The following is a 144,179-nucleotide window of genomic DNA, read 5'->3' as shown; positions in this document are numbered from 1 at the left end:
AAATTTAGTTTTTTACTTTAAAACCAAAGCAACTTTCTTGATTCCTATGTAGATAACTTTATAAAAGTTGTGATTGAAATTAAACTATTTTTAAAGCTAAATACTAATGGAATACATATCACAGTGACACACAAATTTTAGTTTAAAGAAGTCAATAAACAACACTGAAGCTGATCTGAAGCAGAAAATTCATAATTATGAAAAATGATCCAAAGATAACAGGACAGAACAAAGGCCGTCATAACTCTGACTTCAATTTTCATAATATACAAAGTTTTTTCTTTTTTAATGAATATTCACATTGAAAATTCCCAGGGAGGAAAGAACTAAAATCTTTCAATTTTAGCAGTCCAAAAAAAGTAAAAACATGAGGAAAAGCTATTCATTACTCGATATAAAACAGAATTTTACATTCACTCAAAATATCTTCAAATTTGATATATTAACCCAAACTAATGAGTGATTAATACAGAAAAAAGAGAGAATGAGAAAGTATTACATACTAAAAAGTAAAAACTATAGCTAAATAAAAAATAAATTTTAAAAAACACACAGTTAACTCCAAAGAAAGATACCGAGTAAAAATTAAGAAGAAATTCATTTATTGTGAAACAAATTTAAAAGGGAGTTTATAGAAAAACATATTAAACATTATATATTTCCAAATAAGAAAATTTATTCCCTTAAAACAGCAGTATTCATCTATTAGAATAGAATTTGATCTTTTACTCTCATAAGTGAAAATTGGGATGAAACATTTCCTTTAATTCATTTATCTGAAGCTGCATCCTTTAATAAATAAATGTGCATAGGCCATATCTGATTTCGCAAACTGTACATATTTATTTTTATTTATAAGAAACATAAAAGATTTTTACAAATGAAAGAAAACTTGAACTTTATTTATCTCGGTGCTAAACACCTTTTGGGAAAAGGTAAAAGATTTCATTCTCATTATCACTTCAATCTTACAGACACAAATATGAGCAGTTTTGTTGTATAAAAATTGAATTATTTGGAATGATGGAAAACATTTGCTTGTTTCTGAAGTTGATAAACAGCATTCTAATATTCCATAAGTCATTTCAATGAAGTATCAAAGGAAGATAAGATCTTTGATGCAATAAAATTTGATACCAGGAATTCTTTTTTGCATTCAAAATAATTTGAAAGGATACACATAATTTTTTTTCTTTTACACTAAGGGAATATATTTTGGCAATATACTATTCATGTCTACATAGAGAAAATAAGTATCATCAACTAATATTTAAATATATTTTGAAAGACTGGAAAATACATTTTGAAAAAAAGACATTGACAAATTAATTTAAAACATAAAAATTCAATGAATTTGCAATTTTTTTATTTGTAACATCTCATAACCCAGAATTCACTTTGGCAAATGTTATGAATGTTACAATATTTGGCTAAATAACAAAAAATGTTGCTAATACAAAATATCACCAACGGAAACATGTATCAGAGCTCTTCCTATAATTTATTTACATACTTGAATACAAGTAACAATTGTAAAATAACATCTTGTTTCACAAGTTTCTTTTCAGGCAAACATAATGGATACCATCAAGTTAACGAATGAAATTACAAAAAATATTTGAACATTTCTGAATAAATGCAATGCACATATCTGATAGACAAATTTTGAATAAAATTTCATCTCTTACTGAGAACAAATAAATAGATGAGAATTTCATTTTAATATTAACCATATATGGAACAAAAAAAATTATATATATAAATCTGTTTAAAGAAATTGTTAGAAAAATAAACATAATAGTGATTTTTTTCTTTTCTTCTTTTAATAAATATACTACCTATTTGGAAAAAAAATTCAGCCTTAAATTAATCTTCAATTTAAAAAAAAAAACGATATGAACTATAATTAATTCTGTGGGCTTAAAAAAAAATTACCCAATTTATGAAAATAAAAATTACTATGCCTTAACCTCTAAGAACATAACTTTATAGAACAGTTTACAAATTTAGGATGAATTTTAGATTGATCAAAACCAGAAATGATATGCATTCATACTTCAACATTGTATAATTTATGTGTAAATTATTTTATTCCTTTAACTTCGTTTATTTATAATTATTAAGGACAGTAATCGTGATTGATGCATTTTCCCTGATTAAAATACAAATACGGGGAAAATTCATTTTAAACAATTCCTTTGGTATGGAAGAACAGCTCCAGTGGAGTTGCATTGATTTAAAAATAATCGTGTATATATTTGATTCGATACAGTCAGATCACAAAAACTACTGAAACGCTGAAACTTTAGGTGTGGCTGCGAAGCTTCTTGATCTTACTTTAGATCAAACAAAATGAAAACATTTCAGAAATTAACATCCTGCAATATAATGTTTTTAAAGAAACGTCCTTAGAAATTCATTTTGAAATGCTGAATGTACTTTACTACTTTCGGTTTCGCGTGACATTTGCTTTTAGAAGGATTTTCTGGCCCAAGTCCATCATACATTTCGCATAACACTCGCTACTGAAACGAACACTTTGAAATATTAACCGTTTAAAATTCAATTCTCATTAATATACCAAACCGATTATGTACAGCTTTACAATATTTTAATGCAATAAACAAATTATCATTATATTTTTCACAATGAAATGGGAATAGAGGGTAGGTATTCAAATGATCGGATTAATACATTTCGTAAACGAAATCAGCACTATCCAGCTATTAATCTGATATGAGAAGCACTTGTGTGAGCGAAACTATTATCCAAAAAGTTTGGAATCTGCAAGGCGACTTACAAACATCGAAAATCTTAACTTAAAAGTATTCGACAATAAAAACATAATTCATTTCTGAAAGTTTGCTAACTTATCAATCCAAAATGTCCAAGGGGTGTCCAAAGGAACAGGTACATTATCATTATTTGTATGCATGGCAGAAATTACGGAATCATCTAACGCAGATGTAAGTTCCATTTTCATTTACAACCTCTAGCTAATGTCAAAGCATAGCAACAAGACAACTTCTGAGGTGCTCAAGATTACGCAATAGGCGCGAATCCAAACATTACCAAGCGATATATTTAAAAATGTGTAAAAGTGTCAAATGCGTTAGAGTTCTTCCAACAATTCTTAGCAAATCACGTGGATGGCTACACAGTCAGCTATGATCATGGCAATAAAAGAAAATTAATATCCTCAGCATTCTCTAAAGTTTGGCCTTTATTTGATGATGCTTTTTGATTTTTTTCTTTTTTGGAGAATCATTTAGAATAGCTTTATTTGATAACATATCAAACTACTCTAGCACGACACTCCAAATACACTCATTTACGAATATTTTACGAATGGTTACTATGTAAATGATATTATGGGAAATAATTTGCTGCTATCAGAAGGTTGTTATAATTACATCTTCAGAAATAAATCCCCAAGGAATCATTCCAATTAAAATCCACACGCTTTTATTTTCACCTCGCGTCTTACATCGTCTGAGCCGTCTGTGCGTATTCTCTTCAAACAGGAAATCTGTCAGAATCGCCTCTCGCCTGGCGCCGCTATTACTTGCGATTGCGCAAAAGTAAGCTGCCGCACTGGAGGGATTGATTTCACTACAGAATATCCCCCTCCCCAGTGAGTTGGCGAACGTCCGAGTCACCAATGTGGAAGTTGAATTGGCTAGAATAGAACCTGGGACCTTGTGGTTCGCAGCCGAGTAACAAGACCACAAGACAAAAGTGATTATTCGTATCCCGTAGCTGTTAGCTGGCTTATAAGCTTTCACCACAATATCAAAAAGTCACAAATATCAGTGATGAATACTTTTCAAAGAGAGTTGTTATTCAAATCGTTGATATGATTTTACTGGTTACATTTCGATTTCAGGTCCTCTATCACGACAGAAAATAACAATCCATACGATCTGCCTAATTAAAGCTAAGGAACAAGAATTCAGTTATGCATAAGGAAAGTCTTACACGCAGACGCACGTTCTAGGACCCCCCCCCCCTTTATTTTTGTTGTAGTACTGGTCACAAGCAGTAAGTTTCTCATTTCACAAAGTGCCTCGTGCGTGCCTTCAGTCTTGTGCATTTCGCCTCACTTTTGGTTTTCTGGAGTTCTTTAATGTCTGTTCATTTCACCGACAATTTGCAGAAAGTTCCGGATCTACGTCTCTCGGTGAGAGTGGTCCTACAATGGATCAAATGGCAGATTTATGACCATATTCATAAAGGAATGGAAACTCTCCTGAACCATGGATGATAATAACTATTGCTGGAAACAATGAGCAGCTGATCTCACTGTGCATGATCCTTTTGCACTCAAACTTCCACAGTAAAATATTTATTTATTTTTTTCTTAAAGAGGTTTCTGCAGACATACAATCCTGAAAATAAATTCCGTATGTGATATGCCTAAAATGGATATAAAGCCATAATTACTCTCATATATATAATATTTTTCTATGACTGAAACGATTTGATATTCACATAATTAAATTGTCCTTGCCCGGTTAATATGAGAATTCCCTGCCTCCAAAGGATGCCCTATTTTTTAAACACATGTATGACTTATTTTTAAGTCCTTTTAGAAAAAAATATTTTTTAAATAAAATGCTACTGATAAATTTCTCATCATAGATATCTAAATACATCTTGAATGATGCATAGAAATTGATCCCAATGTGTAAACTTTCTTTAAAATGCTTAACAGGAAATCTAAATATTGACATAAGGTACCTGTCAATGATTTTTATACATCATCAGTAATATGGTTGACAATGTGGTAAAGAATATAGTTTCGTTCAATAAAATTTCTAAGTTTTTATTATGATATTTTCATTTTCAGTGAAACGTGGATTTCTCCTTAGCGGGAAAAATTATAATGTTCGCATAAATATTATTTATTTTAACTAATTCTTGTTGTTGTTTTTTTCAATAAAATATTTTTTTCTTTAAAATATTTTTAATTGTATTGCAAATAAATAAATTGCCACTTTTAACACAAAGTTTCTTACATTTTTTGCTAAAAACTATTTTTGAAAGGTAAATAAAAGAGAAATGAAATCATTGGTTTTGTTGACTCGAAAATATAACAACACATAAATTTGCTATAAAATTGCTTCAAGAAAATGCCAATAATATTTGCTGAGTCTCAGTATCTAAAAAAATTCGAACAAGAATGAAATTTCCGAAAATAAAGGAATATTTGAAAAAGGATAGTAACCCGTCTTTCGACTGTCAGTCAACTCTATTCTAGTGTGTAATGTCTACATATTATTTTTATTGGAACTTTATTTCATTTTTTCAGAGAAAATTTTAATAAGCGAAATAAACATAGAGTATATTAAAAAAATCATAAAATTTCATTAATTACAAAATATTTATTAGCAAAATTAAAGCATTTTCAAAGTACCAGTTTTAAATTTTAAAATAAGTACAACAGAAAAATGCTATTAAAAATATAGCATATTTCTTATCTATGCTTCATAGAAATTTTTTTTTACAAATTGGTATTCTGTATAAATAAGGCACAGCAAAATGCGATATTTGTGAATTCTCAAAACTATATAGTTGAGGAGTTAAACAACTTAAAAATAAAGTTAATATATTATTTCGCTAATATAAATAATAATTATATATAATAGCATTAATAATATCACATTTTAAATAAAATATATAAATTCAAAATACACTTCAAAAAATCATAAAAGGTTTTAAATATCGTAATTTGTGAAAGTCTCCTCCTCCGTTTGTGTATTTTGCCCTTTAACAAGGTAATCCAGTAGAGTCCCGCATAAAATGCGTTCGATTTACATAATTTTCGAAAAAATCTTTCAGTTGCTTAATGGTTCAAATATACAATTTACAAATAAAAACACTTTATAGAGGTATTAGTAAAGATGATACTATCTATGGTATTTTTATTCATTAAGGGTGCAAAAACCAAGCTGAGTCTATTAGATACTCTTATATAATTCCCATAGCACATAAATATAGTTTACACAAATTTAATATATAAGTTAAAGGATTCCCACGTTTGGTTTCTGTAGAGCATTAAGAATTCTTTAATAAATTCGATGAGTTAAATACGATATTAACAGAGCCGGCCCTCTCTATGAAGAGGCCCGGGTGCAAAAAATCATTTAAGGCCCTAAATGTTTTGTAAAGTAAATATATATATATATATATACAAAAGCGAACACATATAATTATTCCATGTTTATTTAATGCGTTATTTTGTTTTTGCTATTAATTACTTAGGGAAAATTAATTTTTTTTGCAATTTCTTTTTCGATGCATAGTGCAAGTGCATTTAAGCATTATGGTCACATATTTGACCGAAAACAATTCTTTATTAATTTTAATTTGCTGAAAGAGCGCTCAGCATTTATTGCAGTAAGTGGCAATGTCAAGAAATTTTAACACGGTTAATACATTTAGAAATAAATCATTATAGTTATTAATTAGTATATATTGCAATATGTGTTGAGTGTTATTTACATCCTTTTCATTCAAAATTAAATCCCGTAGCAAAATAATTATTTGCATTAGGTTTTCGTCTGCATCGTTATTATAAAACGTTACAAAGTTTTTGGAACATTTTACTAATTTGTAATTTTCTAAAGTTTTTATATTAAAGATTAATTTGAAAACTTTTAAATCTGTCTTCTATCTGTACAATAACAGTATCAGTTACAGAGTTAATAATAACTAAATTCCTCAACCGGTTTTTCTATAATTTCATCTTCTGCTGTTTCGAAATATAATTTTTTCTCTTTTTCGAATTCGTTTTTCAGGAAAATGTTCTGAAAGATTCAAATTACATGCTATCACTTTTGCTTCGTCTAAAAATGAGTTAAATTTTGTTCTTAAATTTTGGATTTCAGTTTTAATTTTATTGACTTAATTAAAAGCTAGTCGATAACAATTGTTTTTACTTGAAATAGTTTATTGATAGTGCTAATTTTGGACAAACTGTAAACTATATTATTAAACATAAAATAAATGCCATTTCTTAGCTTCGGATACCACTGTATTATTGTTATTTGCATCTTCTAGAGGATTACAAGCTTGTTCAAACTGTATACACACTGCTTTAACCGTATCTACTTTGGTTTCCCAACGAGTGTCGCATAATAGTTTAAGAGAAATGTTTAAGAATTTCCCACCTTTTTGTAGATGCAGAAAATAAGTAATACAAAGGTTGTAATATCCAAAAAAATTACAGTATATTCTGCTGGAAGCATCATCACAAAATAAATTAAAAGAGTGTCATAGGTAAGGCACATAAATTGTACGAGGGCTTAGAGCAATTATTCAAGATTGTACTGCTTTATATTTCCCTTTCATGTAGTTATCGTTGTCGTATGCCTGTCCATTACAGTCCATAATATGTAAATTAAGCTCACTTAATATTTCCAATAAAGCTTGTGCTAGTCATTCTCCAGGCATATAGCTGCTTCAATTAATCCTATAAATGACTCATTTATACTTAATCTTTTCTCTTCAAATTTAAATATCTAATAAAGACCGAAGTTTGTTTTTATGGCAAATTTTAGAAGTTGAATCAATTTGGATACTGTAATACCTGGCTACTTTTGTATCGTCTTTAATTTTGTAAAGAACTTCATTTCCTAATGCAGGAATAATTTGTTCTTGTGATGTATGTGCTAAACCATGCACAATTCTATTTCTGGAGTTTTTTTATTCTATTTATATAAGCTATTAGCACAGGGTCGTATTTACTTAATAATTCGATTAAATTTTAAAAAATTCCCATTATTAGGCTTTCTTATTATTTCATGGTTTCCTCGTAGTGAAAGATTATTACATGCTAAAAATAGAATCACATCTACAGTTCTTTGGAATAGTAATCTAAGTAGCTCCGTTTTCTTATTTGTATTAACTTGATTTGTTTTATCAATAGTCGAATACAAATTTAGTCGTTTCAGGAATTCTTTCCAAGCAATAAATGAATTAAGTGACAAATAGAACGCTCATCATTTTGAATTACAGTAGATAATTTTCTCCAGTTATTATTAACACCTCTAAATCGTATAGATTTTTCATTTCCTCTGGAAAATAATGCAGAGCAAAAACAAAATACCGAGTCTTGCACTTTTGAATAAATCAACTAGCTGCTAAGCTTTATTTTACAATTTGGCATTTTTTTTTTAAAGTAGCAAGTAGTGGAAAAAGATTTACCTTCAGCATTCTTAGCAAAAAATCCTTTATGTTGCACAAATTTGTTATTAACACAAAACATTTTAAATTTATTAATTATAATGCTTGGTTATAAACCTGAATAACTTATGTGCACTTGATCAAATTTGTTATTGTCATTTTCGTCGTTATTCTCTGATAAAACCATATATGTATAATCATATATTTCTTCAAAGATTTTCACAGTTTCTACACTTTCATTGCAAGATTGTGTATTTTATGCCGAACTTTTTTCACCAGCTGAAACTTGAATTGTAACTTTTGAAGTGGAAACAATTTCATTGCCAGAATTACTTCGTAGACGAAAAAACAGATCTACTCATGAATTTTTGAAATTTAGTTTTTCTTCTTTTTCCTTTCCTGCTATTTTCTTTTTTGAAACTGAATCTTGATACTCAGAGGGATTCTTCCTTGGCATGGGCAGGATTAGGTCTAACAATATTAAACATTTTATAGTATGAATTATCAAAGTAATATGTGCGATTTAACCTAGGAGGTGAGGTAAATGACCCCTACTTTATATTTATAAACTTTATTTCCTAACTACTTTATATTTTATTTTCTGATGTCAATCCTAATAAAGCATTAAAATATCGTGTTATTTAACTGGATTTTTTTTCCTAGCAAAAGTTTACTCTTTCTGAGTTTCCCATAGAATTAGTTAACTAAACTACGTATCAATCAATGTCAAGGAGCTATGATTCCCACAGAGAGCATCTGTCATCAGAAATCGCCTCATACCGACACCTCCGAAGGAGGGGGAGGAAAAGAAAGGGTGTCCACTGAAGGTGGACAGGAAACATCAAAATAAACATTCAGCCCCAGACCAGCCATTCTTCTCATCCCCTTAATTGAAGTCATAAAAGGAAAAAGGAGAAATCTGTGAATCGGTTGAAAAGTGAATGGGCCAGTTATTCATAGATATTACAGAATCATTGAAATCATGCGAAAGGGTATATCACTGTAATTGGGGCTATCCACAGGAAGCATATATATATATATATATATATATATATATATATATATATATATATATATATATATATATATATATATATATATATATATATATATATATATATATATATATATATATATATATATATATATATATATAATGGTATTATCTTATTTTATCTTAATTTAGCCCATAGTAACTTCATTCTAAAATATTCTCTTATTTCGTGATCCAATTCCACTGTCTCTACTTAATTAATTCAAGAGAATCTTTGTTAAACTGCTGAATCAGCTAAAACTAACTTTCCCACACTCCTCGTGAAGAGATAAAATACCGCTGATCTGGCAAATTCTTTTTTAAAATCTCCCTCTGTTTCCCCTACCTTGTCCACGCGTGTAACGAAAATCCCTATCGAAATCTCATAATACATTAGCACTGTGAAGAAATATTTTCCCTATCAAAATCTAAGGTTATATAAGGCAAGGGATAATTTATTTCGGCCCTTCTTCCCGACTTCTGGCTTTTGCACTGTGCTGTGGCGGACGCACAATGTCCGCGTCTTTGCTTGTAAATAATCATGCTTTCCCGGTGGATATTAAAAAGAATTTAAAAAGATAAAAAATCTCTTCACTGTCTTCAAACTGCATCATGCTTCACATAAAATAATGCTTACATATTAAAGAGCCGACAGAATTCCGAAAATTGTTACATGTATATATATATATATATATATATATATATATATATATATATATATATATATATATATATATATATATATATATATATATATATATAACTAAATTAGTAGAAATACAGTATGTATTAGCAAAAAGAATAAAAATAAAATCAAAAAGGAAGAAATTAAGAATCCGGCCTGAAGACTTTCTTAAAGGTCACCGTCAGGCAGGGATTCAAACAAGGGATTTTTTCAGTGAGAGGTCTGACTTTTGTCAAACAATATTGACCCCTCGTGACCCAAAAATCCCTTGAAATTGAGGCCTTAGAGATAAACCATTTTTTACCGAAATAAAACAATAAATTACGATCTCCAATTTAAGCGAAAATTATAATAACATAATATAAACTATAAAAGAACGTCATTCACAACCATTAATTGAAACAAAAAGGAAAGTACATACCAGTAGCAGGTAAAATCTCTACCAAAAAGGCTCACATCATGTTTCCCGCGTCATTTACTGCCCCTGCATAAAATCGCTTAGTCATTCAAAGTAATAAATAATTGGAGGGTCTCAACGCCATCTATTGAGTCAGTTGACATGTAACCGAAAGTCTATTTTTAGTTGTGCCAAAAGATTAGTAAGAAGTCAATCCTTCTCTTATTAAAACTTCTATATTGCAATAGTTTCTAGGAAATTCATTAGTAGTAAAGTTTTTAATGAGATTATTTGTTGCTTCAATATAAGAAATTTTGTTATTACAAACTCTTTTAATCCTATTAAATTGTGAGAAAATTAAATTTTTGAAAATTTTAGAGTTTAGATTAGGATGGTAATTACTACGCTGAATTATTTTAAAGTTGAATTCATCCCTTTTATCGTAGATACCAACTAATGTTTTACCTTTAGAAATTTCGATTTTTAAATCCAGATAGGTAGCTTCAAGTTGATTTTTGTTTGTTTCATTTAGTACTAAATCTTTTGGATAACAATTAGTAACAATATTAGTATTATCTATGTTCAACAAAAGTAAGTCATCAATATATCTCCAACCGTTTATTAAATTATGTTTAATTATTTTTTTCGCATAGTAATGTAGGAAAATATTGGCTAATGCACTTGAGAAAGTTGTTCCCATTGGAATGCCCTTTACTTTTTTATAAAAATTAATTCTGTTAGAAGCGTAATTTTCGGTAATTTTAAATTAACATAATTCTAGCCAGTTATTTCTTGTAATAATATCTTCATTTAAATTTTAAATCTTCATTAAATTTTTTAATTCGTCATATATAAAAGTACAGACATTTATTAATTTTTCATGAGGCAGATTAGTGTATAAGTTTTCAAAATCATAAGTATTAATTTTATTAATATTTTTATCTTTTAGAAAATCCAAAACTTCTTTGTTACTATTAATTATAAAGTTATCTTCATCTATAATTTTATTCAGGATAATTTTCAAGTATTCAAATAAATGTTTTCATGTATAGTAATTATAACTGCCAGTGCTACACGTCACGAATCTAAAATTTAATGTTTTTTTATGAAATCTTATTGTTGGGAACAAATAAGGATGGTTTAAAGAGCAAGTCTTAGTTTTAGTTTTTTGCGCGAAAGCTAGCATTCTTTTATTTAATTCCTTTTCCCCTTATTCTTTAAAATGTAAATTGCATTACAGTTATATTCATTAATTAATAGTTCTCTTAATTAATATTTACACAATAAACAGAAATTATTTGCTTATTTATCTATTACTGTAATAACAAATTTCTCTTTTAAATTTTTGTATTTCTTTCATTAATGTTTTGCTAAAGTAAATCCCTCCTTCTTAAGCTCTTCTAATATCTACATCCATTTGTGTCTTAATTTCATCTAAAATTCTCACTTTCCATTCTCCAAAACATTCCGGAGGCAAATGGTATTTTCTCGAAATTTTGGAAATCAAAATATCTAAATCTTGGCTAAAATTTCTCTAAATTTTAAAAATCTCTGAAATTTTCAAAAATTTAATTTTCTCACAATTTAACAAGATAAAAGAGCTTGTAATAACAAAGTTTCTTATATTGAAGCAACAAATAATCTCATTAAAAAAACTACTAATGAATTTCCCAGAAAATATTGCAATATAGAAGTTTCAATAAGACAAGGATTGACTTCTTACTAATCTTTTGGCACAACTAAAAATAGACTTTCGGTTACATGTCAACTAACTCAAAAGATGGCGCTGACACAATCCAATTATTTATTACTTTGAATGACTAAGCGTTTTTATGCAGGGGCAGTAAATGACGCGGAAAATATGATATGAACCTTTTATGTAGAGATTTTACCTGCTACTTGTATGGTCATTCTCTTTTGTTTCAATAAATGGTTGTGAATGACGTTCTTTTATAGTTTATATTATGTTATTATAATTTTCGCTTAAATTGGAGATCGTAATTTATTGTTTTATTTCGGTAAAAAATTATAAATCTCTAAAGCCTCAATTAAGGGGATTTTCGGGTCACGAGGGGTCAATATTGTTGGACAAAAGTCAGACCCCTCACAGAAAAAATCCCTTGTTTGAATCCCTTCGTGAGGGTGACCCTTGAGAAAGTCTTCATGCCAGATTCTTAATTTCTTCCTTTTTGATTCTTTTTTATCCTTTTTGCTAATATTAACTGTATTTTTATTAATTTGGTTAAGTTCATCTGTGTTTTAGTAGTAGCAGTATTAGCACTCTCTAAATACAATTGTACTTTTTTTTGTTTGATTCAGAAATAATTTTTAATTTTTTTAGTTTGACTTCAGAAATAGATTTTAATTTTAATTGAAATTTCATAATGCCTATATATATATATATATATATATATATATATATATATATATATATATATATATATATATATATATATATATATATATATATATATATATATATATATATATATATATATATATATATATATATATATGCTTTGAAAATTTTAAACATCGCTTTATTCCATCCAGGAGGCATAATTGATATACAAGCAAAAGCGATGAGGGCGTCAAGCTACATCACAACACAAAAGCGAATGAAATATTTATCCTCATGATTATATATTGTGAGATTCTGGTAGGAATTTCTTTGCACGGGTCGATTTAGGCAACGAAATTATAGGGATATTTTAAAAGAATTTGTTTAAATCGACAAATGTTCATCCTTTCATTCGGAGTGTGGTAAACTTGTCGATTTCAGCAATTTTAAACAGATTTTATTGCATTAATTAAATAAAAAAAGGTGTAATTGGATCAGGAAATTAAAATGAAGTCAGTATGGGCTAAATTAAGATAAAAATTAGAAAATTAATTAGGATTTAATGTAGATTTAGAAATATCATTATAATTTCCGACTCTCACCGCAAGACACGGAAGTGCATCGGGGCACTTCGACACACAACTATACTTTACAGTGGTGTCCAAGTAAGAAATTTAGATGCATATTAAAGTTATACCTAAGTTTACTTTGCTTTTACATGAATATAAAAATTCATTTTAATAAGGAAATAAAGTATAAACATATAATATATTTGTAAAAATGTTAGATAAATATTCAATTACACCAAAATAATAATAATAATAAAATGCACAATATAAAAATCATTTTCTGCAGAAACTTAGCTGATTATCTCTATTTGGTGAGAAATGTCTCTAGAGAATGCTTGCGCATAATGTCCTTTAATAGTAGAAGGCTCACCAAAATTATCAATTTGGATATAAAATAATGGAATAATAAATCGAATTTATATAATAATAAAATATCAGCATAGTTATGATTTTATATGAAACACTTGAACATGAAAATGATAAATATGAGATTCAAAATACTCATATTATAAACATTAATACAGTACACTCCCGATTATCCGCGGAATTGGGTGGCGCGACCGCCGCGGATAACAAAATTCGCGGATAATCCGAAAAAAGCTAAAAACGGGTGTAGCAAAAGAGAAAACAGTCATTCCAACTTTGAAAAATCGTTTTATGTGCAATAAAACGTAAAATAAACAGCAGGAAATGTTTAACTAACGCTTAATATTTTAGTATATCACTCAAAACTAACCTAAATTGCATTTTGTTAATGAAAACAGAAAAGTGCTTTGTATTTACGAGAGGCGTCAAGGATACATAGAAAAATTAATACATATGTACTGTATTAATACTGTAATGTATTATGTAATTACAAAAGCATAACTGTAAAACTGCACCTTTTTGAAAAAATCAGTCAAAAAAAAAAAAAAAAAAAACTTTGTGCGGAAGGCGCGGATAACCCGCCCGCGGATAATCGGGAGTCTACTGTACTTAAACAAATGGCATTAAAATATGTAATTTTGAAAGAAAAAACCTTTAGTGGCCAACTAGTGGTGACTAAATAGACCTTGTTCTAAAAAGTAGGACATCAAGAAGGGGGATATAATTCTTATTCTCTTTCTCTTTATATATTCTATATATATTTCTATATATCTCTTTCTATATCTTTATATTCGTTTCCAAAGAGGAGAACAAAATACCCGGGATAAAAATAGAAAGAGATAGAAATTAATTAATTGTTGACCCTAGATTCGCGTCTCAGTAAGACTGCTATGTTTGAATACATGTTGTGATAGTACCTATCATAACAACATCATCATCATCATGAAGAAAAGAAAAGAAAACTAACTCTTACGAGCGGAGACAACAGGCCAACCTAAATATGTGAAAAAAATCAGAAATAAAAGGATTTTTTTACTTAAATTATTATTCATGACTTGATTTTAATTTTTCTGGTGGATAATAGGTTCTTAATTTTGACACATGTACAATATCTATAGCTTTGTTTTTTAATGCATTTGGTTTAGTTATTTCATAATTTACACCTGAAATGTTAGTTACTATTTCATATAGACCTGAAAATAATGGAGATAATTGTCTACGATTTGGATAGTTAAATTCCTCGTACAATACAATTTCACCAGGTTTAAATGGAGATTCTATGAATCCAGCATCATATCTCATTTTATTTTTATCATGATATTGTTACAAGCCTGTACAGTTGCTTCCTAGCACGGTTAGTTCTATCACCAGAAAGACGGATTTACAATCATCTGTATTGGATATTGCTCTGGTGCCGAGCCAGTGATCCCAGAGCTTGGCGACAAACTTGGCGACTTGGCTATGAATTTGGCCACAAAATAGATAATGCTGAAAACTTTGAGAATTGTAACGATCCATCCATTAGGAACCGAGATACGCCCGATTGGCCTAGAAGACTTCCGGTCCGCCTCCCGTGAGCTATAAAAGGCCGGTAGTCTTAAGCTGCAATGAAACATACAAATTCAGAACTGATCTTCACTCGACACATAGTGCTCGATGTGAAGAGATTCAAAAGTCGGAAAAAATGTGGGAGATTTCCAACGTCAATATTGAAAGGGATACAAACCCTGCAAACGTAAAAGTACTCCAGAAAATCCGTGACGCAGCTACTAAGAGATTGAAGGAGCTTGGACCCTGCATCCTCCCAAAATGTCGTACACACACAGAAAACACCATTGATATCTGCGCACACTTGATAGCCTGCAAAGAAAGAATGAAAAGCAACAGAGAAATCCTCAACACCTTTAATGACACACTACAACTAATGAGTAACAATAATCAAGAGCACACCATTCAATTCCTTGATGACCTTAGTAAGGCAAATGAGCTGAAAGCAAAGATCGAAAAACTTGAAACTGAGTTCCAATTTTTTATGCCCTGTCGAATAAAAGGATGTCAAAAGCATGTTACCTCAAACGAAGAAATGGAAACTGACCAGCCTTTCAAACCTGTCGATAAAAGACACATGGCAAAAAGAAAAAGCTCCATAGACAACTCAGACCTAACCACCAGCAATAAATTTCAAATACTCGAAGAAGCGACCCCACAACAAGAAAAGAAATTCCCCCTATACTCTCTGAAGGGTATAGCTTAATTTTGCAAGAAATCAACAGGGAATACCCAAGCACAGATAATAGCTACTCAAATGGCTTCATAAAAATCCCCCCCGGCACCGATGAAGAAATATTGGGAATCTTGGAATTCCTAAACAAAAAGAAACTAGAATACGTGCTGTCAGAAGAACCCACAGAGAGACCCATCAAAATCGTAATCAAGGGACTGCCAATCAACCATGATATGAATGACCTAAAACAAGAATTGGAAGCACTACATTTCAATATAGGACGTATTTCCCAACTCAAAAACTACAGAAATAAGACCTTCTACCCTATTTTCCTTGTGGAAGTAAAGAAAATGGGTAATTTCAATAACATTTATAACATCACTCATCTGTCCTACATCAGAATTAAAATAGAAACATACAGGAAGCCCGCCAAAGCTACAATGTGCTACAGATATGCAGGATTCCACCACAGCGCTAGGAATTGCAGATGCAATCCTCGCTGTATTAAATGTAATGGCAACCACACAACTGCAGAGTGACTACAGAAAGAAAAAATAAAGAAAAAATCCCTGAGCCTATCTGTATCAACTGCAAGAGAACTGGACCCTTTTCTTCCTGGAAAGGATGCCCTTCCTATCCATCAACAGCCCCAGTCGCAGGATATAGAAGAACATATGCTGACACCCTTAGGAATAGAAAAATAAACCTCACAGAAGTTCCCGACTCAATCCAGAATCCGCCCACATCAAGACAGAGGCCCCAACACCAGCAACAGTCACCTGAATCTACCTCACCCAGAGAAGCTCACAGCCCTATAACCAGCATCTCAGAGATGAAGGAATTAATAGAAGCCTTCAAAGAAATTAGAAAACTAATACAAGAATTCCCAGGACTCCTAACTGCAGCAGCAAAATTAAAAGAAACTAAGCCAAAAGAAGAAAGAAAACTAATCCTCCTCAAAGACACTGCCAACTTCACCCTTACCCGCACGTCTCCCATTAGCCGTTCCTGATTGGTCGCCGCCGCACCTACACCTCCTGCCTTCTCGCTTTACCAGCTCTGGCCTAATTCTTCATCTGCCAAGAAGAGAGGTCGGTCCTTCGGACCGCACCTCTCCCAAAAATCCATGTCATTTCATAAAAGCCATGCCTTCATCAGTTATCCCCAACTACAGGAGATAGCTTCTGTTTGAAGTGGGTACTCCTTAACATCTCACCGTCAGCAGCAATGAACCGGATCGGAATCGTAGATAAGCAACGAGTCTTCGAGCGGATAGCGAAGCAACGGCGGAATGCCAGCGTTGTGTGGAGCCCAAGCTATTGCTGAACTGGACTGTGTGCCGAATCCTGTTGTCTATTGTGGAGCCAGTATCAAGTTGTGTGTGGAGTAGCCAGTCGTGTGGTAGTGAGTCGGCAGTTGGATACAGCTAAAGCGAAGAGACAGAGGAGTGTTTCAGCAGTTTGAAGAGATCGTAGAGAGAAGCTCCGAAGAAATCCTCCCCTGCTGGATTCTGTCTGGCGGCTTTGTGTGCTGTGATCGATTACTACTCGTGGGCTACTGTTTATTTGTGTGCTATCCTGTGTGTACGTCTTGGCTGTAAATAGTTCTCGTCTTTGTATTTGTCTCGTCTGTGTACTTGCGTTCTTTGTGTAAATAAACGGCGTCGTTGTTTTCTATTGAGGTCTGCTGATTGCGTTTTCGCACCAGGCACCCACTACAAGCGAACCCGGTGACCCGTAACAATATTTTATGGTATTATCTTTAGCTAATTTTCTAGTTTCTTCTAATGGAGGATAGAACTGATTTTGAGTTAAGGGAGGAGGATAAGGTAAATTGCCAAATAACAAATAGGCAGGAGGAAATTTTGCAATTGAATGAGGTGTTAAATTATATTCATTGATTACTTGTTCTCAAATTCTAGTCCAAAGAATTTTAGTTGAAGAAGAATTAGCCTTACACTTTAGTTTAGTTACTATTGATTGATTAACTCTTTCACATTTTCAATTAGTTTGTGGATGATGTGACGAGGTCAATAAATGCTTGACACTGTAATTTCTGAGGAAATGTTTGAATTTAGATGAAAAAATCCTTTTTGCTTTTTCTTTTTATTTAGTTGATAAACATCACAATGTTTGACAAAAGGTGCAATATCTTGAGTAATATGGGGCCAATAATATTGAGGAGTAATTAGATTTATCACTTTTTGAACGCCTGGATGCCCAAATTGTTCATGAGTATTTCGCAAATGTTTTCTCCTAAGAGAAAAAGGTTCAACTATTTTAAACAAATTTTTCTTTTTAACTACAAGTACATCATTAACATTTTTTTACTTAGTATTATCCAAATTACCTAAATTTTGATAGTGTTTTATCTCATCCAATTCCAATAAATGAACAGAATGACGGAGATATTTAGCAGTAGGATGCCTTGATAACATATCAGCTTCAACATTAAATGTTCCCTTTAAATATTTAACTTCCTAATCAAACATGCTTAACTTTAAAGACCAGCGAACTAATCTTCCCCTTAAATTGTTAACATTTTTAAGCCAAACAAGAGCAGCATGATCAGTATGAATTACGAATTTTTTCCCATGTAATAGTAATAAAATTTATCAAGAGTATCTACTATCGCTAAACATTCCAATTCAGTTATTCAATAATTTTTTTCAGTAGGAGGCATGCTAAAGGGAGTAAAGTTCTTGAATGGTAAGATACAGAATGTAATTTACCAGAACAATCAGGCTGTTTTAGAACAGCTCCAATGGCTACCTGAGATGCATCACAAAAACATGATGAGGTAGATTGGGGCTATATAGCTGTAATAGTGGTTTTGTTATCAATTTATTTTTTAATTTTTCAAAAGTTTTTGACATTCATCTATCCACTGCCATGGTGTATCTTTTTTTAAGAAGATTATTTAAGAGTTCTCTAATTTTGGCATAAGAATCAATAAACTTATTATAAACATTTACAGAAATAAGGAAACCTTGAAGTTAATTAACATTTTTTGGAGGCTGTAATTTTTTTTCCCTTTAATATTATGATTATCAGGAGAAATGTATACTTCTTTGACTTCATAACCTAAAAAATTAATTTTGTCTTGAGGAAATACACATTTAGAAAATTTTAATTTAATGTTTTCTTTTTCATACATTTGGAAAATCTGTTTTAAATTATCATAGTGTTGAATTAGGGAAAACTACTATGACATCAAAATAGTGACATGCAAAATATGAAAATGCATGTTTATTTAAAATTCTACGAATAGTTCTATTGAATAGTGCAAGTGCATTTTTAAAGCCAAAAGGTAGAACTTGAAATTCGTATAAACCTTCAGTAGTAACAAATGCCAATTTAAGTTTATATTGTTCATGCAAGGGTATGTGCCAATATCCAGATGCAAGATACAAAGTTGAAAAAACTTTGGCAGTACTTAATTTATCTAATAAAGCATCTATTCTAGGCAGGGGCTTTGCCTCAGATTTGTAGAGGGAATTAATTTTACGATAATCAATACAGAGACGACTTTTTCTATTTTCATATGCTAAAGTCATAGGACAGGAATAATTATTAATAGATTCTCTCATTAAACCTGCAATTAACAAATTTTTGATATGCTTATTATTTCAATTTCATCAGTATCCGAGTTTCTATAAGCCCTTTGTGAAACTGGTAAATCAGATTTTAAAATTATTCTAGGGAGTTCCAGTCTTATTCTACCAACATATTTATTTTTTGCAAACACTCGAGAATATTCTGACACAAGAGATAACACAGGTTCAGATAGTTTGTTTACAATCAGAGGTGAAAAAATTTCCTCTCACTACCTTGACCTTATTATCACCAGTGTTATTATTTTCAAAAATATGTAAATACATATAATTATTATTGGTATGCAGGTTTGTAATAATTTTTCCATTTTGAAATATTTTATTTTTATCACAGTCTATAATTAATTTATATGAACCACAATCTGGAAGCAATAAGATTATATATGGTAAAGAATGTCCACGATGTATAATTTGATTTTCTTTTTTATTTGACCAATTTTTAAATAAATGTCACAAATTTGGTTAATAGGAATGTTCCATGAGCTCGTTTAATCTTAATTGGGTGTACATTTTTTTCTTGTCAAGTTTTTTCGCAGTATTTGCAGATATAATAGAAAGAGGGGATCCTGTGTGAATAACAATATTTACCTTGGTATAAGGGTTAGATGCATTATCCAAGTTAGCTAAACTTGGTAAAGTTGAAATGTAACTGGACACTAATAATTGGGACTGCACTGGGCCAGGGGCCTCATTAGAAGAATTTTGTCTCATTTTAGGATTTTGAAAACAGCCATGAGGGACTTCTGTGCACGGAGAAGTCAAATTAGCTGTTATTGGAACATTAGCCAAAAAGTGGGGTTGTCGAAAAGGACATATTTGTGTCTAATGATAGACATTTGGAATACCTTTTTGAATACAAATTCTACAAGGAGAAGGTGGTAATCTCTGTTGGAAATGCAAGTTATGACTTTAGTTACAGAAATTATTTAAACGCTGCCTCACTGAATTTTGAAAGTTTTGTATAAAAATATTTTGAGTTTGAGGTACAAAAATATTTTGAAATCTATAATTAAAGTTATGCCCAAGTATAAAAGATGATGGTTGTCTTGCTTTGATTCAGGTTTCACTACTCCTGATTGGGTTTGCTTCGGAAGATTCTTCCATTTGCAGAAGTTTAGTTGTTATTGTAAGACATTCTGTAGGTGTAGAAGGAGCGTTTGTGCTTACCAATTGTTTACAGAATCATTTTACTAATACCGCTATAATGTATTTTTATTTTTAAATTGTGTATTTGAAAGGCTAAACAAAAGGAGACACATTTTTTTTTTTTTTTTTTCGAAAATTATGTAGATGCACTGCGATTCATGGTGATCTTAATTTGATTTCCTCATTAAAGGATAAAATACACAAAGAGAGGAGACTTTCACAAATTACGATCTTTAAAACCTTTTATTATTTTGTTGAACAGTATTTTGAATTATATGTTTATTTTCAAATATAAAAATATTAATGTAATTATATATAATTATTATTTATATTATTGAATTAATATATTAACTTTAGAATTAAGTTCTTTTAACTCGTAAAACTATATAGTTTTGATAACCATAAACACTGCCTTTTGCTGTGTCTTTTTTTAATAATCTTTTTTACGAAACATAGCTAAGAAACTTATAAAAGCAATTTTTTTTAAAAAAATGTAGACGTATTTCAACATTTGGAAATTGTAATTTGAAGATACTTTTATTTTGCTAATAAATATTTTATAATTAATGAAAAATTATGATTTATTCTATATATTCTCAGCTCGTTTCTCTTATTAAAAAATTCATTGAAAGAATAAAATAAAATTCCAGTAAAGATAATATGCAGACATTACACATTGGAATATAGTTGACCGATAGTCAAAAGGCGGGATACAACCTTTTTTTCATCGATTCGTTCATTTTCGTTTTTATTCGATTTTTTTTAGATACTGAGACTCAGCAGGCATTATCAATATTTTCTTGAAACAACTTAATAGTAAATTTACAAATCATTATATTTCCGAGTCTACAAAACCAAGGATTTCATTTCTCTTTTATGTACCTCTCAAACACTTTGTTTCAAAATAAAAAATTAAAAAAAAAAAACCCTTTATGCTGTTAAAGTGGCAGTTTATTTATTTGCATTACAATTAAAAATATTTTAAGGAAAAAGTAAGTTTATTGAAAAAAGAAAATAATTATTTAAATAAAATAATTTTATAAATTTATATAATATAATTTATATAATAATTATAATTTTTTCCGCTAAAGAGAAATACAAGTTTCACTGAAAATGAAATTAATATTATATTAGAAATTTTAATAAACTCAACTATTTTCTTTTCTTCACTGTCAACATTTTACTGATGACGTATGAAAATCACTGAAATCACCTTATGTCAACATTTAGATTTTCTGTTACATGTTTTAAAAAAATTATTCACATTTGAATGAATTTCTATGAATCATCCAAGATATATTTAAAAATCTATGATGGGAAATTTATCAGTGGCAATTTATTTAAAACATAACTTTCATTTTCAAAAGGACTTTCAAATAAGGCATACATCTGTTTAAAAAAAAAAAACGGCATTCCTTGGCGGCAGCGTTATTTTCACGCTAACCGAGCGCAGACAATTTAATTATGTGAATATCAAATCGTTTCAGTCATAGAAAAATATTAAATATATGACAGTAATTATGGCTTTATATTCATTTAAGGGATATCACATATGGAATTTATTTGCAGCATTGAATGTCTGCAGAAACCTTTTAAAGAAAGAAAAAAAAAAAAAAAAAAATGAATATTTTATCGTGGAAGCTTGAGTGCGAAAGAAATCTGGTTCATATACAATGAGATTAAGCAGTTTATTGCTTTCAGCTATAGTCATTATCAGGCATAAATTCAGAAGGGCTTCGGTCTTACTCTTTGTGAAATGAGAAACTCTCTGTATGTGACTGGCGACGAAAATCACAACTTATCGAAATCAAAACTTAAAATCCTGACTTGCAGTCTTATAATGTTCATTAGGAACGTTGTCAAATAAAGTGAACCAAAGAGAAGCGACTTCAATCTCTCCTTAAGTGGGACCGTCAATATGCGAGATCTTCTATAAATGATTGGACTTATTTACGGTCACCCTGTGAAAAGAAGTCACTCCCCTCTCAGCGTTCACAGCTTTATATCCTAGTTACGTTTCAACGCGCACGCTAAGTACTGTGACGGTGAATTCCATGGGATTTTAATTTTGCTTTTACTTTTTATCTGTGTGCATTTTTTGTGATATTTACATGCCCTATATACCAATCAAACCAATTATAATTATGAAATAAGACCAGAGATTTCGGTTTTTAATTTGCGAAAGAAGAAATTAATTAAAAGCTTTGGAATACAAAAATTGAATTCAACAAAAATAGAAAGGTATGCAAACCATTTTTATTTACATTTTCATTGTTGCACACATTTACATATTCATTACACATTCATTTTTATTTACATTTTCATAATACAGCTAGGAGAATGAAAAGAGGCTGGTGACATTTGCAAAATGTTGCATTTCTCTAACACAGCTGAATTTATTAAAATAATATTGCCTCATTAAAAAATAATGAATGCAAAATTATCTAATGTAGGCTTAAAGAATATGATTAAGTTTAAGCAGCTTCTGCCTTATGGTAACTTCTTAAGCTAGTTAAATGGGGGGGGGGGAGAATAGACTGCACAATCGGTGTTTTATCAAAAGAAACATATACAAGCCTTGAATATAATTAGCCTTTAATATTTTTTTTTTCAGAAATAGCTATTTACTATAAAGATCAGTTTAATTTTATTTTACCAGGAAAATTTCAAAGATAATTTAGAAAGTAAATTTGCTCTATATCAACAAATATTTAGAAAAAATTATCATATATCTGTTTAGCAGTAGTTTGAGAAGGGGCGGGGAAATTAGGATAAGCTTTCTATTAAAACTAGGTACTTCTATGAAAACTTTTTGTCAATTCCTAATTACAAATAATGACTTGCACAATTTGGGTGATGTAGATAATGAAAATGCAATTATTTCATCTTGGCCAGGCATTCAAATTGGTGAAAAGAATATAGAACTAACAAAAGTTTTAGAAAATAACCTATATAGTTGTTGGATATCATGCATTTCTAACTGAAACAAAATTTTTGTTTCAGTTAGTTCTATATTCTTGACACCTTTAGATGTAATTTAACAGAAAGTAAGACAAAATTGCTAAAAACTGTGGCTTTATTTTTAAATTAAATAAATCATAGCTTCTTTCTCCAATCCCAAACGCAGTTAACACTATTGTGCACAATTACATTAAATTTTGATTTTAAATATTATTTTATTATCTCTGAAAAACCACAACATATTGCTGCAAAACAATCTGCAAATTATTTAAAGTCTCAATATTTATTTGATCATTATTGTGCTAATAAATATATCGCTGTAAGCTATTTAAAATGTTGCTTTGGTCATGTATAAATATATTTTTTAAATATTTAATGAATGTAAAGGAAAAAACGACAAGAATTGCTAACAAAAACAAAAGACAAGAATTACTTAAAAAGTAATTCTTATCTGTAAAAATACTAGTAAATAATTAAAAGGATTAAATTTCATTTAATATTATCCATTTTCCATCTTATAAAATTAACTTTAAAACTGCAATAAGAGAATTAAAATTCTCAATAGTTTGGTATAAATGATATTTCATTTTTTCGATGCTTTTCTGTTCAATAGATGTTTTATGATTAATACTGTATGTAATGTTTAAACTATGTGTTCATGCAACATCACATAAGTAGAAAATAGGCAATATAAGTCATCAGAGTATAGCTTATATGTACATTTTTCTTTTATATAGATCAAGGTACAATTATTCTGCTAAACTAAAAGTAATGAAGTCCTAATGGTTCAGCTCAAGTGATTGTTGTATAATTCTGGCTTTCATTTAAGCTGTAGACATTTAGGGTACATTCTTTTTAATGTCATTTGAAATGTTCATTGCTGTATCAAACATGAGAGGGATATGCATCAACTAAGGGTAAGGTATTGTTGTGTAATTTAGTTTCTTTACAAGCATAAAATAACAATCTTTTCATAATTTGGAACTCTCTCAATCACCAAATATAAAAAAGTGCTCTTTGTTCCAGTTATTGGAATTTCTCATCTAAATGTATACAGTAAACAACAAAGACAGTTTATTAATGCAAATATATTTCCATTACCTTTTGTATTTTGATTTTTTTTTTTTTTTTTTTACCCCTACATTTAAATTTTAAGCATCGTATAATATAAACTGAGTATGAAATGTCATTAATCGGCAAATAATCCAACTGATACGTAATACACTTTTGTAGGCTTTGTATTAATTGAGAAAAGGGGATATTGACAACAGAAGCAGCATATATGGTTATTGTTTATAGTAAAATCATTAAGTGGAAAATTATATTGGAAGCTTGCTTAGCTTTATAAAGCAAATCCGACTGTATAAGTCTCCAAAGAATCTTGTTTCAAAACACAAGAAAAATTGGTGTTTGCATAGACATCTTTATCTTAAAACTGAATTATTTCTTGCTTTGTTTTATAACTTGGGAGGTGGGGACAAAAAAATTGGATTCTATAATTTGTCTTGAGTGTTTTATCTGAAAAGTATATTTTAGTTTGTAATTGATTTGAATTTTTTAATCTTAAATTGTTTAAATAAATATATTATATTTGTTTATCTTGTCAAATGATATTTGATTTTATGTACTATGTACATAAAATCAAAAATACAAATTTTTAGATTTTTTTAAAATAAAAATCTAAATTTATAAGGAATATTATAAACTTATAATCTTCATTGATTTTTTATAACAGTGGATACCCTGTAAAAGGCAGTGGTTGTTTATATACAGACAAGCTTCCATCTAATAAATTACATAATTCAGCAAAAATACAGATACATGGACTAGCAAGGGATTGACAAACTTTCTATTTACAGTAATTTTAATTTAAAATTAATCATTTTAAATAATTAATATATATAATTTTAATATGCAAAATTGCAACAAAAAAACTTTTAGCTGTAAGAGAAAGGGTGCAAAAGTGAATTTACAATTAGACAGACCAGGTAACCATAGGCACGTCAATTTAAATCATGTTATTAGTCAAACTGCCAAATAAATTGTTAAAAAATACACTATAAATTGAAAAAAATAGTATAATATTAACACTAGTCAAGTATTATAAACATTACTATGTAGAAATAGGATAACAATGCAATCATTAGAATAGCAGATACATTTTCATAAGGTTAATACAATAAAAAAGTAAGCTGAAATATGTCATAACATTTTAATCTAACACTTTAATTCCATGCAGCATTTTAATGAAACACTTTACTAATAAATTAACAAGCATTTGAAAATGCCTGCCAACAATAAAAACACTTACATACAATACATTTTACAATCTAGGTTAAATATTATTTTATTTTTTACAACGTATTTCAGACCACTTAGGAAACAGAAGAAAAGTTCCTTCGCATTTGCATCAAATTGAATCATTTCTGTATAAAATGAAAATCAGAAAAGTCTTTGCAACTCTATCGAATGGATATAGAATTCTATTGGGCATTAAAATAATTTCAAACTTTGTCCTGCTAATTAGAGAATTAGGAGGCAATATCATAGATACATACCATGATTTAATTTTTCAAAAAGTACCCGAATTTTCAAAAAGAAAAAATTAATCGCGTTTCTACGAGAAAACATTAATGTGAATTTAATTAAATGCACATTTGGCTCAATTAACATAAAACATTTTTAAATACATACTTCTTTAAACTTCGGATTTTCAAATACTAATTCTCCCCAAATTGAAACTGTTTCTTAAAATTAAATATAATATAAAAATTATAATAAGGCCCATTTAAGGAAAATTCACCAAAAGATTAAATATATTTTTTATAAAAATCTAAATTTATAAGGAATATTTTATAGTTTTCATTGATTTTTGTATAACAATAGATATCCTGTAAAAGGCAATGGTTGTTTATATACAGCCAAGTTTCCATGTTATAAATCTTACATAATTCTACACAAATACAGACACATGAACTAATAAGGGATTGAGGAACTTTCTATTTACAGTGATTTTAACTTTTTAAAATTAATCATTTGGAATAATCAATAGATATAATTTTAACAAGCAAAACTGCAAAAAACTTTTAGTTGTAAGAATTAAAAAAAAAAAAAAAAAGTCTACACACTTACTGTAACAGTTAAGTCAAGAAGTTGTTTAATATATATATCCATTTTGAGAGATAAAACTTAAACTTTAAGTATTAATTCTTCACTTAATACAGCTCTACAGTACAGTACAGTAATTCTTCACTTAGTTCATCATATTTTCCATTTTAAGAGATAAAACATAAATTTTAGATATTCATTCTTCACTTAATACTAGCAAGCTTATTAGAAGGACTAACGATATTGGAAAATCATGATTAGCATCAAATCAGAATTCATAAATCAAAGCAAATAACTTCACCTTTTAATTGTTTTTTCTATTTTAACATTGAAATATTTGATATAATACTAATATTCTTTATATTCGTAGTACTTTTCTTCAAAAACGAGGATCAAGACTATTCAATGTAAAACTTTTACTGGCAATCGAAAAAAAAAAAAAATCTTATTTATTTCAGAAACCAATTTACTTTGGCAAGAGAATAGCACAAATATGATGAACATGAAATAACAGTGAATGTGAGATTATATATATATGTTTTTAAAATGTTGTTATAATGTATCATTACAACTGCTGATCTGCTCCAGAGCATTCCTCTGAATATGAAACACAACTCTTTTTTTCAGAGTCAGAACCTTCATCAATGACAAAAAATTCTTCCTTTGCTGCATTACAGCCTTTATTTTCACTGGCATCATTAAAATACTCAATGCTCAGAGGAGTTTCTCTTCTTAAAGTTGGTGGATCATTTGCTGCACCAAGGCTTAAATTTTCACTGGCTTTATCAATATGCTCCATACTCTGAGGAATTTCTCTACTTAATGATGGTGGATTGTACTCATTTGTCGCACCAAAGGTTTTATTTTCACTAGCATCATTATTATGCTTCATATTTAGAGGAATTTCTCTATTTAGGGACAGTGGATTACACTCAGGACTCACATCATATATAACTTCCTTCAATGCATTTCTTGTATCTGTGTGTTCATTACTGTCAATTAACTGAAATGGAATACAATCCATTTCTGTTATTGCAGTCACAGGACACTTTACTGGCAATCGATATTGCAGACTTTCACATGGTTTAGAACTTGCATAGGTTGATGCATCATTATCATTATTTTGCACTGTTTCAGTTTCAATGTCTTGCTGGCTGTCAAAGATAAGTGGCTGCTTTCCAATATGATTTTCTTTACCATCAGCATTTAAGTCCTGAAGTTTTTCACCCATCTTTGATGGAAATTTAAAAATTTGGATATGATCGGATTCCTTTTCACTATGACATTCTTTATAAATACCACTACAGTTAGGTTGTTGATACTTTTCATGGTCAATTTTATTTTGTTGAGCAAGTTTTCTGGCTAAAAAAGCAACTTTTTCATTTCTTTCTGCTAGAACTAAGGGGTGCTTTATATTTCTCGAAGGTTTCCGTATTTTCCGATTATTATACCACATCTTTCTTTTCATCCCTTGTGCTTTCAATCTTTCCTCATTTCTAGCAATAATTCTACGTCAGTTTTTAAAGGTTGCATCGCTTCCACACATACGATTTACGAATTTCTTTATCTCACGAGTAAGCGTTTCTCGAATTAGACTTGAGAACTGTCCGACTCCTGCCTCCGTATATACTCTGTCTAAGTCTACAACGTTATTTCCAGCTGGTGGGCAAGCTCTTTGCGCAATTTCTTCCATAAATTGTTGACCATAACGAGCTTGGACTGGTTGAGGTTGTGGCAATTCGGGGATTTCAGGTGGAAGTCGTGGTATAGCAACAAAACAGTTTTTGAGCCCATATTTTTTTACCAGAATACTATCACTATCCTCTTCTTTCTCAATTTCATTATTTACCGCTTGCACAGCTCTATTTTGCACATTTCTTTTACGGCGTTTCCCCTGCCTTTCCAAAATGCCACCTTGTGCTTTCATATCATTTTCATTGCTACTTCTTTTTCTCTTTAAAACTTTAGAATTTGATCCATTTCTATTATTCAAATGGAGTTGAGAAGTTTTAGTTTGAGAAGGTGATTGGTGCTTTGCCATATCTCCATCGTTTATAGCTTGCACAGCAGTATTTTGCTTATGCTGCTTTTCCCAAATGTAACTTTCCACTTTTATATTGTTCATGTCACATCTTTTTAAAATTTTAGAATTTGATAGGCGGTTTCTTCTTCTTTTTTTTCCAAACTCGGCATACATCTCTATAAATGTACCACGCAATAAATGCTCCCAAGGATCGCTTTTATTGATACAATATCCCACCTGATAAACATCATCTTCCGACTCAGAATTTACTGTAACTAATTCTATTTCCCTATCTATTATAATATCTGGACTTGCTTCATAACATGGTAATCTTTTGGTATTGCAAGCTGGATTTTGTCTAACTTCATGCTCATTTTGCTTTTCTGCGAATTTTGGGCCATTAAATTCACTATTAGAACCAAAAGGTGTATTAGATCCTGTTATTTTCTGAGATGATTTGATGCCGGCTGCATCATATTCATCAGCCTTCATTTGGTCAAGTCTTATATAACAGTCTTTTATGGCAAATTTTTTCAAAAGTTGTGCATCAGATAGTCTGTCTGATACTCCTGCTTTCGAAAGCATTTCAGTCGTTGTCCCAGAGTCTGAATTCATTATTTTGGATGCAAAGAAAATGATTTATGTTTTGTGTCAGATCAGGTCCATACAGTACCCTGCATAAGAAGTGTATATTAGATTAATTTAAAACATACAATAATAAACAAATAAGATTTACTTTGAGAATAAAAAATGTCACATTAAAAATAAATTAAGAAAAGGAAAAGAATATTGTACAAATTTCTGTAATTCGCAGTATTGTGCACACTTACTCAATCCAATGGTTTGAATCAGATATTGAGTAGAACGGTATGTATCATAAAATTATTAACCTTACTTAATTTGTATACTTTGTTTTGTTCCATGTCATAGTTACCATTTTTTTAGTAAGGAAATTTTCCCCCAGAAAAGACAGTTAGTATCTGTTATTATGATAATTTAAAATGAATTTAGCTACAGTTAAAGAGAAATTAAAATAAACTTACCCAGAAATTGCTGAACAAAACGCATCAAAGATACACATAGTATAGTACAAATTGAAACTCACTTCACCAATTTTTAGATGCATCTACTTTGATAAATTTGCCCAGAACTGAAATTATTTATTTGATTCTTGAACTACCTTACCTGGTCATAAAACCGTTATAATAATACCAGAAACCTGCAGTCTGCAAGAGCGTATTCGGATACGCAACTGATGAAATCCTTCCATTTTCTTTGGTGGCTTATATAAAAACTGCAAGGCGCCTGAAGGATTAAAGTTTTCCCTAAAATTTGACAAACCTAGATTTTATTTGAGTATTACTAAAATTTTTGTCATTTTAAAAAAATAATGAATCTGAGACTAAAATTGACTGAAAGAAGTCAAGACATACGATATAAATCTAAAGGAGGGAAAAAAATTATATACTAAGAAGAAAGTTAAAACACCCAAAATTTTAAGGGAATCTCAAAATATTCAGTACTAAAGAGATATTGAAATTAGCAAATCCTCATTTATGCTAAACTGATTAGGAACTACACAATTTTTAATATTTTGTACAGCATAAATTTAAACTACTTAGTTCTGAGTTCTATATGTGGAATTTTAGATGATAACATCAACTTATAATAAAATATTTCTTTTAAATAAGAAAGAAGATTCAGAACCAACAACAACATAAATGAATATTTAATCTTGTGATAAATGGAACTATCACTTTTGTCCAAGAAAGGATCCATACAAAATATTAATTTTACAGGTTAATGACATTATTTTCAATGCAACTCTATTTTCTATTTGACTTCCTTGTTTAGTCATTATCCTTTTCAGATATCAGTTCATTCTTTTTTCTAACTTTCCATATCATCGCAACAGTATTTCACCAATAATTTTTATGTAGTTTTGGGAATGAATGCATAGAATTACTATTTTCATTACATAGTCAATGCAGAGATCAAAACTATTTTTCAAGAACAAATCTAATCCAGCACATTCTTCTTAGGTTTGCTAGGAAAAGTCCATCTTAGTAATATTTTCAACAGCCATTCAAAATGTTGTAGTAGAGTTTGAATTTACTGAATTGAATTTTGAATCATACAGCTTTTATAAACTAGCATGAGTTGCCAATCCCCCTATCCTATTGCAAGGCCTTTTTCGATATGCTGAGACCAAAGAGCGCTATTTTCCTTTCACTTCAAAATCTTCCCCATGAAAACAGAGGCTAAAAAATATTCTTATTTATATACTGGGTGAATAAAAAGTAAAAATCTTTTTTGAAAGTTTTCGAAATCTGGATATCAGAAATACAATTGCACCAGAATTTATATTATATATATATATATATATATATATATATATACAGTTGACAAAATGTTTATTTGTACACTTCAATTTTGGAATATTATAGCAAAATAAAATAAGGTAACTAAGTTAAAATTGCAGAAATATATTCTAGTGAGGTAAAATAATAATAAAATATCAACAAAAAAACAATCGCATAAACTTTAGTTGATTAATGAATAAAACTTTATAAAAACTATACAAAAAGAGTATTTGTACACTTACTTAGTGACAAATTTTAAGCATAATTATAATTATTTTACAGAAATTTAATACTTTCTATGCATTCCATTGGCTTTTACAATTGCTTCAAGACGTCTTGGCATTGATTCTATTAATTTTTTGGTGGTTTCTTGATCTATTTCTTCCCAAGCTTCCATGAGTGCTTCTTTCAAACTATTTTTACTTGTAATATTTTTTTTTTTCGGACTTGAGCATCCAATAGCATCCACAAATTTTCAATTAGATTTATAACCCGGGATTGTGGTGGAGTTTCAAGGCGTCTTGGCGCATTATAAAGCAATCATGTTTTAGTAACTATCGCAGTGAGTTTTGGATCTTTATCTTGTTGGAATAAGAAAGTGTCACCGAATCTTGTTGGAATAAGAAAGTGTCACCGATACCCAATTTTCTAGCACTGTCTAATAAGTTATGGAGCCAACACATCAATGTAACCTAAAGCTGTCATTTTTGTGTCAATAAAGTGTAATTTTCCGACACCGCAATGAGCTACACAGCCCCAAACCATCACATTACCACCACCATGTTTCAGGATCTGAAGTACATTTTTACTATCAAGGGTTGTTTTATTTTTTAGCCAGATTTTTCGGATACTAGGGGGTAAAAAAATTTCAAACTTACTCTCATCTGAAAAAATAACCTTTTTCCAGAAGTCCATCGGGTTGTCTTTGTATTTCATAGCAAATTCTGGACGCTTCTTTCTATTTACTTCAGAGATCATTGGTTTTTTTCTCGGAGTTCTGCCTTTTAAACCAGCACTATGTAACATATTTCTTATTGTTTGAGCGGTCATTCTAATGTTAGAAGATGCGAGAAGGTCATCTGCAATTTTCTTAGCAGAAATTTGTGGTTTTCTAATAGCTGCTTTAACAATACTTCGTTTATTTCTTGAAGTTAATTTACTCGGGCCGCCTGTCCTGCGTTCATTTTCAATGCGTCCAGTATTTTTATATTTTCTTACGATGTAACCAATAGTTGTAAAGGGTAACTTAACCATCTTTTGAATTTCGCGATAAGAATTTCCACTTTTACTAAGGTTAACAATATGAGTTCTCGTGTCTAAAGAGACTTCTTTTGATTTCGTGACCATTTCTCAACTTTTCTCTGCGAGTGACCTTCACTGTTAAAAAAGATAACTTTCAATGTTTAAAAAATACAAACTATCCAAAAAATTAACTATAATGTGAAAAATGACATGAAATGATAGTAATACTTACCAGAGATATAGGTGTACAAATATACTTTTTGCAAGAAATTTTTCAAGTTTGTAAGATTTAGATTTTATTTTCAATTATTTCAAAATATTTTTTTCGTTTACTTAGAAATAAACAACAAACTCACGCTCACACGTCGCAATGAATAAAATAGCTGCTTATATGTTTCTAAAACTTTAAAAAAAATCATTTTGCGTACTGTATATATACATGTGTCCCCAAAAAGTGAACAAACTATTATTATCCTAAATGTTGCACTTAAGTATATATTTCCTCGTATAAAATTTCCTTAAATAACGAAGAAAACTGTATAACAAAACTTTGGCCTTTGATGAGATTGATAGTGGAAAGTTAAAATTAAATCTTAAATCTTTATACGTCAAAAATGGAAATTTATTTATTGCAGAAAAACTATCATATGCAAGTATGTCATATGTCTAGTAGTACATCATCCAATCATCATGAAAGAAATTTGCTAATCACTTATAATGTGGTTAACTTTGATTGGTCGAAAGTTACAACTTCAAAATGAAGTGAAGGGAAGAAAAACTAAACATTTATGATATTCCACAGAATTACTGGAGAGCCGAACAAAGAATAAAATTCCTTGCTCTCAACTGTGCGGATTCTGCAGAGTCAACATCTTAACTGGCAATCATCCTGCATTCAGGTACTCCATTGACCAATATAACAGTTACATGGACAAATAGACAATTAATGTCAGAATTTTTCAATTGGGCACAACTAAAAAATCTACAGACAACTACAACAGGTAAAACTGAATCCTTCTTTTCAGAGAAATGTAATTTGGACAGACAAATGTTGATGTAATCGAGAAGGTATCTATTAGCACAGGATATTGCATGATATCTTAATGACGTTGTTCAATATTCTAAATACTGGCGAATACTGTGAAGATGCCGTAACAATGTTGTTGGGTATTTTGTGCTACTTTTCGCAACCATCACTTTTGGAATCTTAAAAAAAATATTTTTTCCTACAAGAAGCTCATCATTAGCGGCAATTTTCTGTTACTGCATGGTGTAACATCTTTAGAAATTCATTGATAATTCTCATTTTGAGCAACAATATAATAGATGGTTACCAATATGTTAGTTAGTTTTGAACGACATTATATCAAAACTAAGGAATGAATTGCCTCTGGCAGTGCACACTCTGCAGATCTTTGATCAAAAAGCCCATCTTTATATCATAGGTGATGAAATGGATGGTATATACACTAGTAACATTAAAAGCCTGCAACTTTCTATAGATGTCGAAGAATACATTATTATTTTGCGAGTCCGCCTTTTATTACTTTTTCTAATGCATATTTTATCCCAGAAAACTACAATGGATGATTCAGTCAAAGACCAATTAAGTTATGGAAAAATTAATCATTAAATTAAATTAAGTCAATAAATTTGCCTTTTAATAATCTTGTAAACTTTTAGACAGAAGCGTGAAACTTTGTGACCTTTTAGATGTGTGTAAGAAACATATTTTACTAATTGGCAACTTTATGCAATGGAGACCATATAAAAATTTAATTTTTGTAAAACCCTCTACTGATGGCAAAGTATTTTCATACATTTAAGTGCCTTATTTGATGAAACTTTGCAACTAGAAGCATGTATCTATTTGCAATAGGTAAGGAAATAAATGCTTGTACTTCTTTTTTGAGATATACTATATATTATATATCAAGTGTGATTTAATTGTTTTAGACTCATTGCTGTATTTTTTTAATCAGGTTAGCAATTATATTTATTTTCATGGACAGGAAATTAATGAAAAACAAGCCTCAGTTTTAAATCACTTTACTAATTAACCCAATTCCACCGAAAATTTATAATATGCCAAGGGATTTATAAAAATATCAACCATTAATGGAATTAATTTAAAATATCATATATTTCCATATAAAAGCAAGAATTTTGGGAGCTTTTTTTAAAGCTAAACTATGGGAATTGGCTTATATACAGATCTGCTTATCTGACAAAAAACGTAAATATATTTCGTTAACTGGGTGCGAGCAACAAATTGCTAAATATAGCATTTTTTATTTTCATAGTTTATATTTCTTATGTTTCAGGAAGAAAAACATTATATGCAATAAGTTATTCTTTTTGCAAAAATGAGTCATTTTATTTTTGCAATGGTACTAGTTGAATGTGTTGGACGGAGAATTTATGAAGAAATGCCAAGCAGAAATATTGACATTAGAAATTTTTGTAAACGCGCCCTGTAATTTGAAATTTCCTGCATAAAAATTCCTCTTCTTGCTCATCTTTCAAACAAAAAATAAAATGGCAAAGACATAAGATAAACACACAAACAACAAAGTGTATAAAAGATAATAAATGAATGGCAAATAATGTCTTAGCTTCAGATAGTTACTAGAATTAAAACTATTAGCACTGGCGTGCAATATTTTACTTTATAGTGCCCTGATTGGAAAATATTTCATTTGTTTTATCTGTTTGGCAAAATTTCTGCCCTGATGGTGACATGTTTGAAAAATATTATTTTTTTTAATTACTATTTTAACTCGTATATAAGTTTTGAAATTTCGGTAATTTTTTGGAGAGTGAATTTACAAATGAATACAAAGAAGCTTTATTCATAAGGCGTAGAGCTACTTATGGCATATAATGCAGCTTGGATTTGCCCTGGAATCGAATCATGAAAATGTTGAATAGTGTTTAGAGGAATATTGTACCAATCTTCATGGATTTATTGTGAAAGTTCTGATAGAGATGCCAGTAGAGGATATTGATTCTGTACTGAATGTTCTAAAATAGATAATATCTTTGCCATTTTATTGAGGGATTACGCAGGACAAAGTAGATGAATCGCTTCATCCTAGTGTCCGTCAAACCATGATTGGACAAGTAAAACTGCAAGAATAGGAGCATTATTACCCTGGAAAATTCAATATACTGCTGGAATCAAAATTTGTATCATAGGATGGCCCTGGTCAGCTAAATATTCTCTACACTCCTTCTAAGTGAGCTTTCCTGTCAGAGTTACAATTACAAGCCAGCAGAAAATCGTTTGTGTAGGTGTTCTCTAAATGTGTACTGAGTTTCTGTTAGGAGAATACTCCCCACTAATTGTCTTTGTTTATGACGATCGTTATAGAAACAGATTTTAGTAGGGAAGATCTATTTTGAATAGAAGGAATCGGACGAATGCCTGGAGATTCTCCCCGCCCTTGGTTTTAAGCAATGAAAAAGCTGTTCACCATTAATTTTCTCACATTAGCTACACTTCCACGTCTTTACATTCTGTTAACTTACATTTATATTTTATTAATATTTTCTTTGGTTAATATTAATTTCATTTCATTACATATTAATTCTGACATCTTTAAAAATGCCCTTTCAGTTTAAGAAAGAAGAGATGTTAAAATATTTGATGTATGACAGATAATAACATACTTCAATAAATCTTAATATGTGTTGGCACCCCTCATAAACTTTTCAAGGATTTCAAGAAAATTAAGCACTTTTAAGGTGTTTAAAAATGGTTTCCAAATTTAAGCACTTTTCATGACGCTACGCAACCTGTTATATCATAATACACTTTTTACAACTTTTATATAAATAGAAAACTTTTATTTAATGTCATAAATTCAGTTATCTCTTGTCACAATAGTACAGATAAAAATGAGGGGGGGAGGGGAAAACACACTAATTTAAGCTTTTGCTCTTAATGTTAAATAATAGTTATAAGAAATTGAACTTATACATTTAAAAGAAAGTTGTTTGAAATTAAAAACTGCAATAATATTTTGTTATATAAAAATATTTAGAGGTTGGTATGGTTTTCTTTCTTTTTTCTTTTGAATTCAATGAACTTATGCAATTGTAGATAAGTAATTCCATTAAATATTTGTTGCCAAACATTATAAAGATTACTTTACATTATAATAAGCACATTACACTTTTTTTTTTTTTTTTATGAAATAAAGAAATCTGCTATGGCTTGTTTTCTTGTCTTCCTGTTGTTTGAGTAGTTTTACTTCTCATATGCGATTCTAGGAAGCTAAGCACTCACTCACATTAATGTGAACTAGAAGAATTGAAATATTTCTTCTACCAGGTACTCTGTTTCTGATAATATAAAGGTAGTTTACAAAGGTGATGGATTATCCCAAACAACATTGAATGAGCTTTGAACAAAAATGTGAAGGAGAAAGTGAAGGTCATTGAAAGTAAAAAAATTTCATTCTAAAAATATTAAAATATATGTACGAGTATAGGGATCCTTTACAGCTAAATTACTAACGACTACTGATATTCATTCAGATGAAAAGCTCATTTTTCACCCTACTGCTGAAAATGACAGTTCAGGAGAATTTAAAAAAAAAAAATTGTCTTTCTGTTTTCCCACCAAGCCTGGAAAATGAATATTAGGGCTATCTGAAATACTACCTTAAAACAAAATTTTACATCTTTTTTCATACAGTTAATGTAAAGTGATATTCAAATAACTTTTTTTTTTTAAAAAAAAACCTTACATCTTTTTTTATACAGATAATGTAAAGTGATTTTCAAATAACTTAAAAAACAAACAAACCTTGTTTGGATTTCCTTTTAAGTCTAATTTCTCTGGCATGTGCCTGAATTATTATAAAATAAGGTACAAATCAAATTTAATTTTTTTTTAAATCTAAAAATTATTAGTATGATTGTTATTGATTTTGTGCTTCGAAACATATATATACTTTTGAGATAATCAATATAAATTTCGAAAAGGTTTTTAGAGTATTTAAAAATTAACATTTGACTTTATATCAGAATACTAGTCACTTATGGCGACCAGCTGCTTCAGCAAGAGTAATGCTGTCTAAAATTTTCAATTAAAAATTTATATACCTAGATTTCTTAATAGCTTCTTCAGCAAAATACTTTTAATCTTCATATTTCGATAGTCACATAACTCATATTATTATAAAAGCCTTATGTTATTTTGTTTATTATACCACATAATAAACAAAAGCTGTCAGCTGCAGTAAGATTTAAATTTAAAATGGAAGAGATAAAACTTCAATAAGTACGAAAGTTTTTTGTTGAAAACCAAGCATGTTTTTAAAAAAATGGCTGCAGAAACCTGAATTCTTCAGTATTGTAATCTTATGTGTACCACAAAATATTTTTTAAACATGATTTATACAATATTTCACAGAATTACTGAATAAAAATTTCTCAGATTCATCATAAAATTCAGTCTTACCTTCAAAAAGAATTTAAATGTGGTAAATAATATTTTATTTCAATCAATAAATTCACTTCTGAAAACAATTAAGTACCTTTTATACAGTCCTTCGATCCTATAAACCATATTCAGTATTATTGCCTTGACAATCTAACGTTTCAATCTTCTGCAATCATGCTTAACTGAATTATAAAGCTTTGAATATCATTATATTACAACAATCAGTTTGGGGGAAAGTCCAAGAGCTGATTGGCTGTTTTCTTCAAGATGGTTTATGAAGAGGTCTAAAATCGGGCTTTTATAGAAATAGAATAGAGACATTCAAATTTTAATAACTCAATTCATTTTAATTGCAAAAGAGCGAAATCTTTTTTTATTTAAAATATTAGTATCCCAAGAATATTTTAATAAACATGACTCGCAGAACAGATGATCTGTATAAAAATTTAAAATTCATAATTCATCAGAACATTTACCGATTGAAACTGCGTAAAATATGATTATTTTATTTAGACCATTTTTTATTAAATATATACACCAATTAATAAAGATTTAGAAATTAGCTACTTTTCCCTGATTAGAGCAGATATCCTATATATATTTAATTATATAGGGCTTAAATAAAACTGAATTATTGAATTAATAATATAGCTATTTTAAAATGACACAGAAAACATTTCCTCTCATAATTTTTATATAGAAAATATTATATTTCATACAAGCATGCATTGAACATTGACTTTCCTATGTTTAGTTTTCAATAAGAGTTAATCTAATCTTTCATTTTGAGTTTTTCTCAACATGATGGCAACGCGCTGATAAGAGTTAATTTTTCCCACATACTCATAATGTGCTTGTACAGGTTAAATTTTATTTTCATTCTGTGTGATCTAATTTTTAGAAAGTATAATTAAAATATTTTTTTTAAAAAAGTCATTAAAAATAGAAAACTTACAGGTTAAAACATTGGTGTCGTTGAAAATATTATTTTTTGAGCTTTAAGATGTTGTAAAAATCGATTCTGTGCTATAATATTTTTAGAAATTAACAAGGGAAAATATCAAAATTTCGTTTAATATTCAGTTAATTAAAATTCTAAAAAAACGTACATTTACGAATTTCTAGGTATATACATGTGCCAAATTTGGTAGCTGTAGGTCAAACAGTCTCGCCTGTAGAGCAGCAATATCCACACAGATTGATCTTTATTATAAGAATAGATAAACAACCTTTTATAAAAATTATGAAATAATTATACTATGATTTTTATGTTAAATTAGCCGGATTACCTCATGTTTGCTTCTAATTTAATGTTAATTACTTAAATAAAGTTAAAAGAAATGAAATTAAGATTTTTTTTTTTTTTTTTGTCATGAGTTGATCTTACTTTAGATCTCTTAATTGATTTTTTATTTCCCATCCTGACAGTGCAATCGTTAAATATAAAAATAATTATTCAGTTTATTTAGTGAATTTGTGTTGCTCTTTATATACATGCAGAAAGGATATCATATTTTCATGATTCTGAATATTCAAATAATTTTGAGCTTAGTGAATTTATTTTCAAAAATTAAATACAATAATACCATATATTGGCAATTTGGCTCTAAACATGGAAATGCAAGAAATTTGAATGAACTTCTACCTATGCGAAATGAGCTCTTCTTACAGTAACCTGTCTCTTTAGTCACCACCGTAAACAAAGACATATTATGTGATGTGTTCTCATGATGGACAAACAATATCCATTCTTTTGTAGAGAAAAATGTGAAAGATGGTTTGTCTGACCATATAATAGTCTTCCACTTATCAACTGATCAGGTTTTGCAGTTATGGTACCATTGCATACAATGCTTGGCATTAACATTTGTAAAAAGCAGCCTGAGAATTGCTGCTTTGACATAAAATTTTTATGAAGGTGCTTTCTAACTGTAATTATTGACACTTGAAAATGCAGATGCTAATTGAGCTCTGTGGTCACTTTCGTTGCTGTTGCTTTCTTTTTAGACATTACCATTCGCTTCAATATCTGCTGCTTTTTCACTCAACTTTTCCTTCCATCCTCTAGTTTGTTTTGAATTTATTTTACTGCTTTGTGTGTACGCTATCACCACTTTAGACAATGTACTCATAGAAACGTCTAAAAGCTGGGTTGTTTTGGTCACAGTAGCTCCAGCTAGTCCAACTCATAGAATTTGACCTCTTTAAAAGTTTGTGAGATCTGACATTAAATGCTTTTGACAAAAATCCAAGAAATATATAACTTCACTAAAGCTACTTCATACTACTATGATATAGCTAGCATTATATTTTAAGGTTTATGATGAGCATTCTTAAATGTTACTTTTCTTCACAGGTATTTCCATTATTCTGATGGCTACTTGTAAATGGTAAATGCCTTTTTCACTATGAAGATTAGAAATTTGAAAGCAATATGTGAACTTTAAATAAACTAAAGTGAAAGTTTGAATAATTCTGCAGGCAAAGTTAGGGGGGGGGGGGAAGAGAAGAAAAGAAAAGAAAAAAACATCTATACTAATATTAAAGATGAATGTGTGTGTATAATAATTTAATAAACTTTAATTTTTAAAACTTTAATAACCAAAAATATTAATTTTGTCTTTTTTTCGCAATAACTACCAAAACTATTATTGCTTCACCGTTTTAGAATTAAAAAAATTATCTTTTTAATTATACCGGTTTAACAAATGATAAATTTTCCCAAATTATAGAATTTTTTTTTAATATTACCGCTTTTGGCGACCAGTTTGTTTGTCAAGATTATTGGATTTTTAGGATGTTAATTATTAATATGGGAAGCATTTCTTTAAAGAAAAAACCATTTCACATTGTAATTTAATACGACTAAAACACATGAATTCAATTAATATAGTTTACTGCAAATTACAGAGTGCGTCTATTACAAAAGCGGAAGTCGAAATCCTACTACTGATTTAATGATTGACAAAAGCACGTGCTTGATTGTTTTGATGGAGAGTTTGAACTCTATCATAGTATTCAAAAACGTTGTTTTGGATATTGTATAAAACTGGTTTCAAAAATATTATTAAAGTTAAACGATAAATTGATACAAAAATGAAATTTATATTATTATAAAGGTAATTTTTTAATTCTTAAGATAATACAAAAAGCATTTTTATAAGATAATTGTTTTAAAAGATATGAACATAAATAACTGTTGGCAAGTCATAACGATTATGGCCACTAGACTTAAGATAAGCATACGGACACCACAACTGAAAATTTTTGGAGCTATTTCTAGCCAAATGTAATCGTGACAATTTTTTTTATTGCAACTTTAAATGCCGTTTATGAGTATTTCTGGTATACATACAAACTGGAGGATATGAAGCTTTTGAAATAATGTAAATTATGTGTGTGTGTGTGGTGATATTTTAAGATCTCATTTAAATCCTAATTAATTTCGAAAGTTTTATCTTAATTTAGCCCATATTAACTTAATTTTAAAATATTTTCATATTTCCAGATCCAATTCCACCTTTTTTACTTAATTCAGCACGAGCTTTATGAAACCGCTTTAATCAGCACTTTCACACGCTCCAAGTGAAGAAATAAACTGTCAAGCTAAGCGAATTCTTTAAAAAGATACTTACAATACCCTTTCCTAAATGGATACATTTAAAGAAATCCCTATCAATATATCACTGTATAAAATAGCTGCAGAAAATATCTCGCCCTCTCTTTTCGCTCTTGTGTAGCGCTGTGGATTGAAGTACCTCGTCGCTTTTTGCTTGTACATAAATTATGCCTCCAGGGATGGAATAAAGAGAAGTTAAAAAAATCTTAAAAGGTTTGTGTGTGTGTGTAAACATACTTTTTTAAGCAGAGGCCGAAGAGTGCGAAGACATGTTCAAATTTTAAACTTCGCTTTTATTCCACGCCGGAAGACATAATTTATGTACAAGCAGAAGCGACGAAATGCATCACACATAACGACACAAGAGCGAAAAGAGGAAAAGCAAATGAAATATTTATCCCCATGATTATATGCTGTGAGATTTTTATATGGATTTCTTAAAACGTGTCGATTTAGGCAAGGGAATTATAGGGATCTTTTAAAAAGAATTTGCTTAGGTTGACAATTTATCCCTTCTATCGGTGCATGTGGAAGTGCAGATTTAATCAGTTTTAGAGCTCGTGTTGAATAAATTAAATAAAAAAGGTGGAATTGGATCCAGAAATAAGAGAACATTTTAGATTGAAGTTTATATGGACTGAATTACGATAAAACTTTATAAATTAATTAGGATTAAATTACATTTTAAAATACCATTACATATAATAAATATCTATATCAATTATATATGATGTTGATAAAAATTATAGTCTATGTACAAATGAGGAGAAATAAAAGCTATAGATGCATTAAATAACATACAGGAATTGCCTCCAAATTATTAAACTATATTAGAAAACAAATATGAAGATAAAGTCAAAAGCTCAAATAAGTTTAGTTTCTGTTACTTTCTTGTCATCAATATAGTTTTTCCTGTAGGGGCCACAAAATATTTCAGCACTTGTAACCTTATATTGTTAAAATCCTCTACTGACAATAACATTAAGTAAGACAATTAAAATAAGATGACTTTAATGTCTGGTAATTTGACAGGAATCATGGATATTAAGTTACATCGAAATGTTTTATCTGAAATCAAATATAACCTTAGTCAAATATTATACAAATGAATGTGTATTTGTGTCTGTGTTTATTGGTGACCTACAGACTAGACCGTTTGACCTAGAGAGACCAAACTTAATACATATATACTTTAGAAGATGAGAATGTACATCTCAAGAGCGATTTTACTGAAATTATAATTACAATTTTAATTAAAAATTAAATTTAATTTTGGTATTTTTTGGCAGTGATTTCCAAAAATATTACAGTATAAAAATAATTTTTACATCATATTAAAATTCAAAAAATTATCTTTACAATGATATAAATATTTTCATATAAATCAGTTTTTATTTTTAATCAACTGTTAAAAAATATTTTAAGCTTATTTTGCAACAATTTATTTCATACAAAATAAAATTAAATTTAACCTGCATAGGAAAAATTAGCTTTTATCAACATGTTGGTATCATGTAAACAAAAGCTCAAATAAGATTAAGTGAACTCTTATTACCCACTAAGCCTAGAAATATGTAATTTTCAGCATGTTTCCAAGAAATGAAATAAACATAATATTTTTTAGAAAGATAAATAGATAAATGCAAGAAAAAAAATTCTTTGGACTTTTGAAATGCTTGTTTTACTAATTCAACAATTTTGTAGTATTTAAGGCAAACATGGCATATATATATATATATATATATATATATATATATATAGAGAGAGAGAGAGAGAATATCCACTCTAAATGGGTCCCAATACCTAACCTAAATAAATAATATTAGGCATATATATATATAACAGGAAAAAACAATCTAAATTATATAAATATTATTATTTTATGCAGCTTAAGTCAATAAATGTTTTGATGAACAGGGAATTTTATATTTTTACACATATCCCCAGGTCTATAAGTCATCTAATATATAAAAATGAATTTTTGTTTATTCGTATATTACCTGCTGCTGAATCGTTGATCCAATTGCTTAAAACCATGCCAATTTATTGCTTGCACTTGTATGAAGGTTATAGGCATTGTACAATTATTAGCATTTATTTTGAACACAATAAAATTTACAAAAAGAAATCATTTCATACATTTCTACTATTCAAAATTATTTTTAAATTGATAAACAGTAAATAGAAATAGCACAAGTCATTCGGAGTTAATTACACATATATATCAAAGAAAACAAAATTATTATCATTATTGCTAATCAATATCAGGGAAATGAAATCAAAAATATATAATGCAAGCACCAATTTTTTTTTCTTTTTCTTTTTGTTAATGAATAGTCATCTCTGCACAAGATATAGTCATTCAATGTGCACAATATTTTGGCTGTGGCAAACCATACATATTATTCAGAGTTAATCTCGTACATAAAAAAAAAATTATTATTATCGATGTCAATCAAGGTAAGTTATTTATAATGGAAATTTTCCAGTGTAATCAATAATTTTTCTATTTATTCAATGAATTAACAAGCGATATTTCGGTTATACAACCGTATATAATGTTGATTACTTAATCAAAAAATATGCCTCCCAAAGATTTATCATTTAGCAGATCTTTTTGCTTCTTTGAGCTTCTCAAACAAATGAGAAATGACAAGTGAGCTGGACAAAATTTATATATATATATATATATATATATATATATATATATATATATATTTACTTGTATATAGGATACAATGGAGTAACCAGAAGAAAAACTGGTTAGAAAATGTTTCAAGCCATCCACAATCCGTATATTATGTTCCACAAGAATGTTAAGAATTACAAATTAGATTTAGAAGGCCTCTTTCAATTAATTTCTAGGTCTCCTGTGAGTCTATATAAGCACTTCTGTGCTTTTAATTTTTATCCAGACAGAAGAATTTTAAAGGTAAACTGTAAACATTATTGACTAGTTTCTATAGGGTATTAAGCAATAAGCATTTTCTCTTAGCAACTCTATTCAGTTATAAAACAACTATTAATATTGATATAAAAACTATATTTTGAAATATTAGCTTAAAAAACTTTTTAATGTTATAGAAAATAATTTAAAAGCTAAATATGTTTATATTTAAAAGCTGAAAATTATTATTTAAATTGGATAATTAATGTTACCACTGTTTAATTCATTCATTGTGTATTGAAAGAATTTTTCTAGTCAAGCCACACAAATTTCAGTTTTAAAGATTAGAATAAATATATTAACTAAAGGTTTCTATCTTTCATAATATCAACAAATATCCCTTCAAAGCTAAAAAGAATTATTTCTTTAATGGGAAGAAATTATTCTTTTGTAGAAAAAGTGCAGCATAGCATTTCAATATAAAATTGAATTAAAAAAGTATTTAAATAAAAATAGTGGCTAAAATGATGTATTCATGCACAATAAATTTGCGATAAAATTAAATGTTCAGTATAAAACATTTTAAAATTATTTATTTTGATTGCATGGAAATCTTTCGAAGCTTTTATGACTCATTTACAGAATTTGTCAATAATAAATATTTGAAGTATAATGAGATTTAAACTAGAATGTCAAAAAATTAGTAAGAGAACTGCAGTAACTAATGGAATTAAGAATCCATAAATTTTGATAAATGAAAGAAAAAAAAAACTTTATTTAATTTCAAAAAACTAATCTAACAAAATGTTTCATTTAAACAAAACAATGAGAAAGTTGTTTCTTTCCCAAATCTACTAATTCCAATTTGACTCTGAATGCTGATTGGCTAATAATATTTTGGGCATGTAAGGTGCACTGCTCTATCTAGCTTCTCTCCTTATAAAAGCATTAAGCAAGTTACCATTTCCAAGTAAATTCTGGCATATTATAGTAAACCACTAATTCTGGCTTCTTACAGTAAAACATAACTATAAGAAAAGCTTATGATCTGATTAACTTTAAAAAATAGAATAGTTGATAGAATCTCTATGTGTCCCTATATTTTCTGAAAAAACAATGGAAAAATAACAACAAAGAGCATATATTCTAGAAATAATTGTAACTATACAAGAATAATAAGTATTGTAAGAATGTAAATAAATTCAATAGTGGTACTTCCTCACTGGACATGAATAGAAATTCATGACCTAAGTTTCTGAAAGAAGTAAAATGTGATGAAATTGTTGCTTTATAAATCTGTACTTGTAAACAAAAAATATAATCATATATGATTAAAAGAATTAATTTGATCAGGAATTAAGAAACCAAATTGAGATAACTGAACATTAATGCAGATAAATAATTTAAATACAAAAATTTGGTTTTTAGAGAATGCAAAATAAAGAATGTGTATGTACTCTTTCATGACTATCAGAAAAAACAAAATCTACCTAAATTAACCAACGAACATTCTACATTTAAAAGAAGGAATAAAAACATTTTCTTTTCATAATTCTAAAAAACAAATACAGAACAGATATATTTCAGCACGTATTAACTTCCTGAAGTGGAAAAAATTATCATGAGTTAAATTCTGTATCACGTTAATAATTCAATGAAAATAAATAAAACACGATTATTTTTCTTTACACTGAAAAATATGGTTCACACTGATAGAGCAGAAAGAAAATTTCATAAAACACAAGATGATAATCAAGTATATGCGTTTTCCTGGTAATTTTTGTTTTTTTCCATTGAAGTATGGCAGCCAAATTTTTCTATAAAATGAATTAAAGTGAGTCTAGATACGAGATGGGAAAAAAATAATTAAATTAATAATATTTAGATTAATTCTACGAAATTTAGGATATATTAATTCTTTAATAGGAAGGAAATAACACTTTAAATAAAAAATAGGACATGCTCATTAAAAGATAAAAACAGATTGAACACACAAAATTCAAGTCACTGCAATGGAACAATTCTATAGCTAATAAAATAAAGCCCATACCGATCAAATTGGTGTATAATTGTTATATAAGCTAACTTACTTCTCTCAATCTTCTCAAACAGTACAGCCGAAAAATATTATCACTGGCTAAAATCTAAAATAAATTTCCGAAGATTAATTCGGCAGGCATATAAACAGAATGAACAAAGAATACAAGCGTCATTGCCACAAGCGTCGGTACCACAATAATGGATCGAAGTATCTTAACGTTCATTGGTTGTCTACATGACGTGAGCTAAATGCTAGGTTTTACTTATCTTGGCAAATTATTGCCTTTTTGGCAAATAAACCAACTCGCTATTTACAAAAAGGAAAAACATTTTTTGTTTTTCTTTTAATATTTGTTTTAAAATACTATTATAGCACAATACGAGGGTACTAAAAATTTTGTTTTTATTTTTTAAGTGATCGTAATGCTTAATGAATTACTAAAGTGACATACGTGTAGATTTAATATCTTTTTACGTAACAAATGGTATCGTGTATAAACAACAACAATGGTATTTTATCGAAAAGAAAAATTATATCGATTTTTATTTCTGCACAGGCTTTATTTTTTCAATAAATAGAATATGCTTATTTTAATATATATATATATATATATATATATATATATATATATATATATATATATAATAGATAGATAGATAGATTTCAAATAACTACCAGCTAACATGTTAATTAATCTCTAAATTGTGTTTTAAATACCCTTGATTTTAATATTGGTATGTGTAGTGATGTAAAATACCTTAATATCTTTTAGCACATTTAAAATACAGGCACTGCTGTGATCTATGATATTTATATATAATATAAATATGTATAGAATACATATTTAGTATTACAATAAGTTAATAAAAAGAAAACTAGTAATATGAGAATCTTTTAAATTCTGAACCAATCAAAAATATGAATTAGAAAGAGCAAAAATGCAATTTTACCATGGATCCTACATAAAATATGTGGTCTAAAAGTATTAACCCTTTTTGAAACGAAATTAAAAAAGAAAATGATGAGTTTTGTTTTAAAATTACAAAGAGTCAAGAATAGAAACTAGATTGTAATATATAATTGTTTATAATTCATTTTGGAGTGATAGCTCAAATTACCAGATAGTTTTTATAAATTCAAAAAGCGATTTTTTAATAATTGAGTGTAAAAAATTTTTTAACTCGCCACAAGCTATGAACTTTTTTTCAGAAACATAAGCGTGAAAAAAAAAAAATCTTTACCCTTTACATTACCAAACATTGCTGATAAGTTAAGTTCACATTTTTTAAATGTTAATTATTCTGAAAATATATTTATTCATATTACTTTCAACTGAAGCATTTTTGTAACAAGATTTAAACAGCAAGGATTGTAAATTACTTTGTAGTTGAATCTCTTGTATGTAATTGATCCAACTGTAGACACACACTCCTTTTTTTTTTTTTTTTTTTTTGCAATATATAGACAGGATACGTCTGTATCATGAACATTAATATACTTTTTTGCTCTTAAATTAATGTAAATGCAATGGTTGAAATCTAATTTTAAAAAAAAAAACCTCACTTGCAATTTTAAGGGGGGGGGACTTAATTTTAAGGGGAAAAAATGTAAATTCGAATACCATTCATAAATGCATTATGTCTGTAAAATACTTTTTGAAGGATATTTATAAAACTCTGTAGATGTTTCATTGTCTATCCAATTTCTTTTTTTTTTTTTTTCTTTTCTTTTTGTAAAATATTCATGTTTTGGGTATATACCGGTGAGTATTTTCCCATCCTACATCGCTTATTAGGTTCCTTCTACCTATTTTATTATTATGATTAATGTGAGTATTTTGTCCAAAATTCACCAATACAAAAAAAAATATTTTGAACATAAGGCAGCAGCATTATTTAATGATTAAATTATTACTATAATCCCCAGTGTTTTCCTGTAACGAAGTAAGAGTTAAAATCTGTGATTTTTACAAGTTTTATATTAGGCCAGCGATTCTCAACCTGTGGGGGGCGCCCCCCTAGGGGGGCGCGAGAATATCCAAGAGAAAATATTATTTTAAAAAATTGATTAACTGACTGAAAGGAAAGCACACATACACATAGAAAACAAAATACATTTCGACATATTTAATAACTTATTAAAATAAAACAACTTACTAAATCAAAACTGACTTAATCAAAACATACTAAATTAAAACAAATTTAATAATTATAAGTGATTTCTTGGGGCCTGTCTTGCAGAGCAAAGTTTTTCGAAGGAAGGCTTAATATTAGAAATAGCCACTCTCAGTTCTGCAGAGATCTATATTTTGTCTTCAAAGAAGCCACAGCAGAAAATCCAGTTTCACAAAGGCAGGATGTTGAAAATGGTAATAGAATGCGGAATGCCCTTGTTTTTAGTGCAGAAAAATCATCCTCTTTTCCTGCCTAAAATTCAAATAGTGATTTATTGCTAAATTTTCTTTTAGTTTCGCCACTTGTCGTGAAGTCTATGAATTTTTCTTCATCGATTGAGAGTCCTTCAGGAGTCTTATGAAATGGATCCCAAATTCACTCGAAACTTGCTATCAGTATGTCATCAGCAAGAAAATATTTTTTAAAATTCTTTGCCAGCATGGCTAAATGATTTTCAGTGGTTACAAAAACAAATTTTACATGTTCTTCTGCAGCCTTGTAAGTTTTAGTACAATCATCCACATTTGCAAACATTGTTTGATTTCTTTGCTTTAAATTTATGCTCCACAATTCCAATTTTCTACAAAAAGCATTAACTTTGTCACTCGCATCCAACATATGTGTATTTGCTCCTTGGAATTGAAGATACAAGTTATTTAATTTCTCGAATATGTCGACCAAGTAGCACAATTTCATCACAAATAAACTGTCGTGAAAATTCTCGGCCTCCGGTATGTTTTCTTCTTCTAGGAAAATGGCGATTTCTTCTCTTAATTCATAAACACGTTGCAAAAATTTCCCACGTGATAACCATCGTGCCTCGCAATAAAATAGTAATGCTGAGTGTACTGAACATCTTTACAAAGTGCTGAAAAGATTCTCGATTTCAGGGGTCTCATTTTTATATAATTTATTACGGCTACAACCGTAGTTAACACAATATTCAGACCAGGAATCATTTCTTTCGAAGCCAAAGCTTCTCTGTGGATCATGCAATGTGTCCAAACGCACTGAGGCGATTTTTGTTTTACAAATGCTTGTATACCTTGGAATATTCCGGACATTGAACCAGCACCATCGGTGCATATTCCGACGCAATTTTTCCATTCTATGTTTGTCTCGTTCATAAAATCATTTAAAACAGCAAATAATGCGAGGGCCGTTGTTTTGAGTTCTATTGGTTTGCAGAAAAGTAGTTCTTCGGTTACTGACATATTATCACAAAATCGGACATAGGCAATTAAATGAGCATCTTTATTACTATCTCTTGCTTCATCAAGCTATATTGAAAACAATTAGTCACGCAACTTCGAGAAAAGCTGACACTTTACATCTTCAGCTATATCATCAATTCGACGAGCAACAGTATCATTTGAAACAGGTACGGACTGCAATTGTTTTGAAAAATTATCTCCATAGTTTCTACAATCTCAATTGCTGCTGGCAAAATAAGCTCTTCACCAATCGTGTGCGGTTTTTTACATCTGTTTTATATGAATCTTTGTACGATGCAATTAAAGCTTTTTTATTCACAGAAAAAGTTTCTTTAAAAAAAGAGTTTTGCTTTTTATATGATTTTAATTTTAATTCGAAGAATTCTCTGGGTTTATTGACGTACTCACTATGAAGCGTTTCCAAATGCCGTTTAAGTTTATTAGGTTTCATGCTGCCTACCGCCAACATTTTTGAGCAAATGATATACAGAGGTCTTTCTTCTTCATTTTCTTCCGTACTGGTAAACCCAAAATGTAAGTATTCTTGAGAATATTTTCTTGATTGTATTTTCGGAACCACGCTTGTCTGTGTACTTGTTGATGCTTGACTGTTGTCTAATGCTCGCTTACTTCCGCTTAAAAATTTATTCATGAGTCTGCATAAATCTGCTGCCTGCTTAATATAGTGAATTGCAATTAACACGAAAACATATATAACATACACATTCACGATATATTCGATAGCGATAGAAGGATCGACTCCAAGGAGACTGACTGGAATTGAAGCTTGCGTTATCGAACATTTTCCTTCTTCCTATGTGAAAACATCTGCGCATGCTAGAGACGGCATCGGTCGTGAGGGATTCTCTTCCACAAAAATTACTTTTTTTTCTCTCTTTTGTTTAGTCATTTAGTTAATTTTATTTCTTTTATTATTCGAAAAAATATATAGTTTAGTTTATAAATTTAGTTCACCCCATCTAGGTTAACTTTCATTGACGAATTTTTCTACTTTCATATTCTTTGAACGTTATCTCCCTATTTGGCTTTCATTTCAAATATAATATTTAAGTTTTCCCGCTTTCAGTCGCTTCATCGGTTCACCTCCCGGTAAAATGCCAGATGTGGTTTCTCGCCAATATTAGCTCGCTTTTACTCTTTTTTTTTTTTTTTTTTTTTTGGCAGTTAGTTAAAAATAATTTTAAAACAAAATACAAAATACTCAATATACATTATTTTTATAGACATTTTATTGTAAGCGGGGGAGGGGGGCGAGATGAAAATTATGATTGAAAACTTGGCCGCGAATACTGAGAGGTTGAGAAACACTGTATTAGGCTAATATCTTCTTTCATTATTTTTGCAACTTTTTTTTTTTTTTTTACAAAATGCATTGCTATGACAAAATTTCATTTAGTTCCTAAATACTAGTGATTAGGCATTATGAATAACATTTTTTAAGAACACTTAAGATTCTTTTGTTGGTTTTTAAAGCTAAAGAATTTGATTCCTTGAAAATGTTATTTTAATTAAAAACTAAAATAATAAATAATGCTTTTTTTTTTTTAGAAATCTACAATTTTAGTATTCAAACCACATAACCACATTCCAAATCTTAACTCTATAACTCAGTTAGCTTTTGAGTAATTGTGTTCCCAGATAGACATTTTTCGAGAAATGTGTGTTACCGCTTCGTTGGCGCTCTTTGTTAAAGAATGTTGCAACCATGCACTGACTTGGTTTCAGCGATAAAATTTATCGTAACCATGCTGACATGGGATCAGCTCTTAAAACAGTCTCGTATTGAATCGTTGCAGGGGCGGTTGGACCTCGATCAAACAAAAAGTTGGTTTTCGAATTGTCGTTTGATTTTAAATAAGATTACAGTCCACTTATTAAAAAATTGAAATGAACCAGCTTAAACTTATGGTAAATTCGTACCATAAAATTTGGTCCGTCGAGCCGGAGTTTGAATTTTAATTAAATTTCTATTTGAATAGTAAATAATAATGGAGAAAGACATTACTTCGTTAAATAGAATACGTGGGGGAATCAAGGCTCAAATAACTAGACTATTAACGTCAATAAAGGATCAGCAGTTAGAGAATGTTGAAGTAGAAGAAATTGTAGTCAAGTTGGATAAAGTGCGTAAATTAAATCAACAGTTTGAACTTTTAAGATAAGACTACTACAAAGTTGTGAAAAAATGAAGATTTAGTGGAAATTGAAAATAGTTTAGAGGATATCGACTCGGATCTTCTAAAATTGGAGGTAAGCTTGAAAAAACTTTTTAATAATTGCGTGCATGAAAATGTAAATGCAAAAATTAATAAATCTAATGATGTTAATATCAAGCAGCCAGAAATCTCATTACCAAAATTTTCGGGTAATTTTGAGGAATGGAACATTTTTAAAACTGAATTTGATTCGTTAATTTCTTCTAAAAAACAACTTTCAGAGTCGCAAAGGCTTTATTATTTACTATCATGTTTAGTTGGAAGTGCGACTCGGATGATATCAAATGACGATACATTTCATTCCTTATTGAAAGCTTTGGAAGATAGATTTGATAATAAAAGACTTATTGTTAATACTCACATTAATGAAATATTTTCGATTGAAAAGTTGCACAATGAAAGTGCCAAAGATTTAAGATCATTAGTTGATCAATTACATAAACATTTAAAAGCTCTAAAATTATTGTATTTAGATTTGGATAAACTATGATAAATGTTGATTAATATTGTTATGCAGAAATTGGATAAAGAATCGCGTAAACAATTTAAAATGACTTTGACGTCAAATGAGCTAACTAATTGGGATACCTTTATAAAATTTATTGAAAAAAAAAAGCCAAATTTTAGAAAATATGCAATGTAATATCGTTCAACCACCAAAATCGAAATTTATTTCCCAAAGTTCTAAACCACGTACTTTAGTAACAAAGGTAAATGACACTTCATCAAAGTGTCCTGTTTGTCGTCTACTAGCAAATCATCCTATCTATAAATGCAAAAGTTTTCTTGATTTAAATGCTGTGGAACGTTTTAATATGGTTAAAAAACTCTCCCTCTGTGTGTTGTGCTTAAAACCAGGGCACAAATTAGCTTTCTGTCACCAATCTAAGTACTTGTGTAACATCTGCAATGGTAAGTATAATTATCTCTTGCACAGACGTAGCAAACCTTCGATTGGAGGAGAAAATATTACTCATTCCGAAGCAATTCTTTCGGAGCCGAGGACTGATTTATCCCCAACAGATGTGACCTTGACCGATTCACAGCATACTTCCTCTGCCTGCTTGCTTATAAAAAATAAAAGCGTTCTACTTCCAACTGCAATAGTACTTTTTCAGAATATTTATGGCCACTTCTCAAGAGCTAGATTAATACTTGATCGCTTCTCAGGCGAATTTTGTAACAAAGCAATTTGCTGACAGCGCGAATTTACGAAGACAAAAAATAAATACATCGGTTTCTGGATTGGGAGGAATTTCTACTTCGATTGAATATGAGGCTGTTGCTAATATAGCCAATTGTAATGGATCTTTCTTTTTGTCACAAACCTTTTTTGTGATAGATAAAATTACTTATATGGTTCCGGCAACAAATGTTAATTTAGAGAATTTAGAAATTCCACAGGTTATGCTTGGGGAACCAGAATTTAGACGGAGTTCCAAAATCGAGCCCTTTTGGGTGCTGAAACCTTTTTTGAAATTGTTAAGGGTGAACAAATACGTTTACCTCTAAATTCGTTAATATTTCAAAATACTGTATTTGGTTATGTCGCTGGTGGCTATGTAAATACAAACAATCAGGAGCCATGTACTAATTTATGTAGTTTAGTTTCTCGAAATGAGAAAATAGAAAAAGTAATCGAAAAATTCTGGTTAGTGGAAAATATTAGTGAAGAAAATGCTATTCTTAGTAGTGAAGAAGAGTTTTGCGAGGCGCATTTTAAAGAAACCCACATTAGAAATAAGGATGGTCGATTGGTAGTTAAAATGCCGATGAAAGAAGGTTTGTTGGGTGATTCTAAAACCTTAGCCAACGTTAGACTTAACCAAACAGTTAAGCGATTGCATAAGAATCCCATGATGCAAAATTTATATAAGGAGTTTATTGCAGAATATGAAAGTTTGGGTCATATGGAAAAAGTGAATAATGACGTTTGTGAAGGATCGTATTATTTGCCGCATCATGGAGTTTACAAACCTGAAAACTGAACTACAAAATTAAGGGTTGTATTTAATGCTAGTACCCCTAGTACATCGGGGCAAAGTTTAAACGATTTGCTGCTTGCCGGTGCAGTGAAAGAAAATATTTTTGAAATAATGGCTAGATTTAGGACTTATAAATACGCATTTACAGCAGATATTAAGAAGATGTACCGTCAAATATTAATTGATGAATCACAAAGAAATCTGCTAAAAATATTATGGAAGGATAATATGAATGAGTCTCCAACTACTTATCGTCTTAACACTGTCACTTACGACACAAAATCGGCTCCATTCTTGGCCATTCGTTGTTTGAAGCAACTCGCTTTGGATGAAGCGAAAAAATTTCCGTTAGCTTCGCAAGTTATACTAACGGATGTGTATATGGACGATTTTGTCTCGGGTGCTGCTACTTTAGAAGCAGCCCAGGATTTACAAAGGCAATTAATACAAATGCTGCAAACTTGTGGCATGGAGCTTCATAAATGGACTTCAAATTCATCTGAACTCATAAATAATAGCTCTGAGGAAACTAATCAACAATATTTTCTTGTTGATCGACATTCTTCAGTAAAATCTTTGGGTCTGAATCTGCAACAAAGTAAGTTTATTTCCTTTTTAAGGTAGACTTAAAGATTAAGCCTTTCTACACTAAAAGAGACGTGTTATCAGTTATCGCTCGTTTGTATGATCCATTAGGTCTCCTTGGTCCTACTATCACAAAGGCTTAAAATTTTTATGCAAAAATTATGGATCCAACAATTGAACTGGGAAGATATTCTCCCTCAGTCAATTCATCCAGAATGGTCGCATTTTGTGACATCTTTGAAAGTCATCGAAAATCTCAAAATTCCTAGATATATCTTGACAGAATCTTATGAAAGAATTGTTATAGTAGGTTATGCTGATTCTTCTGAAGCTGCTTTCGGAGTGGTAGTTTATATGAATTCTGTTATGGAAAATGGCACAGCTGTCAATAAACTTATTGCGAGTAAATCAAGGGTTGCCTCCATTAAAGTAATTTCGATCCCTCGTTTGGAGTTGTCAGCGTGTCTCCTTCTCTCGCAGTTGATGGAAAGAATTAATCTTTCTCTTCAGATGCTAATCAGTGAAACAATCTATTACACAGATTCAACAATTGCACTTGCCTTGATAAAGACACCTCCATATAAACTAAAAACTTTTGTTGCTACTCGGGTATCAAAGATACAAACTCTAACAGAAAACTTCCAGTGGAAACATATTTCTTCCCAACTTAATCCTGTAGATATAATATCTAGAGGTTTCAACCCTCATGAACTCTTAACCAACGACTTATGGTGGTGTGGTCCTGACTATTTACCGGACTCTAAAAAGCATTCTAGTGTTGAACTTGATGAGTCTGTAATTTCAGATGAACAGTATCTGACTGAACTTAAATCACAGTCAAACATTAGTTCATCTTCTGTAAACAATATTTCATTTCTTGGGGACTTTTTAGCCATAAGTAATGACTATTTAAAATTAATTCGTGTATTTAGTTTTCTTTGCAGGTTTTTATTCAATATTAAGAATAAAACAAAAATTACCTGTCCAATCACAAATAGTGAATTGGAAAGAGCAAAAAGGAAATTAATGGAGATTATTCAGGTAAGTGAATTTTATAAAGAGATAAAGGCCCTAAAAAACGGAGAAACTTTGAAGAAGGGTCCTATAAGCCACTTAAATGCTTTTTTAGATGCAGATAATTTGTTAAGAGTAGGTGGTAGATTGCCTCATGCAGATGTTAGTTATAATCATAAACATCAGATAATACTGCCTAAAAAGCACAAAATTACCACTCTAATTTTAAAGTATTATCACTTAAAGAACTTTCACGCAGGACCTCAATCATTATTACATTTTGTTTGGCAAGAATTTTGGCCCATTGGAGGCAAAAATATTGCAAGAAAGGTTGTGCGCAACTGTATAACTTGTTTTAGGTGCAAACCTACTCCCTTAGACCAATTAATTTGGAGCGAGTAAATCCCAACCCTGTATTTTCCAACACAGGTGTAGACTTTTGCGGTCCATTTTTCATAAGGTATAAAAATCAAAGAAAGGGTAATTTACAAAAGGTGTATGTAGCTATTTTCGTTTGCTTAGTTACTAAAGCTACACATCTTGAAATAGTTTTTGACCTGATCTCACAAGCTATTAATGCTTGCCTAAAAAGATTTTTCTCACGTCGAGGGAAATGCTCCCCCTTATTCAGTGATAATAGTAAAACCTTTATAGGAGCCAACAAAGAATTGAAAAAACTCGCTTCACTTGTTAATTTTCCTGATGAAAATTTATCTAGGTTTTTGGCAATGGAAAATATCTCCTGGAAATTTCTTCCCTCTCGGGTCCCTAATAGAGAAAACAAGATGTAAAAAAAGAAATAATAAAATATAAAAACAGTCGTCAAACAAAAAGTTGAACAATCATTAAAATAGGCGTAACCGTCGCAAGATGGATAATCGTTATAACTTAATTATTCCATACAAATAGTTTAAAAAATCAATCATCTAGACGAACGAGTCAGTCGCCAAAGACGGCTGGTATTGACTAATAAAAATATTTCCATCCGAGTTAACATGCATTTTCAAGTTAAAAGAATTAAAGAAATATTTAAAACTTATGGTGCCAGTGCACAGCTAATCACAATAAATGCTCATTAGTCAAGAAAGCGAGAAAAATTTCTAACATAAAAAAATATTTAAAAAAAAAATGAATATACTGTCGAAAAAAAAAAAAAAGAAAAAAAAAGGAAGAAATAGATTACGAATTTAAGATGTTTGGAAGAAAATGATGCTTTCTTTAAGTAGAAATTAGAAGTTAGAAACTTTACTTTAAATTCAGCTTTCTCGAAATAAGATATTTTAGTAAATATTTATTTTTCAAACACCATCCCTTAATATTATTTAAAATATCACCTGATTTTTTTTTTTTGTAATGCTGTTTAATGATTGAATTAAAATATTAGTGTAGTGATGAAACATTGTTAAGTTATGCACCATTCAAACTTTGAAAAAGATTCTAAACAAAAGCTGATTTTGTATTAAAAATGTATCTTGTAATTTATAAGAATTTTGAATTATTCTTATACTTTTGTTCCATTTTCTAGTCAATATGTCAATGATTATAAATACAATAAAGTATATCATTCCAGGCATTTGTTTTGATTGGGAATGTTTGAAAATAAGATCAAATTCCAGGCAAAGTATTTTCAAATGTTTAAAAAAATTAAATAATAAAATATTTTGTGCGATATATTAAGTTTTTGTATAAATGTCATTTGAAATTAGAAAAACATTGATTCAAATATCATTATTTATAAAAATATAATCCTCCGAACGTAGTCGTATACCTTAAATTAAAACACCAAAAGCTTGAGAATCCGAATTAATTGAGGTCATTTCTGTTCGGATTTTTGAAAATCCAGACATGCCAAATGCAATAAAATATTGATTTTTGGAGGCACGTGTAAAGAGACCTACCAGCGAGCAACAAGTACCGCAAGCGTAGGAAGGTTGCTATGGCAACTCTCCTAAGAGTAGAGTTCCGAGAATACAGGGAACTCTGGGAAGAGATACACTTATCGCTTGTTTACCTGGATTGAGCCTTTGGGATGAAGAACCACCATTCGAAGAGTTTGGAATAGGTGGGCAGCGGGAATGAACGAGGAAGCAACGGCAGAAGTTTTTGATTATATAAAGCGAATAATAAATTACAGGCGATTAGTTAAGCAGTATACACTGCATATTATAGATATGATTATAATATACAGTGTACACAAATGTAATATATTTTAATTTACTTGGAGTATTTCTAATAGAATTTACGGATAGTTTAGCTTTTACGGTTTTGTGCAGGAATCAGTAATTTTGATACAAAATAAATTGAATTAAGAAAATTAAAAATATTATAAAATGATTAGAGTTGAAAAGGTATTCTGTGGTTAAAAATAATAATAATGCGAACTAGAATATTTACAAGATTCTGATTATAATTTGTTTATCACAGGCAAGTTCCCTGCCTCATATTAGTTGCATTACTGATGATAGTCACGGATTCTGGAACAAAATACAGACGATTTTGTTTTTACGAATTAAGACGTTGTATTCATTCTTAAATGCAAATTCAAATGTTTCTTTTACGTTGGTAACAAATATGAAGTTTCATGTTTCAAATTCATAATAGTTATTTTTAATAAGGATATTTTAAGAAAATTTTAATAAAGATTTATTTTTTAATAAGGATATTTTTTTTAGAAAATTAGGAAAAGATTTTCGGATTATACGAAAATTTTGGTTCCAAGGGTTCGGATTATCGAGTTTCCTCGGTATGTAGTGATATTTGCTAACTTACTTTTATATTACCAAACAGATAATTTTGGAAAATCTTGTCGAAAGAAAAGAAGGCATTATTTGAAAATTTTCTCTATATTAATTATATAATTAAGTATAATTATAGTTTACTACAGTTAAATATAAGCTACTAATAATATGAGAAATTCGCAGAATATGTAGAAGTATCAATCCCGAAACTTTTTCGCGTTCTCTTTCTCAAAGGTGTCAGAAGGGGCTGCCAGCTCAGGTGTTGTCTTCGTCATCTGATCGTGGTTCAAAATTACGAGGTCTGTCCCAAAATAACCTTAGTGTTGCATTAAAACGGGACGTTAATATAACTAAACTAAACTCAAAGATCTACCCCTTCTTCTCCCAGATAAATGTGTAGGCAAAGTCATGAACGCCATGACAGCTCAGATTTTTATTTTTAGAGTCTCGTAAATGAGTGTTTCGTGCTTTGTTTTTTAGACTAGAAAATCTATGCATTTTCGAAGCCTTTTTTTACAATCAATTAAAACCAAAATTTGACAAAAAATGACAATATTAATCACAAAATCATATATTAAATTCCATTAATTTTAATCGTTGCGTTTTTGCATGCATGCGAAAGTACAGACCGATCGACGGTCGAACCCTTCATGGCTTTAGTTCAAAAATTAATGCAGGTCTATACTAAATGCCAAGTCAAAGTATCAAATTTTATTCAATTGGTTCCTAAAGCATTGTAGTTATTATGTTCACTTGTTCTCGGACAGACAGACTAATAATCCTGGGAATTAATTTCGCTCAAGATTTGACAGGAATCTATAAATTTGTTTTAAACAAAGTATACCGAATCTCGTTTGTTCTATCTCAAAAGTTTTTGGATTATCGATTTTATAGATTATATAATTTAAGCTGTTTAATTTAGTTCAGTTATATTAGTATCCCGTTTTAAAGCAACACTAGGGTTATTTTGGAACGAACCTCATACTTTCGAACCGCTGTCAGATGACGAGGACGGTACCTTAGCTAGTACCCTCCTATCCACGCTTCCGCACCACACCAGCGGGAGGACATTTGTCACGACAGGTTCAGCGTGCACCAGACCCGCTTACACGATGGTTCTTCCTTGGGTCTCGAACCTGAAACCCCACATTTCCGAAGCCGAAATCTAACCATCAAGCCATCTCAGCCACCCCCTTTTCATGTAAGAAGCAGCAAAATACGTGATGAATTATAGCTTAAAAAGTACTACAATAATGGAAATTAAAAATATAAAGGAATTTTTAGAGTGATGTTCTGCAGTTTGCTTTTTATGTCTCTAGCACACACATATCCTGAATGCACGACTTCATACAATAAAATCTTTGGCAAAGAAAATGCAGTTGCATAGAGCACTAAGTTGCCGATAAAGCATTGAAGAAAACTGATTTATATTTATCAGTGAACGAAATGTACTACTTTTTGTATGATTATAAAATAAAATGGGGATTCATTTTCATGTCTATTTATGAGTAGATCGCAGTAATGATAAGAATAGTATATACTGATAAAGAAATGCAGGAATAAAGCGGGAAAAAAATGAAAACCAGTTAATTTTTTTCCTTTGAGTTCTTAAGACATTAATTTTAATACTAAAACTGACATTTCTTTAAAATAATAAAATTATATTTATATATATATATATTTTTTTTTTTTTTTTGGTCACACAACAAAACTTTCCATTTTGGTGTGTTTAGTATACTGGAGAATCAGGCTCTGGTGCAATTTTAACAAAGCTTTGAATGTTCTTGAATTTTCTTTGCAGAAACAATCGAAACTCTTCCTTTTAAACGAATATTTTATCATAAATGAAATAATTGATTTTAACATGTAAATTGTAGCTTTACGATGCTTTTAAAGTGCACGCACACACAAAAAAAATGCTCTTAACTGATGTAAATATCAAAATCTTACACATCTAAATATGAAAAGAACCCCTTAATAGAAAATATCAGATATCTATCGATGTAATTATAGTGTATTAACCAAACGTTGTATTCTGGGTATTTTTTACTTGAGAAATTTATTCATGACGTCAGAAGAGGGTGTTGCCATAGGAAATTGCAGATGGTACAGTTTTAAAAATATAAATAACCTCTATGAAAATTGTAGGCAAATCTTTCGGTATTCATTTGAGTCTTCTGTTGAGCGAAGTAACAGTCTCTCCTTAAATCTCACGGCAATTGAATTATAGAAACATAATGAATCAGACCAGTTTAAAGCTACTTTTTCCTCTTAGATGTTATAAGGCCGCGGTGGCCTGCTGGTAAGGTCCCGGCTTGTGAGCCGTAGAGTTTCAGGTTCGAGACCGGATTAATCCGAAGAACTGTCGTGTAAGGGGGTCTGTTGCACGTTAAATCAGTCATGCCAAACGTCCTCTCGCTGGTGTGGAGAGGGGGTGCCTGCTCAGGTGTCGTCCTCGTCATCTGACCGCGGTTTAAAATCACGAGGTCCGTCCCAAGAATAGCCCTAGTGTTGCTTTAGAATGAGACGTTAATATAACTTAACTAACTAACTTGGATGTTATGCCACGGGCAACGCTGTGCGGGTACTGCTAGTACAAAAATAAATGAAAACTTTAGCTTTAAAAAAATGCGATTATATATTTTATGTGGAAATGATTTCACAGTATGAAAATGTTTTCATAAGTAACGGAAATAAATTCATGAGGGTGGAAAACAAAAATAAATAACGTCCTTCAAGCATCATCTAAAAAGAACTGTTGCTGAGGCAAAATTATTTTATGAGGAATTTTTAACTGTTGTTACTCAAATAGAAGACATCCTAAACTCAAGACCTATTTCACCTTTATCTTCCGATGCTTCGGACTTAGAACCATTAACTCTAGGCCATTTTTTAATAGGCAGGCCCATAAGTTCCATCCCAGAGCCTTCAGTAATAAATGAACTGGACAGTAAATTAACCCGTTGGCAAATACTAACAAAAATAATAGAACAAATCTGGAAACGCTGGTCAATTGGCTATCTAAATCATTTGCAAGACAGAAAAAAAAAAATGGTGGTTTCCAAAAAATAATATTAAGGAAAATTATATGGTTTTACTAAAGAAGGATAACCTTCCACCTTTTAAATGGTGTCTTCGAAGAATAAGCCAATTTATTCCAGGATAGGACGGGCTGTTCAAAATTACGAGGTCCGTCCCAAAATAGCCCTAGTGTTGCTTCAAACGGGCCGTTAATACAACCAAACCAAACCTGGATAGGACGGCAAAATTCGTGATGTAATTGTCAAAACTAAAAATGGTCATTTTAAAAGACCAATCTCTAAAATTTGCCTCCTACCCATTCAGACTTGATTTTCTAATCTGTACATAAAAAAACTGTATATTGTTCTGTACATATTCAAATGATTATTTTCTATTTTTACATATTTAATTGTACATTTATGGTTCACACTTATTTATATTTCTATGTATTTTTTTATATATATTTTCATGTTTGAACTCGGAAAAAAAAAATATATATTGTTGTATACTGTTGATTATAACTTTGAATCTTGAACTGTAACTTGTGTTGCATAAACACGCAATGCGAGGCGGAATGTTTTCGCTTCGTTGGCTTTCTTTGTTAAAGAATGTTGCAACCATGCGCTGACTTGGCTTCAGCGATAAAATTTATCTTAACCCTGCTGACATGGGATCAGCTCTTAAAACAGTCTCGTATTGAATCGTTGCGGGGGCGGTTGGACCTCGATCAAACAAAAAGTTGGTTTTCGAATTGTCGTTTGATTTTAAATAAGATTACAGTCCACTTATTAAAAAATTGAAATGAACCAGCTTAAACTTATGGTAAATTCGTACCAAAGTGTTTTCAAGATACCGGAAAGTGTAAAACATGGAAATTCACCAAAACCTCAAAATGGGGTCAATTTATGTGGCGTAAAAGTCACGTGTCATGTACTTCTTGCGTATGGCATTTAAGTTTCATCTGCACCGTTTTTGTCGATCAGTCTGCCATTAACGTTCTCCGCCAAGTATGAAGCGGATTTTTTGTTTACATTTGAAGTTATAATTTTTGAGTCATTTTCTTTCCTCTTATTATGTGTTAACAGAGGAAATACTGGTGTGCTGATGGATGTATGCTTTAGTGCGAAACACAAGAGTGACTGTCAAGATAAAATGTTTTCTTATTTTCCTTTCAACAATCCTGACATGGGTTGATAGCTTTGATATAGATTTTTTCAAGCCTTCGAAGGCCGTGATATGCTCCGATCATTTTGAAGAATTCATTCAGTGTGTGTCCATTTATTAAATATAGCTGTTCCAGTAATTTGTTAGAAAAAGGAATCGGTAAGCGATTTGGCGCCAAAAACAATCAAGCAAAATCCTGAGTGCATTTCTAATTTACTTTACTCACATTTGATGAAATTTCTGATAATTTTGAATATACTTAGAAGGTTTTAAAATGTTTACATGGATATTACATTGCATTTTTTTTTTTTTACAAAATCTTATCTAAATTTAATTAATGTAAGTAAACAAACTCCTGTAGCAAAAATAACAACTGCTATAATGCTAAACTTAGGTGGAAGTGAATATTACTAGTTTTCTAATTACATTTGCAGATTTGTGATGGATTTAAAGTCAATTTATATCAAACAACTTTTCTATTGTTAAAAATGAAATGTCAATAGTTTATTGTATTTAAATTGAAATTGACTGTTATCATAATATCCTGTTATAACACTGTGCACCTCAGTGATATCTGTTTTAATAAATAAAGGTCTTTTCATTGAAAATCAATTTCCATATGAGCATTTATTATATAATTTTTATTCCCAACTTCATTGCTACTTGCATGTTTCACTTTTTTTTTTCTATTTCTTTAACATATCAATTTTGAATTATAAAATTCTGTGAAAGCATAAAAGTGTTTCTTTCAACTCCTCTTTATATCCTACTAGCCGCCTTTGGCGACCAGCTGGTCGCCAATCTTAATGTTCGTTTAAATTTTAATAATTAAATATTTTACGCAATTCCTACTTTAATAGATTCTTCATCAAAATATTTTAAAACTTAAAATTTTGATAGTCGTATAATTCACTCATAATATTGTAAAGGCCTTCAGTCATGACGTAATATGTATCTCTCTAATTTTCTGTTAGCTCTCGTAGAATTTATGCTTTAAATTAAAGTGGAAAGAATTAATCTGTAATTAATCTAATAATATTTTTTACTGAAACAAAGCATTTTTTTATAATATGATTACTGATAACAGAGTCACTGAGCGTTTAAACTTTATGGGCACTAAAGAATATCTTTCTTAATTTGTGTTATATCTCAAGAATCTGTCAACAAAATTTTCTAAAGATTCATCATGAACAGATCGATTAATTAACAATGTTTAATTTTAAATGCATCAAACACTAAGAAAATAAAATGAATCGTTTAAAATAATCGGTCGAAAACAGGTTTAAAAAAATTACTTAAAAAACGATGTACTTAAAACTATAAGCATATATAAAAAATATATAACTAACATAAATACAATTTAATTACAAAAGCATGCAACTAACCTAAAAATAATTTAAATCAAGAATCATCCGTTGATACTGTCAACAATCAGAACACAATGCGCATGCGTGAATTTTCAACGCCAGTTACGGTAACGCAAATGCGTGAATTTTTCTACGCCAGTTGGGGTAACACTATGCAGATTAGAAATTTTTAATTTCCTTTATTCTGTGTTATTTTAATTCAAAAGTACTTCAGAATGAATCTGAAAGATCGATTAATTAACAATGTTTAATTTTAAATGCATAAAACATCAAGAAAATAAACAGAATCTTTTGAAATAATCGGCCGAAAAATGTTAACCCTAGCCTTATTACTGTTGGGGAAAAAAAAAACTGAAGCCTTACTCATTTGACGTTGAGGAAAATAAAAAGATTTTTTGGCGGGAAAGCTAGTTTTTAATTAATAATTAAAATTCTAATTAAAAATTTTAAAAAAGGGACCCCAGGTGCACATTCCCGACCTCTAAGGTATAAATGTACCAAATTTGGTAGCTGTAGGTCAAACTGTCTGGCCTGTAGAGCGCCAACACATACACACACACATTGAGCTTTATATAAGTATAGATTTAACTTCTCTCTCTCTCTCTGTATATCTCTCTGTAAAGTGGGGCAAGTCCATTTTTGAAAAAAATGGAGATAATGGCAGTTATAGATAAAACTTGTTATAATCTTTTCATGAGTAAAAAATTTATAGTAAAAAATATTTAGATTCTAGTATTTTGGAGATGGAAGTTTTAGATCTAAACAGTATTGAAAATCTTTATTTTGAAAGTGGTGCAAGTCCATCTTAGATTGCCGTAATATATTTGACCGAATATATTGCGGCAAAATTTAGCTCCGGTTGCTCTATGGGGAAGGAAATGTGGTCGTTTGACATCATGTCTGAAATCTAGGGTGTTTCTATTTATCCATTTTTGATACTGAAAATCTGTGGTTGTACAGTATTTTATAAATAATAAAAAGTATATCTTAATTTTGTGTGTCAATAATAATGTTTACTTCCATCACCGATTATTCAGTCCAGTGACAAAGAAATAAATATCATTGATTACAAATTTTTTATTGTTAGGACATTCATTTCTACCGAACGATCGTGATTTTGGAGTGGAACAATCCAGTAACTGTTCAATCCAGAAACCAGTTCCTTGCATATTCCCCAGGATTACTATAAAGTAATACAAAATTGTCAAAAACATAATAAATTTTTAGTACATGAAATGAAACAAGGAAATTTATTTTCAACCCAATCACTGGAAAAAGCGGTTTTAAAAAGAAAGAAAAATACCGATGGAGAAACCGTGAATTGATTAACTATATGCTGGATCAGATTTACAAGGGATGCACCATACAAAATGTCCAACAAAACTTCGATAGAACGAGATTTTGAATTTAAAATTATCAATTTGTCAACACAACGGGAAAGGGAAATAATTCCAAGTAATTTCAGAAATATAAAATTATCTTTTATGTAAGAAAAAAAAGGATATTTATTACATCTGAAAAATACAAGGATATGATAGATTTATTACCATATATACCTCCCGTTCATCATGAATTTTTAAGAATGTTAAATCTTGAATAAAATTCAAAGTGATTATACATACGTATAAACTGAAATATATAATTTAATTGAAATTCTTAATAAAACTGAATGGTTTGTTGTTATGTTATATTTTCTACTAGAATATTCTTGGTTTTGTATCATTTTTATCAAATGAATAAATATTTATAAAAATAACAGTATAGTATTTTGTTTTTATTTTTAAAAAAAGGCTGAGGCAACTGAAATATTATTTCCCAATTAAATGAATGATTTCAATAATTCTTTAATTTTGAAAGTGAGGCAAGTTCATTTAGTTATAATGGAACTCTTATTTTTTTTAGTCAGTACTGTAAACACTATTTTAATATAAATCTACATTATCTGGTACCACAAAATACAAAAAATATATCTGTTAATACTTACCAATATTCTTAAATTTATTGAAATGCAAACCTTTAAATATCTCGCAATAACAAAAAATGGACTTGCCCCATTTTCAAAATAAACGGCTCAATTTTGAAAGTGAGGCAAGTCAATTTAGTTATAATGGTACTCTTATTTTTTTAGTCAGCACTGTAAACACTAGTGGATTATAAACTTACAGTATCTGGTTCCACAAAATACAAAAAAAATTATCTATTAATACTTACCAATATTTTTAAATTTATTGAAACGCAAACCTTTAAATATCTCGCAATAACAAAAAATGGACTTGCCCCATTTTCAAAATAAACGGCTCAATTTTGAAAGTGAGGCAAGTCAATTTAGTTATAATGGTACTCTTATTTTTTTAGTCAGCACTGTAAACACTAGTGGATTATAAACTTACAGTATCTGGTTCCACAAAATACAAAAAAATTATCTATTAATACTTACCAATATTTTTAAATTTATTGAAACGCAAACCTTTAAATATCTCGCAATAACAAAAAATGGACTTGCCCCATTTTCAAAATAAACGGCTCATATATATATATATATATATATATATATATATATATATATATATATATATATATATATATATATATATATATATATATATATATATTATTCAATTTACTGTATTGTATGTTTTTGTTTTATTTTATGATATTCATTCAATGTAATTTTTACCAATGTAACTTTAGCATTTAAAAAAAATGTCATAAATGTTCTGCTTTAAAAGTATATTGTTCAACATTATGCTTTTATTAGTGATAAAAAAAAACTGTTCTTTAGTATCTAGGATGTTTCTGTTGAATAAAAATGATTTCATCATTTACATTGACATTCTTGTCATACTGTGTTTATATTATTTCTAAGTGTCTAGAAAAATAAATTTTGATAAATAGTAAATAGTTTTTTTTTAGTTTTTTGAATTAGTGAGTACATTGAATCATACATTTAATCATATTTTATCAAATAACTATCACATATATTTTATCTCTCACTCGCTCTCTCTCTATATATATTTGTAATGTGTAAATAAAAATTATGAAAGCATGATTTTGTTTGTTTTCCTTTAATGATTTCTACAAATTAAAATGAAATTATTTATTCACAAGTTGCATAGATTTAAGAAAAGATATCCATACCTTTTATATTTCATAATTTGAAACTGTAAACATAATTTATTCAATATATACTAATTTGAGTTTCATGTTCTTTCCTCTGAGCAAATTGAAAACATCAAAGTCTCAATATTTATAAAAGTAATTACATAAGAAAAAAAATATAATAATTTTATTAGTAAGCTTTAAAATATTAGCTTATCTAAGAGTAATAATTATTTTTAAAAAGAACTAACTGGGGGAACTATATTCATAATATTCAACATTCAATAATATTTAAATAATATGTAAAAAAGAACATATGCAATTTTTCCAAAACACTGCCGTAGTCATTTGTCAAAATGCATCCTTCGGATAAAAGGGGGGGGGGGAGGATATGGGAAAGGAAAGAATAAAGCGGCACCAAACGAATTAAAAAGCGATGTTAATTAATTATGCAAAATTAATAATTCCATTGAAAATACTAATTAAACTTTTAATATAAGAAATAAAATTATATAACTAAGAAAATTTGGAGAAAATAATTTAAAATAATATCTTTAAAAAATCAGAAGTTTTTAATAATTGGTTGGCTAGCTTAATATTTACTAAACAATGGTTTCGTCAACGTTATCGGCAGACATCACGACATGCGCAGAATGGTTAAAAATTGAACAGAAGCGGTTTGTTTGGTACCTGACACGTGACCGTGAATTGACCCCATTAAATTTGAATTTTTTTAAAGTTTTCAACATTTTCTCTTTGTATACAAGAAATTTAAAAAGATCAATTCTTAACTATAGAATTTTGACTCTGCTAATTTCATAAATTTGCAATGAAGTAGTTTAAGGCACTTAATTATTATAGCTTAAGAAAAATATTTAATGTTTATTTTTAAAAATGGAAATAAGTCAATGGAAACATTTTTTTTTTACTTAAAAACTAAATTGTGAAAAAATAAAACTAAAAATCAAAATCAAATTAAAAAAATAAAGATAATAATTAAAAAGATAAAGATAAAAGATCAAATTTAAAAAATAAAGATAATATTATGCATGTACTTTATTTACATAATAAACAATTTATTTTTATACATTAAAAAATTAGCAATTAAATTTATTCTCTTCAAAATGCATGCAACTTTAAAAATATAAGTGGTCTAAATTTCTTTTATTTGTACAAAGTTCTTCTTTTAAAACAAAAGTTTTTTTTTTTTTTTTTTTTGACACGGTTACCTTAAAGTTGGGTACCACAAATGTAGTCTTAAATGGGAAATATCTTTCAATGCAATTCTGTTTTTTGCCCTGAACTGGCAAATTACTGTCATTATGAATGTTATGACTAGTAACTAGGTGTTTTGACAACTTGTTTTTTTAAAGAAAAATTTTTTCTCGCAATATATACACGAAAAGTTTTTAGATCGTTCTTCCACAGATTGCTTGTGGACGCTGGACAAATGGGTACTTAAATATTGTTTTTCGTAGAATTGTGCGCCATATAAATTGCGCGTGAAATCCATTTTACATTAGATATATTCAAGAGAAACGGACAAAAGCTACCCTTTCTTTAAGCCAACACGGATAGCTTGCGCACATTTTATGGTTGCCGAGTTTCTACTGACGTCATATGAGCATCCAATCAGCATTAGGATGCTCTAATTCCGAGCTTTTGATGTAGGCACTTCGATACTGCCTCCTGGACGCCAAATTGTTACAGTTACAGATACAGTTAATGTGCAAAATCTAAAATTTCAAAATATTTTATTAAGTAAGCTAGGTGCTTAATCTGGTAATCAGTATTTTGATTGGAATGAAAAAGGGAAGAAAGCCTGGGGCTATAGAATATTATCACGTAAGTGAGCTTCATCTTCTTATTGGCTGATTCTGAAGAGATAACTTTCAATCTCGGGAAAGTGTCTCGCCACATATATGAGTACCGTCATCGTACATGTGATTGATTATAGAAATGCATAATCCACACATTTTTGAATAACAAACATTTTTGTTATTGATATTTTTCAATATTTATTCCAAATAACTGCTTTTTAATCACAATTTTAATTAAAAATTATTAATTATTATTCATAATAAAATTTATTAATCGTAATTGATACTTAATTAATTAATTTAAGTAATTTATGATTGACTTAATTTATCAATTTAAGCCTAATTTTTAATTTTAATTCTATTTAAAACCATTTATTTATTCAAATATTTTCTAAAAAAATATTGAAATAAAAAAAATGTCCTTTCTTTAAACATTTCACTTTAGTTCTATATTCTGTTAATAGAAGGCGCCTACAAAAAACGCCAATGGAAGATCATTTCACAGGCATTTAAAAATTATCTTTATACCAAATCACTGAAAATCGAGAAGTTAAGTCATCAATTCTATTAAAAACGAGTTCACATTTCAAACACTTTCCTGTAAACAACCCCGATTTCAGTAATATGCGGTTTTGAATGATTATAAAGATACTGTAATTCGAAGAATAACCGGTCCGTTCACTTTTCAACCCATTTATAGATTTCTCCCTTTTCCTTTATAGCCTCGATTAAAGGGAAGGGGGAATGATTTCCCTGAGGCTGAAAGTCTGTTTCTGACATTTCCTGTCCTCCTGCAGGGGCCACCCCTCCTTTCGCGTATGTCGGATTAGACCATAATCCTCGAGAGATATCTCTCATGGGTCACGCCCTTCACCGAGCGTCAGCCTAACAGTGATGATTCATTCCAACAGCCAGTAAGCCTTATCTTTCGAGGGTCATGGCCAGACTTCTTAATATTCGGACATTATGGTTTCTTTGGGGTTGATGCAAATCCACGACTCATTTTATCTCTTTTCCAATTACAATATAACTGCCTATTGCAGACTTATATTTTACATTAACATCGTATTTAAATGGAATTCGGTTGGTTCCTCCGATGACTTGCTGATTAATTATACATTATTAATTGCTACATTAATCTGAGAAATATCGATTTTATATTAATTTTTAATCACCATAAATACAATGCATTTTATTTTTCAATATACGAGGAAAAATATCAATGGTGATGAATCTTGAAATTAATTTCTTTCAAATTTTAATCATTTCACTTGAATTTACATCTAGAGTTTTTAAAAATTCTACTTCATTTCTGCAGTTTTTGATAACAAAACGTATCTGGTGTGTATCATGAGATTACATGCAATACCAATAATTTTTTTAAAATCAATATTTTCTTTTCGATGTTATTTATTTTCCACTTAATGTACCATAAAAGTAATATATTCTTTTTTTATTCCACATATTTTGAAAATAAGTTAAAAAATGTTATCGAAAAAAAAAAATTTCATATAAAGTATATTTTTGTAAACGGATTTCATTGATCATCGTAAAATCAATTTGTTTCTTCTATACAACTAGAAAGAAGCTGTAGATGAATAGAATAAGCTAAGCATAACCGATTCAGTACCCATACTGTAGACTTTAGTACTCTTTAAATTATATTTTAAGAAATATAATTTTTATGTTTATAAAGTCTATTTTAATTCTAATTTTTAAAGATGGATGATGTAATATATTTACGCACTGCATTGCGTAATCCCTTCATCCCTGTGATTCATTGAGATTTCTATTGAATTACTTAGTTAAAAGGCAATATACACAAAGGTTGGATGAGACTTTTACAAATTATGGATCTTTAAAACCTTTCATGATTTTGTTGAACAGTATTTTGAAATTATTGATTTATTTTTAAACATGAAATTTTTAATGTTATTATATGTAGTTATTATTTATATTAGCGAAATAATATATTATCTTTAGTGTAAAGTTTTTTAACTCCTAAAAACTTTTTAAGTTTTAAGAGTCACAAACATCGTATTTAGCTGTGGCCTACATATGCACAATACCAATTTGTTAAAAAGTTTATATGAACTATGGCGTAGAATTTTTTTAAAAAATATAACATTTATTTCAACATTTAAAAATGGTAATTTGAAGATACTTTTGTTCTGCTAATAAATATTTTGTAATTAATGAAATTTTATGATTTTTTTATATACTGTACTTGCGTAACTCTTATTGAAACTTTCTCTGAAAAAATAAAATACAGTTCCGATAAAAATAATATATAGACATTACACACTGAAATATAAATGACTAATGGTCAAATGGTGAGTTAGAACACTTTTTCATCGATTCATCTTTCTTTATTTTCAAAAATTCCATTACCGATTGTAAGTATTAACGACATTTTCTTGAAATAGCTTTATAGCAAATATTTTCGATAAAAAAATGATTTCATTTCCCTTTTATGTAGCTCTTAAGCAGTTTTCAGAAAAAAAAAAGGTGTGTGTGGGGGGGGGAGGAACCATAAGAAATTTATGTTAAAGTAACAATCTAATTACTTGCATTACAATTAAAAATATTTTTTTTTAAAAAATATTTCATTGTGAAAAAGAAAAAGAATGAGATAAAATTTTTTTTAATTCGAACATTATAATTTTTTCCGCTAAGGAGAAATGCACGTTACACTGAAAGTGAGATTAATATTACAATAAAACAAACGAAACTGTTTTCTTTACCACACTGCCAACAATATTACTGATGATGCATAAAAATCATTGATGTATACATTATGCCAACATTTAGATTTTCTGTTATACATTTAAAAAATTATCTACATTTGGATGAATTTCTATGCATCACTCAAGCTGTTTTTAAAAATCTGTGAAAGGAAATTTATCAGAGACAAGTTATTTAAAATATTACTTTTATTTTTAAAAGGACTTAAATTTGTTTGTATTGAGTGTCTGCAAAAACCTTTTTAAGAAAATATATATTTTTCTGTGAACCTTAAGTGCGAAAGAAATGTGGTTTATGCACTTGCACAGTGAGGTGAGCAGCTTATTGCTTCCAGCTAACTATTTGTGAAATGGGAAACTCTCTGCATGTGATCAGTAAGTGCTGCAACTGGGGAGGGGGAGGGAGGTTTTTCCTGAAACGTGCGTGCCTTGCTTCCCTCGCATTTCGGTTTTTTTCTCCTCATTTGTGGTTTTGATGTCTGTTCATTTTACCGACAATTTGCGAGAAGTTCCCGATCGAAATCCACAGGCGAGAGCGGTCCTGCAATGGATAAGATGGCAGATTTACGACCATAGACATAAAGGCAACGGACCGTCGAAACGAGGCTTTCCCTACGCATGACTCTTGTTTTTTAGCTTTCATTGGACAGATGGTATCTATCAGATAGTTACTTTCTATCCTGATTCTGGACCTGTAATCGAAATATCACCAATAAAATCATATGAAGAATTTAAATCATATCTCTCTTTGAAAAGTATTGATCACTGGTAGTTGTGACTTTTTGATATTGATTACCTATATTGGCAAAATATTCGTCAACCCTACTTCAGTCACAAATGTATCCGCTCAAAGATGAGAAGATTAAAATCTTAATCAGAAGTCTACCAGCCAGCTATAGCATAAATCTCATTATGCAAGGACTAAGAGGTAAAGTCTTTGTCCCAGAATAATGTCATTGATTTGTTGGATATTATTGGCTCAAGAGATCTGTTTTAGTTAAACTGTGCCACCAAACTATGCCATGGATTAAACCATAGAAAGCCAAATCAATCTTGCTTTTTTTGTAGTTGTTATCTTACCATGCACACCAAAATCAAAATCTTCTTCCTATTGACTATATGAGAATGTCTTTGAATCCATAAGAAGAAAGCAAAACCTATTGCAATGCTACAAATTTCAGGACTTCTTTCACAAAAGCAGTCGATGCACAAGAAAAACCAAGATACCTATAATGCACGGGTAACCACTAATCTCGATATTACCCCAAACCAAAAGACCCCGCAGCCATCTGCCTCCTCCGTAATGGAAATAAAACAATCAACTTTAATGCGGGCCCGAAAAATCCTCTAAATAGAAAATTCTTCCCTGCTGCTTTCCAAAATGCATGGTCTGATTTTCCTCTCAAAAGCGGAAAAAAAATCCCAACTCCAAATTAAACATTTAAAACTGTCATCCAGTTTCTCTCTCACACAATCCAACTTTCAAATAAAATGTCAGGAATCCAAGAAGCTTTCTTTAACCAAATGTAAATGTTGATGACTTCGATGATGTTCTTATTTTTCAACGAGGCGGCATATTTCCAACAAAGTCAAAATACAAATAAATTCCAAAAGTAATGTCATAATACTTTAATTATTTTAGCTAAAAATATCAAGACTAAATGTCAGCACACTTTAAATGCTTTGATAATAAATGGAAATCTGACATCTTCGCCACTCAGGAAACCCATCTTAACCCAATCGATAAGCTGAAAATACCTAACTAATCTATCTACAGAATCGAAAATCTACATATCGGGGAAGTGGCACTGCACTATTCATTAGAAATTCAAATAATCATCATCCGAAGCCCATATTTTCTTCAGCTTTTGAAACTACTAACATTGCTATCAACCTTCAAAACAGTAATCAAATTACTATCTCGAGCATTTGAAGATGTTTCAACCAATGACTTAGAATCTTCAACTCAAACAACAGATGCAACTCTGTCGGTGACTTCAAAGCTGAATATAGATGCCTTTAGCAACGGTAGAAGGAAACAAAACGGAGATACCATCCTCGACTGCATCTGCAGTAAGAGTTTAATGCTACTGGTACCTTTTGAACAAACCCTACCCCACAACACATAAGTAGTCACAGAACCTTGTATTTTGGTATTTAAAAAAAAAATTTCATCTTTCGATGTCAGCTCTTTAAATAAATTAAATACTGACCACAAACCTACTTTATTCGAAATCGATATCAATACAAACATCTCAGCCATTACAAAAACTATTAACTGGTCCAAATATAAAGAACAGATTAAGACACTCATTCCAGGAAGTCCCCATTATTAATACTAATAAAGATATTGATGAATCAATAAACCAACTTACCAGCTCCATCCTCTTGGCGATAAACCAATCTTCAAAATCTAAACTCATCAATGTGTCCCATAGGAAATTTCCTCCAAGCATCACTCGTAAAATCAAGCTCAGAAAAAGCTCGCGAATTACTTACGATCCCAGATTCAAAAGAAGACATGGCTATCTAACGAAATGAAAGAGATAGCATGAAATTCGACTAAGACTCCTAGAAAAATCGGCTCCTTATCTCATTAAAGAAAACTTATCTACAATACTACCAGAAAATTTCGTAGAGATTTCATTCAGTTCCCTCCAATTCTTGATACAAGCGGCCTGAAATATACATCTCTGGGCATCAAATTCTTCGTTAAAAACTCTTTCAGCCTAATCTGGATTTTAATGATAACAATCATGTTTCAAAAATAAATTATGTTGTCGACAAATTCATTAAAAACTCAAAAACGAATAGCACTATTAAACTCTAATGAAACTTAACTAAGGAAATCTTCACCATCCACAAGGAGATCAACGCAGAAATAGCAAATGGAACATATTTCATTCCGAATAAAGAACTCAAAATGTTACTCATAAATTAGATCACTTATAATGTCAAAATATTTAATAAATGCCTGAAACAGCCTTATTTCCCTTATTTATGGAAAATGGCACAGGTTTTCATGTTTCTAAAACCTGGGCAAAACCCTAAACTTCCTGGCACTCTCGAAAAAGTTTTCTTTAATAGATTATAGAGTCAATACAATGGGCAACAAATTATAACAGATGAACAATATGACTAATATGGCAATTAAGTGTATTACTCGCAGCTTTAACTACAACTTTTACACAGGCGATATTTTTCTTGATGTTCGCAAAACTTTTAACCATTTTTCGATCTACAAGCTTATTCCCAAAAAATTACCACGTTACCTTAATGAAATTCTCATTCTTTTCCTGAAAAAATTAACATTTAAAATCAAAATAAACCACACTGCCTATGGAGATGGTCCCATCAATGCCGGAATAAGTCAAGAAAGTATACTCAGCCCATTACTTTATACGCTATACATTACGGACATCCGTAAAATGAACAATATCTTTAATTGCTTTTTTGCTGATGATAAGTCATTCTGGTTCAAGGAAGTACAACAAAATACCCTTCAAAAATTCTTCAACAGGGACTCATAGAAATCGAAAAATGGTGTACTCTTTTGTGTATCGTCATTAATACCTGCCAAAATGCATGCAATAATTCTCCACAAAGAATATATCAGAAAAAAATTACAAACTCTTGCTTTCTTTGAAGATAACCTCTCTTAGGATAAAGAAGATCAATATCTTGGCGTGATTCTGGAGATAAAGTTTATTTTCGAGAATCACATCAAATTCAATACCTATGAATTCTGGGTAAATGTGCATCTAATTATGAATTTGACGAAATTCACCATTTCCTCTAAATAACAAAGTTTCTCTCTCCAAATTAATCCCATCCTCATCTGCGCTTCTTCTTGCTGCTGAGAAAGTACAAATTAAGCAAAACAAATGAATAGAATCATCATAAAAGTACCATGGTTCATACGATTCAATGTTCTCCATAAGGATGTAAAAATACCAAAAACTGAAGATCACCTTAAAGAGTTTTCTAGGAAATTTTTCAGCCAACTAAGCAGCATTAAAAACCCAACCATCAAAGATCGAATCCAATTTACCGACAAATCCGGAAAATATTCCTATCCATACGTTACTACTAAATAGAACCTTCCATGTGAATTTTTTAAAATATTTTTCTCAGCTGTTTTGCTTCAATTTAAACTTTCCTGCACCTCTTAAACCATCACTACAACTAGCTACATCAATCTTTTACCTTTCTCTACTTCACCACTGGTACTAGTCCAAAATGTTTGTGTCCTTGATGAGTTTATTACACTCAATCTGAATAGAAGTGCCCCGGCCCTAAGATTCAACCAAATTGCAACAAAGAAAACTGTGTATTTTTGGATGTCAGCAGTATTTTAAATTCCTAACTTTTTAATAATCATTTTTATAGCCACCATATAAATTCACGTTTTGCAGACAAATCAATATGCTATTTGTATAGATAATTATTTTAAACGGAAGTAACGAAACTTTTTTCTGTACCTTCGGAGGGACTGTAAATGCTTGTTAAGTTATAGATATGGCTAATTTAGAAGTTTTGAAAAAATTGGAAGAACTGCTTTTATGAAAGCATATGATAAAATAAAACAGATGTCCTAGCCAAATGTTAACTTTTCAAAACAGGAGTTGGAACTGAATTTTTGAAATCGAATATAGAGTAAGTATATCGAGGGAAGTGATAGGCGGAGACAGAAATTTTCCAATAGAGGGACAAATAACACGATGGGGCGGGCAAGCAAAATTTCTATACGCCAGCTTCAAAATAATCCACAATAATGAATTTAATATTTTATTCTAGGTGATTAAGTATTTAACAGCTAGTTTAAATAATAAAAAAATGTTTACAGTTTATATGTCCGGGAATGAGAACTGTGAAAATGAAGAATCAATACTATAATCTCAAATGAAATGTATCGCACTGACATTAGAAACAAGCTTTCACATTTTTATTTAAATTTTATACCAAATAACTCCCGAAATAAGAAAAATATTCACTGTTATAAATTTTAATTTATATTCAAGTGACGGACATACTTTTTGTTGTCATCTCCATCCAAAACGAAAAAGTGATATGGTATGCATGGAGCATTCGAAACTATTTTAATCCATTAACGCCTTGCGTTCACTTGTAGGGACGATTAGAGCCTCAATTTCAGTTAGATAAACATTTCAACTTCAAAACTGTACTAATATAATCCTATGCATTTGCTTTAATTCGTTATTAATAGATGGCAAACCATAAAAGATATAAAGTGTGTTCTAAAACTTTCTATCTTAGACTGTTCTTCGAGAATTACGCTGTTTGCGATGTCAAGAAGAAAAAAGTTTTTAAAATTATATAAAAATTTAATCTATGTTTGATATATGTACTACTATGAACGATTCTTTAGTTCATACATTTTTACAGTTTTATGTATTTTTAAATTTTTATAGATTTTTTAGCATTTTAAGTTCGTTCCTTTTTACGGATGTGAGGTTTTTTTAATCAAATTAAAAATCTTTGGATCGCATATTTTTTTAAAAATATTTTTCCAATTTAACAGATACCATTTGCAACCAGTATACAAATTATTTTTTAAAATAAAAACGTCAGCCATTAAAGGGTTGAGCATTACACAATGCAATTTTTTTTTTTATCATTATTGTAAATATCAGCAAGAACCGGAGAATTAAAACTCTTCAAACAGAAACGTGAATTATTCAGTTCACGCCCACTTGACACACTAGTTACCTTTTTAACCTTTCGGTCCTAATGAGCATATATGTCCTGGAGATCAGACTTCAATCACTATTGGGATAATAAATCTTATTTTTACATGGGTTTTCGTAGAAAAAAAATTTTTTTAATGAGAAACATGCAAAAATATGGGTGAAAGAGTTAAAAGGATTTCGACGAAAAATTTCAAAACTAGAAAAAAATATATCAGTGTATTTCTTTTTTAGAAAATAATCAATGTTTTATATCTTGGTATTTTATATAAAAGTTGATTAAGAGAATTTTTCAACAAAAAGTTTCAAACAGAAAATGTCAATAATTTATGGAATTATTATTATGTCATGGATATATATATATATATATATATATATATATATATATATATATATATAAGAAATCCTGTTACATATTTATCTGGAGCCTTATTTTCAAAAACATTTTTTGACCCAATGAGAATTTGAATGACCCCAAAAATAAGCCTTTTTTGCTCAGTTTTAAGTATCGGCATGTAAATTATATATAATATAAAGTAAATCTAACTTCCATTAACACAATTTGCTAATATTTATTTCATGTCCTTTGATAAACACAAACTGTCTCAATACAACCACTCGTTTATATTGCAAGAGAGTTCTGACAGTAGCTATTTACGTTTTTACAGAATTGACTTTAGCCATTAACATGAGGTATACTTGTCATAAAGAAGTAACATTTAATAAATTAGAAAATTTAATACAGCGAAAAGTAACGATAAATAAAATGTCGTTTGTTCTCTTAAGCGCACAGTAAAATTTGAATTAAGGAAAACCAGTCGCAAGGTACTCATGCACTCGTTTTATTATCATAACACTCCAGCCTTATACAATTCTGTTACTCTCCTTTTTTCTAACAATTCCAAACCCCGGGGAGGCACCTCGAAATGAAGATGAGATGCTTCCGGCATGGTGGTTGGATCTCGCCACCCTGGAGGGTACACAAATAGGTGGGGGATCTGACTCCTCCCATCGATGACGGGACGTACTTCCTTCGGGAAGGGTCGTACCGTGGCCAGTGATGGCCCTTAGGACTCAACCACAATTTCCACCAGTGTTGCTGTCGCGGCGGTCCGGTCATTCAGCCTTATGGTCTAAATCCGTGTGTCTTCGTGGTGGGTCGGAGAGTCAGTTGGTTGACTTTCCTAACAATTCCACCGAAAGGGATCAAAGAGGCGATGGAAGTTGTTAGTTATTAATAGAGAAACATTATGTGCAGAGTAGGGTTTGACGGTTTTCAAACCCGGTTTTTTAAAGCAAATTTGTCACATTCGAAAACCGGTTTTTAAATTAAGAAAACCGGTTTTAAGAATTCATATTATTATGTAAAAATTAATTTTGAGCTTATTAGATTTGCTATTCATTCTATGCAACGGGCAGCAAACACATTTTTTCAACGTTGCAAGTTGCGTTGGCCAGTGCTTGTGCACTGCACAGTTGCGTCTCGAATTCGTCAATTTATGTTTTTTTCATGAACATCCCTTTTCACCTTTTTTTTTTCTAGGTGAAACAAAAGTTTGATAAAGTTCATCTCTTGCTTCTCGTCGGATGTTTTGTCTATCGGTATGAAATCGGTGCTAATAGAAACGTCAGAAATTTGACTGGCTCGTTTCGAAGAACTTGTGAAAGGAATAAATAATTCCCCGTTTTCTGCTTTTTGATCACAGTATTTAATGATATCATATAAAATTTTCTTCGTGCCACTCCTGAAAGCTTTTTTACACCACTTGAACTAGCCATATCAACAGGAAATATTCAGTTAAAATAAAATGCTGTCAGAAATGACATAACTCTCACATACACGTGAAAAAAAAAAAAAAAAATAGAACTAAAAAAGTATCTAATGCGAGAAATCCAAGGTCAAATGTGCTCATCGTTCTGCGTCTCACCCCTTAATGAAATGGAATTGTCGAAATGTGGTCTCAGAATCCGATCCGTCTCGAGTCATGACAAGTTTGCTTAATATTGTGAAGGTGAAAACTGGAAACAAAAATATAAAGTTGTTATATTTGGTAAAAATAACATAAGTATTAAGTATGTTTAATTTTTGTTTATATTTTCGATTTTACATTTTAAAATTTACATTTTATCATATAAATTTCTTCTATCAAAAATTAGTGTAAAATAAGTAGTTCTGGCTTCTGTTTAATGGAATTTTAAATAAAACACAGAATGTTAAAATATTCCATATTTTCTTTCGCAACGTTTTAACATAAATTATGCCTTTAGCAAGCATCGGAATTAGATGAAGAAATGTTTTTTTTTTTTTTTTTTTTTTTTTTTTTCAAAATTCCTAGAAATTGTGTAGATTAGATTATTTTAAATTGCATTAATATTAATAGTTAAAATAATAAAATTGTAAAATAAACGTCAAAAATATTTATTCAATAACTATAATTTCATTTTTAGATAAAAATGTGTAAGTTGGAAGTTTGGGATAGTTTCAAAAAGTTCGGGATAGACAAGGCAATCTAAAATCATTGTAATAAAATGTTGAGCTGCAAAGGATCGACTACGAGCAATCTACATAATCATTTGAAATCAGTTCATAAAATAATTGTCGGAAATAATATAATTGTTTAGTTTCTTGAACACCCTGAAGAAAAACTTACGAATCCAAAGACACTGAAAGCTGAATTTTCATTATTTGAACTAACGAATAAAAGAACAAAAAACTTAGATTTGTAAGTTGATGCCAAACTCAGTAACTAGGGAACGAGTATTTTCAATTTCAGGCAATATTGTGTCCAAAATAAGAACGAGACTTAGCCACCGTTCAGTGAACATTTTATGTTTTTTAAAATCCTATTTTCTTAGGAGAAATTTAAATTAGTCAAAATAATATAAATATTATTTGAAATTTTTGTTTGAGTTTTCGTGATTTTGTGTAAGTAATATGTATATGTAATCTTAAATTTTGTTTTTTATATTTTGACTTTGATATTGATTTTGTTTTTTGTTATTTTATATAAATTAAAATAAAATAAAAAAATAAGATAGGGAAAAATATTTTATTTTTCCCTATTCAATTTTTTTTGACAAAAATTCGAAAACCGGTTTTTCAAAAAGTCGGTTTTTGTATAAACCTTAGTGCAGAGTCAATTGATAAGAAACATTACGGGTAAGTTTAGGTCCTTTTTATTTGTGGATACGGTCATAGAGAAAACCCAATCATAAAAATACAAGATCTTCATCGGACACATTGAGCATCTGCATAATGAGGTGCGCACTGCCATGCAACGTGGCGACACTCATAAGAACAATCAGCAGCAGATACGAAGGGTAAATGGGATTATTCCAACAAAAGTAACAATCCTACAAGTTTTTATCTGTCATCCTGATTTAGTCGACACACTAACCACTGTTGGGAAAAAGCGACATCTGATTTATTTGTCGCCATGCTGGCTATTCTGCCAACTGCAATACAAACGACAGAAAAAGATAATCAGAGGTTTCACTTAGAAATTTGATAAACGATCGTAGTGCTTCCAGTGGCAGCTTTTAGAACTACAACCAGAAATCATTGTGCCGCCATATTGTTCGTGTTAAGCCTCGTTCTATGAAGTTGGGATGCGACGTGGTCAGCATAATATTATGCATTTTGCATACTGATTGGCATTTTAATATTATTTACTCTATATTTGCTATTTTATTCCATTTTTTTCTCCGAATACCGTTTTGCTTGTTTTTCAGAACCAACAAAATGGATGCGAATGGCAGGCATACGAAAAAAGCCTTAAGAAAAAAGGAAACTAAAATGTTTTATTTGTGAAGATTATGGATGAGTATTATTTAGGTAAACTTTAGTAAATTAATTTTAGAATATGTGTTTCGTTTTTGTATCAAGAATGTATGATTTTCGTTTTTGGTATGGAATAGTTATGGCATTTTAATTTTTTCTTTATTATTATTATTTATATAATACATCTTTTTAAAATTTTCATCATGTGGATGTATATTTCTGGCATTGATATTTTATGTATTCTGAATCGAAAGTAAAAAAAAACTATATTATATATAATTTTAAAAATGTTAAAACTTATCTTCAGTAAAATGGCATTTTGTTTTTATAAATTTTTTAAGTGCATTCGTTTTTTTTATTTATAATTCTTTATTGTAAATATTATAGACTTAGGAAATTAATTTTTAAGAATAATTTGCCAATTGATTTGACACGTAAGAATAGAAAATATTCAATTTTAACTAAGCTCCGTCAATATTAAAATAGCGTATCGTCATTACGAATTCCTAAGTGTTTAAAATTTAAAAATTCTTAAGTGAAAATTTATTTCAAATTTGTCTTTCAAATATGAAAATAGGTTAAATAAAATTGTTTAAAAATAAATTAGATCATAGATCACTTTTCACATTCATGGAATAATAATTTAATTGACTTGTTCATTCCTAATAGTGAAGCATGGGAATAGTGATGTTTATATAAAAAAGAAACTGACGTTGCATAATTTGATCTTATTTAATTTTTTTTTAGATATTGAATTATCCAATTGCAACTGCCTTACATTTGCATATGCTAAAAGCTAAGAACATTGAACCTCTTCATCGGAACTTTATATGAAAAGTTTTATAATTTATGTTTTTAAAAAATTCTTTAATTAAACGCAAAAATTTTACGATTTTGCTTTATAGAATTTTCATTACACGTTAGAAATGTTACTTATTTTCATTGTTTTGCTAATTATTATATTTGACATTATTTTGATTATATCAATTAAGCGTTGGTATTATTTTGAATATAACATGCTACATTCAGTTAAAAAGATGTAATTTGATTTCAAGTTTGGAGAAAGTAGTGAATTTCACAAATGATTTTTAAAACCTTTTTTTAGTTTAAATAAGAGTAATCAAATTTATTAAAAAAATTACTGTTGGAGTTAAAAAATGATTTGAGAATTAATATGCAATTAGCTTCTTCAATTAACACTTAATATCCTGTGGAATTTAAAAAAGTGATCTAAAATATTTTTATTTTGAAAAAGAATAAATATCATTAAACACGTTAAATTACACGTCTAAGTCTTAAATCATTGCAGTATTACAAAAACGTGATTACATTAATTTTAATGTATCAATTTATATTCTAAATTTACTATTAAGAAATTTTATTTAATAAAAAATTAAGTGAGAAAGGAACACAAATTGATAAAAATGCTAGTTCAGAAGTGCATTGTTTGTCCAAGAATATTAAAAATGGATAGTAAGAAATTATATTTTCTTTAATTTGATAATATTCGTGGAAAAAAAGTTTGTATTTTATATGGTTTTCATGTCAATGAAATGACACCTATTTCCTCTACGTCAGATTGATTGATTTCCTATTAGTTCTGATGTCAGGAGTGGCGCCAGTCTATGTGGATTGCCATGCTAAACGTGTTTCTGTTAGTGTATCAGAGTGGTTTCATTTCGAAGGGAAAAAAGTACTAAACTAAATTTTATCTTGTGATAGTTAATGCAAATGAGGTTAAATGACACCAAATACAGGATAAAGGAAATTTTAGTACAATTTTTAAGAAAAACTGCATAAGTTGATACCCTCCTGCAAGGGAGTATTTCACAAAATTGTCAAATTAAAACAAAAGATTGTTATTGATAATTGGAAGTAAGACCAAGAAGGATTTAAATAAAGTTATTTTAATGACTGAAGTTCCATATTACAAAGTATCAATTGGGATTGAAACCCTTAAATAAATTCTAATTTAAAATTTCATTGAAATAAATATTTATTTCACTTTCATTAAAGGCTTTTGTATTCTTTCTTTCTAAAATAAAACTCAATTTTAAATACTATATTTTAATTCTGCTGTATCATTTTATTTTTTTAAAAGGGTTCAGTAACTTTCTTGTTGAATGGAGGGAAAGAAATTCATACACAAACCAGTCAAGAACAAAATTATTGATTGACTCTAAAAGAAAACAATTGTTTAAGATGAACTAAAAGTATCTTTAATGAAAATGAAGTTACAAAAGATGACACTTATATAAAAGTTATTTGAAATAGCTTAATTTACAATAAGTAATAAAATTAGTATTTTAAGATTCACATCTTATCACAAGAAAATATTTCTTAGATAGGTAAGTGGGCCCAATCAATAGGTTTCTTATTATATTTCTTCAAATACATATTCGTTTTGGAAAAATGGCGACAACTGAAGAATCCTAGATGAGCAGTTAATTCTGATGGATGAGCTGCAGTAAGGACAAGATGCTTTCTCTGTTGGGTAGAAAAATAAAAATCTTAAATAATTACTAGCAGAGATATATATAATAGTGCGTATATTTAGAATTAATAAGTAACCAAGTATAACCTTATTAATCAACTCAGATTTTTCTTGAGCATTTTTACCCCACAGCAAGAAAACTACATGAGATAAATTACTATTTATCCATTGAATCACAGCATCTGTGAAGTTCTCCCAACCTTTGTGTTGATGAGACTTCGGCCAATGCGTTCGAACAGTGAGGCAAATATTCAGTAATAATACCCCTAAAAGATGAAAGGATTATATATATATAAACTTAAGCATATTTATAAATTGTTACCAGTAGTGAATAATACCAACCTTGAGAAGCCCATCCTTCAAGACAGGCATGAGGTGGGGGTATGAATCCTTCTATATCCATAGAAAGTTCTTTATATACGTTTTTCAAGCTGGAATATATTAATTTAATCAGCACTTTTAAAAAGGACAGGAAAAAATCCCATATCAATGTTTCAACAATTTGCAATACAGGCAGTTATACAAACGAAATGTAGTAACATCAAAGTTCGAATCATCTGATTTAAGATTAAACCTATTACAATTTATAAAAACCAGTTGAAATTGAAAAAATTTAAAAGTTGAGTCATTTTGAAAGACAAACCCGAACATAAAGAGACCATTATGTATTTACATTATCTTAAAAAAAATAAAAAACTCGTTCAAAGAAAAAAATAAAAATGAATGCTTCTTAGTTTCAAGGGAAGAAAAGATGAGAAACAAGAACACGCACGATTGCAACTCAGTATATACACAAAAACATTCTTACCTTTCAGGAATTCCATACCCGCCTCGTGCACTAAATGCTAAACCTGAGAGGAAAATAATATAAATACTATAATGTATAAGTAATTTAGCATTATTTCTACAAATAAAAAAAAAGATGAATGTGTTTGTATGGTGCTCAATACGCCAGATCGTTTGACTAACAGCTAATAAATTTGGTACATTTCAGTGATAAATTTCGAAAATATTACTGTCCCATTTCATACCAAAAATTGACTTTTTAATGATACTAATTTAATAGTCATGTAAAATGTTTTCCAGAATTTTGGAAATAAAAAAAATTAAATCTAATTTTCAAAAATACAAGAAGACCAGCATTTCTGCAATTTTATTATTATTTTGATAGTATCTAAAATCAGAATGATTTTGTTCCACTTTTTTTCCCTTATATATTGCACAGTACATTCTTAATGCTATGAAAAACAGGTGAAAGAAAATATTGGCAATGATATACATACTTTTATATAAAAGGTGGTATTGTAATAAAAGAAATTATTCATTGACAGCAAAATTTCATTAATTTGTAGCTTGCCAATTAAAGTAAAAAAAATAACCTGCATATGGACAGAATGTTTAACCCATTTGCATCATACAGAGAAAAGCGGTAATTTAGTTCTTATCATTAATTTTTTTTCTTTGTAGCATAAAAAAAAAAAAAAAAAAAATGGCATTAAAACTTAAAGGGAAAAAAAAAAAAAAAAACGAACTGTGTAAATTTTTATCGGTTTCATATACTTTTTATTCTCAAGGGGGGGGGGGTGTCACTTAAGCACACGTGTCAGGAATTATAAATTTTATCAAAATAGGGATGAAATGAAACATGATATATTTACAGGTTATTTAACAATACAGTCACAATGGCATTAGGTAGTGTAGCAACCATGGATAAATAGTAAAATTGAACTAGCCAAGCAAACAGTAAATACATAAAATTTCGAATTAAAGCAATGTAGACCAAAAGAATTGCAAAAATATCTGATGGAACAATAGATATGAATAAACAAAAATTATGGAAATTACTTTATATTACAGGCTAAAATCATACAGGCCTTACAGGCTAACATCATCAAAAAGTGCTAGTCTCGTGTTGGTCAAACAAACAGTATATCAAATCGTGTAAAATAAATGTTAGAATTAAAAAATATTTCTTGCAGAAAATAAAAATAAATATGTACTTGTATAATGTATCAAATAACAAATCTAAACTAATTAAATTCTTTCTGTATTGTTTTAGTTTCAGTGGCATTGTGCTTGGCGGGGGAGGGGAGTAAAAAAAAAGTCTTTTAGTTATCATATTCACCTATTTTCAGACATACTCTTCTTGCGAATGGATTTTGTTGAAAATTTAATAGAAACATATAAATATGGTGAAAAACTACATGACAAATTTCATCCATCAAAGCATTTTTGAGTTCACAGACAAACGTAATTAAAAAACGTTTTTTTTTTTTTTTTTTTTTAACCAGGGAAGACTGAAATGCGGAGATTCATCAAAATCTTGAATTCGCATTGTTGACGATTAGAATATTTCTTGGCACATTTCGTATACGAGGAAGCAAAATGTAGACCAGCCATTTCCCCCCTTTTTTTTGAATAAAACAGATTTATTAAAACAAATTCATATCAGTAATGTGAGTTAGGTCTTACAACGGAAGGTCATGAGCTGAAACATTTTTAAGGATGACATTTAGTATAATAATACCGTTAGGATGATCATTCATTAAAATTTTACAGCGCAATAGCTAACCAATTCCCAGCAAAGGATCCTCAAATGATCAGTACAGCTTATACAAAAGCAATTTAAGACTCTTGCTGAATGTTTAGACAGCGCACACAGTAGAGCCTTAGCTTCGTAGTCGCGGGAACAGGGGTTTGTGGTGGAATTTTTCCTTTTAATTTTCCTTCAAAATTATTTCAAAGAAATATTTACAAATAGTTTTAATAAATATGCCTTTCATTTTTTTATCCATATAATCCATCCAAATTCTCAAATTACAATTTATTTAAAAAAATAATTATAAATTTAAATGTTTTAAAATAAAATAAAATTATATAAACTGAATTAACAATTTACAGATATTTCAATATATTACTAATTTTATGCATCGTGAATTTTCACTTTAATATGGTAATAATTTTTTTACATAAAATATTTAATGTATAAATATAACTTTCAATATGATAAATAATTTAAATAAATATTACAATCTTAAAATTAAAGTTTACTATGTCAACAAAAGTTTCCCATATTAAAATCAGATCTATTTAATGTTGCTCTAAACCAGAGGTTCCCAAACTATTTTTTTCTCGTGTACCACTTTCAAAGTTTTACTATTTTCGATAGACCCCCTGCTGCTACATTTCTACTGTATTCCCAAAACTCCTAAAAAATATCACCCTAAATTGGGGGTGTTAAGAAGAAAAAAAAAGTATCACATTTTCTTGTGTCCTATTTATTAAAATAATACTTGTAGTTATACAAAATTATAGAACTTTATTATTACAAACAATCAACAATTAACAAAAAATCAACAATGAACTCTGAAATGTAAATCAACAATAAAAAATAGTCATACTTTTAATGAGACGGATGTACTTGATGAATTGACAGCAAATTATCAATATTTGGCTTCAGTTTTGTAAGAATTAATCTGAAATCTCCCCGTTCTGTGATGTTCAACCTGTTTTTTTTTGTTAACAGGTTGGTAACGGCACTAAAACTTCTTTCGACAAGATATGACGAGGGAAGCGCTATCAAAAATTTTCTCGCAATTTCCCACAGCCCAGGATATTTTTCGGGGATTTCTGCCTGCAGCCAAAATGTTTGATTTTGATAGCCTTTTTAAAATTTCACCTTCAGTTCCTCGTTGGTGCTGAGCTCAAGTAGCTCCTCTTGTAATACCACATTCGCCTCTTCCGTTTCATCAAATGGGGTTATGATCCATGGTGGTATTTCCATCGTCAAAATATCTTCAAATCAATTTTTGAAGTCATCGCAAGTCAATGCAAGCACAGCGCAAGTCGCATTTCATCCCTTTGGCAGGTCTAAACAAGCATCCCGGACGAGCAGGCGCCACTTTGCAAGTCTCGACATGTGGTGCACACTTGTACTATTATCTATTGTTCTATTCAATTCTGTGTTTGAACTGAGTCTCGAATATTTTTGAGTACCTACCTAGCTACCTACCTGCCTACGTTGATAAGTAAATTCAAGCCTAAATTTTTGTTCTTCATTATGAAAACCAGAAAATTTTTCGTGGACCCCCACTTACAACTTGTGAATCCCTGTTTTCTTTTCACGTCTACGTGGACCCCCGTGTGGACCCCCTCCTATGGACCCCTGGGGGTCCACCTGGACCACTTTGGGAACCTATGCTCTAAACAATCATTACCAATTGTGCGAGACATTAAAACGTGGTTAGTTTCCAACGATTCTACGATAATTACCATTCTAATTCTTATATGTCACTGAAAATTAATGAACGTAGAATAAATTTCCAGAAATATCGAGTAAATTATTTTATAATGTCAGTAATTATAATTCAGTAATTACTCAATATTAGTAATTATTTTTCTACTTAAAAATTACAATGAAAGGATTAGATGAATATTTATTTTTGGTCAAAAAGTGTAACATATTAATTGAAACTATAAGTTGTTAATTTGAAATACTTTTGAAAGGAAATGGTCCTGAATTGAACCCTAGTCTCATGGATGAAAAGCCAATGATCTACAGAGTGTGCTGTTGGGACGCTCAGCGACGGTTGCATATTACCAGCATATAAGCTATGCGCTAAGTTTGAGGGTCATTTTCTCGGAACTGACTGGCTAAAGCGCTTTAAACTTTTAATGAATGAATATCCTAAAGGTTACTACAACCATATACACCAAATTCAATTTTCCAAATCGGGTGCTGTACTTGGTAGTTATGTGGAATATTCCATAAAAAGCAAAACTATTTCGTTAATTATGCCGCTATCATTACATATTTCGCAACTTGATGTTCTAGAAAAACTTTTGGGTAAGATATTAAATATGCAGTAAATTAATTAGAGTGACTAATATGCGTTTTTTTCTTCTCCTAATTCTGAGTGTAAATGCAATCAATTGTAATGATTCTAAATCGCAAAACGAGCAATAATGCTAAACACAGTCTTAATTGTAATTCGATTTAAATACGATGCATTAATTATGATACCATCGGATTACCATGGTAATATAAGTAATAAAAGAAATTGCGGCGAAAGAGCCAATTTTTTAAAAATTTACTGATTTAAGTAAACCGCCGCCTGGCGTGAGCGCAGAATGGCCTCCATTTTTGATTTTAGTAAATGACCGCTTTTCACTAATGACAAAAAATACTAGCGACTACTATTGAAAAATAAAAAAATTCCTTGCTTTTTTTCTGATTTCTTGGAATTCCCTAACCATTCCTAGTTGGCCGGCCACTCTGCAAAACTATTTTCATTGTTTCATTAAATAATTAATAGTGTGATTTTTTTCATTGTTAAATGCATTTTTTATTGAAAAACTCTGTTTAATATTTGTAATTTACAATCTGAATGATAATAATAAAAAGTTACTATACCTAAAACTTCAGAGGATAGATGAACCGCACATTTGTTTTAAACAGCGCAATGATGTAAGGTCACTGGTTTTCATTAGGCAGGTGTATATACACAATTATTATAGAGAATGCAAGACAATAAAATAAAATGGCTTTGATACCTGACCTGACGGAATCACGGACATAAAACTAAATCTAGACTTATCCACGGCAAACGAGCTGATTGCCAAAGGCGACTAGTATCAAATAAAACATTAGATTTTTCTTACCAAGAGATTTGTTGGCTATAGGACTTGGCTCATTTCCTAAAATGACAACTTTAACCTGCAAATGACATAAATACACAGTAATAAAAATCTAGCCTTTAAAACAGAAAATAATCCGATAAAGATAATTTTCAAATGGAGATAAAAGTATTCAAGTCACATATATCCTTACTATTATTATTATTTTTGAAAAAAAATCCTTAAAAGAAATTAAAAAATTTTCTCCTTTTCATATAGAATTCAAATTATAAATGTACAATATATCTGAGTATAAAGTTGAAGATTTCCCTTTTCCTGTGACACAAACTCGAAAACAGCTTTTGGGCTTCTTCAATTCCTCATTGCATCACAGTTCCACCATCACTACAGCCTGGTATGTTACTTAGTTTAGTCTTTTTGGCCAACACATGTCAATAAAGTGTTGATTACGTTTTGCAATCTTTTTATTCTGAATGTAGTAATGTCCTCTGGGGAGCACGCTACTGAGGATTACAGCATCGCGCAGACTTATTACTTAACGAACAAAACGTGTAGCTATCTACTTTTGAAACACTGGGAGGACACATAAGAAAACTGAATAAATTATTTCATACTACTGAAAAACACAAAAAAGAAAAATACGCTTTCATAACAGAAATGGTTATTTTCAAGACTGTAGGAAAGAAAGAACTACTAGATAAAAGAAGATTAACAGTTAAATAAAGGAAATAAAAAATTTTTTAAATTAAAAATTAATTTAAGATAAGAAAACAGATTCTATCACGTATTAAAAATCAAGACGATTGTTTTCTAGAAGATAAATCTCATCATTAGGAGAGGATGGCTCCACAATATAGTTAAATTACTGTTGATCAGCAAATTGATGCTGCATGGGTTAATTTGTGACTGGTCAATAATGTGTTGATCATGTTTTACAATCTTTTTACTTTGAATGCAGTAATGCGTTTAATTGATCATTCTTTCACTAGAAAATAAAATATTATTTCTGAAGTTAATTTGTTACATAAAATTATTAAATAAATAGGTGTTTATGCAATTCATGATACCCAAGGCAAAAAAGCTTTGTTTAGAATTAAAATTGTGGGTCATACCAGAAATCTTCAAATACACCAAGAGATTAAAATACGGATTTCCTCCTAATAAAAGGATAAATTAAATCTGACTGAAATGAAGTGAAGACAAATGAATATGAAGATACAAAGACACTGAGGAAAAACCATACGGAACATACTACAAACATAAACAAGATTTTAGAGAAAAAGGAAAAAGATTTGAGCCGCAGTTAAAACCAGAATCTAACAGACCTAATATGAGATTTGCAGCGTCACCGAATTGTAATAGAGGCTATGAAATTCAAGCCAAATGCTACGCAGGCAGCGAAGTTACGAATAAATAAAAACTACAAAAATCAAAATAGAGGTTATGAAAAGAAAAACAATTTAGTTACAATATTCTCAAAGATGCAAAAACAAACTACTTCAAGTATACAAAACTAAAAGAGACACTGAGAGAGAGAGCCAGACTACTTCAACTTAACGGACAATAACAATTTTACAAAAGAATGAAATAAGTCAGCTGAAACATGCGTCATAATTGACAAGGAAGTTTATACACAAAAGAAATATTGTTTGGAAACAAGAAAGTTACTGTTCTTATGGATACCTTGAGTACGGTTTGTTTATTTAAAAAAATATATATATACACAAGGAGAAGAAACGCTGATCTCAGGTAGCTGTCGAAGAAGAAAATATTGCACTGGAATAGTAGAAGCTCATGTTACATCGATAAGTTCTTCTGGAAACGTATTCAACATGAATGCGAAAAATGATATTTTAACCTGAAATGATGTTCCAGTAATTAATTTAATGTTTGAAATTTTCATCAACTCTGATATTTTGGAGCAAGCGTCGATCAACATTAAGGACAACAGAGTTGAATTCAAAAGTATGGAAACAAAGCTTGTTAATACAAATATCCGTGCTAAACATTGAAGATGCAGATTTTTATCACATACAAAAATTCAAAGAATTATAGGGGAACTCAAGATAATTTTTAAAAATTAAAGCATGCGAAAACTGCCGATGGCGAAGTTATGATGAAAATTATTTTAAATGTTGAAGTCCAATTTGTCAATCTATACACTGTTTAGAATTCACTGAAAAAAAAAATCCAGGTTGAAACTCAAATCCGAAAAAAAGTACTTTTCCTATACGTATATTTAAGATACGAGGAAATGCACAAATAGCACTCATGTGCTAGTTACAAAGAAATATGGTTTTCAGGAATGGAAAAAGCAAAGGAAGGAAGCAAAACTTAACATTATTCAAAATAGCATATTAAAAGATTTATATTTACTTACAGAAATATATATATATATATATATATATATATATATATATATATATATATATATATATATATATATATCGTTGTTTATTATATAGAATTTAGCAAGCCCAAATTAAATTTATATATTAAAGGGGGGATATATTACCTCTCATACTCTATAACTATAAATCACACAAAAGTAAAGGACTCGGGTGAAATAAAACACAAATCATTTTTATTATCATTATAATAAAAGAAAAGATTAAGAAAAAGCATTTCCAAAGCAAGATTACTTTTTAAAAAATTATTCATTTTTGAAAATTCGAGTATTTGGGTATCAATTTCTGCAGATTTCTCAGCCATCAGTTTCATGAAGCTAATAGACCTAATCCGTAACAAAAAAGGTGCAAACATTTCTGTACAACCTAATGTACATTTTTTAGCCATTTCACTTTCGATGAACATATGTAAAAATATTTCCGATATATTATTGAATGCATGAAAGGACGAATGTCATGCAATAAGTTTTAATGCCCATAAAAATTCGGGTTTAAATGATTGTTCTTGAACTAAAATGTTTGAAATCGGTTTATTTTCAGACATTAAATTTGATGTTTTCATATTTGACATGTCATCTTTTCCTGCATTGCTTTTAGATACTAAATCCAACAATCAATGAGAACTTTTTTGAATGGCATGCAGTTTTGTATGTTTTCCTTTTTTTTTTGTCATGACTAATAAGTGCCTGTTTCCCCATTTTACTTAGGTTTATTACCTTCTTACAAAGAAAGCAGTACACAATAATTGTATTTTCAGCAAAATCAGGATTGATATTTTTTTATTCTTCCAGTTCGTATTAAATACGATTTTTTAGCAGCTTGTTGTTAAAAAAATTATGTAATCTACTTTGAATAAGTTCACAATTTCTCAAATAATATACAAACCATTCAATAACCTGAAGTATGGTGGACTAAACACTACCGCGCTGCTTCGGAAGATTGAATGTTTCTAATCCCGACAAAGAAATGTATTCTATATTCTCATGCAGTTACAGAAATCTCGCGCATGCTCATTAGCTGCAATTCGGGAATCTCACGGGGAAAAAACGTCTCACAAATCGAAACTTGAATGAACTACACAGAAAAAAGTGATAAGAAAAAAGCGGCGCGTTTCCGCATTATACAATCGCGAATGGTATTGTTTCAATTTTTTTCTATGAATACAATCTCTCATTCTTGCAATCTTTAGAGGGCATTTTTCAGGTAGGAAAAAACTAAGAATCTTAAAATTCCGTTTTTATGAAAATTTTCAAATTCGCCTGTATTTTAGACGATTTTTAAATTCTCTGTTTTTTGTTCTCCCAATGGTGTGGCAACCCTGAAGAAGTGAAGAAGAAAAAAGGAATAATATGTCCAAGCTTATCAGAGTATAGAGTACCCTATTTGTACTAGTAAAGAAGGATGGATCTCCTTAAATGTGTATAGAGTACAGAAAACTAAACCTTGCAAAAGATAATTTCTTCTGATCCCAATTGAAAATGTGTGTGTGTGTTTTTTTTAAATAGTCTATGCTATGTTAGATCTCAGCAACAGTTTCTCTCATGTTGAGGTAGACAACGATTGTCGAAATTGGAATTTAATAAGTATATTTTAGATTAAACACTGGGTCTGTGTTTTTCAGCATTAAGTTACAAATATTTTTAATCGTTTATGAGATTGGTAAATCATGGATCTCCATACTAAACAGAAAATATTTTTCGAAGAACTAATTCATAATAAAGAAATTAATTGTTTTAGAAAATTATATTAGAAGTCGTCTTAACTATAATGAAATTATTCATTTAAACAGTTTGCAGAATGCATTAAGTGTGCAAGATTACGCAATGTGGATGAAAGTAATAACATTCTATAGCACAACTTCAGTTAAAATATAAAAGATAATAATACAGTTTAATAAATAGTTAACAAGTAAACAGTTATCCGATTCAATTTTGTTGCAATTACCCTGTTACATACAGTATTGTTAATTTGCTCTCAAATACACATCATTCTACCTGAATAAGTGGTTCTATTTGAAGGTAGAGATGGTACTTTCCTTGCTGTTTTCTCTGACAGAGTTAATGAGTTCTCACTAGAATTAACTGACAGAATTGTTGGTATGTATAAATCTTCTAGGAGATTGAACGTTGGTTTTAAGCGATCATTTTCTACGGCAGCCTTTTTCCTTGATCAAAAGGCTGAAATGTTTGCTTTCCCATTTGCAAATGGGGACAGGGACTTGACAGAAAACAAACAAACCACATTCCATTAAGTGGTTTGACAATATGTTTTCACAGTATCAGTGAGTGCAAAAACACCAATGCAAGAATTAGAAAATATTGGAAGTCGATAAGTCTCAATATATTGAAGAATATTATCTGTGGTTGTTCATTGGAAATAAGTGAAGGGTAGGTTATATCTGGAAATTCAGACAAAACTGATAGAGACTGGAACTGCCAAGAAGAATCCCTACAGCTACTGGATGAATATAAATAATTTTCCCATGTGAGGAAATAAATTTTGGCTTCAATAATGCCATTATTCTTGGCATTCAGTAAATTAAATTTTCCCAAGAAATCAATACCTTTGACAGACTGGATAACCTTGGTGACAATGAAAGACCAAATAAAGGTTGAAAGAAAATTTTGATCTAGAGTTGAATGTTGAATACCAAAAGCAAGGATGTTTTGTGCAATTTGGATTAAAGAACTCAACTTTATTTAATGACAAATAGTTTAATTAGAATGATTAGCTAAAAGAACACGATTGATTTGGAGGTTGTAATTATGGTCCAAACACAACCGCTGAATTAGTTTCTCTGCTAATGAAAGGAGGATCAAGAATTACGTTTTCTTGTCTTACAGTCAAAACTGGTGTGGTAAAAACAGTTTATTTTCAGGCTCCTGTAATGTCCCTTGGAATGGCCGAAGCTGCATTCCCTGTGATTTGAAAATTCTTTTAAGCAACTACGCCAGGATACAATAGCAGATAGCTCATAAACCTGCTGAGTGAACTGTGCAATCCGTTTCTAGAGGTGAATTCTGTACCAGTTAACCACTGCCGGTTGGGTGGATAAGCGGAGACACGGCCAAACCATGAATTTTGTTTGAGACTGCAGCTAGCTGTGGCAAATCATCACTTAATGCACTTACAATGTTGTATATAGTAGAAAAAACACATGCATTGCTCCCTTAACAATATTTTCTGCGAAAGAAAGTGCAATAGGTGTGTAGCACCGAATTCACAACGTGCACTAAAGTATGTATTTTTGATTCCTCATTCTCAAAGCAAGACTCAATAAGGAGTTTCTTCAGTATGTAAAATGGCTCATCACCAAGGAGAGTGGCAATAACATCGCTGGCGGATGTTAAGATATCAGCATCAATTACTGCAACGACAGAGTTAAATTTAAAGGATAGGAATCCAAGAAATCATAATGCCAGATTTTTCCTCCTCACATGGCAGTAGCTTAACTCCCTGTACTTAGATTTGGATGTGAATGTCATTTGCTTTAGTTCCTTTCACGCTGGGGTCAAAGCATGTAGTATGCAAATATCCACAAGAGAAATACAGATAAATAGTACAATATAATAGGAACATACAATGTAAAATACAATATAAAGTAAGACACAATGATAACTAAAATCCATATTTTATAAGCACAAGTAATGGGTGCTTATAATGGAAATATCACAAACATTTCGATATATAGATTAAAGGAATTTAGAAAAAATATTCAATAATGCATATGACAAAGAAAAAATCTTACTGACCATAAAGAAATAAGGAGGAGAGAAAAAAAAATTGCCCAGACACATATTTTATTAATTTTATTTTTTGAATGAAATGAAAAATTCACAATTGAAAAAGTCTACTTACCACTTTATAGTAAGGTTCGTTTTATACTTGTTTCGATTTTTTCAAATTATTTTTCAGGTAAATATCTAAAAATTATCACCAGTTTGTTTCTTCAGCAAATTTAGGTGTTTGGTTAAGATATTAGTGAAATAACTTTTTTGACACCATATATTTTTTTCTCTTTGTCATGAAGGTAGAGTATAGTTTTTTTGTTTAATGACTATATTATATTTTGACTTTTTTCAACTGATAAATTAGTCACAAAATTTTTAATGGTGTTACCTCTCTATCTGTAATGCAAATTTTTCTTTTCACATTATTAGTCAATAGTTTTCACTATTGTTCATATAATTAGTAAATCAGTTTTCTTACATGCACTAAATCCTTGTAAACTGAGCAGAGAACAAGCTGTGTGAGGCCAAAGCTGTAGAGCTTTATTTTAATTGGAATTTGTGTGGCTGAACAAAGGAATCTATGAGATCGCACCAGAAGTGCCATCTATAAGGAATCTGTTATAGGTGCCATCTAACAGATTCTGATTAAAAGATTGAAAATCAGTTTTTTCCATGTGCCAGTGTGCAAATTGTAAAAACTGTTTATGCATATGTAAACACTGCAAATTTCATACTCACCTTTTCATAGACGTAATGCCACAGACTTCATACTAATGTTTTAATTGGTGTAAACGCCTGCTGTTGGCCACAATAATAGTATTTTTTTACTCACTTACCTTCTGTTTTTAAGAGGATAAGATTTTATTGTATGCATATCATGAAGAGATTGTTTTAAACTTTTTAATACTTGTATTAGTGAATATATCACACCCTTCTTCATAAATTTGCCCTTTTTGTGCGTTTTCAATCGAAATTGAATTTACCAATGCAATGTACTCTGTGTACCTACCTGTACACACCCCAATCAATATACTTGAGAGCAAAATAAATAGCCATGACCTCCAAGGAGAACACAGAAGAGAGGAGTTTATACCTTGGGAGTCATTGCTTCAACCTGATTTTTAGGAATGGTCGTATATTTGGCATAAAAAAACATCAGAAAAATTTGGGAAAATAAGTAGAAGTTTGCAATTAATGCTTTGAAAATTTTCAATAATATATATGTTTGAAACATTAAAACAGACAGAAGTCGCCTATCAGAATGTATAATTATATGACATAAGTCACAAACATCTTGATCTCTTAATTTCTCTCCAGGAACTCTGCTTCTAATATATTTATGAATTCAGTGTCAGACAATGCTCCACAAAACATCCAAGGTTTTATAATTAATGTTTGATGGGTAAGGCACTCAGTTTTATCCATTTCTGATCATTAAAGCATACCGTATATTCGCTATCACTAATAATTCACCAGGCTGTCATTCCTTTACGTTCAACATATCACCGACAGACTAAGAATAAGGACAGACTTCTGAATAAGGAATGTATTTGAGATATAAAATATATCTGATGACATGTCAGTCTAAATTATCTGGGCTCAATGGCAATGCCCAATAAGGAATGGATGCCACTAACAATGTATCTTCCAAACCCTGGCACTTACAATGGTACTAGTCAGAACCTATATGAAGGGTGCATTGACTAACCTTAATACCAAGACCAAGGAAGTGATCCTTCGTTTCATTCTTTAAGCAAAGTAATCATACAAGTAGCTAGATACTAGCTGATTGATATAACAGTGGCCACGCTGCACTAATCATCAAATGGGTCGCCCACTTTTTCACAGACCGTTCCCTTGATTGTAATCGAGGGATGGTAAAGAGAACCAGAAAGTATATATAGGGGATAAACTTTAAGAGACAAAAGGACCCTGGGAACCTCAAAATCGGAATACCAGTACCTAGTTAAAGATGGACTCTTAAAAATATTAAATATTGAATAAAGCCAAATGAAAAATTTTTAGGTTTAAATAAAATCTTTGGAAAACCTTTAGACTGTTTCAGAATAAATGAAATTCCAGCAGACCTTGTACGTTTTCTTAACACTTAAATACAAAAATTTTGTTATATTCGCGATTAAAAATAAAATAAAACAAGAAAAAACTTACATCTTGTATTTCTGTATAACGAGTCCATGCATAAACAAGTTCGGGTTCTGGACATACTGTGTATCCACCCCTTTCACAATATAAAAATCTTGAGAGCTGCAAGAGCAAAAATATTATAGTTACATAAAAAATAATGCATACATAGGTATTGGAATTCTCAAAAAGAAATTTTATAACATATTTTCAAAGATATTTTGTTTGTCATTTACAAAATGTTTAGAGCATATTAATATAAGTGAGGGGAAAATAAAGCATTTGCAAAAGTAAACCGATGTTAACCTTTAAAGGATAGTCACACAAAACCGTGCAGTCCAGCTGGCTGACCTTTTCTAAAATGCACATCTGCTTAATGGCAATGCAATTCTCTTAGTTATACCTAATTGCACAATAGATTCACAAGGATTTGATTTATACACAATATATTTAATTATAATTAAAATAATTTAAAACTCTCACTGCACATACAGAATTCTAATAAAATAAAAACTGAGCAAATTATTCTTAAGTAAGTTAAAGGCATATAATTCAATGCTATAGTATGAAGGGAGTATGATTGGAATTTTATTACTAGAATAAAAGTTTATACATATTTCACTACAATAAGTGCATATGAGGTTAATTTTGTCTCAAGCAAACCTTTTATACTTTGACAGCAATTTCAGGACAATAAAATTGATATTCATTTCTTTTCAGTTTAAAACTGCTGTTTTTTCAACGAGTAATTAAATTTTTGGTCACTTTAAAAAGAAATCACAATTGAAACCTGTTGAATTTAACTAATTTTCGAGAATAAAAATCTTGAGGTGAAATGATAAATATAATTCTTTGAAAGCAACAAATGAATATGGAATAAAAATGAATTTTTATATATGTCCAAAATAATTTTATCAAATAGATTTTAAGTAAATGCATTTCTAGTACATATTACCATTTTATCAAATTTATATGTTTAATTTCCATATATACTATATTGAATTACTATATACAATTATATATAAATTTCAAATGACAATTTTTATAAGACAGAAGATAATCTGACAGTTTGCACATACATTCAGACTTGGAAAGAACAAAAACAAGCTTTCAGTAAAAAAGATCAGTAAATTTAAGCCTTTTGCATTGATATCTAAGCAATAGCTTTAAAATGTAAGATAAGAAAAGAAATGGGTAATATTAGCAATGGCAACAAAATAAAGTTCATTCATGTAAATTTTTAATCACAGAGGCTTTTATTGACATACAATTCAGCAACTTTTCAATCAATTAACAGATTTTTTTTTACATTCTTTTTTTTAATGTAAAGTTCAAGATCATTTAGAAGGCCTAAGTGCAATCAAGATCATATCATTTGTAAAAATAGACATCAGATAATGAATTTTTACAAGTACATAACAAACATTTTTTTTTTTTTTTTTTTACTCATCAGACGATACATTTTTGCTACAAATATGGTAAAATATTGAAAGAACTGGATCAATTAACTCAAAAATCTAGTTTTAATAATTTGTAAAATTTAACTTCCAAATATGAGTAATTATTGTAGTAAATTTAAAATTCTAAAATAGTAAAAATATAAAGGCATAAGCATCTACAATGATAATGGAAATAATTCACATGAATAAATAAGCTAATTGTACACAATATCATAAATTCGAAATAACACGTGCAAGTATATCAAAAAGACTTAATACTTTTGCAAAGTAATCTTTGGAGAACTCTTCTTCTAAAGCCTTAAACCAAGTCAATCCAATATTACTGCTTAAAGCGTGCTTCGTTTCACACAGTTTTATTATTTTAATTCTTTCAGGATCGCTAGATTCTACCCTTTTACGACCATCCGATTCATTCCGCTAAAATAAAAAAAAAATAATAATAATAAATCAAAAAAATATTCATGTAAATCATAGTTTTTCTTAAATTGCAATTTATGATACATAATATCCTCTTTGCATCCTTGTTCATCAGAATACACATATTCTTTTTTTATTTTTTACTTAAAGACCTATTACATTTCATAACACTTTTTCAGTCCACATATGTAACATAACTGATATTAAATGAAAAAATTATTATTTTTTTTACAAAAAAATTAATTAAAGCTATCACTATAATAAAAAAAAAGTAAAAGAACTTTCTGCATATCTATACAAGGAAAGGGGAAATCCTGCCATAGAAACCCGATGCCAGATCTCAGAATTCACACCCCCCCCCAATGACTATAGCCGTATCTTGAAAATAACTTCATGCATATCAATAAAAATTAAAAATTTCTGCTTAAAAAGAATGGAAATAAAATCAATATAATCTAAATTTCTGGACTTTCTCCACTTAGGAAAATTAACTCTTATTGTGGCAAGATTGCTTTTTTGAAGAAAAGCAAAAAAAAAAAAAAAAAAAATGTATATAGGTAGCTTCTTTACATCATTCTTAACATTCCATTCTTATCAAAAAATAATAAAATACGTCTAGAAATGTCATGTGTTTAATAAAACAAGTTAAAAATAATTTTATAGTGGTAGTATATTTTTATAAAGTTGTATGTATGGTATACTGTACAAAATGAACATAAGGGTTAAGATCATCATCTCGCATACTACATATAAACAGCAACAAATAGTTACAAAATTTAAGTTTTCAATAATGAGCACTCAGGTAATTAAGTAGAGTTTCAAGGTCTTAATAGTTAGCACCCATATTTTTAACCTCTTTTAGATAGAAAGCAATGCATAGCTCTTTTATTTTTTGATAATGTGAGTGATATTCTATGAAAACTCAATTCAAATTTCATGTTTATCAAGAGCTCCAGGCAATTTATTCCATTGTAGCTTATTTCTATGAAATTTTTGGCTATCCTAATAGGTTTAGAGTAACTAGTACAGTTCATGAGCAAAGAATCTAAAATAAAAGGGGAAATCTAATAACTTATGTTGGTTAAAGCAACTGCCAATAGAACCTACATATTGCTTGAAGTAGAAGTCTGACTTGACCACCAATATAAGTGAATAAGTTGCTTTGCTTACAGATTTCCATGACATATTAGTCCACAATTCAGAATCACTTAGTAATTCAATGTTAAACTGCATATAAAGATACCAACTTTTTAATTATGCCTGTTTAAAGCATAGTCAGGACTAAATGAATAACCATTTTCTTCCAACTCAATTCCTGATATCTTACTTCACCCAATGGCTTCAATGAATTTGTAAGATAGTCTAAAATAAAGTTACATTTCTTGAAGTTTTTAACTGGTGAGATTAAGCAATTTTGTTCTATTTATTAATAATTAATTCTTCTTTATTATTTATTTTACAGACTGCTCTTCTTGTGATTATTGCTGCATAATAGCTTCATGAATTCATTTTCAATTCAAACTAATGCAGTATTTTCTGCTAAAAAAGTAAATATATTAATAAGAAAATATTTCAATATATTAATATCTGAAGCTCCTATTAATTTATATCTCTTGATATACATATATAAATACTTTGAAACAAAATTTCAAATATTCAAAAAGATTAAAATATAAGTCAGCAAAAATTTACATCCTCTACCTCATTAGGCTTCCTTTCATGACTATTTGGCGATGTGGATGATACTGGTTTCATACTGGCCTAAAATGCTTCCTCTAGTAAAACAGATGTTATGACGAAAATCTAAAAAAATCATGAAAGAGTGAGAAATTAAGAGTTCATTAATTTTAAGAACTCTGATTGCTCTATTTTAATTTTGGGGTTGAAATCCTAAAAGTAAGAATAGTCAAGAGTCAACAACCAACTTAGTGCTTTGACTTAGCATGCTATATTAAAATTCAGTAATTTAAAAAATACCATAATGTTTGAGCCTAGAATTTTTATTTTCAGAAATGATTCAGAAGTCAGCTGTTTAAATAGATTATTACCTTAAGTAGATTAAATCAATACTTAAGTTATTAATCGGGTATTTTCAGCTGAAATTAAACTTACACAGGAATAATGCAACAGGGGATAATACACAGGAGTAATGTAACAGGAAAGCATATTTATTACAATGTTAGGCAGTGGAAAAACATTTGGAGGTATTAATATAGTCATGTTGACCAGTTTTTATATAACACATGTTATAAAAAAGTGCTATTTTTAGTTAAAGCTGCATAGTAATAATAGAACAATTTAATTGCTTAGCTGTTTCCAAGGTGGCAGAATTATTTGAATAAAATACTCTTCTAGATAGGGCCTCCTGTTTCATTCTTATTTTGTGATATGCTTCATAATGGGCATGTGAATCTTGATGACATACTTAGGAATTATGAGGTTTCACATGAAACAAAAATTCATGAATATAACACATTATTTATTTAATTTAATGACTATTACTAGTGAATTCTGTTAAAGTCTTCCCTTAAAAATAATGTACAATAAAAAAAAAGCCAAAAAATTGTTTTAAAAAAAATAATTTTTAGTATAATGCATATAGTTATGTAATGGGTGAATTAAAACTCAAAAAAATTTATTCAACATAGCTCAATACTTAGCTGCACTCCTCAATACATGATGAAACAGACAGAAAAAAAAATGTTTAATAAAAAATATATATATTTTGAAAAAATTCATTTTTTTCAATATTTAACCAGATCCATCTGACATCAAAAATTTGAGAAAAATGAAAAATAATAGCTTTTCTAAATAACTGTACCACAAAATTTTTTTGAAATTAGTTTTGATATTAATTGATTAATTAAATAACACTGTAAATAAATAATCAATATAAATCGAGTTTAGGAAGCTTGAAAAAACGCAAACCATCCGAGTTTGTCTTCTTATCTCTGGTATTGAGAATATGATTAACTGCTAATTCCCAGATGTGTTTCCTAGAATCATGTAGCATTGTTAATAATGAGTTTGAAATGCACAAAACATGCATTGTTTGAGAATATTTTACAAATAATACTCTTATAACATTATCTGGAAGCTGCCAAGAAAGGCAAATCATTTTCCAGAAATGATGGACAACATATTGGCAATTCGATTTCATTTTTATCTCAAACCACAACTAGCATTATATATTTCATGCATTATAAGATTATGTGATGGAGTGCCAAATCATAAACATAACAAATGGTTTACTGGAATCAGCCATTGTACACGGCTGAGTTTACCTGGGGTAATGTCAGTCATGCTAGAAGAGCAACTACCATTTTCTATGACAAAATAAATACAACACAAATACTGTTGATCAGTACTTAGCTTTTTCAGGGTGAGTAGACTAATTGTCACTTAAAAAATAAGCACTTTATCAGTACTTGTTAAACATCTTCAGTGAAAAAACAAGAATCAACCTAAATGCAGTATTTTTTAATAAAACACTGAGTTTGATTAAATAAATTAAGTTGAGTATTAACTTAATTTTATACAAATATAAACAAATTACAGTCAGGAATTAATGAATTGAAACTAAGTTATTTAAAATGGTTTTTTTTTCTTTCTTTTTTTATATATGGAAGTTGTGTTTGAAAATCTTAAAAAAAGACCTTCATTGCCTATCTTAAATTATTTAATTACACTACAGTTAGTTGTATAATAGGAAGAAAAGTCACACTGCTATTTCATTAATATTTAGATTCCTCAATATATATATATATATATATATATATATATATATATATATATATATATATATATATATATATATATATATACACATATAAATAAATAAACAATTCTATAATATAAAAACATGCTCTCCAACATGGGTTACTAGTCATCAGTAAAACTTCTTACTGACATATTACATATAATGTAACATCAATGAATTATTGAAGAATAGATAATTCCAAACAATTTTAATTAGTTAAACAAATATTTTCTACCATTATTCAAAATTATTTAATAGACATTATTGACTAAATATATAAGTGAAGTAATTAAAAACACACACGTCAAATAAATTAACACTACTTAATAACATTGTTTCCTTACATAGCAAGAACTTTTGCTTATCTTAAGTCCTTATTGCTCAGTTTAACATTATAAGAAATTCCAATGTTCATTTTTGTAATGAAGAACGACTCCAGTGTTTTTGTATTCATGACAGAACAAGATTCCATTTCTTCTCCCTTTCTTTTTCCTAACCATGCCAAAAATTCGTTCACTACCACCAATGCTGCAAGCAAATATTTTCAGAGTTTTTTTTTTTTTTTTTTTTTTTTTTGTAATTTTCCGTAGTTTTTCACTATATATCCATAGTTGCATAATTTTCAACTAACTTCCGTAGCAATTACAGAACTCCATAAGTATTGGTGAGTATGTAAAAATCATACTAATTTGATTAAATATGTAAATAAAAGGTTGTTTCATTTTAGAAATTGTTCCAAAAGCTTTTGATTAATTCAATTTTCTCATTAATAATGCTTCCCAACTCATTAGATTTTGTTAGTAGCAAAAGGTTTCTGTCTTATCAAAAAAGTACATGCATTATTAGCTCTATATTCATTTTCTCCAATTAAGAGAAATTCCTTTTCCTGTACAGGTATCAAGAAATCAGAGTCTTATTTCCTTTATGCCATTGACAACTATTTTTTTTTTTTTCCATCTGTTTCCCTATACATAACCGATATTTTGAATGGACTTTAGTAACCGAGTGGATTTAGCCAGAGTGCTTTAGAAGGTCACATATAATTGTGAAACATATTATATATTTTTTTAAAATTCAAATTTCAAGATTTTTAATAATGATTAATCTTTTTTCAATAGTTATTTGTTAATGAAAAAGAATGAAAATAATTTTCAAAACTCTCCACAGCATTTTAAACTCCAATAAAGGATAGAAAAAAGCTCATTCAAACTCATTTCCCTGACAATAATACTATCAAAATCAAGTAAAGATGACTTCACCAGGAAATCTACTAACTCCATGAAAAGCATTTTCATAATATCTTTTTTTGATGAAAGTACAACATAGATCATGCCACTTTTTGATTAACTTGTGCTGTGCCAAAACATTTCTTACTGTGAGAATTTACTGGAAATGTATTCATTGAGCATTCCAATGTTTTTAAAACAAGCCACATGACATATGTACAAGCTATTGACAATCATGCTTGAAAAGATAAAACATTATCGAATATTTCTTTGGTGGAATGCAAGATTTCCAATAATTTGTTTTCTCTAATACTTGCACTTTCTTTATCAATAGTACAATAGTAGAAAAATTAAATTGCATTTGCGATTTATTGAAAAAATAATTTAAATTGCAAAATTTTCTTTTAAACTTCTTTTTTTAAAAAAGAAACACAATCATGACTTTACTAACTTATGAAAATCAAATGCATAAAAAGATGAAAGTGGATAATCACTCTGATACATTTGAAGAAATGACTTAAGTTCTGCACCATATGTGAAAACAATTAAAAATATTTCTCCAATATTTCATTGCATACTCCTTAATAAAGGTATTAATCACACATCCTTTTGGTATAAAGAGTAGGGATCTTGGAGGAGGTCATGAAGGAAACGAGTAAATAGACTTTTATTTTCTGAGTATCAGTACAGTAAAAACATTTAAGTATGCTTGGAAATATTTTTGATGCCTAATTAAATACAAAATTTGTGACAGAATACAATTTTAGAAACAAGATAACTTAACCAAATTTAATTTATCTAACTTGCATTTTTTTTTTAACATTATTCACATGATTGAGCACATACAGACTCACAAATGGTCTATTCATTGAAAAATTCTTGTTCCAAATTTTGATATGAATCTATACTTCAGATGCTAAGAATATGTATGCGAAATTTGATTGACATAGTGTTTTGAAATTATCATGTTCACTTTTACTTCAAGAAACAGATACAAAACTTCATAAAAATAAAATTTTCTTTCAAATTTGAAAATAAAATAATAATAATAATAATTCTAGAAATTTAGTGTTAAGAAATTCTAGCTCATACCTTTTTTGGGCAATCACATTCACAGAAAGACATAATTCCAAAATGTGTTATTCAGAGATTTGAATCATAGAGGTAGCTCAAATTTGGAGCTTGAAATATTTGATGGTTACAGTTTTCTCACTGAATTTTTTATACACGAAAAAGTAAAAAAGGAATTTTAATGGCATTAATTTATTTTTAGTATATTTTGGTAAAAGTAGCAAATAACCTGCAAGTAACTTTGGAGCACCATAAACATTTAGCTTTTCTTTTATTTTTGAAAGTCTTAACCATTCAATGTATTCACTTTTGGAAGTTCATAACCCTACAAGCACAAGATAACATACAATATCTTCACAATGTTGTCTAATATTCTGAATGCAGTCAATATCAAGAACATATTGAAACAATATCATTGGGTATTTTATGCTAATAGGGAATGAATGAAATACACATTTTCTGACATATTGTTAGAAGGCTCCAAGCCTTTGCATTAAAATTAATAGAAGTAAAAACACCTGCATAATTCATCAATGGTGAGTCACTAAATGACGTGGAAATATAACCAAAAAATGCTCTACAAACATGTCATATGTCGTCATCGGCACATTCATGAAGTAACTGTTAAGAACTTGAACTCATGGTTTTAATGAATACATAAAATTATCTATAAAAAGAAAGGACTTTCTCTCTATCTAAACAGACAAATCAAAGAGAAAGAAAATTCAAGTAAATTAAAAGGATATATTCTCTCTATTCTATCAGTATTTCCCTAAATTGAGATAAAACCTTTGCTACAGAACTCTGGATTCATTGAAATGTGTTAAACATTGAAAAATCCTATACCACCAAAAAAAAAAAAAAAAATGCAGGTTGTAATTGGGCAGATTTAGTGAGGTAATTTTTTTTTTAATTACTTGGATGGGAAAAAATAAACAGTTTTGCAGCCTTTATATAAGGATTATGAAATATAAGATTTTTTTAAGGACTTTTAATGACATTATGCCCCCTGTTTTTGATATTTTTCAGATCTTAAATCTGAAGAGCACATTTTTAAATCAGCAAATAAATAGAGTAAAACTGATTGAATTTCATATGAGTTCTTATACACTATGAAATACTTCCATTATATGCTAACAATAATTTCAAAATTACTTTTTAAATTATATTCTTTAAAACAACCACATTTTTCTTTCTTTCTCGATTTTTAAATGTCAAAGGACCAAAACTAATTACTGGGCAAAATTAATAAAAAAATTTAAAGGTTCTACTAATCCAATGGAAAACATTTCTGATGTATGCCAGAACTAATTTCAAAATTAATTCTTAAAAAAATGTTTTTGAAAAAAAAATGATTTTAATCATCTCTCAATTTTTTAATACAAAGGGATGTGACTAAATATTAAACAAAACTGACGAAATTTTTAAGAACTGATGAATTTAACACAACTTTGCACAATTTTTCCATACTATGCTAACATCAAATTTTTTTTCTTCCAATTTTTAACCCATATTAATGTATAGTGAAATAAAACTTCTAAGATTTCTCTCAATAATGGAAGGTTTTGAGGATAGAAGATCATTAATGATGAATCTAATTATCATTAATTTTCATAAGAAATAAAAATTGCCAAAATCAATTCTAGTGGTAATACCTGAGTGATTGTACCTTTAATTTTGTCAATCATTTTAAATACAAAGATCATGGATGAACAGCTGGTTGCCAGAGGCAATTAATTGATTCATTATGTTCTATTATTTAATTGCCACTTGGGTGTGTATTTCTTATTATTCCAACACAGTGCAAATAAATAATTATTACAAATAGACATTTAGACAACAAAGAAAAAGGTTGCTAAGAAAATTACTGCCAACATCGAAATTACTATATTGACTAAATCTAACCACATTTATGAAAATACTGTTATGTAATCTATTACTAATGAAAAGATTTTAAGTTATTTTAATTAGCATGGATAAAGTGTTAGAGGGTGTTACATACTGTATGTTAGATAAATAACTAAATCATGTGCTAAGAAAAATTATACTTTTTAGAAACTGCTTCCATTTTTTTGCAAAGGTTCTTAGGATACAATTAGAAAAATTTATATTTTAAAACAATTTATTCCATTACATGTCTAAGAAACTTAGAGTTTCCAAGATTTTCCAATATATTTTATCCCCTTTCTTTTAATTCAGAAGCAAATTTCTCAAAATAATTACTTTTCGTTTATCAGCGATCATATTAATTTGATCAAAATTCTTTGAATATTAACATCTCATTGAATCAATCACCAAAATTTGTTAAGAAATGAACTTTATAGAAATTTAATTCATACCATGTTACTGTTAGAAATTTCTACACAATTCATAGTACAATAAAACACATCTCCTTCATTTCTTTAAGTGAGAAAGCCATACATTAAGTACTGAAAGTATGAAAATTAAATAAAAACAATTAGGCATTAAAATTTTTTTCTTATAAGGGATGCAGTCGTGTAAGATGCTACAAGAAAGTTTATTCTTGGAAGTATTTTATAGTCAATTGGCAAATGATGCAAGAGTACTATGTGCCTTAGAACTGAGTATTTGAGCAAGAATGATACAATAATTCACAACAAGCTTAATATTCTATCAGCTGTTAATCACAAGAATTCAATAAATTAACCAAAACTTGCAAATAAATGCAGTTTATTCTGCTTTTTTTTTTTTTTTTTTTTTTTTTTTAAATAACAATGAACAGTTTTTAACAGTTTTACTTTAACACTCATAGAATTTGTGTTTTTTGAAACTTTTATTTGGCAAATAGGAAAATAAAGTTTTTTAGCAACAAGCTTGTAGTTCACTCCTAATCTAGTGGTACAAGGCAGCTGCCTAGTTGAGAATTAGCAGCTGTTTTTTTTCAAAGGAAATTTGCCAAAACACCAATATTGCCATGCCATCAGGACTGTTATAAATCAAGAAATCAAATTAATGATTTTGGGACAAGGAAAAATTATTAACAATACAGACATGTCAAGGACATATGTTTGACAAGATCATTTTAAAGATTTTTTTTAAAAAAAAAGCCAAAATTGTTTTCCCCATTTAGTGAAGAACTATTTCAGATTACATGTAAATTCTATGTTCAAATAAAAGAAAATCAGCTGAATAGATACAGAATTTTAGACATATACTATTACAAATGGAGCCTAAAGAAATCTAGATACTAAATTATGTATTTCTTGCTTAAGTGAGTTAAATAAGGGAAAGACTATGATATATATATACATACAGGGTGATCAAGAAATAACAGGAGGTGTTCGGAGCCATGTAGCGTGTTATATACTGGACGAAATATAACAAAATTTGGCCACCATACACACTGAAGAATGCAGTTTTGATTTATCAAGAAAAAAAAAAAAAAATTAGTACCAAAAACGCTGATAGGGGAAATTCTGGCGCTGCAAGCGTATAATATGTGGAAAAAGAATACATTACTGCAAATGGAAACAGTAAACAGCAACACACCAAATACCAATAAGAAACATTTATTATAGCAACTTACAAATTTGGCTCACCAACTTGATGTTCCAATAATTGCATGTGATACACGAGGTTTTCGATTGTGGATCGCAGCATATCGGCATTTATTTGTCAGACATGTAACGTTATTTGATTTTTTAAAGTAGGAATGTCAGGAACATGTCCTTCATACACAATGTTTTTCAAGTGAACCAGAACCGCCTCACAATCAGAAATTGCCAAGATTAAGAACAGTGTCACCAGTTAATGGGTGTTATTTTATACGAATAACATTTCAGGATCTTATGCAATATCTTCTGCATTGTCAAGAATGGGGTATCTGTTTGTTGTGATGTTGAACAAGCACTGCTGATAATAGTAATAGTTAAAGAGAATAAAATAGTATTAGCTATCGCCTAATCAATAACGGCAGTTGCAACTTCTTTTAGTTCCTGATTGATAACTTCATGTTTTCGGCCTGGTTACACATGAAGTATTCCTGTTTCAAATCTTTGAATCATTCTTCGTAAATTAGTTATGGTCATTGGTCCTCTAAGTATCTGTTTTAACTGCTGGTATTCACAAAGAGCAACACTGGCATTTTCCTTCTGCTGATAAAATAGCTTCACTAATAAGGGCATTAACGAAGTGACAACATAATCGACTGGCGAATTCTTGCAGAATGGTGTAAATTCCTGCAACCCTTCCTTTTATCTTCGATGTTATGTCACAAAGTACCCATATAAGCAAATTACATAATAAAGTTTTTGATTGCAGCTCCAGGATTTCTTCTATTGGTATTTTTTGGTACTAATTTTTTTTCTTGATAAAAACCGCATACTTTAATATGTATGGTGTTATATTTCGCCACATTTTGTTATATTTTGCCCAGTACATAACACGCTACAGGGCTCTGAACACCTCCTGTTATTTCTTGATCACCCTGTATGTATGCATGTATATATATATATGTTGGCATTCTGTTTTGCACACTATAAATGTCAAAATTTCATAGAAAAATGATTACGAACTAAGCTTAGACAGGATTATCACAACAATCTATACCCTCCAATATTGGTTACCTTAAAATTATTTAACAGACATTCATTACGGACTAAATATATAAGTGAAATAATTTTACTTAAAAAAAAAACACAGTACGATTTTGTTGATCAAACAAATTAACATTGTTTATCAGACATTAAAAATATTTTTTAAAATTAAATAGTAAGCATTTATAGTTTTTTTAAAGTCATTACTCAAATTAACATCGTGGCAAACTCCCATATACATTTCGTAATGAGGAGCGACTCTAGTGTTTTTGAATTCACATAGAAACAAGATTCCAATTTTTTAAAAAACTATGATAATTTTTTTTTTTACTAATCACCAGCATTGTTGCGAGTGAGGTCTTGGGAAGAGGGCATTTTCTGGAGTTAATTTACCATATATCTGTAGTTTTCAACTAATTTCTATAGCAACTAAGAAAACTCTGTAGCTTTTGTAAGGTATGACAACCTGATATAATTTGGAAACTATGTAATAAATGATTTAAGTGCATTGCCCCAAAATTCAAATATTTCTTACATATTAACATGTATCAAATGAACAATGCTTTATAATAATGAAGCACCACAACAAATAAACAAAATAACACAACAAAATAAATGCTCTTTGGACATTTATGATTATTTTAGTCCTCATTTCTTTATTGAATTGGATAGAATTTTTTAAAGAGCTGGACTTAAAATAAAATTACCCATATGTAGTTAGGCACAATTTAGACTGATTTATTATCTCTACTAATAATAAAGGTGAATGTGCGTGTGTGTTGTCGTTCTATAGGCTAGACTGTTTGACACACAACTACCAAATTTGGAATATATATACACCTTGGAGGTTGGAAATATCCCCCTTTAAGTAATTCTTTGAATTTCCCCTTCATGACTTGCAAAAATATTATGGCAGAAAAATAAATTCTACAGCAATTCAAAATATAAAAAATTATCCTTTTAGCTATACCAATTTTTAACAGATTACAGTGTTATCCTAAAATTTAAACCATTTTCATCGTTTTATTAAATATTTATTTGCATGACTTTGTTGAAAGCTAAAGAAGAAGAAACCTGTTTAATATCTGTGCATGAAAAGAAGAAAAGTGAAATAATAATATCACAAGATTTCAAAGATGGTTGAACCGGATATTTATGTTTTAATAGTGTTATTATGCAATGATACTGTCTCCACCAGAAAGGCTCATGGGCACAATAAGCAGAACTTAACGGAATTAAACTATCTCAGCATTAATGCCAGACCCTTTAGCGGAAACATAAAGTATTTATATAAAATCAAATGTAACCAATATTTCCACTGAACCAGTCGCTCAAAGCGATTAGTCCATAATAAGATTTTTTAGCTTATATTTTCACAGTAGACCAATTACAGCATAGAGAAGTGTCATTAGTTTTTTCTTATAATTACTAACTCTACCATCAAGTAAAGCAGATAATACATTCATTTAGCATTCATAACAAAATGTATGAAAATACTCAAAATACTAAAAAGCAATAAATAAGATTCGAACACAAACAGCATGTTTTGGACACATACGTAAAAAGCTTCAGAATTTACCATATTTTACCATATGAAATATTATATGGAAACTTATAATTAATATAAACCACGGATAATTAATATACTAATCTTGAGAATGAAATTATATTTTAGTTAATTTTACTTCTTGTTATTTCACGACTTCATTCACCAACCAGTAAAATTAAATTATCATCTCAAAATATTCTTTGAGAGGCACAACAATTTAAATAAGGATAACTGAAAAGGCCGACAGGAAAATGTCACTTATGCCAAAATACTCCATATCAAATCATTGAATAGATTAACACAAAATAATTCAATTCGAATGACAGCAAGTAGACATCTAAAGACAAAAACATATTAAAAACAAAAACAGCGATATATGAATTTAAAAAAAAATCTTATTCAGAAATCCATAGTATACAAATCTTTTTTTTTAAATAAAAAATACAACAGAAACTTATGAATAAACTTACGTAAATGATCCCATGAAATGAGAATGAGAAAACTTCAAATGTCAACTGTCAGATTACAGAATCAGGATTCGTAGAACATTCTGGCGCGAATTGCATTTCATTTCACTTCCGAATCTACTTATGCACAGTACCGCCTAAAAAGATGAATAGCTAAAGTGTTTCTTCACAAATGTAAATTTATTCCCTACTTTAAATTTGAAAAGAAGACAGACCTTGCCTATAATAATTTGAGTTTACTTCAAATGAAAAGTTATTAGTTCCAAAAATAAAAATAAGTTTGGAATAAGTTGGAATTCACTAATGTATTTCTAGGTAGAGTTCCATTTCCACTAGATTCCATCAGTGGTCTAATGACAAATTCAACTCCCAAAGCATTTATGAGATTTTTTAGCTTAACCAGCTACGATATTTATCAAATTGCAAGTTAACTTGCAAGTCAGGCAAACCACAGTTGCGAATCAGCCGGATTCACACAATCATTCAAGAGTGACCGACATCGACATTTTCAGAAAGTGGCTACCTGGTTTGATGATTCGTTAGTTTCGATTCGTTCTTTCGTGAATGACGCGCCTCTACTTCTTGACATTGTGCCAAACCAGTTACTCGTGTGTGCAACAATATGTTGTTGATTTTTCCCGAAGAAGGTAAACGTCGAATGTGAACCTTTTTCTTCTGTTTACATCTATTTCTCGCGCTGATGATGATATTACTAATATTAGTCTTTTTTTCACCCATAGAAGAAGCGGTCGCGCCACAGATGTTTGAAGAAGCTAAAATCATACCCGATGTTATTAGTACTCGGCCGCCATACATTGCGGAGGCAATATTCTGTTTTATTTATTTCATGTGTTGTATTTTATTCCATGTTTTCTGTCTTTTGGTTTGCAAAAATTTGGTGATTGCTAAATAAGTATAGATACGTTTAATTTTTAGATTTTCTATGTACTAGGTGACTTTTTTAAGATTAGAGGTGCGTCATGAAATTTAATTTCTGTAGATGTTACATATAATTTTCGTATGTTTTCAGACATTAAATGAATTACAATAACCGCGGTAAAGTCATTGTTTATGATAATATTCAATCTCACAAATGAATAAAAAATGGAAAGAAATAAAAAGGGAGAATAAGAATAACTCCATGATAATGCACACTATTTGAATATAAGCTAAAATGAATGATTAGAATAAAAACTAGTAGAAATTACAACTTTCTAACTCAAATTATTTTATGAGTTATGGAAAAATTAAAGAATTTATCTGGTATATTGTGTTTATACATGCAATAAAAGTCTAATTTTCATTTTGCTGAAAACAATTTTTTTATTGTAAAATATTGATCAATAAACTTTAGATATATTTTTCTCATGTTTTATATGACAGTATATTTTCATCTAGATAATTTTTTGTTATAAACAATGTTATACATTACCAAAATTAAGTGCATCTTTTGGAATAAATATATTTTGTTGCATCATTTGTTTAACTTATAATGAAATCTATTTAATATTTTATTTTGTTATTTCTAATTTAAAATATTGTTCCTTTAGTTCAGATATCGTGACCAAATCGTCAATTTGGGAACTGAATTGACCCCAACTCAGGTTAAAGATCCTCCAACTCACCTCTGCTGGCCTACTGAGGAAGGTGCTTTATATACTGTGTGCTTGACAGGTATATTAAATTTTGAGTATAGGTATATAAAAGTTAATGCTACCTCTTAGATCTGCAATCAGAAATGATGTATATGTTTAGTACTTATTGAATTTTTTACCTGAATTTTCTGTTTATTACTTTTTAATATATTATGTAAGAGTTTGTCTCCTGATAGGCATGGATGTTAAATGTTTTTCATTTATTTTTGTTTGGTTATAAATCTCTAGTTAGCCACTTGGTCCTTGTGAAATACTGAAACTTTTTTTTTTATTTTAGAAAGCAAGGGTTTTTTTTTTTTTTTTTTTTTATAGAAAGCAAGGTCAAATAAACAGGGTGTGTAGCATCATTAAAAGACATAAAAAACTGCTTATATTTACTGTTCCATATATGAAGGCCTTAAAACTATTTATTTTTGCTGTTCCGTATATAAGGGCCTGAAGAGTGCTTATTTTTTTTCCAGGTCCTTATTTTAAAAGAAACATCTTACCATGCTATACAGCTATCCTAAATCTGCTCGATTATATGACTATTTTCTTTGCAGTGTCCAATCTTTCAATGCTTAGTAAATCTTAATAAATTTCGATGGGCAGTGAAAAAGGTTTTATCTCAGTTTAGAGAAATATATCCCTTTCATTTATTTGATGCTTCTTTTTCCTATTTTTGCTTGTTTAGGTAAGGGAAAAAAATCCTTTCTTTTTAAGGGTGATTTTATGTAATAATAAAAAATCACTTGAGTTAATTTTTAATAGTGACTTCAGCTCATTGTTGCTTTTCTGCATGATTATTTGCTTCTAGAACATTCGCTAGTTATATTTCAATATTATTTAGTGAATCGCCATTGTTAAAGTAATTTTACTTAAAAAATTTTTGTGCAAAAGTTAAGAATTTTTTGACAATATGCTGGAAAATGTATATTTAATTCATTGTGGGCTTTCGAAAGTGAAACACTGAATGATTCGAGACTTCCAAAATAAAAATGATGCAAAATGTTCATGATGCTCCAAAGTTACTTAATTTGTTATTCTTGGTAATACATATCAGAGCTAAATTAATACCAATAACATTCATTTGTTGCTTCCTTGCATAAAGGGTTTTTAAGAAGAATTCGAGTTCAAGCATTTGCTCAATCTTCACAATTTAAACTTCTAAATTTTTGAAACTCTGTTTGTCTATGAATACAATAACACAAAAATGTTTTGAGCTAGAATATTTTAAGAACAAATTTTCAAAATTCTATCAAATATCGAACAAAATCCATTTCCAAGATTTTTTTTTTTTGTCTGTTTGTCCCAGTGCTAGTGAACACGATTATTTCAAAGGGCAAAGAGAATTGTTTAAGGGCTTTAACTGCATAATAATTATGAATATATATTTATATGAAATATTGATTAATAAGTATGTTATGAAATCTCTCTGCATTAATTTAAGCTTTTATTTGAATAATTTTGCCTAAAAATCTGCATTAGGGATAAAGATGTGCATTGCATAATTATATAATATGAATTCTGATTTAAATATCGCACTGTTTTTCCAAATTGGTTCGATATTCTGATATTTTTAATTTTGTTTGTTACTGATTAAGATTAGCAGAATACTTGACATAACATACATAGTTAATTTGTTAGCATGTCATATTAAAATGGAATTTATTTCATAAGTAATTGATTTTTGATATTTCATTTTATTTCCCTGCTAATGAGGGAAACTCTAATTTTCTTTTGTTTAAAATAATCAGAATGTGCTGTCAAGTCATTATATTAATTCTGTTACAAATGTTAGAAACTTAATTGTGTCTATCATATAATTACAGCTGACGCAGCATTGACACTAAGTACAGTTATAGTCCATCAATGTAGTCATCAGTATTTTGTACAATTTGCTTTCAGTGATGTGGAAGTCATAGAGTATTCATTGCAGTATCAACTCTGTTCATGGTTTGAATTGAATGGTCTGCCATTTTAAAAATCTAAAAAATTTCATTAGTGAATGCCATGAAGGGCTTCTTTCCTAGTAGAATTGAGAGTGAGTCATCTGTGGGCTGTTCATCTATAGCTAGGTGGTTCCCCTCAGTTACCAGGTTTCTGGATGATAAAGCAATTCCCAATTCCAGCAAACAAACAAATCAATCATAAGTTGTTTTGTTAGTAATTACTATGGAACAGTCCATAACTTAAAGTGTCATGGACCAATCTAAATCATCAATAGAATGACGACTTCACTTTGGATATTCTATGACTTCATGTTTCTAGAAACAAATTGTATACAATGCCGATGAATTTGTATACAATTAATAATCTTAATGGCTTTTAAGTTGTATGTAATTAAAATTAATACATATATTGTATTAACTGTAATTATGTATAAGGGATCTCTCCAAAATGTGGAATAAGTAATTTCTTTAATTACTGCAATTAGACATATACTTCATATTATTAAGTATTGCCAAATAAGGTTTCCAAATGTATGAAATTACTTTGATCTCTGTAGAGGCAATCATAAAAAGATGGACAAATAATAATAATAAAAAAAAATGCTACAGCCGTCATAGTGAAAAAAATCAGGGTGGGAATATATAATATTTTCACTGAAAGTTTTTGTTTGCTTTTTTCAGAACAACAAGTTATTGTAATAATTAGCGAAAATGGTTTTGCGTACTATGGAAGTGCCCAGCTCCTGTCACTGCTATGATTTTAAGTTTTAATGGTTATCTTTTATTTAAAAAGATATATATGGAGCTACACCCCCCCCCCCCCATCCTTTTTCCCTTTGAATGCGAAATCGATCATACCACATGAGCGAAAATGTGTGCATTATTGCTGTTAATATTCAAAACTGGTTGTAAAATATTGATCCATTATTATAATTCCAAGACTATTTCAATTAAATAAGTATTTTACAATAATTATTCCTCTCTTTTCAGAGATCTTTTTGTTGAATTATGAAGTATTAGACATTATTATTTCCATAAAACATTTTTTTTTTTTTTTTTTTTTTCATTTTCAAGCATAATGAACATGGATTATTAAATTCTTCATATGAATGGAGGCTATGGATGGCATGAAATGGACGCTATGGCTAATATTTTCTTTTAACATTTTTTGTTGTTGTTGTTGATGATTTAAAATTCTCCATACATTCTACAAAATACTCTATAATTTTAAAATAATATTTAATGAAAAAATTAATTTGTTTGATATATTATAGGTGCAGATGCCTCTTGTAATTTTTCAAAAAACATTTTAAAAAGAGAAAGACAGCATTTTTCTTGCATGGTTTTGATGTATATGAAACCGCTTGCCACAAAAATTTACAAAATTCATTCATACTATCTTTTTTGAAATTTATACCTCTGAAACATTTTTCTTTTTATGCAATAAAGAAAAAATTGATAAGGTTCAATTTTCAGCTTTTTGTCCTATTTTACTGGTTAAGTATATTGAGCCAGTGTGCAAGTGATTTTTTTTATTATAGTTGGTGAGCTAAAAGTCGATGCAATTTTGATTTAAGAATTTCTTATTTTGATGCCGAGATTTCAATTTGTATTTGTAAATGAATTTTTTTTCTGTTAGGAAAATTATTGTTTGGTTTTGATTGGCATGTTAGTAAATACTGTGAATAGGGGAGACAACATGGAAAAGAAACGAATCATTTTATTCTAGAGCATTCAGCCAATATGTACTGCTTTGTACTGTAATTTGTTTTTGCACTGCAGTTTTCATGAGTAAATTTGTCAATCATGACTGGTTGGCTAAACGTCTACCTAGATGACCGTGTATCTTCTAGTATTGATTAATACATGTGCAAAGGGGGGGGGGGGCTTTACATAATTGAAGCTTATCTGAGATTCAATAACTGAAAATGGTGTTTCTTTCTTTTGAGAATTAAATTTTATTTTATATTGATTTTCGTTAAAACGGTAGAACAATTTTTCAAATAAGAACATATTGTGTAATAGTTAAAGAGCATAAAATAAAATGTTCTAAAGGTATTAGAAGCAGATATGCTGGCCACCCTGAAAATGAACAGAAATACAGTTTTAATATGAAGAGAGAATACCAAATTTCATTCATCTAGCGAACTCATTGCAGTGAAGAAAAACAAATTTGCATTGGGAATGCCCTTTTTTTCAACCGATCAAAACTAAATACAGAACTATAGTTTTAATATCAAGATCACATATTAAATTTTATTCATTTAAGTCGCTGGATTATTTAAATGATCCCATTTATATGTATGCAAAAGTTTAAATCAAATTCTTGTTGGATTTAATTTAAAATTCGATAAATATCTGCACTTTATTACTTTACATTCTATATATAGGTGTCAAATTTTAATCATATAGCTATTTACATTTTGTAGTTATCATATACTCGGACAGTCAAACAGACAGACTTCGTGGATTGATGGATTTCGTTCAAAATTTTATGGAAATCTTTGAACATGAAGTTTCATTTATCTAGCTCAAGGGACTTTTGAGCTATTCTGTTCACAGACATAGTTTCTCAAACCGTTCAAATTTTTTATGAATGATTATATATTTTATTTTAAACAGAGGACTATTAAAAGAATTTTATATTTTTTCTGAAGTTTGAGCTGAAATAAACACTGGCAATTTTCTATAATCCAAAGATTGAATAGCATATTCCATGTTCTAGGATATTTTCTGATGAACAAAGAAAGTAAAGTTAAATAAACATTTTTGAATGAAAACATTAGATATTTTAATTTCAAAAGAATAAATTTAATTTTAGAGAGAGATATAAAAATTGCTATCGAGTTGCACTAAATTTATACATTTGATATGATTATAATAGAAAAAAAAAAAAAATGAGAGTAAAATTTTAGAAACATATAATCAAATATAGAAAGATGTCAAAAGAACAAAATATTTCATTTCTTAATTGGGAGCACTTGTCTATAATTTTTTGATATCACCATTTTCAATAAATTAGCGAGAAGATTAAATCACGCTATTTGGGAAATAGTTCATGATTATTTTAGAACAGAAAACAATGTTTGGTAACTTGCATTAAAATTTTGTTTTGTTTTTCCATTAGATTTTCCCTACATAGAACGAATCAAAAAGCATTCAAAGAATTTTTACTTAAATAGTTAATTTCCATTTGTAACTTACTGCATTTAGAAAGTTTCCTCTAATTAAGGAAAAATATGATGATACTATTGTCATTAAGTGATCTGACGTTATTGAAAAAAGAAGTGCCCAGCTTGAGTGACAACAACGACATTATTGGAATATATATATATAAAGTAATGATATCTCTTAGTCTAATTTATATTCTAAATTCATTTCCTAATTTTTATCTTCATTTAGCCCATATTAACTTCATTCTAAAATGCTCTCTTATTTCTTGATCTAATTCCCACTTTTTGTTTAATTAATTCTATACACTCTCAATAAAACTATTCAGCACTAACTCATTACATAAATTATTGCTTCAACATTAATAATTTTGATGATCTGTGCTGTGCATTAATGTACAGTTTATTCAATCAAATATTGTAAATTTTACTGACTTTTCCCAACATAAATTTGACAAAAGAAATAATAATTTAGCTGATTATTTTCACAAAAAATTGAATTGTGGCAGACTGTTGGTCCTTTAGACAGATCTTGACGGGCTGTCAACTCAATTAAAACGTTTGGTCACTATAAAAATCCCTTCTACCCATGCAGAATGCCTTACAATAACTGCTAAACTTTTAAAAATGCAAAATCCTTCAGAAACATGCCCTGTCAGGAGTAATGAAACCCTAATTAGAAAAAGACAACCGGCATCTTTTGTACCTAGACAAAACTTTACAGATTCCAAAATTACTGTGTACCTCGAGCTCCAAATTATTTTAGACAAAACTATCAAAATTTACTGAGGCCGCATGCAGATAATTTCAATAACCAAAATTATAACTATGTTCATATTTTATCATTATATGACTTCAATTCACTATTCCATTACTTTATGCTCAAATCGATAATTTGGATGAGCCTTCTACTATTAAAGGACACTGTGTACAAGCATTTCCTAGAGACAATACTTACCAAATAGAGACAATCAGCTGAATTTCTGCTGAAAAATCCTTTTTATTTTACACATTTTATTATTTTTTAAGTATTGTTAATATAGTTTACCTAATGTTTTCATAAATACAGTATATTTTTATATCTAATTTCCTTATTGATTTTGATATTAATGTAAAGGTAAAGGAAACTTAGGTAACACTTTTAATATGCATTTAAATTTTTATCTGTTACTTGGATACCTCTGTAAGGTATGGTTGTGTGTTTCGAGCCCCGTCGCGCTTCCATCTCTTGTGGTGGGACGAAAATTGTAATGATGTCTTAATCTAATTTAAATTTTAATTAATTTCCTAATTTTTATCCTAATTTAGCCCATATGAACTTCATTCTAAAATATTCCGCTGTTTTCAGATGCAGTTCCCACTTTTTGCTTAATTCAACATTTTCTCATGCTCCGAGTGAAGGGATAAACATCCTTAATGCTTACAACATTCTTTTAAAGATACCCAAGATTCCCATTCCTAAATTGACATGTGTCAAAGAAACCTCTATTAAAATCTGATTGTAAAATCACTGAAAAGGAAAATTTTGGTCTCTTTTACACTTATATCACAATGTGAACGGATGTCAGTTTTTATCATTGCTTCTTGTGCATAATATGTCTCCTGTGATGAAATAAATTGAAGTTAAAATTTTCAGAGGTTTCTTCTATTCGGCCATGCAACTGTTTAAATATGAACAGATTCCTTTCAATTTTGGCAACTGCGATTCTTGCAGAAAATAATCTAGCTATAGCACCTGAATTCAATGATCACTACTCAAAATTAATCTCTTTTATTGGAAAGCAAAAGACCAGTAGACATTCTTTTTATGTTTTAGCTTAAAAGATGCTATCTGCCTTCGGCCACCAGCTATTTGCCCACTTTATTAATAGTAATAATTTTACCATGTTAGCTAACTTTGATTAGCTGCATTTTACTATAATACATGAAAATAATATTTTAAAGTATTTTTGTACAATGAACATTGAGCTGAGTAACTATGTATGGAAAGTGCCGAAATTGGGGAATAAAATAGATGTAATCAATCTTGGGCGTTTTAATTTTATTTTGCAATAACTTTCTAAATGGTATGGTAGGGGGGGGGCAGGCAATCATTCATATTTAATCATGGGTATCATGAGCATTTATGTGGAATTGAAATTGGTGAAATCGAACCAGTGATTGTGGCTGTTTAATTTTTCCTTATTATTTTTAATATATAGATTAATTTAATAATATTGTTTTTTTGTTTTTATATCTTAAAAGGTCCCTGAATTCGCAGCTTTGGAAATCATTTAGTGACCTGTATTTTTACTCTGTATTTTTGTCAATAGAATACAGAGTAAAAAATTCCTCCCAATGGCTCCTTCCCTTATTTGACCCTTTTTATTCATTTATTTTCTTTCTTTTTATTTGTTTAAAGAAAAAAAAGTAAAGGGAGAAAATTTTATGAATCGGCCTGAAGAGGAGACCGTAATCAAGAAAAATGACCGTCAGATTATCACTACGACTGGTGAATAGTCTAAATAGATTTTGAGGCCCCTATAAATCTTGAAGCATGAGGCGACTGCCTATATTGCCTATACAGAAAACAGCCACTGAGCAAGCCATGTATTCATGACATATTTTATGAAGTATATTTTCGATATCATATATATATATATGTGTGTGTGTGTATGTAATATATGAATTTTATTTCCATATATAAGCATATCATAATATTGATTTTCATATATTATTTAATGAAACATAGATGTAAATAGCTTCATTACTTAAAGAGCATTGTAAATCTATGAAACACTGATAGTATAGTAAAGTTATTTAATGACATTTAAAACTTCTAATTTTTGTATGCTGAAAGCAGAAATATTTTTTCTGAAATAGATCCAGATGCCCCTAGTCGTGCTAATCCGAAGTATCGCGAATGGCATCATTGGCTTGTAGTTAACATTCCTGGAACAGAAGTATCTGATGGGATAGTTATGTCGGAGTATGTTGGAGCTGGTCCCCCTCAAGGCACAGGTGAGAATTTTTTGATAAATTGTTCTGTTATTATTTTTTTAAAAAAATAGTACAGTGACCTTTGGTAATCTGCACATCTCACCTTTAAAAAATGAGAATCACCTTCTTTATATTACTGAAAAAGCTTTATCTAAGAATTCAATAGTTTATTTTTGATCTTCAGGAAATATTTCATTATTTTCAGCTGTTTTTATTTCATCTGTTGCTGCATAGATTTAATTTGATTTGTGTACTTCTCGTCACTGTCGTGTCATAAATTGATTTTTTGTTAGATATTTTTTTTTTTTGTTGTAAATAAATGAAATTTTTTATGTGAACATTTTGCACATTCATCAAATCTACAGTTTGGTTCAAAATTTAGTAAATTTGCTTGAATTAAACAGTGAAGAGAACTAGATTTATAGCTGCAATAATATATTTTTGGGAAGATGGCAGCTTTTTAGAATATATATATCTAGGTCATTGGAAAAGAAAGTTAAGAAATAACTTAGTTTTAAAGTTTGCTGGCAGTGTACCAATAAATTATATTAGCAAGATTTTGTTTTTCTTCATTTGTAGGATATTTGTGAGGTGTTGATTTTATGCTGTTAAAAATAATGGTTTAAAAATGCTGTAAAAAATTTTTTAGAAATTGATTTTGTAATAATTTATAAGTTATTTAAAAAGCAAACAAAAAAACACTGGTTTAGTTATGTCTTTAATGCAATAGGCAGAAAGAAAATTAAAGAGAATTTATAATTTTGTCTTAAATCATTTTTTAGAACAAATGAAAAATCTTTGAAGATTTATTTAAATTGGATGTCTTTTAATTCCCCATGTTTATGCATTTTGCCTGATTGTTCATGTTTTCTATCCATTTCAGATATCTAACATATAAAAATGAATTTTTGTTTGTTCGTATTTTATTCTCTGCTGTACCATTCATCCAATCGCAGTAAAACTTTGCCAACTTATTGCTTGCACTTGCACGAAGGTTACAGGCATAGTTCAATTATTAGCATTTATTTTGAACTCAATAAAATTTACAAATTGTTTCATACGTTTCTATTATTCAACATTATTTTAAAATTAATAATTGACAAAAGACAAACGGCACATGTTATTCAGAGTTAATTACACGTATATCAAACAAAATAAAATTATTATCATTGATGCCAACTAATGCGAGTGAAATGAAATCTAAAATATTTATTGCAAGCACCAATTTTTTTTCTTTTCGTTAATGAATAGTCATCTGCACAGGATATAGTCATTCAACATGCACAATATTTTGGCTGTGTCGAACTGCAAATATTATTCAGAGTTTATCTTGTACATACAAAATAGAATTATTGTCATCAATGCTGATCAAGGTAAGTTATATATTATGGAAATTTTCCAGTGCGAGCAGTAATTTTTATATTTAGTGAATAGAAAAATGATTTTTCGCTTTTACAAACATATATTGTTTTAATTGCTTCGTCAAAAAATATGCCTCCTAAACGTTCGTCACTTAGTAGATCTACCACCACAGCATGTAGAAATAAGCGAATTTGAGCTTTTCAAATAAACAAGGAACGGCAAGCCAGCAATCAGTCAGATGGTTTTTGAATTGCAAATTCATGTGCTTCAGAATCTCAAGATCAATATGCAGCAAGAAGCGAAATACGGTTAGCACGCTTATGCGCTAACCGATCACATGCATCAGAATCGGAAGACCAACATGCAGCAACAATCGAGGCAACTATTCTTAATGGAAAGTCGAATGGAGAAGTTGTGCTCATTTCATGCATTCCCATTATTTCCACCGACATGCCTTTTGATTTCAAACAACTGCAGTTCTCCATTCGACTTAGATTCTCAATGACCATCAACAAAGGCGCTATTCAAGTGCTGATTGAACCTAGAAAATCCATGTTTTTCATACGGCCAATTGCATGTTGGATGCTCACAAGTTGAACAGCCAAGAAATTTGTTTTTGCTGTGGACGGAAAAACGAAAAATATTGTCTACTCTTAAGCACTTGAATAATTAAGCAAAATAAATAAATATTATTTATACTTCTCCTTTATATATCATTCAATTTCAGTGAATGTATTCATTGTCAACAAGAAAATAAATATCATTCTTTCTATCATTCCTAATTACACTAGATAGCTATTTGAAAATTATTTCTTCTGCGGCAGCAACACTTTGGGTACCAGCTATTTCTAAATAATAGTTTCCCATTGTGTAGTTCTTGTAGAAATTTATGTATTTTATATCAAGCCTAAACATTCTGAACTCCAGTGGCATAATGACTAGGAGAAAGAGGGGAGTATAGATGCACCAGGTCTTAGAGGGCTGTGCGTAGACAAAATATTAGTGCATCTAGATAACCTTCTAAAGAGAAGTACCACAAGTAGATAAAAGAATATCTTGTGCCTGATGCCATTTATTCTTGATAAACCACTGATGATGAATAGAAATGAAGAATCATATTATGATCCGGTGTATCACTTACCCTCACTACTCCACTGCTATCATCATGTAGGTACTTCTGTTACATGAATTTTCAGATTGATTGCCTTGGTATAAATGTTTGAGAGCTTATTATACATGTTTATGAGACTCCAAAATGATGGCTGGTTAGCTAAAGCCCTAATCATATTTTCATTTTTAGCACATATAAAATTATAATGACATTCTTGGGTTCAGATTTAAAATAAAATTAGGATTGTAAATTAGTGAGTGTCTTTAGGGCTTAATAATAAACTAGACCTAGTGTTAGATTTGAAAATTGTTTCAATATTAAGCATTAGTGAAATCTGTTGCATACAAATATATTTTCTTTTTTAAATTGAGGTTACTATTTTAAAATTACTTTTAAAGTAAATACAAGGTATACCAATAATTTATTATGGAAAAAAAAATTGAAATTTCTGTTTTATATTTATTGCTTGAAACCAATATTTTAGGTTATTATAAGAACAGTGTGGTTGTTTATAATGTATTTAAAATTTCTCTACCTCAGATTCCATGAATATAATAATAATGTAATTAAGTGTGCATGTATCCATGTATTTATGAACATTTGAATCAAATGTTCTGTGAGCTATGTAGATAATATTTGCCACGTGACTTTTATGCTAAAATATAAGATTCAAATCAAATTTTGGATCAGTCCATCAAGGGGAAGTTAGATCATTGACTTATCCATGTAATGGTGCAATCAGACAACAAGGGTTTATAAATGTCCCACTTGCCATGGGAGCAAACGTTAGAGCTTCAATGTCCCTTTTTAAATGAAAGACAATGCCATACGCACATCATTTATGCTTGTTATGTCATTGCTACACTTCTCTATTCCAGGGCTTCTTTATACTGCTTCAAATAACATTTTATTATATCAATAAACGCCTCAGAGTTGTAAATAAAAAAACTATGATGACAAAATATTAGGTGAAATAAAATTTCGGTTATTGAAGAAATTTATTTGCAATCTGATTTGATTCTCATTGCAGAATTAACTTTTATTTTTTTCTATATATCACTAATGGAAAACACAAAAAAGCATGGTAATTTTTACCATGCTTTTAAACTGCAATTGATATGATTAATATAATCGGCAAATTAAAAATAGATATTTGTTTGTCTTGTTTTCGTACATTAGAAAATGTGGTATGCATAAAATCATTAGTGGCCCATATATATCAAAGAAAAACAATAAAATCATCAGTTGTGATCCTACATATGTTTTGTGGTTCTAAAGATGACTTCTATCTTCTAAAGATAATTCAGAAAGTTTTTCGTTAAAACAGTGCGTGGCGTCATTAAAAACAGCTTATTTTTTTATAGTCCTTATTTAAGGGCCTTAAAAGTGCTTATATTTTACAAAGGTGCTTATTTTTCTTTCTGAAGATAAAATAAAATTTTCGGGAAGTTAGATTTTCCCTAGTATAGGAATAAATTTTCATTGTTTTGTCTCCTTCAATGAAAAGTGCTGACCATAAAAAAGGAAGTGATGCTTGTTGCTGATTCATTTGCATTAATGAGTTCCAAGTTTGAAAAGAAGTTTCTCCTATGTATGCATCGGGAATATGTTTTGGCCTGAAATACACCTATGGAAACTGGGTTTAGCTGTGTCTTAACTTCATTGTTCACTTTTGTTCTGTGGTTACTTCTTTGCAGAATAGTTATTATATTTTAACATTTATATCAATAAATTATTTAAATATTTTTACTGCATGTAATTTTAGTGCAAAAGTTGTATTTCTTTTTTACAATATTACAAAACATGTACGCAATTCACTGTGGACTTACTAAAGTGAATATTGAATGGTATGTAAAAGTACTCTGATAGGTTGAAGGCTTTCAAAAATAAATATAAAACGAAATGTTCATGGGAATTTGACATTTCTAATATGGAATGAGCATCTGTAAAAGCACATATGAAAGATTTTATTTTTATGCTCTATTTTCTGTGACATAATTTAAATTAGAAAACTATTGACTTATTTTTATGGATTCTGTTCAGAAAATTAAGCTCTACTTTGAATTCTTAATCTTTTTCTATATATTTCACTCTCCTTAACTTTTAAAAATATATATATAAATTGGGTGCTATATTTTTGAATCGATGTTAACCTGAGACGATTAGGGAAAATTCTAAATTATTGGCCTATGACATCTAAGGGCTATAAATATAAATGTAATACAAATCGGGTTTCCAGTGGAGAAAGTTCCAATTTCACAGAAGCTGCATCCAAGGTGACTTGGAAGCTGATTACAGAAAATAACTGTATTTTCACCTTTAGTGGTTTATTACGAGATTCCAATAGGGATTACTTTGACATGTGTTAACTTAGGAAAGGGAATCTTAGGTATTTTTGAAACAACTTTGTGGGCGCCAGGGATTTTTATCTCTTTAATCGTGGTGTGAAAAACGAGGAATATGTGTTAGCAATAATTAAATAAAATAAGTAGGATTTGGAACTGGAACTAAGAGAAAATTTTAGAATGAAGTAACTGGGACTAATTTAGGATAAGAAATAGGAAATTAATTAAAATTGAATTAAACGATATTATTATATATATATTTATTAGTTGTTTTACTCTTTTCCCGACATATTTAAAGATAAACTGAAAGTTATTTGAAAAGGAATAAAATCAAGATTGTTCTGTTTATTTATAAATGTATTTTTATGAATGTCATGTATGCCAGGTAGACCGAGAGATGATACGATTCGTTTTACGTACACGCAAAGAACATTTATTAGCATTAAGATGCACAGGCACGAACGAGCATAACAACAACTACACCGAACATGTACAATACGAAGAACTACGGAACCCAAACAGGTAAAAAAGCACGCGTGCGTCACACAGCCTGGAAGGTTCTCTAATCTGGCTGTTGCCAGATACATAACAGTTCCTCCCCGACAAAATATAGAGTCACAGGTCGAGTCTCTCTGGAGGTCTCCTGATTCGGTTTGAGCGTCGGAGTGGCACATCAGTTTTCGGCTTTCCGGAAGCGTCTGGTACAGGCCCAGGTAGCATATCATCACTTGGAGTGGCAGATACAGGTACATCCTTAGGTTGAGGGACAACTTCAGGTACAGGTGCAGGCGGTTCCGATTCAGCAACATCATCGGATACTGGCTCATCTGGAAAATTCAATTCTTTATCGTAAATTCGAATTTCAGTAGCAGCTTGGGATAATTCAATCGACTTCCCACATTTCCTTATTTGATCTACGTGTCTCTTCCAAATTTCATTTCCAACTTGTATGCTATAACTCAAAGTTCCATCTCGGTTTATAATTGTTCCAATTTTCCATTTGTTAGGTCCGGAATAATTTCTTACGGCTACTTTCTCCCCTTCCTGAAACTCACGCAAGATAGATTCTGTGTCAAGTCTCGAACTCTGTTTCTGAACAACTTTGTCTCTCAAATTTGGTTTAAAAAGATCAAGCCTAGTGCGAATACATCCCTTCAAAAACAAGGCACTCGGAGTTTCTCCCGTGAGAGAATGTGGAGTTATTCTATACTGTAATAAAAATCTTTGTAATTTCACATTTAGATCTCCAGAATCACCTCTACTCGATTTCAACGAAGCTTTGAATAACTGCACTATTCTTTCTGCCTGTCCGTTCGTAGCAGGATGGTACGGTGCTGAAGTTATATGTTTAATATTATTCAGTTTCAAAAAATGTCGAAATTCGTAACTAGTAAAACTTGCACCGTTATCACTAACCAAAGTTAAGGGAATTCCATAATGAGCAAAAAGAATACGAAGATGATGAATTGTAAAACTTGCGCCGTTATCACTAACCAAAGTTAAGGGAATTCCATAATGAGCAAAAAGAATACGAAGATGATGAATTGTAAAACTAGCTGTAATATTTTTCATCGGAATGACTTCTATCCACTTCGAATATGCATCAGAGACTACAAAAAACATTTTCCCCATAAAAGGACCAGCGTAGTCAACGTGTATCCTTTGCCAAGGTCCATTTGGCCATTCCCACGAATGTCGATTTATCCTTGCTGGTTCGTTCCTCGTTGCGATACAAGCTGAACAGTTCTGATCAAAATTGGCTATACTGGCATCAATACCTTGCCAATAGCAGTAGCTTCTAGCTATGGCCTTCATTTTGACAGTTCCAGGATGTCCAACATGAAGTTCTTCCAAAACTTGATTCTGGTACTTTTCAGGAAAATTGGCTATACTGGCATCAATACCTTGCCAATAGCAGTAGCTTCTAGCTATGGCCTTCATTTTGACAATTCCAGGATGTCCAACATGAAGTTCTTCCAAAACTTGATTCTGGTACTTTTCAGGAATGCATACTCTATGACCATACATTATGCAACCATTTTGCAATGAAAATTCAGATTCTCTACCTTTCCAAGGCACAGGTAATTCAGTTCCAGATTTTAAACTTTCATACAGTTCGAACAATTTCCTATCAGTTTTAGTAGCTCTAGCTATGTCAGTTGCTGTAACAGGCATTAATTCAACTTGCGAAATATTTGTCACGTCTGCTTCAGTCAAGTACTCACAGTCCTTGTCAACTGCTAGTGGTAACCGTGAAAGTGCATCGGCATTGCCATGATTCTTTGTGTTTCGATACTTGATTGTATAACTGAATGCTTGGAGAAAAAGTGCATAATGAACCATTCGTGTTGCTGATAGACATGGTAAACTACGATTAGGTGCGAAAATTGATACTAGGGGTTTATGATCGGTTACGAGATCAAAATGTCGACCAAATAAATATTGATAAAATCTCTTTATTCCCCATACGATACTCAATGCTTCCTTGTCTATCTGCGAATAATTACGTTCCGTTTTAGTCAATGGCCTTGATGCAAACATTGCTGGTTTTTCTGAACCATCTGGCATAATGTGACTTAAAACTGCTCCTATTCCAACTGGCGATGCATCAGTTTGTAATACAAGAGGTAACTTAGGATCATAAGGGCATAAAATTCGGTCTGAAGCAATTTCTTGTTTCAATGCCTTGAAAGCTTTTTCACATTCTGCAGTCCACAAAAATTTAGTACCTTTCTGCAATAAATTATTGAAAGGAGCGACACGAGTAGATAAGTTGGGAATAAATTTTCCGTAGTAATTGACTAAACCCAAAAAACTCTTCAAATCAGATACAGTTTTTGGAACTGGTACCTTCGTAATTGCATCGATTTTTTCTTGTGTTTTGTGGAGGCCGAATTTATCAAATGTATGACCACAATAATTCACAGATTTCTTAAAAAATTCACTTTTCCGCTTATTTACTCTGAGACCATATTCTTCTAGTCTCTGTAGTACTAATTCTAACCTTTCAAAATGCTCTTGATCATTTCTCCCCGTTACGGTAATATCGTCTAAAAATACGTGTACCCCCGCGATGCCTGATAAAACTTGTTCAATGGCTCTCTGCCACACTGCCGGAGCTAAGGCTATACCATAATTCATTCTCTTGTAACGGAACAAACCCTTGTGAGTATTGATCGTCAATAGATGTCGGTCCTGCTCATCAACTAACATTTGAAGGTATACCTCAGATAAGTCGATTTTAGTAAAGAACTCCCCTCCTGACAGTTCAGCAAAAATGTCCTCGATACGGGGTAAAGGATACTGCTCAATTTTTAGTCCCGGGTTGATAGTCACCTTATAATCACCACAGATTCGTAGGTTCCCATTCTGTTTGATAACAGGAACAATTGGTGTAGCCCAATCACTATATGTCACCGGCTCAATGATGTCTTCTGCGACTAACCTATTAAATTCAGTTTCTATTCTTTCTTTTAAAGCAAATAGTACTGGTCGAGGTTTAAAAAATACCGGTTTGTAATTAGGTTTCATTTGAAGACGGCAACAAAACATTTCCAGTTTCCCGATACCCGGAGAAAAAATTTTCTCATACTTTTGAAGCAAGATATTTAATTTATTGGTTCGAGAATTTCAATTTTCAACCCGAACTGCTTTAATTGAGCTCCAGTCTAATTGGAAATTTCTCAACCATTCACGACCAAAAACTGCGTTTACTTTTGCATGTACCAAATAAATAGTTTCTGTATTAATTTGATCTTTGTATTGAATTTGCACCACTGCTTGGCCAGCTGATGTTATCATAGAATTATCGAAATTCCTAAGCAATAATTTGGTAGGCTTAATGGCTACACCCGGACAAAGTTTCTTAAATTCATTCACATTCATACAACTAATAGCAGCTCCAGTATCTAATTCAAATAAACATTTATTCCCTTCAACAAAAATTTCTAATAAAATCTTATCCCTTGCATGTCGTGGTGATTTAACGCTATTAACTGGTACAGTTTCAGAACAAGATTCTATTTGTTTAACTGTTTCGTTACGTTTTGAGCGGCAGACTTTTGCCAAATGCCCGTTCTTTAAGCAATTCCTACACTGAGTGTACTTGTGCTTACATTCGTGAGCTAAATGTTGAGTACGATCACATCTGTAACATTTCCGAGATTTATCAAACTTCTTTGTAGGTTCAGATTTCTTAAATTTAGAAAAATCTTTTTTGATAGTTTTATCTTGCGAACTATGTAATTTTTTTATCGATACCATTTGATTCTGAATTTCACACACATCTCTCTGAGCAGATTCCATTGCGAATGCAATGCTGTTAGCTTTTTCGTATGTTAACTTATCCTCTGCTAACAGCTTTTTCTGTATATTTTCGTTTATGAGACCCATCACCAATTTATCGCGAAGCATCGTACTTAAATTGTTCCCAAAGTTACAGTGTATCGACAGTTTTTGTAATTCGGCACAATAATTTGCAATGGACTCACCTTTAAATTGCTTCCTCTTGTAGAAACGAAACCGTTCTGTCATCTCCAGTGGTTTAGGATTCAAATGTTCCGAAAGTAATTTTACGATATCTTGATAAGTCAATTCAGAAGGAATGTTCGGAGTGGCCAGATTCTTTAACAATTTATACGTTGTTGCTCCCATAAGGCTTAAAATAGCAGGGACTTTCATTTTATCTTCTATCCCATTAACAACGAAGTAAGATTCTAAACGTTCCACATAACTGGACCAGTCTTCCACAGACGCATCATAAGATTCAAAACTAATGTTCGAAGATCCCATCCTCGTCGCCAATTCTTTTGTCATGTATGCCAGGTAGACCGAGAGATGATACGATTCGTTTTACATACAAGCAAAGAACATTTATTAGCATTAAGATGCACAGGCACGAACGAGCATAGCAACTACTACACCGAACATGTACAATACGAAGAACTACGGAACCCAAACAAGTAAAAAAGCACGCGTGCGTCACACAGCCTGGAAGGTTCTCTAATCTGGCTGTTGCCAGATACATAACAGTTCCTTTCTCTAATCTGGCTGTTGCCAGATACATAACAATGAAAGGATTTTTTTCCCTGTGAATTTTATTCATAAAGAATATCAGTACCAGCAACCCATTCAAAATATCATTTGTTTTTGGAGGAACAAAGAGCTAAAGAAATTGCTGCCAATGTCATAAAGAAAAGACGGAATCTGATTCATCAGTCTCTTTATAGGGGGAAAAAAATTTCTCTTTGAAAAAGGAATTGCTGAAATTGAATGTTATGCTATTGTACTTGCTGAACAATCTGAGCAAACCAAAGACTTTTCACTGCTAAAAAAATCTAATGAGTTTTTAGCAAAATTTTTAAAAAGAAACAGAAAACTTTTTTTGTATAGTTAATAAAATTTTACATTTTTTTTAAAATTCCAGATTTGTTTACTAATGCTCTTAACTTTTTTTTTTTCTTACTAAGAAATTGAAATGTTAATGAAGTGTCAATGAGATATTTTTCTTCTTAATAGACTAATGCAAATAAAGTATTTCAGATATGGATTGAAAGTGCTTGAATTAGATTTTAATGAGAAACTTGGAGAAAAACATTTTATGTAACTTTAATGTTTATGAAAAATATGCAGCAGCCACTGGTGGTATTCTCTGTTTCTGTTTTTTAAAATTGAATAGTATTTTTCTTTGTGAATTTCATCATAACTTGTAATGCTAATGTTGGTCCTTAATTTTTTCCTCAAAGGTGCTTAAAAATTGCTTATAAGCTGCTTATCTTTTTAAGATAGAATATTTTACAAGGTGTGTAGTCAAATTTTAAGAACTTGATATTAGGGTATTTTTTTAAATAACTATTATCTTGTTTAATTATCTAATCTCATTTATCCTATTCACAAAGGAACATGGATACTAACTTTTTCTATTGATTGAAAAGCTTCTATAGCATCTGCAAGTCATTAATGAATATTTTATTTTGATTTAATATTTTTATGTAAATGATCAATATTTCCGTATATTTTTTTTTGAATGATTAAGTAATTAGAGTTGATATTACAATAAAGCAGCAAGGCATCTCCCCCCCCCCTTGAATCAAAGAATAATCATTTGTGTGTTTTAAGCTGTGCTTGTAAGTATCTTAGATTTGTGTCGCACTATTTACATACCCAAACCAAATTCACAAAATTAATCACTTTCTTAACTTCATACACTATAAAAATTTGCTTTTCATCATGTTTTCCCAGTTCCATTCAAATATGAGCTTTGTTTTAGGAAATGTTATTATGGTTTGTCTTGGTGTTTCAATTATTCCATGTACATAAATGTTAGAAAATGAATTTGGCATTTAAACAGATACATTAATACTAATAGTGTACTACTAGACAATACAGCAAATACACTAGAACAAACAAAATAATCCAATTAAATTTTATTTAGACACATTAAAATGTTCTGCTCTGTGTTGGGTGGTGTAATTTTTTTGCATTATATTTGTAGATGTTTTGATCTATTTACCTTAGTTTATTGGCTTCTAAATCCTCTGGTTGTATCTTAAAACAATTGAAAGTATTATCATTTGATCATCTTCTATAATTTTTTATAATAAAAGAAATAATCAAGCTTAAGTGACTTATTTACTTTTAAATAAAATTAGTATTTTTGTTTGATTAAACGTGACGCTATTTGTCATTGCAGTCCTTAATAAAAAAGGGTTATAGAAAAGAAAAAAAAAAGACAAATTTTGGGAGGGTAAATTAAATATTAAATAGTTGTAAATACAAAAAATAAAATAAATAAATAAAAAGGCATTAAGAAAATTAATTTCCAGTAGAGTATCCTTAGGATTTTGATTTTGTTAACATTTCCTGGAGTACTTTCAAAGTATCCATAATATAGTGAACAAAAGTTAATTTTTTAAATGCAAGCTCGCCATTTAAAGATATCAAGTTTTATGCAAAATTTAAAATTTTTAAAAGTTTTGTGCAAATAAATTTTTTAACCAAGTATTTTAAAAACAGTTAAAAGAATTTTTTTTTTTTCAAAATATTGACTGCTTTTATTTTTAAAGGCTGGATTGAAAGTAAAATGAGTTGGAATACAGTTTAGGGCTCTGTAAAAGCGAAGTATGCATACTTGTTGTAGAAGCATTTCTTACAGTAGCCTAACTGAAATTAAAAAAAAAAAATGGCTGCTTTAGTTAAATGGATATTTTTTGTTATCAAAGTATAATGTCTGATGAAAGTTTTATATATGAAAAGGTTTACTTTCATATTTCTCAGCCATCGTAATTTTGTTTGGCAGAGACTCACCAAGTATAGTAACTTCATATTATAAATTTGGCCAGAAGTCGCATGCTTTGCAGCATTAGAATATTTAGCATGCATAGCATTTGTTGTTAGAGAAAATTACTGAAAACTGATGCATTAAAAAAATTTCTGTTTTGAATTTTGGTTAAGTATTACAAGATCCATTTGCAATAATTACAAGAATATAAAGTTAAACATGATCAAGTCTTAATTTTGATGAGTTCTTTAGATATTAAATTTGTTACTTAGAAAATTTTTTTTATCTTTTTGACATTTACACATAACTAACAAATTTTGATTTTAATGTAAAGTAATAGTGTAGGAGACACTCCCTGCAGCTAGCCTGCATATTGTGTTACACCTTGTTTAGAAAAAACTCCAGAGCTCTCTAACACGACATGTTTTATTGCACAAGGTATTTGCAGAAGTGGCTGATGTACAAGAAAGAGTATGTAATACATACAATTGAAAGTGAACCACCACCACCTATTTTTTAGACATTGTAATTCGTAACATCCTGGTCTCCCAAGACCAGGTCATTCAATACAATATAAATCACGATCTTCATTTGGAGTTGGAAGTAAATAATGAAAATCTTGATTTTCAATAACAAATAATAAAATTGCAAATTCAGTAAATTCTATAATATTAGTTTCATCCAAAATTTATTCGCTAATAAACTGACTTCACTAAAACAAATAAAATATAGAAAATTATAAAAACTGCATTAATAATGCAATTAAATCAACTAACTAACAATACACCACACAATAAGAATTTAAAATATGTGTAAAGAAGACTACATGCATTCTGGAACTCGAGATTATATTTTCTGTAATAAAAATGCAAACAATTAGCAAAATTCATAATGTAAAGACATTGATTCAGTTACCTATTGATTCTTAATTTATGAATTGGCGCTTTTATTTCTAAAGCATAACTGTCAGCTCATTCAAAAGTGTCCAAAACTCTTGCCATTTTCCATTTAATTGGCGGTAAGTTAAGGTTTTTCACTAGTACTAAGTCATTCACTTTTAAATTATCAGAAAGATTTCTCCACTTGTTGCGAAGCAACAGAGTTATGTAATCCTTTGACCAGGACTGTATTTAGTCTTGCTAAATTATAGATAATAAAGATATTTTTTTTGTATGTAAATATAAACCTTCTTTTAATATAATATTGCGTATAACGTTGAATTGTTTCCTTTCCTTGCTTTTTCCACTCATTATAACTATCATATGAGTGCTATTCGCGCATTTTCTCGTATCTTCCGTATACGTACAGAGAAAACACACAGGGATTTTTATTTCTAGATTTGAGTGGTAACCCTGGAAATTGGAAATCGCCGAGTGTTATCACAGAAAGGGCATTAGGATCGTGAGACGCTGCAATTAAAGGCCTTGAATTTAATACTGCCTCATTCTCTTCTAGAGTTGTATTAAACTCTTCTTGTGAAAGGATTTGTGTTCCTACAACTCGTTTTAAGTCAAATTTCACAGATTTCATATCTGCTTCTCACAATGTGACGCAGACGGAACGATCCGTTTCTAAACGATACCTTCACTGGTCAGGTAATAACTGATTAACTTTGAATGCCACGGTCGCAAATTATGTTTTGCTGCAACAAAGTTGATGTCACAATCACTATATATTTCGAGCGGTTTTCCCCGGCATTCGATGAAACGCTCGAGTCCAGCAAGACACGCATCGGTACTCAGATGAACTCCAAGTGTATCCCCTTTGTTGTGAAATAGACGAATGCAGAGACGGACATTTATAGGGGTTTTATACCTCTCCCACTTCGAAAGGTGACTGAGAATGGTCCACAAAAATCACTACCATTTCTAAGGAAAGCTCTTCCAGGATTGACTTGCGACGATGGTAAATTAGCCATTACTCAACCGGAAAGTTCAGTCGCGCACAGGTCACACATTCTTTCCCAGCTCTGCAGATGACAGATCATGCACCAATAATCTAATAAGTTGGACTGCTGAATTCAGTTATTGAATTCCTCCTTGTAAATATTTGATATGATAGTACCATGCCATAACTCTTAGCAATTTATTCCAACTTGAAAAAGACCAAGAGTTTTCAAATTCTGGCTTAACGCCAAAACTTTTCACAATACCTCCTTTTCTGCACAATATTGCTTAGGCCAACAATCCCTGTCTTCCCGAAGCCAATTAGGACTATACCACCATAACTCCCTTCTTTTTAAACAGTCAGCTGTAACACTTCTGGTCAATAAATCAGCAGGGTTTTCATAATGAAACCAACATTGAACTCTCTTGCATCGACAAAACTCGATTCGCAACAAATTATTTCCACCTTTTTACGCATTTCTTACAGAACTATTATCGGATCCGTCCAAAACACAAATTTATGAACCAGTTCACCGAAAATGGCTTAGAAATATTTTCCCATTCTGGCACCTATCTCTTCTCCCATCAATTCTAAACGCGGCAAAGTTAATTTTTTTAAAAAAGCAACTCTATTTTTTGACATAAAAAAAGAAACTGCATTTTCCATTCTCAGAGTATTATAAATAAGCTACTACTCCATAAGCCTTTGGCAAGGCATCACAGAAAATATGCACCTCAACTTGTCCATTTCCAGAATCCTGTTAGCAGTTCTTCGGTATTACTATTTCCTTTGTTTTTTCAACCTCGTCACACTATTTAAGCCATTTATATCGCAAATCCTCTGGTCAGTTATCATCCCAATCTATTCCTCTCTCCCATATTTAATTCATTAAACACTTAATCGGCGCGACAAATGGAGCTACCAATGTAACCGGATCGAAAATCCTTGCTGCCGTTTGTAAAACACAACGCTTATTACTGTTTAATGTTTTCAAATTATTTACTGAATTTATTATTTACCAATTTAACCCTAGCAATACTGTTAACTTTTTACTGTAATGGGTTCAGATTGAATGGACTTTTTACGAGGGCACCACAAACAAATTTATTTACTGGAGGGGTTTACGAAGGAGGACTTCAGAGAGATCAATCCAGCAGTCAGTGACTACTAACAGTGCAAATACAGACTTGCGCACAGTAAACACAGTCCGCAAAGACAGGTAAACATAACGCCGCAACTGATAGCTTTTCAGCGGCAGCACAACAAAAATAGCGAACTCAAACTCAGCGCGAAAGAACATTTCGCGATTCAGCGCCCGACGAAGACTTGTACAGTTCAAGGAGAGCCCGCTTCATCCGAAGCTATCTCTTGTAGTGGTGGTAGTTTAGAGGAAATTGAACATGGCTTCGCTGAATGACCTGGACTTTGTCTTCCTTGTGTGCTTGTTGACATTGTGGCTCTGCGAAGCAGATCAGTCTCTTGGTGGAGAGGGAAGAGGATGGTGGAACGCCGTCCAATAGCAATTCAGCTGCAGCGGGGAGGGTGAGTTGGGTTGCATTGGAGATCGGAGAATGTTGCCGGCAAGAAATTAGGTTTACTGCTTAGGATAATCTATTGTTTGTTCAGAGCCAATCAGCATGCTTTTACAAGGGATGGCAATGGGTTTAGTTGGTCATGACAGCTAGGAGTTGGGATATTGTTTTGATTTTAGAGTAAAAGTACATTTCTTGATATTATGTTCAGGGTTGTATTCAACGCCCGACGAGGTAGCCCTACTGTTTATATAGAGGAGGGGGAGCACTAGGCGCCTCGGAACCTGCGCGAAAGGCATCGAACATTCCTTTCGCCAAATCATCCCGGCTGTCGCTTAATTTTTCGGCAAAACCTCGCCAAGAGCTAAATTCCTTTGCTCTGCGTTCGTTACGATACAAATCGTTGATATACAATCCAGAATTTAACATTGCAATAGGGTTAGGTTTGTTGGATTCAGTTTTTTAATATGATTCCTAATCAAGGCATTTAAAATAAATGAAGATGTTTTACAACCGAAAGGTAAGCATTTTATTCTTATAAATTTGCGCTCTTAATTGTGATTATTCGAATGCTAAAGAAGTTTTAGATACTTTCTTTCACTTTCAGAAATTCCAATAATTAAAAAGGCCTTTTTCTATATCCACTTTAAATGCTCTTTTTAAATTTACGAAAATTGAGAATTACGTCTAGAACAGTAGAATTAAGTTACGGGTCTGTTTTCAAACATTCATTCAAAGATAAATGACCTCTAGATTTCAAACTTTGTTGTTTCTTTATCTTCTCTAACGACTGCTTTGTGGGGCATAAAATATTCATTTTCGTCTCTTCTACATTCAATAATTCCCTTTAAAAATTGTTATTATTTTTTAATATTGATTCTCATCCCGTTTGTTTTTTAAAGAAAACTCTAAATCGTCGAAGCGTTTCTTAGCTAAACTGTAACTGTTTTGACTTTCTATAACAATTAGTTTCATATCTCCCATTTTCAACAAAACATTTTCTGTTACATTCTTGTCAGTCACACTCACTTTTCCCTCTTCCCTCATGTGGAATGCTCCTGAAGCAGCAGGGGTTGAATTATTTTCCTATGTTCCTTGTGTTGCGAAATAAAAAAAAATCATACGGACGCAAGTTGTTTATTTTTTGGAACTGAGAATCTTCGATTTTCTTCCAGAAGACATCCATGCCCCTTAAGACGTCAATATTTTTGGGACTTTGAGAAGAATCGGCTGGGAACAATCCGCGTAGCTGCATTATCCTGTTTGTTGTTTCTTATGGCACTTGCCATGGACAAGCCCGTTGTTACGAAGACAGCGATTTTAAGCCGGGGGGGGCGTCTCTTGTTTTTTTATAGTAGCGCCATCTAGGGCCAAGAGAACGACTTAGCTACACACTTGTCACAATCCTTTTTACGGGGCGGACTTCATTCACTCATCCACAGATCGTAATTTAGACCTGAATCAGAGAACGATCACCCCTGATCCACTACCACCAGTGGCATTACTCTCTACATGTAGGACTTTGTGACCACGACATATTTATACTCGCGTCAGTCACCAAGCACGCGAGGAATCTTCGGCCAGCGGGATTCGAACTCGCAACTTAAGGGACGCGAATCCAACGCTCTACCAACCAGGCTATCCCGGCATTATCCTTTTTACCTCTTTGTTGGTGATCTGAAGCGGGGCACTTGTTAATGTTCTTATTATCAATACTTCAATTCTAATCTGTTTATGGTCGTATCTGCCAGCATTCACTTTAGCGACATCATATGTTTTTTCGACTGGTATGGTTGCAGCGAACGAAAAAATGGATAGCCTCTTTTATCGAATAGGTTTTAATTTTAAATTTTTAGCCAATGATTTCGAGCACCAAGTTCTCTGACTCCCGTTGTCACATAAAATTCTCTTAGTTTTGCTCATATTAGACTCAGGATTGGAAGCACAAGCGCTGTAAGTAGGTAGTAATACACTTGATTTCAAAATCGATTAATTATTACACTGTACTGACTCATCAATTTCCAAAGGAGAATCTAGCGTCTCTCTTTCCTGTTTGGTAAAATGAACCAATCGGTGGTGAGGCTTCCCCAGAAATAATTCTTTGAGTTACATCCCATAGCATTGCAATTTGGCAATAAATTCGTATAGCACAAGCTCTGCGATTTTGGAATTTTCATTCTCTCATTAACAGGAATTTTTGAAACTTATGGCACCTATTCAAAGAATGGGTATCTCTCTTATCCTCACATAAAATGCATTGATCACTACTCTTCACTTTCGACATATAAATTTTTCAATCTTCGCCAATTCCAACTCTTGATCTGCGTTCGCTAACTGAATTTTCTTCAATTCTAACTTTAATTCATTATCTAATTTTTCATTCACAAGTTTATTTTTTTCCCTCAATTACGCCATTACATAAAATCAATATCATTATTTTTAATTAGAATTTTTAAATCAATTTTTGTGCCACTTGGTACATTTATACCCAATTCTTCAGCAATGAGGTTCAACTCATCTTTCCTTAAACAACAGTGATAACAGACGTTTTCTTATCTCACTAAAGCTTATCAAACCCAATATAAACAATTCATGACAATAAAACATGCACACAATATAACAAATTAACTAACAGGATTGTTTGAACTCGGCTACACACTTATTACTTCCAACACAATAACAAGCTATTTCCTGAACTCAACTGACCTAAAGCATGTGCTTCAATTCTATTACGATTACAACGCCCAAATTCAATTTAAATGCAAAATTCGCACTCACCTAGCTGAATTCGAAGCCATTAGTTCCTCAAACTGCTCGTTACGCACAAGGGAAATTGTTTAAGACACGCCACACAAAGAATGAAGGGGACTTTTTATCCCATTTCTGACACCATGTAGGGGGACTCATTCCCTGCAGCTGGCCTGCATATCAGGTTACTCCTTATTAAGAGAAAACTCCAGAACTCTCAAACACATATGTTTAGTGCATGAGGTATTTATAGAAATGACCAATGTGCAAGAAAGATTATGCAATATATACAAATGAAAGTGAATACACCTACTCTTTAGACGCTGTAATTTGTAACAAACAGAAGGAAAGCTTTATGGTTTCAAATTTAAAGAAAGTTTATAATAAATAACCTAAAGGTTTAATTTAAATTCGTACTGTGGTTAATGATTGTGAAGAAATTGTTTTCTCATGAAAGACACTCCACTTTTTTAATTATTAAACCATTTGCATTCCATGTGATTTAAATGATTCTAAAAGTTTCTAATATTTGTTTTTTGGTAAAACAATCATAGTCGAGACCAATTTTCTACATCTCCTAGGCCGAAAGCTCTGAATTTTGAATTAAGTGTGAATTGCGTAGGTGAAGCAACGTTTCTTTGGGTTTTATTTGAATGAGATTTCGATTCGTTTTGTGATAAAAATTTTAATTTTATGTAGTATTGTAATTAATATAAATATCCTGCAGAACATTTTTTATATCTAATTTATATATTAATCTTAATTCCTCCCGCCCCAAAGCATCAACATTTATCTTGTCAAAATTATTTGATTTCATTTGAAATGCTCATTTAAATAATCATAAAGCTTTAATTTAATACAAAAGCCAGTATTTTTCAATTAAACATTGTATAACAGGAAACTAAGTTATATTACAAATACATGTGTTAATATACTAACCATTGTTACATTAGCATGGGTAATATATATTATTTATTTTTCCTGAAATTGCATTTTTTTTAATTGAAATAATGTTCTCGATGAGGAAAATTTAATTAGGATAATTTAATAGTGAATATAATAGAAAGGCTGATTTTAAAGTCATTACATTGAAATAATTTAATTTTTACTGTATGTTTTTTTTTCTCTATGTTTTAGGTTTTCACAGATATGTGCTCATGATTTACAAACAACCTGGGCCTATTAATCCAGATGAAAAGCGATTAACTAACACATCAGGAGATCATCGTGGAAACTTCAAGATTTCAAATTTTGCAAGGAAATACAACTTGGGTGAACCTGTGGCTGGTAATTTTTTCCAGGCAAAGTGGGATTCCTATGTTCCGAAACTTTATGAACAGCTTGCTGGATAGACTTAATGCCTTGTCCAGCAAGATTGTTTAATACTTTGTCTCTACTTATGTTTATTGTTATGTGCACGTGAAAATCATATGAGTTCACAAACTGTCTGTAGTAGATTCAATTCTATAGATGAAAAGATCTGTAAATTACATTTTGAATGTTGTACACTTTTTATTTTATTGTATCCTTTAACCCCTTCCGGCACGGGTCATTAAAATGTTTAAAATATACTGAAAAAAAAAAACAATCAATGTGATTAATAGGTTGTATACACATGGATTTCGCAGTCAAAAATTTTTTTTAACTTGACTCCTTTTGCAGGGGGTGTTGTCCTCAAATGAGAACATTGCCCGTCTAGAGCAATTTCTGTGTAAAAATAATCTTTCGAAATATTTGCTTAAATTCCTTATGGCAGCAGCAGTAATTATGAATACTTTAGGTTTATAAACGCATTCATTCATGTTCTGGGTAATCTGAATCATTTAAGATATTAAATATACAAAATATATATTTACAACAGAAATTCTAAACTAAATCTTATAAATAAATAAAAAAGTATCTGATTAAAATGATAAAAATAAATATTTACTATTAAATTTCATTAATTAATGAAATGAAAAATATCAAATAAGAAACGAAATTAAATATAACTTATTATTTGGCATGAACTTTCTCAAAGCATGTGGGAGTGTATTTTCGTGTAACCCAGAATGAGAAGTTATTGTTTTGCACATTGTTCGAGTTTTGTGCACATTTTTTTATACTGCACAGCAAATGTTTTCGAAGGGGATACTTGATGGGCATATATTGAACATTCTTTTTATCTTTCGCTGGACAATTTTTACATGCTGGATGCTATAATAATAATGAAAAAAAGTTAATAAAAAACTATGGCTATATAAAATTAAATATGTGCAGAACATGAGGGTGAAACATAAGTAGCAGTCTAGGAAAAAAGGGGGGGGGGGCAAATGTTAAATGTGAAATGTCGTTTGATTCAAACATGGCTTTCCTTTTCTCGAATCCGAAGATAAATTAACAAAACTCCCACCGAACACAGAGTCAATATCACATCCTTCTCTGCAAAGTATCAAATTACACTTTTCACTAGAAGAGAGGCGAATGAAGAAACAGACATCCTAGACGGGCAGTGTACTCAAATGAGGACATCTGTGAATCAGCTAATTTGACTTGTACTTAAATTAATTTCAAGATTAAGCAAAATTATTATTTAAAATCTCATGGATACTGTTGGAAAGTGGGTGATTGATTTTAATAAAATTTAATTTCTTAAAAAATTCCCAAATTTGAAGCAAAAAATCTGAGTATTTTTAACATAAAAAGAAACAAAAAATTGCTCAGGCTGCCATCTATTTTTCTAAAATTAAACTAAATGCTACTTTTTCCAGCAATTTTTGGTATTTTAAAGCCAATAGTTTTTTTATAGAAAATTTTAAATTTGGCGTCCTGTTTTGCGACCACCGCTCCGGAAAGGGTTAAACAAATACGTATTTTTGTTGTTCGCATTTTGTTTTGTTCAAATATATTTCTTATTTGGCAATGTAGTCTCATTAAAAAGTTTTTATTTAAAACTGACTTGTCGAAATTAATTTTATAGTTGTTATTTTTTATTACATTTTCTTATCTTTGTTTTTGAAGTATTTGATACAGTCTTTGTGTAATTAATTTTCTTGCTACAATATCAGACATAACTGACTTTTTAAAATGTTTAGGAGTTGTTTAATATAAATACCTTTGAACATATATTATTAAAAAGTGTCTTTCAAAGCATCTTTCACTTATGTTCTTTCAAAGTTTTTAAAAATGTATATGAAAATTCTTTTTGTCACTAAAAAGAAATTAATTCAAACTATCGATTTAAAATTAATAAAACTAAATATGTTTTAACTATGAATTATACAAACTCTGTATTAAGATTAGATAATCCAGTGATTGCTGTTAAAAGAAAAAAAAATAATCATACCATCATGATAAGGCTCATCAGCTTTACTAATTTTACAAAAACGGTAAAACAGTTCTGTGTAAAATAGTGTTTTTAATTGCTACTTGTAATTTAATTGAAATCGGTACAAATCTTTCATTTGAAAAGAAATAATAGGAATCAAAATTTTCGAAAACGTGTGCATTATAAAAGATTGTGTTATGTGTTTATGAACAAAAGATGTAGCAGTATCGAGTAGTAGTGACCTGTTTGTACTGTCTGTGGTATAACAATGAGGATTGAGAGGATGTACATGCAATAATTTCAATTCATCTATGATCTAAACATAATTATTTTCTAATCACTTGAACGCAGGCATGTTTGTCAGCATGCGTGTGTTCAAGCACACATGCTGAAAACAAATAATGTATTAGCAAATTCCCTTCTAAAACTATATAAGTTTAAAATACATTCATAGATCTCTTTTCATGTTCTCTGCCTTTCTATTTGGATTACACCTGTGCTTGGTCATGTTCTAACAAACTTTTAAAATGCATCTAAATAATTGGTAGTCTTTCCTTAACCATGTAGAAAAGGAATGAAAATGTGATTTCCAGTTATCCATGTTTGTACTCCTTTCCCAAGAAAACCGTTTTTCATATATACTCCAGGCAAGGATAAAAAAATTATTTTCACTCTCTAAAGTCAAATACAATGAAATGGGACAAAAATCAATGCTATACCCCCCCTTTTTTTTTTTAAATTTATGCCATTGTATATTATAATACACTTTCATATTATCTGTGGAACAAAATTATACGTTTGGAGTGATAGTTTGCTGTAATAAGAAAATTTATTTTCAACATTTTGCTTATTTGCATTTTTTAATTTGTAGAGTATGAATTTTAGATGGTTAATGGCAACTTTTAGCAGCTGCTGCTTCTTTGAACAGCGTAAGAAAAATAGGAATCCAAATTTATAACTTGATTAAGAAGTAAAATTGATTAGTCAGGTTCTCCGTTGAAGTTATTTAAAATTTTATATGTGATAAGGTGTTTTATTGCAAAGCTA

General features: G+C 30.0%; 4 protein-coding genes across 8 annotated transcripts in view; 1 reads left to right on the top strand and 3 right to left on the bottom strand.

The window, feature by feature from the left end:
- LOC129958203 (eukaryotic translation initiation factor 4E type 3-B-like) overlaps positions 1 to 3,115 on the bottom strand; it is a 62,720-nt gene extending 59,605 nt beyond the window's left edge. Inside the window, exon 1 of the mRNA XM_056070477.1 lies at positions 2,871 to 3,115. Coding sequence (XP_055926452.1) covers positions 2,871 to 2,983 — 113 coding nt within the window. The 5' untranslated portion in view covers positions 2,984 to 3,115. The remainder of the gene's footprint in view (positions 1 to 2,870) is intronic.
- Positions 3,116 to 24,624: 21,509 nt separating this feature from the next.
- On the bottom strand, positions 24,625 to 46,443 carry LOC129958282 (uncharacterized). Of its 3 annotated transcripts, none has more exons than XM_056070623.1 (3): positions 46,307 to 46,443; positions 29,839 to 29,978; positions 24,625 to 29,327 (listed from the first exon to the last, which is right to left on the bottom strand). In XM_056070623.1, the coding sequence occupies exon 3, from the start codon at positions 29,266 to 29,268 to the stop codon at positions 28,144 to 28,146; it is 1,125 nt and encodes a 374-aa protein (XP_055926598.1). In that variant the 5' UTR covers positions 29,269 to 29,327; positions 29,839 to 29,978; positions 46,307 to 46,443; the 3' UTR covers positions 24,625 to 28,143. The 3 variants fall into 2 exon arrangements, with proteins under 3 accessions (XP_055926598.1, XP_055926599.1, XP_055926596.1); XM_056070621.1 differs by lacking the exon at positions 29,839 to 29,978.
- A 36,709-nt stretch (positions 46,444 to 83,152) lies between these two features.
- Positions 83,153 to 111,913, bottom strand: LOC129959150 (uracil-DNA glycosylase-like). Its single transcript, XM_056071974.1, has 9 exons — positions 111,830 to 111,913; positions 100,899 to 101,000; positions 99,039 to 99,197; positions 97,348 to 97,443; positions 89,064 to 89,118; positions 84,211 to 84,253; positions 83,745 to 83,833; positions 83,490 to 83,668; positions 83,153 to 83,395 (listed from the first exon to the last, which is right to left on the bottom strand). The coding sequence occupies exons 2-9, from the start codon at positions 100,950 to 100,952 to the stop codon at positions 83,249 to 83,251; spliced, it is 822 nt and encodes a 273-aa protein (XP_055927949.1). The 5' UTR covers positions 100,953 to 101,000; positions 111,830 to 111,913; the 3' UTR covers positions 83,153 to 83,248.
- Positions 111,914 to 112,340: 427 nt separating this feature from the next.
- On the top strand, positions 112,341 to 142,762 carry LOC129959151 (protein D3-like). 3 transcript variants are annotated; one of them, XM_056071977.1, is made up of 5 exons: positions 112,341 to 112,473; positions 112,567 to 112,649; positions 113,377 to 113,500; positions 121,445 to 121,582; positions 122,445 to 122,617. In XM_056071977.1, the coding sequence occupies exons 1-5, from the start codon at positions 112,449 to 112,451 to the stop codon at positions 122,450 to 122,452; spliced, it is 378 nt and encodes a 125-aa protein (XP_055927952.1). In that variant the 5' UTR covers positions 112,341 to 112,448; the 3' UTR covers positions 122,453 to 122,617. The 3 variants fall into 3 exon arrangements, with proteins under 3 accessions (XP_055927952.1, XP_055927951.1, XP_055927950.1); XM_056071976.1 differs by lacking the exon at positions 122,445 to 122,617 and adding an exon at positions 140,963 to 142,762 and having other exon boundaries at positions 112,342 to 112,473; positions 113,382 to 113,500; XM_056071975.1 differs by lacking the exon at positions 122,445 to 122,617 and adding an exon at positions 140,963 to 142,762 and having other exon boundaries at positions 112,342 to 112,473.
- The last annotated feature ends 1,417 nt before the right edge of the window (positions 142,763 to 144,179 follow it).

Source organism: Argiope bruennichi, chromosome X1 (genome assembly GCF_947563725.1).
Source record: "Argiope bruennichi chromosome X1, qqArgBrue1.1, whole genome shotgun sequence".
NCBI classification, from domain to species: Eukaryota; Metazoa; Arthropoda; class Arachnida; order Araneae; family Araneidae; genus Argiope; species Argiope bruennichi.
This window is presented reverse-complemented; position numbering and strand designations above follow the sequence as displayed.

Excerpts from the sequence above, each read along its gene's own strand:
- LOC129959150 (XM_056071974.1), bottom strand. The coding sequence starts at position 100,952 with ATGAAACCAGTATCATCCACATCGCCAAATAGTCATGAAAGGAAGCCT. Across the intron at positions 84,254-89,063 it reads TATAGCCAACAAATCTCTTG|GTTTAGCATTTAGTGCACGA; the intron begins GTAAGAAAAATC and ends TTTTCCTCTCAG. Across the intron at positions 83,834-84,210 it reads GGGTATGGAATTCCTGAAAG|CTTGAAAAACGTATATAAAG; the intron begins GTAAGAATGTTT and ends AATATATTCCAG.
- LOC129959151 (XM_056071975.1), top strand. The coding sequence starts at position 112,449 with ATGTTGTTGATTTTTCCCGAAGAAG. Across the intron at positions 113,501-121,444 it reads ATATACTGTGTGCTTGACAG|ATCCAGATGCCCCTAGTCGT; the intron begins GTATATTAAATT and ends TTTCTGAAATAG. Across the intron at positions 121,583-140,962 it reads TGGTCCCCCTCAAGGCACAG|GTTTTCACAGATATGTGCTC; the intron begins GTGAGAATTTTT and ends TCTATGTTTTAG.
- LOC129958282 (XM_056070623.1), bottom strand. The coding sequence starts at position 29,268 with ATGAATTCAGACTCTGGGACAACGACTGAAATGCTTTCGAAAGCAGGA.